General features: G+C 42.2%; 2 protein-coding genes across 3 annotated transcripts; both read right to left on the reverse strand.

Annotated features, from left to right (window-relative positions):
• Positions 1-2877: 2877 nt before the first annotated feature.
• On the reverse strand, positions 2878-55678 carry WDFY1 (WD repeat and FYVE domain containing 1). Of its 2 annotated transcripts, none has more exons than XM_067538976.1 (12): positions 55297-55675; positions 43517-43584; positions 40139-40212; positions 32731-32785; positions 30982-31132; positions 26508-26620; positions 24375-24501; positions 21941-22046; positions 18989-19090; positions 17995-18125; positions 17058-17166; positions 2878-3214 (listed from the first exon to the last, which is right to left on the reverse strand). In XM_067538976.1, the coding sequence occupies exons 1-12, from the start codon at positions 55431-55433 to the stop codon at positions 3155-3157; spliced, it is 1233 nt and encodes a 410-aa protein (XP_067395077.1). In that variant the 5' UTR covers positions 55434-55675; the 3' UTR covers positions 2878-3154. The 2 variants fall into 2 exon arrangements, with proteins under 2 accessions (XP_067395077.1, XP_067395076.1); XM_067538975.1 differs by lacking the exon at positions 2878-3214 and adding an exon at positions 16184-16941 and having other exon boundaries at positions 55297-55678.
• A 12634-nt stretch (positions 55679-68312) lies between these two features.
• Positions 68313-106096, reverse strand: SERPINE2 (serpin family E member 2). Its single transcript, XM_067538982.1, has 9 exons — positions 105991-106096; positions 86144-86419; positions 82805-83032; positions 81713-81910; positions 75860-76058; positions 75620-75720; positions 73111-73197; positions 72271-72354; positions 68313-69027 (listed from the first exon to the last, which is right to left on the reverse strand). The coding sequence occupies exons 2-9, from the start codon at positions 86397-86399 to the stop codon at positions 68990-68992; spliced, it is 1191 nt and encodes a 396-aa protein (XP_067395083.1). The 5' UTR covers positions 86400-86419; positions 105991-106096; the 3' UTR covers positions 68313-68989.
• Positions 106097-144179: the final 38083 nt, after the last annotated feature.

A 144179-nucleotide genomic window follows, 5' to 3' on the forward strand; every position in this document is an offset into this window, starting at 1 on the left:
CCTAAATAACTGCACATCTGAACTTATTGGGATAGTTATTGTATTTTAAATTGCACAAAACAGTATGTTTCTTTAAAAATATTTTTAAAGCAAGCAATATATCCTTCACTGTATTACTTGTTTCTTAAACATCAAGATTTATTTTTATGACCAACTAGTGCTTTGCCAGCCATAATCACCTTGTTATATCTACGTGATGCTATGACTATTAATTTAATACATACTGATTATAGAAATATATATTTGTTAAATTTAAAAGTTATGTATCAGGTTATAGATTATGTAGTTGTAAAACCTTAATGTGAGTGCCAAGGAAGGAGGAATTATTCCCAGGGAAGGGTAATAAATTAAATGCTAACTATGGGAGAGGGGTTAGATAGCCAAATTGGCAATTTGAGCTGCAAGAGAACATCCAAAGAAGTGGATGCTAGCTTTTTGTTTGCTGGAAAGGGATAATCCCAGTAATATAGTCTGATACAGGAGACAAAATGAAATCAAAATCAACTGACATTTAATCATACAATTCATTATCAAATCTACATAGCTTTAATCTCCCAAGGCAGGTGCATAGCTCCTGTTCCATGTTAATAGGAGTTGTGATGCCTTTCCTTCAAATCTCTGAGGCAAATCTCTAACGTACAATGTGGCCCCAAACATTACTTATGTTGAAATGTAATCAAAATTAAATCAATACCTTAAGGATTGTAAATATGTAATCTATCTTGGTTTTGGGAAGTGTAAATAGCCATGGAGAATGTTCTCACAAATGTCTTATTGTTAATCTTTACTATTAAACTAGGTGACTACAACAAGAAGGTTTGAGCCAACATGTGAAAAATCCTTCTTGTTTTCCCTTCCAATGTTTGTATTCATCCCTCCTAAATGTCACTTTCCTCCCTGATGTCTATGAGCTCTTGACCCAACTTCAGCTTCTTTCCGGCACAAATGATATTTCATTTGATAGCGTGAAAATAGAAGTCTTTCCAAAACTAAACATTCCATCATGTAGCAAAGAATGAATCAATATCATTTTTTCAAAATATAAAATATTTAGCACATTCCTTTCAATATAGTTTCAGATCATGGGAAATCAGGCCCCAAAATTTATTTCTCTTCCTAATACAGACTAGCCAAAAGCTCTAAAATTAGCATTTATTCATATTTCAAATTTGAGTGGATAATACAATCAAAAAGTAGTCTGATGCGTTTCTGCAGGAAGCTATGAAAAGCGTGAATAAATCGGAAGTATCAAATTAAAAATATTTCCTTTAGCAAAACATTTCTGGAGAGAGCCCATAAAGTGGATAGCCAGAAAGCCCAGTTCCAAAATATATGAATCAAGAAAATACCAGTGATGGTATTTAGTGGCATGGACTCTACTGTCTTATTGGAGACTTGATTAGCCTTGTTTTTGAAATGCAAACTAAGTAAGATCATGATGCATTGCTATCCTAGGATATCAACAGACACTAGCTATAGCAGGTTATAAATGCAAAAGTTTTGTATCAAAATATAGGACAATGATTTTAATTCAGCAGTGTCAACAGCACCACTTGGTTGTTGCTGCAAGGCTAACACCACAGTTCTAATACTTCATCTCTTTTTCTGCAAGAATGAACATGTCACCTCCAATAGCAGCAGAAAGAGCTGACCTGCACATACTTCTTCCATCACCACATGATATACTATGACACCAGTTTTCATGAAAATCCAATGAACTCCTATCTCTTTTGCAACTTCATGATGCAGTATGATAAAGTTAAATGAATTTCATTTTCAAGCTGTTTAATATGCTCTTGTAAGAGAATAACCTTATGGTGTTACATATATTCTAATATTTATGGAATGTAGGTAATTCATGCACTTGACAGACCAATGCACATAGCAATAAGTTCCCTGTAAATGCCAGCTGGAATTGTGCAATCCATGAAAACTTTGTATCTCCTCACTCAGTTTATAACAGCAAGGACCACTACTGCATACAGTATTTAAGATTAACAGTCGTCATCTGCACTCAGACCAACTATTCCCAAGAAATACTCTGTATCTTCTTAGTTATTGCTTCAGAAGAGAATTTTAGAAATGTTTAATACTAATTTTTTTTTCAAAGCAAAGACAAGGTGGTAATTAAATTAACGCTAATAGTTATATATATAGTTTCTTCATGATAAATGGGGAACTAAGCTTTTCCACATAAAAATTTAGTTCATTCAAATTATGTAGGCAGGAATTTTTTATTTTGGCGATTACAGGTAAGACAGTAGGTTTGATTAGCTGCCCATTTTAACAGCACTGTAAAAATATTGTATTGAGCATATGTGATTTGTGACAAGTCGTGGGCTGCCTTCACTATTGAGAATGTGCAGCTTATCTACTAAACAACAGCTACAAAAGTTTACTAGTTATATGGTAGCCAAGAAGAGGAAATAAATATAGTTTCAACATGTCTAAGAGCCTGGAGATTATTTACAGACACTTGCAAGCTATTTGAACAGAAGAAATTTTTTAAAGTAGTTTTACCAATAACTGAAGTTGCAGCCAACACTCCAAGAAAGCCAATAAATCAGGATCTCTTATGTCAAGCATTTACTCTTACTGCCACTCCAACAGATAGGGAACACCTGCCCCTTTATTCAAACGCTGCTTAAAAAAATAAGTCTTTCCTCCTTCCAAAGTTATAACCAACACTCCTTCTGAAGGCAGCCTAAACAACTGCACACCGGAAAAATAGTTCTATGGGGACTGCTTACTGGAAGGGACAGTAAGTTATTTACTATTTGCACAAATCTGAAAAAACTAAACTCATTTTTACTCTGAAACCGTTTAGCTACTGTACAAGATATTTCAGAAGAAAAAGCACATTGTTAACACTACATGTAAACCAAGTTATGACAGATCCTTTTATCACGGTGTCATGTTGCAGGTTAGCTGTTTTATGTTACATCAACAGGCTAGGAAACTATTTCTGCATCAAGAGGACTCCTGGCGAGCCCTACAGAAGAGCTTTGCTCTACAAAGGTGACTGTCCATCCTGGAAGTGCACAAGAAAAAGGATTCAGCAACCAGTGCTTTTGTGACGATATTCTTAGGAGAGATTTCATTCATTCTGTGCATGTTGCTGTACATAAGGTGCATGAACCTATCAGGTCCTACGTCAAGGTGAGGAGAAGCCGGTTGCAAGGCTGCAACCAACTACTGGCGTCATGTCCCATATCTGCAAGAAAAACAAGATGTGCTGAGTAATTCCCGACATCATATAGTATTAAAATCAAGAGTATGAGACCTATACATGTTATTCTAATATTCCTTTGGCTACAATATGCCTCAAAAACGAGCATTCAATAGGAGACTCAAATAGCACTGTTTATATTCAGCTTGGTCATCTTCTAAAAATTATACTAGACTTGCAAACCAACACAGTCAAACTCTGAAGAAAGGACTCTAGCTTGCACAGCACATTGTTAAAAAACACAGAGCTACGCACATTAATGAAGAGGGTTTCCAAAAAAAGACAGTTACTCACCTTGTAACTGTTGTTCTTCAAAATGTCCATTTCATTCTGTGTGTGTGCACGCCTCCGTGCATGGTTACCAGAATTTTTTTTCCCTTCAGCAGTACCTGTAGGGCCGGTTCAGGCACCCTCTGGAGTCCCACGCACACGTCGCGGTATAACAGGTGCCAGTTCCTTCCTGCCATCAACTCAGAGCAGGGACGGGTCATGGAATGGACATGAGCAACACATCTGGAATGGACAACAGTTACAAGGTGAGTAACCATCTTTTCTTCTTCGAGTGCTTGCTCATGTCGATTCCATTCTAGATGACTCAAAAGCAATACCTTAGAGGTGGCCCCGAGTTACAGATGAGCTTGCCTACAGCACCGCTCTGCCACAGCTGGCATCATCCCGTGGGACGTGAAGGCATAGTGGGATGTGAAGGTGTTCATTGATGACCAGATGGCAGCTCTACAGATGTCCTGCGCCATAAAGGCCACAGAGGAAGCTTGTGCTCTGGTGGAGTGGGCTGTGACAACACCCTTGCATGCTCATAACAAAACTTGATGCAGGAAGTTATCCAGGAGGAAACGTGCTGGGCGGAGACAGATAAGTCCTTCATCCTATCTGCCACTGCAACAAAGAGTTGCATAGTTTTCTGGAATGACTTAGGCGAGCATTAGAATTCTACATTGAACGCACTAACGTCAAACCTGTGCCACCTTTGTTCTTCCTCTGAACCATGCAGCTTGGGAAAAGAACACTGGGAGAAATATCTTGGTTACAAATGAAATTGAGACACTACCTTGGGTAAGAAAGCAGGATGAGGCCACAACTGGACCTTGTCCTTATAGAAGATTGCGTATGGCAGTTCTGAGGTAAATGCCCTAATTCAGACCCTTCTCGCTGAGGTAATCGCTACCAGGAAAGATACCTTTCAGGAGAGCAACAGTAATGGACAGGTAGCCAAAGGCTCAAAGGGGGGGACCCATGAGCTGAGACAGAACTAGGTTTAAATCCCAAGGAGGCACCAAGTCTGGAACATGAGGGTAGAGCCTCTCTATTCCTTTCAGGAACCTACGGGTCATGGAATGGGAAAAAAAAAATCGATTTCCCATCTAGTGGAGGATGAAAGGCTGAGATATCCGCCAGGTGAACCTTCAAGAGGCCATAGCTAGGCCTTGCAGCTTAAGGTGCAGTAAGTACTCCAAAATAGCCTGGCTTGATGACAGCTGAGGCAGAATTCCATGGGACTTTGCCCAGCAGATGAACCGTTTCCACTTGGCCAGGTATGCAGCATGAGTGGAAGGCCTTCTACTACCCAACAGAATTTGCTGAACCTGTGACGAACAGGCCCATTCATCTGGGTTCAGCCATGGAGTCTCCATGCCATCAGATGCAGGGACTCTAGATCTGGGTGCAGCAGCCTTGTTCCTGGGAGAGGAGATCGTGCCACTGAGGCAACTTTAACGGAGAAACATATTCCTATGGCTTCTACCTTTCTTTCATGATTGATTATGAATTTGTAAGTGATGGAGAAGGAAACCTTAGAGAATATATATATATATTAAAAATACACACACACACACACACACACACACACACACACACACACACACGCTGCCCCGATTATCTATCTTCCCGTCTATTGATCTGGAAGATCACAGTGGCCACTCTTGGGTGCAGCAACCAATTGTGGCGGGGTAAAAAGGATCTGCTGAAGTGGTCTGTTGTGTCATTCCTGATGCCCGGAAGCTGAGGGGCTATAAGGTGAAAATCGTAGCTCACTGCCAGGATCCACAGACATACCGCTAAGGGCTGAGGAGCGGGCCTCCTACCCCACCTGTTGATATAGCACATGGTAGCAGTGCTGTCCATCAACACCCTCACTACCTTGCCCGCAATGAAGGGAAGGAACATCCTGCAAGCCAGGCGTATCGCCCTTGGCTCCCTCACGTTTATGTGCATGCCTCGCTCCTCCCACAACCAAACTCCCTGGCATGCTGTGGTTGGAGCTGATATGGGCCTCCCACCCTAGATCCAAGGAATCCAACACCAACAAGACCGAGGGGGCTAGATCCTCAAATGGCATGGCCTGCAGCACTGAGCGAGGGTCCTGCCACCATTCCAGTGAGGACAGGATGGGGGGGGGGGGGGGAGGGAGGCAGGGGAAGTGCCTGCTTGGGATGCACACCAAAGGCCAACCATGACTGGAACAGCCTGAGCCCTAGGCATGTGAGCTTTACTATGTATGTGCAAGCCACCACATGGCCCAGCAGCTGCGGAAAATATCTGGCTGTCGTGATGGGGCATTCGCGCAGGCAAGCAATAATGTCTGACATGGCTTCGAAGCGAGGCTGGGGCAGAAAAGCCCTGGCCTGCATGGAATCCAGAACAGCTCTAATGAATTCTATCCGCTGTACTGGTGTTAATGTTGATTTCTGCTCATTTATTAACAGACCCAGATGGCAGCCGGTGGTACATATGAAGTCCAGACTGTTTCGGACCTGAGACTGAGACCTATCCTTCATCAGCCAATCGTCTAGGTATGGGTAAATCTGCACACCCTGGCATCTTCGATGCGCGGCCACCACTGCTATACATTTTGTAAACACTCTTGGGACAGACGAGAGGTCAAAGGGTAATGCCATAAATTCGTAGTGGAAGCAGGCCACGATGAAGCGGAGAAATCACCTGTGGCTGGGAAAAATCACGATGTGGAAGTATGTGTTCCTAGAATGAGTCTGAGACCTTCTTTTGCCGTGGGAATAAGGAAGTACTGGGAGTAAAATCTTTCCCCTTCATGTCCCGTGGGATGTCCTCTATAGCTCCTAGACTGAGAAAGTTCTCCACCTCTTGTGTGAGAAGATGCTTGTGAGAGGGGTCCCTAAAGAGGATTGGGAAGAAAACTGCAGGTCATATCCCACTGAGATTATGCCAAGGACCCAACAGTCCGATGTAATCCTGGCCCACTTGGACAGGAAAGGAGCAAGTCGGTTGAGGAACGGATGGGAGGGAGGATCCTGTCTGGAGACTAGAATGCCATCCTCGGGCGCACCTTCAAAAGGATTGCCACTGGCCGTTAGAGCGCCTGGCAGGCCCCAGCTGGGGCGGACCCCGCAGTCGCCCGGTGCCTCCTAGATGCCCCCCCCCCACCATCTCTGTCCCTTCGCCTATAGGGGGCGAAACGAGAAGGCTGATATCTCTGCTGCTGAGAGCAGAATGAACGCCTCAAGGACTGGGGTGTATAAAGGCCCAAGGAACGCAGTGTGGCCCTCGAATCCTTCAGACCATGTAGCTTGGTGTCAAGTCTAGTCTGAGAAAAGGGCAGACCCATCAAAGGGGAGGTCCTAAATGGACTGCTGCACCTCCTGCGACAGCCCAGAAGACTGCAGCCATGAGCACCAATGCATGCAAATAGCCGAGGTCATGGCCCTCCCGGCTGAGTCCACCACATCAGAAGCTGCCTGCAGGGCTGCCGTAGCCACCGTTCTACCCTCCTCGAGGATGGTGGCAAAGTCCGATGCCTGCTCCTGGGGCAGGGCCTCCCCAAAACACTTGAGGGAGTCCCAAAAGATTGTAGTTGCACCTGCCCAGGAACACCTGGTGATTAGCAATGCGAAACCGCAGACTTGCTGTTGAATAAAATTTCCTCCCAAAAAGGTCCAGTTTTTTGTTGTCCTTGTTTTTGGAAGTCGAGCTAGGCTGGCCCTGCCTATCACGCTCATTGTTGGCCACCACCACCAGGGAATCCGGGGAGGGAGTGGGTGAACAGATATTCAGATCCCTTAGTGGGAAAAAACAGGGTTACTTACCAGTAACCGTTCTTCTTCAAGATGTGTTGCTCATATCCATTCCAATATAGGTGAGTACACGCCACTGTGCACTGGTTCCCGGAACTTTTTTCCCCTTAGCAGACACCGTAGGGTCAGCTTAGGCGCCCCCTGGAGTGCCAGTGCTCATGCCGCAGTATATGAGGCACCGTCAACCCTCCGGGCCCTCAGTCCCTTCTTTCTGCCAACTCCGACAGCGGGGATGGAGGGTGGGTGTGGAATGGATATGAGCAACACATCTCGAAGATCAACAGTTACTGGTAAGTAACCTTGTTTTCTACTTTGAGTGATTGCTCATATCCATTCCAATATAGGTGATTAAAAAGTCATACCTTGGAGGTTGGTAGGAGTTACTGGTGAGCTGCTCTCATCAGCACGGCTCTGCCGAAACTCGCGTCCTCTCTCGCCTGCTGTACGATGGCGTAGTGGGACATGAAGGTGTGCACCGACGACCAGGTAGTGGCTTTGCAGATGTCCTGCAGGGGCACTCTCTCCAGGAAGGCCGCAGACAAGGCCTGGGCTCTGGTTGAGTGCGCTGAAACAGCCCCTGGAAGCAGTACATGTGCCAGCTTGTAACAGCACTTGATGCAGGCAGTGATCCATGCGGAAATGCGCTGGGTGGAGACAGGTGAGCCCTTCATCCGGTCCACCACTGCCACGAACAGCTGCGTCGACTTCCGGAACGGCCGTGTCCTCTCGATGTAGTAGGCCAGGGCTCGTCTCATGTCCATCGACTGCCATCTCCACCTCCTCCTCCGACCCGTGCGGTTTTGGAAAAAACACGAGGAGGAAGATATCCTGATTAGAGTGAAACTGGGAGACCACCTTAGGCAGGAAGGCTGGATGGGGGTCTCAATCGCACCTTGTCCTTATAAAATGCGGTATAAGGGGGCTCCGAGGTTAAAGCTCTTATCTCGGAAACCCTCCTAGTCGAGGCAATGGCCACCAGGAAGGCTACCTTCCAAGAGAGGACGAGCACCAGGCATGTAGCCATGGGCTCAAAGGGGGGGCCCTGTTAGTCTGGAGAGGACCAGGTCTAGATCCCAGGGAGGCACCAGGCCACAGACCTGCAGGTAAAGTCTCTCCACCCCCTTGAGGAACCTGACTGACATGGGATGGGAAAAGAGATCTCCCCTCTCGCGGCTGGTGGAAGGCTGAGATAGCCACCAGGTGGACTCTCAGGGAGGCCAGCACCAGACCCTGGAGTTTCAGGTGGAGCAGATACTCCAGGATCGGCTGTATAGGTGAGCAGCTTGGCAGGATGCCCCGAGACTCCGCCCAACAGGTAAACCGTCTCCACTTGGCCCGGTACACGACCTGAGTGGAAAGTTTTCTGCTGCCCAGCAGAATTTGTTGGACCTACGCCGAGCAGGCTCTCTCCCCCTCCGTCAGCCACAGAGCCTCCAGGCCGTCAGGTGGAGGGAGTCCAGGTCCGGGTGCAGCAGGCGACCCTGGTCCTGGGAGAGCAGGTCGTAACACCTCGGGAGCTCCATGGGCGGGGCGATCGACAGATCCAGGAGCATACTGAACTAATGCTGTCTCGGCCAGGCTGGGGCAATGAGTATTATGTCTGCACTGTCCCTCTTGATTTTCAAGAGGACCTTGGGCAGGAGCAGAATGGGAGGAAACACGTACATGAGGGTCTATGAAGAACGCATCGGAGATAGAGCCCGGCTCGCAACCCCAGAGCAAGCAGAACCTCGGGCACTTCCTGTTCCAGGATACTTCCTGTCCAGGTCCAGTTGGGAAAAACCCCATTTGCGGAAGATAAAAGTCACCACCTCCGGGTGCAGTGACCAGTCGTGGCGGGGTAGAAACGACCTGCTGAGGCAGTCCACCTTGATATTCCGGACTCCCAGGAGGTGAGGCAGATAAGTGAAAGTCGTGCCTCACCACGAAGTCCACAGTCAAATGGCCTCCTGGCAAAGGGCCGAGAAGCGCGCTCCCCCCTGCCTGTTCATGTAAAACATTGCCGCTGTATTGTACGTCAGGACCTGAACCATCCTGCCCCTCAGGAATCTGAGGAACACCTTGCAGGCCAAGTGTACTGCCCTGTGCTTTCGTACACTGATGTGGAGGCTCTTTTTCTCCTCCGACCACAGCCCCTGGCTGCTCAGGTCGGTACTAATGTGGGGCCCTCATCCCACGTCCGAAGCGTCTGTAATCAGGGTGACCGATGGGGCCAGATGCCGGAAAGGAACCCCTATCAACACCTCCCCGGGTGTCCTCCACCAGTTCAGGGAAGCCAGTAACCTTGGGGGAACCGTGACCACCCTGTTCAAGGCGTGTCTGATCAGTGCATACACTGAGGCTAACCATGCCTGGAGAGGCCTGAGCTTGAGGTGAGCTAGCCTCACCACATACGTGCAGGCCGCCACGTGCCCTAACAGCTGCAGGCAGTGTCTGGCTGTCATTCTGGGGCACCTGTGTAGCTGGGCAATTATCACGGCCATGGCCTCGAACCGAGGCTGCGGGAGGAAGGCTCTGGCCTGGGTTGTGTTCAGGGTAGCACCAATGAACCCTATGCGTTGCACCGGGGTGAGGGTGGACTTCTGCTTGTTTATGAGCAGCCCCAGTCTGCTGCATGTTGCACAAGTGAGGGACAGGCTGTTCTGAACATGGGCCCTGGATCTGCCCTGAATCAACCAGTCATCCAGGTACGGGAAGATCTGCACCCCTCTGCAGCACAAGTGAGCCACCACTACCACCATGCACTTGGTAAATACCCTGGGGGCGGACGAGAGGTCCAAGGGCAGGGCCAAGAATTGGTAATGGCAGCCAGCTACCATAAACCTGAGGAAGCGCCTCTGGTCGGGAAGGATGGAAATGTGAAAGTACACATCCTTCAAATCGAGGGCGGCATACCAATCTCCTGGATCCAGAGCAGGGATAATGGAGGCTAGGGAGACCATGCGAAACCTGAGATGCTTGATAAATTTGTTCAGTCAGTGTAGATCTAATACGGGTCTCAGGCCCCCTTTTGCTTTGGGGATGAGAAAGTATCTGGGGTAAAATCCCCTCCCTATTTCTTGCAGAGGAACTGCTTCCACCGCCCCCAGGAGGAGGAGGGAATTCACCTCCTGCAAAAGGAGTTGCTTGTGAGAGGGGTCCCTGAAGAGGGACGGGGTGGCGGGCGGGGGAAGGCCAGGGGGAAAGCCGTGAACTGAAGGGCATATCCCCTGAGAACTACGCCGAGGACCCAACAATCTGAGGTGATATTTTGCCATCGGCGTAGAAAGGTCTTAGCCTGCCTGCAAACGGGAAGAGTGGATCCGGGAGAGAGGTATTGGTGCCACCCTCGGGCACACCATCAAAATTGTTTTTTTGTTGTTAGCCCCCTTAGAGAGCCCTTGCTGGGAAGCTGTGGACGAGCCAGAGCGGTTGCGTCATCCGAACCCCCTGCTCCTGTCTCGGCCCCTACTGGGCTGAGCGGGTCTAGGCGATGGCCTAGGGGGTGGCTGTGCCTGGCATTGGGGCTGCGGACGAGACTGATGCCTCGAGGCCTGGGGTGTGTAGAGCCCTAAGGAAAGGAGCATAGCTCACAAATCCTTCAGAGCATGCAGTTTCTTGTCCGTTTTCTCTGAGAACAGGCCTGCCCCGTCGAAGGGCAGGTCCCATATAGCTTGCTGCACCACTTGGGACAGCCCAAATGACTGCAACCACGAACACCGCCTCACGGCTATTGCAGAGGCCATGGCTCTGCTAGCGGTGTCCGCAGCATCACTGGCAGTTTGCAACGCCACCCCTGCCACTGAGAGACCTTCTTCCAGGACTGTGGCAAAGTCCGCTGCCTGGTCCTGGGGCAATCCCTCTGCGAAGCGCCGCATGGAATCCCAGAGGTTAAGATTGTACCTCCCTATGAGGGCCTGGTGATTCGCTATCCGGAGCTGCAAAGTCCCAGTGGAATAAACTTTACGGCCAAATAAGTCAAGCTACTTGTTGTCCTTGTTCTTTGGCGTGGTGCCCGGGCCACCTTGCCTGTCCCTCTGGTTGGCCACATCAAACCACCAGAGTTACCGGGGCCAGATGCGTGAACAAAAATTCAAAACCCTCCACCAGAACATAGTATTTTTTCTCAGCGCCCTTGGATGTGGGGGCAACCGAGGCAGGGGTTTGTCATAGGGCCTTGGCCAGTTTAAGGACCCTAACATGCACGGGTAGGACCACCCTTGATGATCCCGCTGACCCAACAACCCCAAAGAGGGGATCCTCCTCCTCTGAGAGCTCTGAGTTCAAGGTTCAAATTAGAGGCCACCCTTTCCAAGAGCTCCTGGTGGGCCCTGAAGTCTGGGGGGGCACCCTGTAGTCTCTAGCAGCTGCCTCATCAGGGAAAGAGGAGGAGGATTGTTGAGGGGGCCCCGCGGAGGGTCCCTCCCCAGGGTCTGATTCCTCCTCCAAGGAATGGCCCTTAGCCTGTTGGCTTGGTGGGGGGAGCCCACCAGCTGCGCCACTGAAGATGGGACTGACACAGTCCCCTGTCCCACCTGTGCCCCCCATGGACCTCAATAAGGCCGCTGCCAGGGTCCTTGTGGCCACCCCGGTGCTGGCATCGGTACCGGCTACGGAGTGTCGTGGCAGGTCATGTGTTTGTGGGACCCGGAGCCGCTGGACCGGCACCGACGATGCCTCCAGCTTTTGCTCCTCTTTGTCGGGGACCTGCCTCTTGATGACCCCGATGAGGTGGACGAGCATCGGTGCCGCCTTGAGTGGTGCCGACGGGAGGATGCGCGTCCCGACGAGCTGGACGACGACATCCTCCGTCTCGGCACTGAGGACATCTGGTGCCACTTGCCCTTCGGGGACTGGGAACGGTGCCGTCCATGGCGTCTCAATGCCGAGCCCGACTCCGAAGACCGCGATCAGCAACAGGTCGAGGCGGTCATGTCCTTTGGTGCCAGGCTCCACGTCGGGCTCAATGCCGGAGATCGGGACCGGTGCCATGGTGGTGAAGGGCTTGGTGCCGGGGTGTGGGAGCAAGAGCTACGTGCACTGCGCAAGGCGGACTTAGAGCAGTGCCACCTCAAGGACAATGCCTCGGGTGCCAGGGACCGACCTCGGTGCCACGGGGAGGAGGAACTCGACAACTGAGTCTGAGCTGCGAGGGGAGCCGCCGCGCTCTACCCTCCCTGGCCGTTGGTGGGAGACTTCGCCCCTGACGGGGGTCTCGACCATCCACCGGAGGCACCCAGCACAGGTTTACCCCGGGACACCGGTCCCCGCACCCTTGGCCGAGGGGGGGGATGGAGGAATGGGCCTGGCCAGCAAGGCCCATGCCACGTTGAAAGCCTCCGGTGTCGACGGTCCTTGCAGGGGCACTCCCCCACCCCCAGGGGTCGGAGGAGACTCCCTGCGTAGAGATGCAGGCGCCAGAGCAGGCTCAATGGGCCGTGGCTGGTGCATCTCTTTGCTTGACCCCGGCCGCGCAGGCGGTGTGGGGGAGCATGGGCACTCTGAGCCCTGGCGCCATTTCTTTTTGAGTCCCGGGGATGGGTGGCGTCGGGTCGACTCCGGTGCCGGTGAAGTGCTCCACACTGAGGAGTCGCTCGGTGCCGAGGTGGAACGCAGCGGTTTGGAGGCCGGTCGGAATGCCGCCTCCATCAAAATAGCCTTCAGCCAAATATCACGCTCTTTCTGAGTCCTCGGCTTGAAGGCTTTACAAATCTTGCACTTATCCCTTCAATGCTGCTCCCCCAAGCACTTGAGGCAGTGATCGTGAGGGTCACTCACGGGAAGAAGCTTGCCGCAAGCGGCGCAAGTCTTGAAGCCAGGTGAGCCAGGCATGGCCCGGCCCTAAGCCCCTAAACGTCTATTCTAATTCTAACTAACTTAACACTACACTTAACACTAAACTATTTAACAACGATTAACAGAGTCAGTAAGGGGAATGCTACTTGCGAAGGCAAGAGGCAAGACGTTCCAGCAACCATCACAGGTGGAAAGAAGGAACTGAGAGCCCATAGGGTCAGTGGTGCCTCATATACCGCGGCATGAGCGCAGTACTCCAGGGGGCACCTAAGCCGAACCTACGGGGTCTGCTAAAGGGAAAAAAGTTCTGGGAACCAGTGAACAGTGGCATGCACTCACCTATATTGGAATGGATATGAGCAATCACTCGAAGTAGAATAGTACTTTTTCTCTGCCATAGGGCTTTCATCACCTTAGTCACTCCTTTTCTGCACAGGCAGGGTGACCTGGGCTGGTGCCGCCACTGCCAGCACATTGAAGAGGCTCTCCGAGGCCTCCTTGAGCTCCTCTGCCTCCAAACCTAAATTCGAGGCCACCCTCTTAAGGAGCTCCTGGTGCGCCTGAAAATCATCCAGGGGCACAGACAGTCCCGACACAACCACCTCGTCCAGGGAAGACGACAAGGACAAACTTGCTGACGGGGAGCTGCTGAAAATGTCCCCTCCTGGGGGTCCAAGTCCTCTGCCAAACCCAACTCATACGCCCTCTCTAGGGCCACTAAGGCTGACTGCACACCAGAGGACCTGTATGAGAGAAGGCCTGGGGCTACTGGGATCCCCCAGGGTCCCCAATGTGGCCACTGCACCGGCCACTGGCCGTGGGGCCAACCAGAAGCTGCAGAGCAGGGAACTTGCTCAGGAGTCCTCGGGGGTGGTGGTGCCCCAATAGGGTAGCAGAGTGCCTGTCCATCCTTCAGGAAATGGACTCGCTGCTGTACGACCACGGTGAGGCAACATCTGGCTCCCTTGCTGTGTGGTGCCATTGGGTTGGAGGAGCGGCACCCCGACCCCTTAGTACCATGGCACTCCGAAGATCACTTCCTCAGTGCTGGGAAGCATGAGGAAGATGAGGTGGTGCTGCTCACCCAACCAACGCCGGGCTGCCAAGGATCCGTGCTCCTAGGATGAGTGGGACCGGTGCTGCGTCAAAGATCGGCGCCTGGGGACTTAAGACTTGTGGAGTCATTTGCATTTAGGTGATGGCTCCTTTTCTGGTGACCAGATTCTGCACCGTGCTGGTATGGGCAAACTCTTCAGTACCGGGGAGCAGGAATGGTGCTGACTCCCCTCCAGAGAACGCCTGCGTGAGGATGAGTGGGATCTGTGCCAGCCTCCAGAGCGTGAGGCCCTCAGTGCCAGAGACCATGACCAGTGATGCAAGGAGGCTGGCGACCGCCTCTGGTGGTGATGTTCCACTGCCAAGGAACACCCGGAGACGGGAATCGGAAGTGTCCTCTGCGGGACTGGCGGCACGACGTCAACTCCCTAAACAGTGACCTGGCCCTTGTGCATGGGTACCTCTGGTCAGGGGAGTGGTGCAGCCATTGCGGGGGACCCATTGAGGGCTTCCCCCTGGAGACCAGAGCCTTCTCCTCTGACAGCACCGGAGGCTGAGGAGAAGGCGGCACAGGCAGGGCCATCAAGTTCCTCATCGCCTGGAATGCCTCTGGCGTCGATGGCACCGTAAGCTGAAGAGGCCCTCTTCTGCTCCCAGGAGTCGGAGTGGCTCTTATCGGGGTTGCATTTCTGGATGGCGATCCCCTCTCGTGCAGACTCACAGCGGGCTGGTCCAGAACAGGTACCACACTCGACCCAGCTTCCCTGGACTTCTTCAGTGTGGGGGAGCAGCCTCTCTCCGCACAATGATTCCTCTGTTTCTTCCTCAATGGGGAAGAGGAAGAGGTCCACTGCTGTGGCGGGGCTGGTGCCAACAGGGCACTTTGCCCCGATGCCATACCAGGCACCAAGGTGGATCGTGCCAGTTCAGAGGCGGGTCTTAGCACTGCCTCCATCAGCAAGGCCTTCAGGCGAATTTCCCTCTCCTTCTGTGTCCACAGCCTGAAAGCCTTACAGATCTTACACTTCTTATGAGCTTCCCCCAGGCACTTTAGACAACTGTTGTGGGGGATCACTAAGAGGGAAGGGCTTACTGTAGGAGACGCAGGGCTTGAAACCCGGAGCATGCCCAACTCCCGGGTGAGGGTCCCAGGAAGGACTATTCCTAACTTATCAACTATTAACAATTTAACTAACAAACAACAACTACTGAAGGTACTGAAGAAGCACTTGTGAAGCAAGCAGAGCAGTTCCAGCAACTGTCACAGGCGGAAAGAAGGAACTGAGGGGACGTAGGGCCGGCAGCGCCTCATATACCGCGGCATGTGCGCAGGACTCCAGGGGGCACCAGAAATGGCCCTATAGGTACTGCTGAAGGGAAAAAAACTGGTAACTGTGCACGGAGGCATGCACATACCTAGAATGGCATTGACGTGAGCGAACACTTGAAGAACCAAACTTGTTTTTCTACAAGACAGGCTTATGAAACAGAGTATAAAAGTTACTGAGCAATTTCATTACTAGCGTCTGTAGGAATTATAACCACAGTATAGCATATTATCAAAAGATTTTATGATTTAAGGAAATTGAGTATCACTATACTACTGCCAGAGACAGGACAGGTTGCCCACAGGTTATATAAGCAGTGCTCTGAATTGCTGCCTGTGGCACTCCACTTGCTTTGCCTAATGTAGGTTACAGGAGTCTCCCATGCTTTCTGACACACCAGGATACACCTGCGGGCACTGGGCAAATGTATTGGCACTGTCAAGATCCTTCTTCATCTGCCCAGCCAGCCACCACTAGTGAGGGGACAAAGCAAAGCAAGACATTAGAATAGGAGGAAACGAAGATAAATATCTGACAGTAGGAAGCTGGGAAGTGTCAGATGGAATACCAAGCTGGCAACACTATATGGCAACTGTACACATAGATTCTTCAGGATGCAGTGCTAACTGATCTGAAATACTCTACTTGAGAAGTTAAAATTTTATCTGATATTTGTAAGCCTGAAGCCACCACTGTTCCACAATTAAATCCAAACAGCTGCATCGAGGCATATCTTATTTCCTATACAGTCATCTCAGTAACCCTCGAGTCACTCCATTTAAGGCAACGCATTTTAAAAGGCAAGTCCCTGGGCATATACTAACAAGCCCCCTTTCCTGAATGTACACTATCAGCATACTTATAAGAGATAGCTGAGCTTAAGTTCCACATTGGGAAGCCTCAACAGACTCTGAATGGGGGTTTATTTCATGTCTGAATCATAGTGTGCATGAGACTGAAAACAGTTTCACTAAGAAACTAGATAATCTCTAGGAAATCACTGTGATTAGGGAGAACTCTGAATCAGACACATCCATCCCTCTTGATGTCTGAAGAGCCCAGTTACTTGTAGAATTCATGACACTTCATTATACTGCTTTGACCAAGTGGGAAAAAAGTGACCTGTCATAATTTAGGGAAAATCCTTTCAACTTCAATGACAAATAGTTCCCGATTGGGCTTCCTTACGTTAGGATTGTTTTGCATCACTAAACCCTTCGATTTCAAACTCCTTGGAAGAAGGGACCAGATCTCCTTAACATAGGGTGCTTCACAGACACAACCAGTTGAAATGTACAGACAGGCTTTTTAATTCATGGGGATTTTCTGCATATTCACCAGATAGGTTGAACAACAGTAGTCGTAGTGGGATCGCTTATTAGAAATTCTTTGTCCTTCACTACAATTGAGTAGTGCTAAGTTTTTGATTCAAGTGTAACTCTTGCTGTCTACAAAGCATGAATTTGCCAGCTTGATTTTTCAACCACTAGGAAAGGCAAAAGAAAGTTTATGCAAGTCAGTCAGTTAAGGTGACACTGTTTAATACGGTAAAATCCAAAATTTTTTTTAAAGTTATGTAACCCATAGAGAAGAGTAATCTACCTTCACAATCCGATCACTCCCACAGGTCACCATTAGTCCCCTAGAAATGTCCATAGACATGTGGGAAATGTTGTGTTTTCCTTCATGAAAGGTTGCCAGGGAAGTACGACTAGCAAAAGAAAAAAAAAACAAAAAACAGATTAAATAAAAGTCATCTATTTAGACATTAAAACCAGATGGAGTCATTGCAGCAACACAAAATAAAGCATTTACAGGGCAATTAAATTTCTGAAAAGCTAATAAATCAAATCTAACGCAACATCACCTACCTAAATGACAACGAAATAATCAGTAAGCTCTGCAAAAGGCACACTAATTACACGTGGTTACTTGGATTCCCACTTGATTTATGGAAGTCTCTCAACACATAACAAAAGAAAATAGGAACATGGTGGTGGAGAATACAGTTCTTTAACAGCTGAAAAGTCTACTATCCAACAAGTTTCTCAACTTTTCATGCAGCTGTATTGATTACTAGAATAAGTGAGTGCCTGCTGCCCCCTCTTCTCCCTATCTTCAAAAATGTGTGCAAAGCAATCCCAAAAGAACCACAGATGTAATGCAAAGTTAGCCTGACTGTGAGGCATCAATGTTCTTCACTTGTGAAAGATAGAGGTTAATAATTTTTCCCCAGCAGGTAACTTATGTATATTCTTTCCTGAGAGAAGGCTACACACTAGAACTTGCAAGGATTGATACAGAAGTGAGATGTGCTTATTTACATATCGATTTATAAATCTGGTATGTAGTTTCTGGCATTTAATAAAAGGCTGATTACAAATTGATGAGCCATAGCTGCCAGAGTTGTAACCAATCATATACAGAAAACAAAGCCATCAGTCAAGTTCCTCCAGAAGTTTCAGCCTTTAGAGTAAAAAAATGAAAATATTTTAGTGGTCAGTGAGGGAACAACATCAGACCTTTTAAGCATACTCACTCTTCATCTTTGATTGATTCAAAGCAAGAATCACAGACACGGACCTGGAACTCAAAGCCCATAATTGGGTAGCTGGATCGCTTAGTGCTGCACTTGCCACACACTGCCTGGCCACATTTCCTGCAGTGATGCTTCATGGGAGAATTAAAATAAGATTGACATTTCAAGACATGAGGTGTTACTTTAAACACTCCTAAAATCAACAGGAGGGATGGCCAAAGAAATTACGTAACTGCCTATGATAGCTACCTTCCAGTACCAACCAGTTGTAACCATGAATCCATGGGTTATATGCTGGCCTCGGGGAAATTTGCCATTTACTTCCAACAGGGCCAGGATTTACCCCTATACTCTACACCCTTTTTCCTCCAACAGATATGAGGGCAAGTGCCTTACAAAATGAAACGTTCATTATATTCTTGCCTTCCCTGTCATCTGGGAGAGGCAGGTAGATTTCTCTTGGAGCATTTAGGGAGTAGAAGTTCCTTTTAGCATTTTGAAGAAATTCACACTCTGGCATAACTGAAGGAGGGCCAGGTCATTAGTGTTTCAATGCACCCATGAGGTGCCCAATTTCAGGCTAACATTTTTATAGTAATTTGCCAGTCTAAGACCTTAGGCCATTTTGTGCATTTTCATAGTGTTCACAAATAATAGCTCTCTCTTACATGCACACTTATGTTCAAACAGTTTTACTTTCTTTTAAACCCATTATTCCCCACACAGGACAACCCAACTAAATGCTTTTTTCAGTGCACTTGGTAACTTCTCAGTACCAAGTTGAGATTTCCTGATTTACAACACTATGCTAGCAATGAAGGCACTAATCACCTCTACAGCTGCAAGGAGGGCTTCTTTACATCAAATCTTTCTACACTTTTGTTCCCCCTTCAAAAAAGGATTGGAAGTAAAGTTTAGACATACAGAAGAATGGGTTGAGTATAAAGATAGAACAACAAACAGCACCATGGGAGATTTAGAACGACATCCTGACCTGTCTCAAGCCTAGCGTCTTTGTGTCCCACATCTGCTTTATGTTCCAGAAGAAAGGCTGTTCACATTTCTGACAAGAATCACTTTCTAACCACTGAGGAGCCTAGTGCAAGAGGGAGAAATAAATCCTTTTAGCACATATTCAAGTCATAAACAAGGTCATGAACAGCTGGGGTTTTTTTTAAATGAAGACGCACAGTGAAATTTAAATAATTTCAGGAAGAGCCCCCTATATCAGCGGTGGACATTAACAACAGTACATAAGACAACGTGAATTGCTTTGCATTCAGTGGGAAAGTTGGCCACACTCAAAAAGCAATCTGAGAATTCAGGGTTGAGCTGTGTGCAGAAGGCAGTCAATTACAGTTGTTTCTAAAAACTTTGTGCTCCTCCCACACAACTTTACCCCATAGCATTTCTTGTAACTGCCCTAATGAGAAAACCTGCTAAGATGCATCTGAATTATTAGATGGCTGCAGGGGGTTGTAGACCCCTGGGTCTTGCTTCCAGGATGATTATGAAGAGCTGCTAAGTAATCTGAGATACAGAAACTCTCTACAGTGAATCAGTTACTCCCTAGAAGCTCTCATTCTCATCATGTTCTTTTCCTGGGGCTGCAGATATCATTTGAAGCAGTTAAGAGAACTTTTATCAGCTACATGTGCCCCCATCCCTTGCCCTCACTCCAAGTAACTACGTGCTTCTGCTTCTTTATCTGGAATTGATGCTTGACTATATTGGGCTCTCTGGATGATGTGAATTATAGACATGTTAAGTAGTACTAAATACTCAGATATTAATATGCTATAGTAGAATATTCAGAGCATAACTCTGAAGTTAACACTTGCACTTTTCAGTAAGGTACATTTGTGGGATGATACATACAGATACAATAGTTCTGGGGCATTACCTCATTTGTTGGGTCAATATTCCGATACATCTGATAAGGACAATATACCCCGGAAACTATTTCAAGGTTAGTTAAACTCACTTGAATTCCACACCACTGCAGTATTGCACTTCTCTATTTTCCTATTCTCTTGGACATATTACTGTCCTGTGGTGAGTCACTTCCCACCTTAAATTTCAAAATAGCCATGACTACCCACACTGACTGCTGAATCACACAGTTCTCACCACATTCCATAATGCTCCATCTCTGCAAGAGACTAAATAAGAGGAGACATGCATTAACACTCCTTTTTCCTTTATATAAGCAGTGGATCTTCCTACAATGGATGCATCAATAAGAGGGGAGTAGCAAGTTCCTGATTCCCCAGGATTGTAGACATACTTTTAATTGATTTGTCAGTTGATCTAGGTAAAATGAAAGACAGTCTCCATTTCAATAATGATGCGAATGTCAGTTGTTAATGCAATAGAATGACAATTTCAGGGGCCACTGTTTTCACCACTTGCTCATTAGGGTTCCCACTATTGGTTCAGTTGCTTCTGTTTTTCATTTCTCAACCTCCATTTAATGGCAAAAAAAATAGATAAGCAGTTACATTATTAAAGCTACTGAAGTTTAGGTTAAATTGCCCAAAACTAGTGGCATAGATTTAAGTGAAATTTCCTTACTATGCTGTCAGCAGGGTCTAGAAAGCTTTAGGTCATAAAGACTTTGTCTAGTCTATACTTTGTTTTTGTCTGCTAAGTTAAAAAACATAAGTTCTATAAAATCATCATCCCACTGCTCTAAAGGAATCTTCAGAAGCAGTGTATTTAGCTCTTTTAACACCATTCCTGAACTGGTTAACAGATTCTGGACGAGGAGGAGGAGGAAAAGGAATCTATGGGCTTGTCCACCCTGTGCATTAATACACACCAGCTGGTGGTGTAGATTCTACTGCGCACCAGTATGTCATGCACTAAGTGACCTGAATGGACCCTAGAAGTTTGCTAGCGCACGCTGATGTAGTCACAACAGGACTACATCAATGCACTACTTCATTGTGTAGGCAAACCCTTTGTTTGGCACTCAGCTGCAGTCACTTATTTGTTCTGTTTTTGTACGGCACCTAGCATCATGGGTTCCTGGTCCAACACTGGGGCTCCTACATGCTTCCACAGTATGTATAATAAAGAGAACAGTGCTGGAGGCTTTGAAGATCCCTTACAAAGAAACCAGGGTGTGCAGAGACAGAATTGAGAAAAAACAGTAAGAGCATTCTATCACCAAGTCACTTTTTGGTTGGCCTAACAGCATTAATGTACTGGTGGCAAAAAAGTACAGCTTCATAGATTTTTGCTATAGCACTCTATTTCACAATACACTAAAGGAACATTTAACACAGAACAGGTCCCAAGTCTTGCAGATAGAATATTTCATTTTCTGTCTTATATGTAGCCAGATTTTAAAGAGCCCTTGATAACGACTCAATGAATGACTTCTATTTTTTTTAGTTTTCTTTTTGAGGAGAGATGGGAAATGCTAAACTACAATACCATTTTACTGAGACAACTAAGAGCAAATATTTTGTGAAGTCTTGAATTCCCTGTAGGGTTATGCATACTATCCACATTAGTGTGTTGCCTCCTGTAGTACCCTACAGGATTCTTTCCAACTGTAATAACTAGAACAGGTATGGAGAGGATGTACATTTAGGTCAAGCATGACAGATTTATTATGTGGTCCATCTTTATCTTTAATATGGTCAGTGGAAACCTGAGGTCTCAACATGCAAAGTTTTACCTTAGTCCACATGGCCAGGTTTGCACTGAACCAAGGTCTAGGGTCTTCGTGGACTTTACCATAAAGATAAGGGCAGTGGCAATGTGATACTTTTCATGGAAGCTGAGGCTCTGAGCTCTGATTCCTGGCCAATTACCAATGCTTGGTTAATTTGGGATGCCCTGATCTAGGACAACACAATAAGCTGGAAAGCACAGCCAATGCAATGTTCATGAAGTGGCAATACAACAGAGCTTTTGACCTAGCACATACACTTACCTCTTCTCTGCTGATATCCATATTCCAAACTGCAATTCCTCCATCAGCTGAACAGGAGACCAGTTGCCTTGTGAGCTGGATGTAACAAATGGCCTGCACCTTGTCACTGTAAACAGAGTGGATGCTATTTACTCTTCCAAACATTTAAGCAAAAGCAACATCCATAACAAGTCTGGGTTTGAATTTGTAACATCCTTCAAGAGCCACCTGGTAAACTGACAAATGTCAGTATCCAGACGCTGTCATCTGTATGACTATTTTAAAGCAAGACCATTGAGAAATAAGCTAAATTGCTTGAAACTGAGAATTAAAGTTTAGAAGCTGGACTGGGTACCCCTCATTGCCAAGTGTTATTTCAGCAATGAAGTAGCCCTGATAGAACAATGTATTAGCATAGGAAGCAGCAGGTTTGAACTGTAAGCTGAAGATACAGCATCATGTCAGTGTTTTGCTAGTGAAGCCTAACAACAAATGGAATGTACCTTAACTGACAGGTGTCTGAGCAGGACTGCAAATACTATATACCCTTCATCCATACTGGGAAGTCAACAGAATACCAAAATATTAGGAGGCAATTGTGAGAAAATAGCCACCAAGAAATTGTGTCCTTAAAGATTCAACTGGAAACTCTTCTGCCGATGTACAAGTTAGGGTTGGCAGAATTCCATTTTTTAAAATGTATTTATTATAATTTTAATGGATAATATTAGATTAAAATATTTAAATTTTTTCAGCTGCAGGAAAATATGGAGGATTCATACCTCTGGACAGTCAGAATAATTATTTAATGAGAGTAGATGTGGATTCAAAAAGTTAAAGCTTTGTAACTTAAAACAAATAGTCATCACCACATGTCAAATATACAAAATAAAGATCTACAAATCAAACTAATAATTTCTTAGGCAAAGTACAAAAATGCTGCTTCTCTGTAAATTTTGATTCTTCAATAGATTTTTTTTCATTGGTTTGTAAGCATATAGTGGAAATTGATGTTTATGGACATTTGCCAATAAAAATCTAATCCTTCTAAGCTAATAATTGTGATTCAATTTCCTCTCTCCCCCAACCCCCAAACTGCCTTCAAGCATGGTGTTCACTCACTATGTAAAATGTCAGTTTTCTTCAAGGAGGAAAACTGACTACAGAAAAACAAGAACCTATTTTTGATATAGCTGTCCAGAAGGGACATCAGTTACGGATTTCTCCTCATTTAGTTACACATTGCGAAACAGTGAAAATTAAGTTTTCAGTTTAGAAAGAAAAAACCACACACTTCTTTTGAAATGGAATGATTTTTCCCCACACCAGATAAAAATTCTTCCACCATCTGTCAAGTGTGAGGTTGAAAAGGAAAAACTAAGCCATTATACACAGTCTTCCCAATAGGATACATGATGCAGGAGTGACAGAAGCAGTAGAAGGTCCTCCAGTCTTGTAGGTTTCAATTACTCTATTGTAGCCAATATGTAAAAACATTAGGTTCTAAGCCATAAATCCTCAAGGGCTGAATGAGTCATTGAATTAGACAAGACTGATGGGATACAAGATGGATAAAGAGGCATCTGCAGAGACAGGAAAGATGAGACAATATGCCATACAAGTGTGTTGCAAAAATATTTAGATTGTGTCTATGATCACCTACATAGTAATTTTCCTTAAAAACAGTTACTTTATTATCTGCATTTCTGACTAGAAAGCAGTCAATGGTGGATTGTATTAAAACTCAAAATGTAAAATGACAGCTGGGAAGTCCATAAACACACAACTTTTCTAGTTAGTATTTATTTTGCTGTAGGCTTAAGTAAGTTTATAGGCCCATCTGTGCAAAAGCAAAGAATACTGAATAGTTGCATATGAATTCACAGAAGAGTGGGAAATCATGAACACTTGCGAGAAGTACAGAAAGTCAGCACAAATACTTTAAAAATACTATGCCAGCTAAAATAATCCTGTGATTTCATGACTAATGTGTCTAAGGTGAAGAGAAAGCATTAGAACAAATCTAATTCTACATATTCATGCTAATATGCAGATACATTTCCACCTCCTTCCTACACCAGCATCCTGATGAAGGGTACACTATAGCAGTAGGACTTGACCTCTATGTGACAAAAAACTCCTAATATTAGATGGAGCACCGTTTCAACAAGACTGCAGACAAGAGTAGTCTTTTCACCAGCTCTTTATTCTGCAAACTATTTTTATCCTCTGATCTCATCACTACCCACAGTTTGGTCATAGCCAAGAGAACAAAAATGCCTATTACAGTAATGCTGCTCTGAAATTTGTTCCTCCAAATCTCCATGTGTTACTCTCTTAACAGAACACTCTGCAATATGCTAATCTTGTCTAGTTATTGCTCACAAGACTTGGGAGCGTACCACATTTAAGTTAAGTATTCAGAAAAATAAAACTGCAAATCACTGCTACATACTGATGGCCCTGAAGCAGCAGTGTTCGGCCTTTCCTTCCACCAATATCCCACATGATAATGCTGTGATCAGATGCTCCTGAGAAGAGTAGCCGTTGAACAGGATCCCACCACAGGGAAGCAACACTTCCTTTAAAAAAAAAAAAAAAAAAAAAAAATGGGTGAGGTAATGTCTTTTATTGGACCAAAAGAGAATTGTTGGCATTTACACAGAGCTCTTCTTCAGTTAGATCAAAGGTGATGTTGCAACTGTAACTCACTGAACTATTGTCAGTTGGACAATCAAATCAAATCTTAAAACCCAAAGGATAGTAAGCAATTGATAATTTGATTTGGTAGGACTAATGCATATTTTTAAAATGCTCTGTTGGTTAAACAGTCACAGGAAAATTCAGGTTTTTGTTTGAAAGAAATGAAAATACTAGTGTTTAATGAAAAACAAGACAAGAAGCTAAGCAATTACTTGGGTTTTCTAATAGTGCCTGATGAGCTATGAATTAGGTTAACAGCTTCCCCAAATATTTGTGTATCAGCATCCTGATGATTGTGTTTAATACCGTTACCTATGGGGCTCTCTGTAAGGTGGAAATAGCCACTGTGACAACTCAATAGATCAGGCAGCAATTTGTTCATAATACTAACAGGTTTACAATACAATTATGCATACAACTGGCAGTTGCATGGAATACAAATTATATTGTCAATCAGTACTGAATATAGTTGCTCTGACAGTTCATTCCAAATATTTTACTGACTGTGAGAAACTATCAGTCACAGGACAAACATACTGCAGGACAAAATGAAGGTGTTCCACTGGTTTTTTCAAAGATATTCTTGTATTTGTTTCAGACTCATTAAAGAGCCTTTGAGTGTAACACACTGACTTTGTAATTATTTAACATAAAATGCATGGTAGTACATTAGGTCACCAATGTCTCATATTTTTGGATGAAAGGAGTAGAATCTTACACTATTTAAATGATTTATTTTAACCCTCACCTCAAACTAGACTTTCTGAAAAACCAATAAGGGCTGCTTTAATGTACCGAGATAATATAAAGCTGACATATCATCAAGTTACTGGATGCAATATTCTATTCCTTTATTTAGGAGTGTGTAGTTTCAAACAGCATCTTTCCACTCTTCAAGTGACATCTTTTCTGCCACTATTTCAATTGATACTCATCTTGTTTTCAGATGAACTACAGCCACAAATCAATCTTCTCCTTTCTGGCTCTTTTAATTAAATCGAGGTAAGATTCGCCATCGGCTGCTGCAGGGCTGCACTTCCCCCCCCCCCCCTCCCCAGTGAGCCTTTTGACCCATTTGGAAACATTTTTCATGGATATTATTAACTACTCATGCACAGACATTCAAGTTGCTTTTTTAGTTATTGTTTAACATTACAAGAAGCTGATGCCAACTGGGTCAGGCAAAGCTGAGCAAAAATCTAACACTGTACATATTGTGCCATATATCAGGTTACAAGGATTAGCTATAACTTGATACACATGGCATAAGTGATGCTACCAACACCCTAATGTATTGGACTTCACTTCATATCTTTACATGAGAATTTATCCCAGAGTTTACAAACTCCTCTAGACACCTTTGCAAAGTTTTCTTACGTTTGATTAAAACATCCAATGCCAGCGCTAGCAATGCTGAACCCTCTACAAACAAGTACAAGACGCACTGCCTTATAGTGGTAACATTCTAGCCACTAAGATGGGCCCCATTCCTTTACATGTTAGTAAATATAGGCTCGTAAGGTGGCCATCTAGTGGCTAAGTATACACAAATGCACCATTTAAGGCAGTTACTTTTGAAACTTATGCTCTATAATTGCTGCCTACGATGATGGCAATGTCATCAATAGCAAGCCACACTCAGCATTTCCTATTAAACAAGCAGAGCTCTTAGTTACTTAAATATTCTACTAATTAAAGATGTATGTGTTTTGTTGGCAACTTCTCTTTACAGAAAAAGAGCTTTGTTCAGCAAGTGAAAACAGGCAATGAACCTGCCAGCTTAACTCAGAATCTGATCATAATTACATTTCCCATCTTTTGCTGATAGAAAGTCATATTATCAGAGACTGAATTAGTCAGGGAAGTGAAGAGGAAGTTAGTTTACCTTCATGCCCTTTAAGCATCGTGATAACCGTGCATGTGTTCTGCTCAAGCTTCAGCAGTGTGATCTGTCCAGAGTAGTCCCCAACAAAGGCATGCTGGGTTTCAAAGTCATATCTGAATACAAGTCAAGGAATACCAACCCACTATTCTCAGTCTCATCTGCTTCCATTCACAAGAAAAATACTCTGCCAGCATGACTAAAAAAAAACCAAACAGATTAAAGCAACCAACAGAAACCAGAGAGGCACTCAGACTGGAAAAATCTTTAGTGCCCCATAAACATAAGTATGTGAGTGCTGATGTAGTACAAACCTGTAAACAAGGAAAGTTTTACAAAGGGTATGTTAAAAATATGTTCTGGCAAAAGTGAAGCTGAAGATAAAAGGGTGCAAGAACAACCACCTTCAATGAACGATACTCCTGAAACTCAAGAGGAGCCAATAGATTATATGGACTGGAGAAATTAACTGGACACAGACCACTAATTTAATCCACTTTTAACTGACCTGAAAGTGCAGGAGAACTCATGGATTAGAGTTTTGCCTACATAAGGTGCCTTATATTCAGAATTAAATGACAAACCGAATCAGAAATTGCTTGTTTACTTCAGTCAAAGAAGTGCGTATGGGGGGAAATAGGAGAGTCTTGTGCCTTGTACTGAGGGAACTGTGTCTGAGGACTAGAGTACCTGGAAATTTTAATTAGTTTTACCTTCCTGAGCAGGCATCTACTGACTTCCTATTTACATTATTTGTATTTCTGTAGTGCTTATATCACCATAATAAGGATTGGAGGCCCATTATGCTGACACTGTACAAAAAATGAGACAGTCCATGCCCCAGAGACCTTACAACACAAAACAGAGTGGGAGAGAAAGGGTGTAATGTAAACCAAATGATCGTAGAATATTAGGGTTGGAAGGGACCTCAGGAGGTAATTTAGTCCAACCTCCTGCTCCCCAAGCCCAACTAAGGGTTATATCCTGATCATATATTAGGGATATATATATGTATATATGGCAAACATACAAGTTCTTTTTCAAAAGTTTGTTTTACTATTCACATAGGAACTTGGAACTTGTGCATGAAGATCAGGTGGTGTTGCTCCATCTAGAACACAGCTGACACCACCTATTCTTGAAATGGAGATTTCCCAGTTCCTGGGATAGGCTTATTGTTTCCTCTCCATTGAGGCCACCACCAAAAGACAAGAGGTAACTAAGAGTGTGTAGAAAGAAATGGAGTATAACTAAAAACTTGTCACCACAATGGTGCTTCCAATGTCTTGATAATGAGCATGGGGGGTTTAAGAATTTGAGGGTCTACAAATAAACAATCCTGCACCTGAGAAGACAGGCTGCCTGTTGCAAGACTCCAGAATTTATCAGCATTATTCCACCCTGAAGTTTATGCTTCCATTATAATATAATTATAATATATTATTTATTCAGAAACTACACTAAAAACATCCATTCTCCAGTATTTTATATTTGTGTAAGCTTCTGTAAAAGCATCATTAAAAGCTTCTATGATGCGTGAGTTAACAATTGTGCTGAATAGTCAAGAGTACACACTGAAAGCTGGTTATTTGCTCCCCACTGTTAACAATTCAAGCACACAATGTGTTGACAGGAAGCAGTTTCCTTTGAACAAAATAAAGGCCATGCCATGGAAAGCTAAATAAAACATTTTAAATTTCTCTCTTTCCTAGGAACAATCTGTTCCAGAGTATTGTATTCACTGAGAATTGGTTAGCAACCAGTTTCCACTGGATGCTTATGGATGGGAACTTAGGATTTGGGGAAGAGAACATTAGATTGTTTTGTAATCAGATCTTGTAATGAATACTTATTACACACAGGTCTCTACTGTTATGTCTACCTACCTCACTTAAGAGAGACTGGTGTTGAACATAGAGCATTGCTAAGAAAAAAACAAATGCAGGAAGACAAAGAAGTGCTTTCATTTTTAGTATTGTGTTTTGCTCTACAGCTACACCACCTTCCATGTGTGACCTTAGAAGCATTTACAAGTTAAGTATGTGCACTGACTTGGCCTACCAGACAGAAGACTTAAAGAACACACGTGCTGCAAAGCATTATTGGCAATTCAGCATGAGGCATTCTTTCCCATTTGGTACAGAAACAATACCTGAGCATATGGTTTGGGGAACGGTATTGCTGGAGTGCTACCACTGTTTAAGAGAAGATATAAATGGCATTCCTTGCTGCTACTGAAAATCCCATACCCTCTGCGTAAGGTCACTACTGTAAGCCCCAGAGCCCTAAACACTTTCCCTCTGTGCAATTCCACTGGATATACCTAAATTCCCTTGCAGTTTCAATTGGATATAATGGCCTACCATTCATGGCCTAAACTGTAAGGGTTGCCCTATTCATGGTGGAAGGTGATTGCAGTGATGACCATACTGTCTGTACATCAGACAAGTTTGCATATTTTGGAAACCAATTAACCTCTCATTTTATATTAAGTGTTTACTATCATAGCACAATACAGAAATACATGGGAAGAAAATTTGTGGCAGGAAAGCAAATTCTAGGCAGCCCATGAATAGATAGGCACAGATAAGTAATGATCTTGAAGAAAAGTCAACAGCACATTAGTGACTTCTGCAGATTTAAAATGGGACAAATTAACATCAGTGAAGGCAGAACAATAAGACAAAGAAATCTTGAAAGATTATAAACAGGCAGAAAGGAATAAATGAGATCCAGCCCGAAAACAGATGTATATTAATACAGCTATAAAAAAATAACTGGAAGCATCTATTCAATAAAAGGAACAAAACCAGGAATGTTAAACTATCCAGCAACAACAAATCCAATACGAGCTTGCAGCATTAAGCAGCAAAAAAGGTACATATCAGTTTTAGGCTGATAATACACAGGCATCACATCAAGAGGTATTAGACCCCTTTTATATACAGCCCTGACTATGTTGCTTGTGAATTATGTTCCCCCCTAAGCATTGCATTACCAGAACCTGGTAACTGACAAAAATGGAATGAGTCTACAAGAGATCAACAAACATGATCAGAAGCTGGAGGAACTGACTGATTTGTAAGGATAAAAAGATATATAGTCTGGCTAAGGAAATCGGTGCACAAGTCTGCAATCATGGAGAGAAGAATCACCAAGTACTGTACAATGGCCTATCATTAAGTGTAATGAAAAGAAATCATAAGTGTAACATTAGGAAAAAGCTTTCTGACACTAAAAACAGGCTTCCAATGAAAGCAGTGAGCCCTGTCACTTTGGAATTTTAAAGCTGCCCTGGACAGAAGACTAGAAAATGCACAGTAAGGAACAATCCTACAGTGGGGTGGGAAGGAGAGAAAGGAAGAAAGAACCATAAGATCAACCAGTTCATTCTTTTCTATCTCTGTTCTAACTCGTTAAATCTGAATTCATTATGGAAAATACGGCACATATTAACATGACATGATATAGCCCTAATGAAAGGAGCTAGTGGGTAGAGGACTAGACCGATACATCTTGCGAGATTTATTCTGGGATATAGATTCTGTCTCAACCAGCAGAGACATAGCAGATGGTTTTAACACCGGGTTTAGGTGCAGATGAATAAAACAAGATTACACTGACAACGTCTGTACTTTGCATAGTAGATGTCTGGATAAAATACTTAAGTTATGTACTGCAAACACACAAAATGCCATGCTAGTTCCATCTTTTTTAATCTAATCTCCTTGCCATACAAGTTACCTGTTACTTTAATCTGATTACTAAAAATTCATTCTAATCCCAATTTTTAAATGTGTATACTAGGCCAACAATCACACGAGCATTTGTAAATTGTCTTTTTAGTTAAAAATTTGTTCTTTGAAGAAAAAATTATCTGGATAAACAGCACAGCAAGTTATTCACATGCTGTGGAAAGAAACTGTAGAACACAAGTTTCAGTATCTTTAAGACGTATTCTTATAATTTTGTAAGTTAGAAGCCATGGCATTTTTAAAGAGTCTGAACAGTAGAACCTCACTAATTCATACTATTAACTCGCAGAGCCATTGTAGATTGAAATTTTAGCGTTCACAAATAAATGAATAAATACACTGAAAAATAAAAAAAAGATATAGCATTACAAGATGCAACTGGATTTTGCCAACTGTGGTTTAGTACAGTATTTCCCAACCGGTGTGCTGCAGCACATTGGTGTGCTGTCAGGTCTGAGCAGGTGTGCCACGGAATTTTTTGAAAACTACTTGAGCTCTGAATTGGCTCATGAATATTCATGAGTTCATTTGGAGACTATATGGCCGAGTGCCTCAAAATAATTAAAGGTATCAAGGTGTGCCATGGCAAAGAAAGGTCTGGGAATCACTGGTTTAGTGTTAGTTATTTGATACTTTCTATACTAAATATACTGCAGTGGATTCTATAATGATAAAATTTTGTCTTCTGGTTTGTTAGTGATGCAATAATTTTTGCTGGATACTGCAAACATGAAGCCCAAGAGGTGAAGTAATGTCTTCCCAGCATATTCCCACTCCTGGTGCACATCCAGCTGACACACTTGTCATGGCCTGTACTGATAACCCACTCTGCTCCCAGGCAAAAAATGATAGCCGACACCCGATTCTGATGAGCTGTGGAAATAAAGCAAAAGATCTGAGCGCTTCAGTGGAAATATTTCAATCAAATCTTCAGTTATACAGTTAGAAACATGGGTTGAAGGTGTTGCCAAGAGAAAAAAGTAATAATTTGAGGAAGAAAGAATTGTACCTTCACTGTCACACTTACTGCAGCCCCAAAGTTTGATAAGGTTAGCAGAGTTCTCAATTTATTTTGCATTTGCAATCTCAGTGATTGGCCTTTAATGAATCGGGCATGTCAGAAAAAAGTCAGCTCATTTGAATCTTTTCATTCAGTAATTTCCCTCACATAGAAATGTGAAGGTCCGTCTCCTTTGAGACCATGTTGACAGCTAAACTCCAGAAAGAGCACTCTGTAGAGTGTTGAGATCATTTAATTAAGAACACGTAGATGAGACAAAAGTGGAAGAATGTAGGGGAAGGATATATTAGAGATACTTCTTTTGAACTGAAATGTAAAGTCATCTGCTTTTAGGATAAAGGGGCTTTTGTAGCATTAAAAACAAACAAGATTTCTCTTTTAAACAAAAACACCCTTTTCCATTAGAGTACGACAGGAAGTCATAAGACAAGCTGTATTTTGTTTTCCTGTATTTTTGCCTTCTATACAAAGTCTTCTGTACATTGCAAGTTATTTAATAACTGCGGAACAGTAGAGACTGATTATGGCTGTACATGCTTTAGAAGGAATTCTAAAATAATGCTTGGAAGGAACTTGTATTTTTCTTCAACATTAGTTTTAATAGAGTAGTCCCCTATGCCACAGATAGCTGATGAATGGGGATCTTGTATGTTCTCATTCTTAGTGCACTACTCTTCTTACTCTTTTAACTAACACCCAAGAGTTCTAATGTTTAGTAGCAGGCATTTTGGCCTAATTACTGCACCTATGTAAGTACTCTCTCCTATTAGGACAATACCACCAAATTGTATTTTAAGAGCAGAATTTCCCCCTTTCCTTATATTAGATACATGTACTGCTTCAGTTTCCCCCTTTGGAAGCCATGCTCACCTGCAGATTAAATCATCCATAAATGTATTATTACAATTCAGTGCTGAACACCAATATAATAGGAGTTAAAGACATTCAGCACATTAGCTTAAATTGTGTGTAGTTTTAATATAGCTTCTACTCTCCAACCTTTGAGGATTGCTAGCGTCCAACTGTGATAACCTTCATGCTGCAAATGTTGCAGCAACCACCTCCCACCCACAAGCTGCTAAAAGACGTGGGTCAGACTACAAGTATCAGAGGATTCCATTTTCTCCAGCTTGGAATGTAAAGCTTTTCAGAAAGGATGTTCTCCATGGCCCCCTATATCACAATGAAGCCAGCAGCTTTGCAGTAAGACTATGGCACAAAATCAGATTTTAAAACATTCTAAAATTCTATACTTGAGCTACAAAAATTGATACTATTTTGAATTAAAGGTAATTACCAGCAATTTACCAATATCTTTTATGCTATTAAAGTTAGAGTCAATGTCCATATTTGGACTAGGCTCAATTATGAAAGTGCATCCCAATGTATTGAATGTTTAAAATCTCATCTGTGAAATAAATGCAGTAGCAAAGACCCCATGCTCTATTACCTGGGTAAGTCTTGACAAAGTTCATCTTATTAAAGTCTTCTGAGATATGAAATTCCTAATACCAAAGAAACACACAGTTACAAGAAGTAAAAGGGCACAGCCTCTCAGGCTGAAATGTTTGAGGAAAATCTTTGGCAGCAAGAACATAGCAATAACCTCATATAACCAACAGACTTAACCTGGCACCCAAAGACAACCTGTCATGTTACAAAAAGACAAGTTTGTTCTCAAGGCTTGTCTACACTTGAAACACTACAGCTGAAGCACTTCAGTGTAGATGCTCACTACAGCGATGAAATGAAAGGGTTTTCCTGTCGCTGCGGTTAATCTACCTCCCCAAGAGGCAGTAGCTATGTCAGTGGAAGAATTCTTTCATCAACCTGGTGCTGTATACACAGGGACTTCAGCTGGCTAAACCATGTGGCTAAGGGATGTGGATTTTTCATACCCCTGAATGACATAGTTGGGTCGATCTAATTTTTTAGTGTAGACCAGCCATTAGAAAAACAGGGTTACTTACCAGAAACTGTTGTTCTTCGAGATGTGTTGCTCATATCCATTCCCATTTAGGTGTGTGCACGCTCCGTGCATAGTTTCCCGGAACTTTTTTGCCCTTAGCAGTCCCGGTAGGGTCGGCTCAGGTGCCCCCTGGAGTCCCGTGCCCATGTCGCAGTACATAGGGCACTGCCGACCCCACCGGCCCCCAATCCCTTCTTTCTGCCGACTCGGACAGTGGGGACGGAGGATGGGTGCGGAATGGATATGAGCAACACATCTCGAAGAACAACAGTTACTGGTAAGTAACCCTGTTTTCTATCTTCGAGTGATTGCTCATATCCATTCCCATTTAGGTGACTAGATAGCCATACCTGGAGGTGGGTAGGAGTTAACGTTGTGCTGCCCTTGCCAGGACGGCTCTGCCAAACCCCACGTCCTCCCTCGCCTGCTGCACAATGGCGTAGTGGGACATAAAAGGTATGCACCGTCGACCAGGTCGCTGCTCTGCAGATGTCCTGCAGGGGCACTCTTCCCAGGAAGGCCGCCGATGAGGCCTGGGCCCTGGTCGAGTGTGCCGTTACAGTCCCTGGAAGCGGTACCTTTGCCTGCTCATAGCAGGTCTTGATGCAGGTGGTGATCCAGGTGGAGATGCACTGGTTGGAGACAGGTGAGCCTTTCATCCGGTCCACCACTGCCACAAATAGCTGCGTCGATTTCTGGAAGGGCTTGGTCCTCTCTAGGTAGAAGGCCAAGGCTCGTCTGACATCCAAAGAGTGCCATCTCCGTTCCTCCTCCGAACCATGTGATTTGGGAAAAAACAGGGAGGAAAATATCCTGATTATAATGAAACTGAGATACCACCTTCGGCAGGAAGGCCGGGTGGGGTCTCAGTCGGACCTTATCTTTGTAAAAAACCGTATAGGGGGGCTCTGAGGTTAAGGCCCTTATCTCAGAGACCCTTCTGGCCGATGTAATGGCCACTAGGAAGGACACCTTCCATGAGAGTACGAGCAACGGGCATGTCGCCAAGGGCTCGAAGGAGGGTCCTGTCAGCATGGCAAGGACCAGGTTCAAATCCCAGGGAGGCACCGGGTCACGGACCTGGGGATATAGCCTCTCCACCCCTTTAAGGAACCTAGATGACATGGGGGTGTGAGAACAGGGATCTGCCCTCCATCGGCTGGTGGAAGGCCGAGATGGCCGCCAGGTGTACCCTGAGAGAGGCCAGGGCTAAGCCCTGCAACTTCAGGTGAAGGAGGTACTCCAAAATCGCCTGGATTGGCGAGGAGCTCGGTAGAATGCCCCGGGACTGAGCCCAACACGTAAACCGCTTCCACTTGGCCCTGTATACCAACTGAGTGGAAGGTTTCCTTCTGTTAAGTAAGACCTGCTGCACTGACATGGAGCAGGCCCTCTCTCCCTCTGTTAGCCACAGAGTCTCCACGCTGTCAGGTGGAGGGAGTCCAGATCCGGGTGGAGCAGGCGACCCTGGTCCTGGGAAAGCAGGTCGTGGCGCCTCGGCAGTGGCAGGGGCGTGGCTATGGACAGGTCCAGCAACCTGCTGAACCAGTGCTGTCTGGGCCAGGCTGGGGCGATCAGTATGATGTCTGCCTTGTCCCTCTTGATTTTCAAGAGGACTCTGGATAGTAAGGGGATGGGGGGGAAATGCATACATGAGGGCCCCCGTCCATTCTATCAGGAACACATCGGAAACAGAGCCCGGTTCGCGCCCTCGGAGTGAGCAGAACCTCGGGCATTTCCTGTTCCAGGCCGATGCGAACAGGTCCAGATGGGGAACCCCGCACCTGTGGAAGACAAAATCCACCACTTCCTGGTGTAAAGACCAATCGTGCCAGGGGAGGAACGATCTGCTGAGGCGGTCTGCCTCATCGTTCCTGACCCCCGGGAGATGAGAGGCAGCTATATGGAAGTCGTGCCTCACCGCCAATTCCCAGAGCAACGTGGCTTCCTGGCATAGGGCCGAGGAGTGTGCTCCCCCTTGCCTGTTCATGTAGAACATGGCTGCCGTGTTGTCCATTAGGACCTGTACCGGAGGAACCGGAGGAAGACCTTGCAAGCAAGGCGGACTGCCCTGAGTTCCCTGACATTGATGTGCAGGGAGATCTCGCTTGGTGACCAGCGCCCTTGGGTACTGAGGTTTCCCGTGATGTGCGCTCCCCACCCCACATCGGAGGCGTCGGTGATCAAGGTTACCGACGGTACAATCTCCCTGAAGGGAACTCCCTTCAACACTCCCTCGGATCCGTCCACCAAAGCAGGGAAGTCAGTACTGAGGGGGGTAAAGTGACTATCCTGTTGAGAGGATGTCTGATTGGGGTGTACACAGAGGCTAGCCACCTCTGAAGGGGCCTGAGTCTGAGGCGAGCTAACCACACCACATACGTGCAGGCTGCCATGTGTCCCAACAGCTGAAGGCATCGCCTGGCTGTCGTCGTGGGGACCTGTGAAGGTCGTCTATCAAGGCAGCCATTGCCTCGAAGCGGGGTCTCGGGAGGAAGGCTCTAGCCTGGGTGGCGTCTAGCGTGGCCCCGATGAACTCTATGCGCTGCCCCGGGGTGAGAATGGATTTCTGCTCGTTGATGAGCAGACCCAGGTCGGTGCAAGCTGCGCACATGAGTTCCAGGCTGTTCCTGACATGGACCAAGGACCTGCCCCGAATTAGCCAATCGTCCAGGTATGGGAATATCTGGACTCCTTTGCGGTGCAGATGTGCTGCCACCACTGCCATACACTTCGTAAAAACCCTGGGGGCAGACGAAAGACCAAAAGGCAGGGCTGTAAATTGGTAGTGGACACCAGCTACCATGAATCTTAGGAACCTTCTGTGTCCTGGGAGGATAGAAATGTGGAAATATGCGTCCTTGAGATCGAGGGCCGCATACCAATCCCCTGGATCCAGGGTAGGAATAATCGAGGCCAGGGAGACCATCCGGAACTTTAGGCGTCTGATAAACCTGTTCAGACGGCGGAGGTCTAGAATGGGCCTCAGGCCCCCCTTGGCCTTGGGGACCAAGAAGTACCGGGAGTAAAACCCTTGTCCCCTTTCTTAGAGGGACTTCCTCCACCGCCCCCAGCTGGAGGAGGGAGCAGACTTCCTGAGTGAGGAGTTGCTCGTGCAATGGGTCCCTGGGGAGGGGCCGGACAGGAGGGGAATCTGGGGGGAAGGCCGTGAGCTGAAGTGCATAGCCTCTGTGGACTATACCAAGGACCCATTGGTCCGAAGTGACACTTTGCCAGTGGGAGTAGTACGGTCGCAACCTGTGGGCAAAGGGTCGGTCGAGAGGCAGGGGGTAAGTAAGAATACCACCCCCTTGCGCAACGTCAAAAGGACTTTTTATTATTCTAGTCCTTATTCGAGCCACAGGTTCCCACCGAAGACCCCGAACGATTACGGTGGTTAAGGCCTCTAAACCTCTCCCAACCCCTCCTGGGTTGAGCAGGTCTGGGGGGCTGCCTCGGTGGTAGTTGAGGCTGCCGCTGGCCCTGAGGGCGAGATTGACGCCTTGCAGCCTGAGAGGTGTAGATCCCCAGGGAGCATAGCGTGGCCCTCAAGTCTTTGAGGGCGTGCAGTTTGTCGTCAGTTCTGTCCGAGAAGAGTCCGGTTCCATCAAAGGGAAGATCCTGGATGGTACGCTGGGCTTCCTGGGACAGACCCGAAGACTGGAGCCACGAGGCCCTCCTCATAGTAATGGCCGATGCTATGGCCCGACTAGCGGCGTCCGCCGCGTCGCTAGAAGAGTTTAGGGCTGCTCTTGCCACTGCAACCCCTTCTTCTATCACCGCCATGAAATCCGCGGTCTTGTCCTAGGGCAGGACCTGCGGCAGGACCTCGGTGAGCCTCTGCAGTGAGGACCATAGGTTGAGGTTATACTTCCCTATGAGCGCCTGATGATTGGCGATCCTCAGCTGCAGAGACGCCGTTGTATAGGCCTTGCAGCCGAAGAGGTCCAGTTTCTTGGCGTCTTTATTCTTTGGGGTGTTGGACTGACCCCCTTGTCTCTCTCTCTGGTTGACTGCATCGACAACCAGAGAGCACGGTGCCGGGTGAATGTACAAGTACTCCACCCCCTCCATAGGGACGGAGTACTTCTTTTCGGCTCCCTTGGCCGTGGGAGGAACCGAGGCTGGAGTCTGCCAAAGGGACTTGGCCACCTTGAGCACCCTCTCGTGGATAGGGAGGGCCACTCTAGATGGGCCTACCATCCCTGAGGCTCCAAATAGGGGGTCCTCCTCCTCAGAGAGCTCCTTCAGGTCTAATCCCAGGTTGCCAGCGACTCTTTTAAGCATGTCCTGGTGAGCTTGAAAGTCTGGCCAAGGGCCCTTACGACCCCGGAAGGTGACATCATCAGGGGATGAGGAGGAGGACTGAGGAAGGGGCCCTGCGGAGGGGCCTTCCTCCGGATCGGATCCCTCGTCCGAGGGATGATCCCTCCCCGTGTGGGACACTGGAGGAAGTGGTGGTGGCGCCGCCAATGACTTGAGCGAAGCCGTCGCCTGTCCCACCTGTGTACCCCAGGGGCCCCAGTAAGGCCACTGCCAAGGTCCCTGAGGCCAAGCCAGAGCCGGCATCGGTGCCGAGTGAGTTGCCCGGTACCGCGATCTGGAGCCGGACCTACTGGAACGGCGTTTGCTCCTGGGCTTGGGGGAATGGCTCCGTGAACTCGACGACGACGAGTGTCGGTGCCATCGTGAGTGGTGCCGGCAGGAAGAGGAGCTGCTCGAGCCCAAGCGTCTCCTCCCTCTTGATGACTTGCGACGGGTTTGCCCCCTTTTGGTGATCGGGAGCGATGCCGTCGGTGCCGGCGAGAGGATCGGGACCGGGATCGGTGCCGACCCGAGGAACGGGACCGAGCGCGGGATGGACTGCGCGTCGGTGCCGGGGGTGTCGGTGCCGAAGACAGCGGTGCCGAGGTCAGCGATGAAGCAGTTGGCAGGGCCGAAGTTGGCGGTGGTGGTGGCGGTGCCGATGATGTTGGCAGTGTCACCGAAGACACCGGGATCCGCGCCGGACTGGGTGCCGGGGATCGAGACCAGTGCCGAAAGCTGCGGCGCCGAGCTGGGCTGTCAACAGAGGACGGAGTCGTTGTCCCCCGTGAGCTCCTCGACCTGCCACGGTGCCGCGACGTCGAGGAGCTCGACTCGGTGCCGGAGCTGGGAGGGGAGCCCGCACTCTCAACCCTCCATGGCCGTCTGGGGGGAGACTTCGACTCCTGTCTCCGCCACCCACCAGGTCCACCCATTGTGGGCTTACCCCGAGACGCAGGTCCCATCCTCGGCTGGGGTGGGACGGAGGCGTGGGCAGGCCCACGAGAGCGCGTGCCACGGAGAACGCCTCCGGCGTCAACGGCCCTTGCAAGGGTTCTGCCCCACTCCGAGGAGTCGGGGAGAGCTCCTTGCGCGGAGATGCCGGTGCCGGAGTACTCTCAACGGCACGTGGCTGGGGCATCTCCGGACTCCCCCGGTGCCGGGGAGCGGTGCGGAGGAGTCCCGGTGCGCTGATTCCTTGCGGCGCTTCGGTGCCAGCCCCTTGGATGACGAAGTCGGTGCCGGCGGAGCGCTCCGCACCGAGGAGACGCTCGGTGCCGCAGATGACCGCGCTGGTACGGGGTCCAGGCATAGAGCGGACTCCATCAAAATCGCCTTCAGCCGCGCCTCTCTCTCCTTCTGGGTCCGCGGCTTGAAGGCCTTACAGATCTTACACTTGTCCCTGTGGTGCTGCTCCCTGAGGCATCGGAGGCAGCGTGAGTGAGGGTCACTCACAGGGACCGGCTTGGCACACTCGGTGCACGGTTTGAATCCGGTTGAGCCAGGCATGACCCAACGCAGAGAGAAAGAACCCTTGAGGGCTTTTCTGAGTATCTACTAACAGTTTTCTCGATTTGAAGAGCAAAGGTAGCTAAGGGTTTGCGACTTGCAAGCAAGAGGCAATGTTCCAGCAACAGTCAACGGGCGGAAAGAAGGGACTGGGGGCCGGTGGGGTCAGCAGTGCCCTATGTACCGCGACATGGGCGCGGGACTCCAGGGGGCGCCTGAGCCGACCCTACCGGGACTGCTAAGGGCAAAAAAGTTCCGGGAAACTGTGTACGGAGCACACACACACCTAAATGGGAATGGATATGAGCAATCACTCGAAGATAGAACCACAGGCTGGCAGATATTACACTCAATACTATGCTGATCACAGATTACGGTGAAGATTTGTTAGTATCAGCTGCATGGAGACTGATCACTCATCTTTTTAGCAGAGGATCTGCAATGCATTTGAAGGGAAAAAATGAGAGATTTCATCAGATATTGACAGTTACCCTATCCTGCATCACCTTGTATTTTTAAGGGTTTCTTATGGAAGTGAAGCTTCAGCAGTAATAAGTTTTCATCCCTTCTCTGAGGTTAGTTGTGTGTTCTCTCCAACCTTTTCTCCCCTTGTTTGTAACAGAGAACTGCTCTCTGCAACATTTTTTGAGGGAGAAAGTACATGTGGCAGCAAAGGTGCAGAAACGAGAGTAAAATATAAGAAAACAGGAGATGTAGCCTCTGCACCAAGAAATGAGGCAAGGGATGCATGATTGGGTGATCGCTCAGAAGGGACAGTGAAAGGGCTGGACACTAATGCAGTAGAGCTAGGTGTGAAAGAACTCAACTACAATCATACACACAATGACATGAAGTCCCAAAGCAAGGAAAGTGAAGTTACTTCACCTGAAACATGCAAACAGTTTTCAGTTATTCTATAATTTGATTCAAGTATAAAATAAAGGGCTGCATACGGGCTGACTATATATACTGCTCATGGACAATTCAGTCAAGTTTGCAATTATCCTCTCACTTACCAAAGCAGCTTCACAATTAACTTGCATTCTTAATAGAAACTGCAGCAGCAACAACTTACCATAATGGCACCATTATCCTGGCCTACAAATATTCTTCTGCTGTCATGATGATAAGCCATAGCTGAACAAGGAGCTGCCAAGAAAACCATCACAAGACAGTTAAAGTACACATCACAATTAACACTGAATTTCTTTGGCTTCAAGGAAGAAAGATGCCTGGTTTTGATAAGTAGTTTGACATTCTGGCTCCAACTGAAGAGACTGTCTTAGGTTTTTATTGTGTCTTTGCTTAGTTTGAAGGATTTAATTCCCTGTTGCTAGGCTACAGAAAGATACAATACTGCTTTAAAGGAAACATATCACATTAAAATTAAGTCCATGGAAGATTAATTACAGCCACTAGCTGGAACAAACAAAGGGAATTTGACCACAGCTGAAAACCTGGCTTGAAGAGTTCATACACAACAGCTCACATCTGAAAGATTGAACTTGAGATAACATAGCAAGCCTAAGTCTTTGAACTGCATGACAGTGCAACCATGCAGGACCATCTATCACCTTTCTTGAGTTGGAATAAGACACCACTGGAAGAGGCAGACTTCTGGGCATGAACATTTGACCACATATTAACCTCATGTCTGACCACACATTTCAAACCTTGCATATCTGTTGTGGTAAACAGTCATTTTGCGATTCTGTTGGTGGCCACACAAAGACTGGGTCTCATCTGATTATATGCAGGCTATTCCAATAGTCCAATACAAAACCAGAAGAAACCTCAAAAAAGGGAAGAATGTCTTTAAACATACTTTGTGAGAATGTGGTGAACAGAGCTACAAGGCCGACAATGAAAGAGGAATTTTAAAAAGTAATACAAAAATAAATAAGGGTGACAAATCTATTTCACCACATGATAATTTCTGCATCATCACAATGATAAATCATTTGCAACACTGGCTGAATTTTTTCGTGGGGGAGAGACTGATTTACTATTTTTCCTCTGATATCTTGGCAGATATTTCTATGTCCATCTAATGCAACTTAATGTTAACATGATTTTTTCCAGTTTCCTTTGATACATAATGCTAGACAGGACCACTCCAATAATCTAATCTGTCCTCCTGCATAACACAGGGAAAAGAGCCTCACCCAGTAATTTCTGTATCAAGCATATAACTTCTGTTTGAGCTATAGTAGGTCTTTTAGAATATCTAGTCTTGATTTCAAGAGATGGGGAATGCACATCATTGCTAGGCAAGCTATTCCAATGGTTAATTACCCTTACTGTGAAATGAGGACCTTATGTCTAGTCTGAATTTGTTTAGCTTCAGCTTCCAACCACTTGATCTCATGTCATTTTCTGCTAGCTATCAAAAATCTCTTCCCGACATAGACACTTGTAGACTGATCACATTGCCTCCTAAGCTTCTCTTGAATAAAATAAATAAATCTAAATATTAAAGAAACTCTGTTTTCCAGACCCTGAATTGTTCTTGTAGTTATTTGCTGAACCTGCCCAATATTTCAACATCTCTTCTGAACTTTGGACACCAGAACTGGACACAGCATTCCAGTAATGGTCTCACTAATGCCACATGCAGAGGTAAACACCACCTCCCTCACATTCACCCTCTTAGCTACACCATCCTACTGGAAGCTCATATTCAACTGGTTGTGTACCATGACCCTTAAGTCTTTTTCAGAGTAACTGCTTTCCAGGATACAGTCCCCCACCTTATAAGTATGACCTACATTCTTTGTTCCTAGATGTATAACCTTGTATTTGACAACATTAAAATGCATGCTCAAATGAGACCACCAAGTGATACAGGTCATATAACTAACCTGTCCTCATCATTTACCATTTCACTAGTCTGTGTCATCTGCAAATTTTACCAGCAATGATTTTATATTTCTTCCAAATCATCGACAAAGGTACTGAATAGCATTGGGCCAAGACCAGAACCCAGACAGACCCCGCTAGAAACACCTCAACTGGACCGCTATTCCTTGTTTACAATTACTTTTTGTGAGCTATCAGTTAATAATCCATTTAACATGGGCTGCATTGATCTTCAAGAGCCTTCCCCCCCACTCCCCTGCTTCCAAACAATGTTATGTGGAACTACCTCAGATGCCTTACAGAAGTCTAAGTTTACTATGGTACCACTTTTATCAAACTCATGATCTCAAAAAATGGTTTGACAAAACCTATTTTTTATAAAACCATCCTAATTAGCTTAACCATGCTACAATTCTGTAATTCTTTCTGTGTCCCATATCAGCCTTTCTGAGGCTGGGATTTTGCCTAGGACTGATATCAGGTTAACTAGCCTACAGTTTCCTGGGTCCCAATTTACAACCTAATTTTGCCTAGCATTAGCTTTTTCCATTCATCTCAACCTTCTCCATGGCCCCAAAATTTGTCTAAAAAAATTAATGGTTCAGAAAACTTGTGCATCAGCATCATTTTCAGTGGCTAGTTCAGCTCTAAGACTATAACATTTAAGGTTTGTTAGTTGGCATACAGCTGTACCAGAGAAAACAGAACAGAACGTTAAGGGCCAAATCCTGCAGTCCTCAGTCAAAACTTGCATTGTCTTCAATGATGGTTTTGATTATACTGCAGGATTTAAACCCCTGTTTGTGTATATCCTACACTGACATGGTTAAAACTATTTATGCACAGCATCTGGGCAACAGCTCTACACTTAAGTATTGATTCTTTAGGCAGAAAGATTAAAGAACAAGAGATTTTAAGGGTGATGCATTCAGGTTCTAAGAAGTGATGCATCGCAGCAAATAGTAAGCATTTCCCCCATGTGATTGACTCCTAAAAATGTAAATACACTAACTAGCAAGGTCATGTGCAATAGCCACTTCTGATTCCAATAATATTACATAAACAAGATGTTGTTCAGATTTTAATGTCTCATTCAGAGTTTTAAGGCTAAACATTCAGAATCGAGAAAACACACTCACACTATATAAAAACTTTAGATCAAATTCAGACCTAAAGAATATGAATGTACCTTTAAGGAGTGTGTGTAAGTGTAATGTTGCCAAACTATGAGACATCATTACTAAAGATGCTCCCCAGTATACAAGTTAGCACAATGTTACTGTGTGGTATGTAATTATACTCTCCTTTAAAACAAAAAAGAGGAGACTACAACACTATTGACATAAAATTAGTACAGTTATGCTGAAAAGTTAAAAAGCTAGCAAATATTTCTGTTCTGAGCTTAGCTACAATTAGTGTTAAATTATTCTAATTCAAAAGGGATTTTGCAATTACTACCACCCTTTTTTTTTTTTTTTTTTTTTTAAACTTTAACAATTTAAACAGATCCACAGAAAGAATTCTATTTGGCTGAACCTAGAAATCAACACTAGTATATATCTTAACATTTACATTCATGTACAGTGTTACTTACATGACATTGTATGGTAGATGCTTGGCCAGTACTGGCCACTGTCCCTTTTCAGCCATATTCGAATTGTTCTGTGGGGCGTAGGAAAAAGGAGGAAGAAAAAGGAAAGTTGTAAGCATGTGCATCAATCGTTACACCTATACCGGTGTGGAGGAAGGGGGATTGTTTTTTATTTTATTTTTAAAAAAACCTCAAGTAACCCCTCTGTTTTTCTATTACCCCATTTTAATGTGGTACAGGATAATGCATTCAGAGAGGACTCTGAACAGCTTCCTCCACAGCAGTTGTAATATTATCTGAGTAGGTATGCAAGCCTTTGCGGAAGACTATTTCCAGACTATAAACCTCCCGATAAAGAGTAGTTCATTATACATTCTATAGTAGTTATTATATATTCTTTGTTGGTCAGAACCAAAGAAGAAATTTAAGCTTGATCCAGGAAGCATCTGGTCATCCTGCTGTCAAACTAGACCATGTTTTATATATAAACATCATTTGTTTATACTACATAATTACATTCAAACTAACAGAGTAGGTCACAAAGATCAGTTGAGTCACCCAATGGGAGTCTCTGCATTTTTCAGGGCTTCACCCATTTTATCTATACTGGTATCCAATAGTAGTAGTGACGGTGGCTCAACCCCTTCCTTCTATAGTCCATTCCACTGCACAAAATGGTCAATTAAAAAAAAAAAAAGTATTATATTTGCTACTGCTACAAGTGATCTATAAAGAGGCAAAGATTGCCAAAAAAATTCCCTATTCTCTCCTTCCTTCCTTCCATGGATAAGCTTAGATTACTTTGTGTATGATCAGTTTCCCTGTTTTGTTGTTAGTTAAATTTTGTCTCATACACTAGCATGAGATCATGTTTTGCTGAGGGGAGCTCCCTTGCACATAAAATGCAAATAAAAAAAAAAAAAGTGTTGATCTGTTTACAGTAGCACCACACCAGAAGGGAAATGGAGAAAACATGCAGGTTTGTGCACGAGGCTTGCTCCCATTGAATCCAATGGTGCAGGATCAAGTCAATAGAGGAAAGCTCTTCCGAAAATTCAGAACCATTGTTCCTGTGCCTCCCCTGAAGGCTTTTTAGGGGCGGGTTGGTGGGAAGAAGAGGAAGAACAACATTTAAAAAAAAAAAAAGACTTCAGCAGAAGATTAAAAAATAAAAATAAAAGATTCAAATAGAGAGCATCACTAAGATATCCCCCCCCAGTCTAATTTTAACTTTTTGAGCTTTTCCCAAGGCTTTTGCTACTGAGTCTCCCCTTTTGCGGCCGAGTACTTTGTGCATCCATTTATACTGTTATATTGAAGGTATTTACAGATTACACCCTAAAGGAATAAGGAAGTCACATTTACAAGAGACTGCCAATGAAATGTGATATTCAAATAAAAAAGATACAAGCACTAGTTTCACAAACGTTGTGGGGTTTGTATGGGGCTGGGTGGGGGTGGGGGGGGGGATGGTAATTTTTTTATTTTTTTAGAAGAGTTAAGTTGTGTCACGTCCAGTCGCAAGTTACAGCAAGCTTACATTTTCTACCTCATCCACACAAGACTGTTCAGTGACTCAATTTTAACTATAATAAACGAAGAAAGGAGGGCAAGTAGATAGGGCATTAGGGCTGGTATATTTTTCAAGGCTGGCCTACAGTGTATTATGTTAGAATTCCAACCAAATATTCTAGGTAAAAAACCTCTTCGGTTTGCAGTTCATACAAGTACAATTGCCAAAGTTTGACATGGCAAAATCAGAGTTGCCAATGCATCCCCTAACTCAGCCTTTTTTGCATATACATTATTAAAAAGTTATGATATGTGACCACATACCCAATTTTCCCCAGTAAGGCCACTATTTCATTCAGGACACAGGCTGGACATCAAGCTACTGTTCATTATTTATATTTGTTCAACATGTCATCCCATGCCCCACACACTGCACTGTACCCAAGCCCGTCAGTTAGATATGTTATCCTTCACAAATGTGTGTTATTTTAAGGAAGTGACATGGCTCCCCTACCACCATCCACAGCCTGCTGCAAGATCCAGAAACTATACTTCACAGCAGCAGAGGTTGTTTTCCCTCATTTAATATATCAGATGTGAACCATTAATAGCTTTGTTCCCAAAAGTCCACATGCTCCTTCCATTTGGGCACCACTATTAAAAGTCAGTTGCCATTAACATGTTATTTTTTTTTCCAAAGCTTTAAAAAAGTTCAGATCACCTGCTGCTTTTTATGCAGCTTCATCACACTCACCAAAACTGAAGAATTTCCAAGTGCAGTTTTCAGATGCACGAATTCAAGTCTTTCACTTTTGACCAAAGCCCTTCCTTCAATTATCTCTGTTCTCAACTGACAGACGAGTGAACCGCAGTAACCATAGCAATTGAGAAAATTCATTACAGATTTTGCAAATATATAGCCTTTGTTTACTCCTAGATCTCTTGTACACTTCACTCATCTTGAATATAGTACTATGAAGGCATAGCATCGCCAGCTTGTTGCTAGTCAGATAATTTCTTGAGAATTTGCAGTGTATATAGTATTGTTACAAAGACACAGTTCCTCTAATGGAAGACCACATAACTGGAGACAAACTGCAAAGCTCAGCCAAACAAATATCTTTGAAAAAGTTTCTTTCCATTTAGATTTAAAAAAAGACAATCCAGATAAGAATTAAACCACCAATGTCTGGTTTGCTTTTTGCAATCATTCAAGACTGATGAAACTATTATTGCTCTACTCCCTCAGTCAGTATCATAAATGTATAATGTTATGAAGCACAGACCAAAAAAAAAAAAAAAAAAAAAAAAAAAAAAAAAGCCCCTTTTCAATAATGACTAATTATGCAGCCAACATTGATTTCCCCACTTCTCTTTTCTCTGCCTCTTAGACATCTGCAGCTGCAATGCTCTTCCTCTTCCTGAACAAGAGAGTGAACTTCTTGGCAGGTGATGCCAGTTCTAATACAAGAAGAGACTAGAATGAAGTGCTCCTGTAACAAATAACCAGCTTTCCACACACTGCTCCTAAGTACAGTATTCATTTCAGGAGTTCCACAACATTAGAGCCAAAATCAAAATCACTTATTAACCCCAAACTCTTATCATTCCATTCTCATCCCCATTTTATTTAACGAATGACACAGTACTTACTACACAGGACTAGGACCCAGGGGAATTTAGTTCTGGTTTATTCTTCCACAGACTTCTGTGACTGCAGATAGCATCACTCAACTTCTCTGTACCTCAGAATCCCTTATGAAAAATTGAGGTAATACACACCTATTTCAGAAGGATGTTGGAAGGCTAATTTTAGAGACCCATTAATGAGGACACTGTAGAAGTGTAAAATATTCAGTTACATTATTTCAAACAATGTAATAAACAATCAAAGGATTTTTTCAGGGAAGTAATACAAAGTGAAAAGTGGCTAAGCTAAAGTATTAATCTCTTCAGGCTTACAAACTGAATTCTAGAGATAACATTACAATTCATAGCTATATCCAAATGTGAATTTCAGTTTATACTCGTGTGATATATGGCATGCATGAAAATACAGTATTTTTCAGAAGCTGTTACAAACCATATTTATTGCGTCCTCAAGATCTGATCAATGGGAATTTCTCACTTGGTATTTCATTGATAGAATATTTTATCACTGCAGATAACCTTCCGAAGACATTTAGAACAAGGAAAAGTTCTGGAGTTCTACAGAAATCCATTAATTCATACAGTTTAGCTAACTCCAACTGACTTTCCTAGACTCTTCTCTGAATAATTAGACCTATAGTTGGGAAAAAGGCAAGGACCAGAAGTCTGAAAAAAATTAACAAAAGTCTGCATTTGTGCCATTAGCAAGTTTGAGTATGCATGCACTGGTACAACCAAACACCATCCCCTCTGCTTAATGACGTTTGCTCCAAATACTAAATAATTCTGAGAGGCTAACAAAGATTTCAAGGCAGGCACAATTTTCTGGCAGACTAAACAACTTAAATCTCTGGCAACCTAGACAGTACACTATCATCAACACATCTCCAGAACAGAGTGTTAAAAAGATCTAATTTAACCAGCGTCCTTGAGCTTGCACAGCAGAGCTTGCAGCCTAAATTTGAAGTGAAAAGTTGCATTAAACTATTTGTCAAGAAATGTTAATTACTGGTCAGCATTAACACTTCTGAACTGAATTAAAGTTCATATCAGATATTAAAATGTGATTTTTATATTTGAGTTTGAGTAGCCCTCAGAAGATCTAATAAATATTGGGCCTTACTCTGCTAACATGAACTGATTGTATTTACATGGTTTCCATTGCTGTGGTATCTGAGCACCTCACAATTTAATGTATATTTATTTATCCACAACACCCCATGAGAGAGAGACTATTATCTCCATTTTACAGATGGGGAACTGAGGCACAGAAAGATTAAGTGACTTGCCCAGGAAGGCTAAGGCAGAGCAGAGAACTGAACTCAGATCTCCCAAGTCCCAGGCTAACAGTCAACAAGTGGCCCAGCCTTTCTTTCTTTGGTACATAGATGTAGTCCCTATTTCAAAATCTTACAATCAATATTGCTTCTTTTAAAGTTAATCCTGGAAGACAGAAGCATTCAGCCACTGTACACTACTTGTCAGAAGTTATGGATACATTACCATATATGTAACCTTAATTTAGAGTTGCATTTATATAAGCTATGGAATAAATATTCCTTCTGCTGTCTAAACTACTGCCTCGGGGCCAAATCCTGGACCCAACCAAGCCATTGGAAAGCGTGCCAATGACTTCCAAAGGTCACGGATTCGGCCCTTTGTATTCACATACGGACTACAAGACTACTTTGAATATTAGTTTAATACAAATGTATTTAGTGTAAATATAAAAGCTGAGACAAATGCCTACGGAAACAAGAACTAGAGACAGCTTCTGAGTCTTCTCCAATTCCTTTGGAAACTTTCATATTACAAATAGCTTTCTTTGCTCAAGATTTATCAGTCTTGTGATAGAAGCCATGGGTGTGTTGCATAAACAGATAAGGTGATCCAACTTCACTGTTCGTTTCAGGGCTGGATTCTGTTCTCATTTGCATTAAACAAGCTCAGAGTTACACTATGAACTACAAGAGTGTCACCAAGAGTAGCATCCAACCCCCTACATCTGCTGGAAAGCAGATTTGAAACTGATAATCACTACAATGAATATCTCCTTATCCCCACAGATACAGAATACTAGGTAACTGTTCTCTTCCTGCACTCAAGTTCCCCCTGCATAGCAGTAACTCAAAGGTTGTACTACAGTGCATAAGGATTGTGATTAACCCACATTAGTGAGATCTGCATTGAGGGTCTTTTGCCTACCTCCACAACTACTTACAACATTGAGAAGTGAAGTCCTGTAAGTTCCCAACCAGAGCTTAAAAAAAAATAAAGGTCACACTGAAAGTTTAATTTTATTTTATTCCCTATTTAGGAAGGGCAAGCTGAACCCATAAGTTTGAGGAACTGGATCTGTGAAGTAAGAAAAGATACACAGTGAGTCAATATGCTGGTGTGTTTGACTCTCATTCTCATCACAGCTGCTACTGAAAAACATGTGGCAGGTTTTCTGAAGAGAATTACCAAATAAATACTGTAGCTGAAACAAAAGTCTAGAACATGATACCATATTTTCAGTGCAAGAGACCATCATTATGGGGAAGTTGCAACTCACATATAAATCAAAGTGTATTTAATAATTTCAGCCATAAGCAAGCAAAAGAGTTTCATCCCAAGCAGCTTTCTTCAGGCTGTTGCATTTAAAGCATTACTTGAAAAGCTAGTTCTGACAAGGCCACTACCTCCATGAAGGCTCTTTATAACACAAGGAGCCTTTGTAACACTGCACAAGATAACAATGAAACATACTATATCCTTACGAATATATAAGCTGTATTAGTTCATGCTCTTTAATAACCTTCAGGATTTAAATACTTCAGCTACTCTAGAGTTAATAAATTACGCCTTTTCTCTGCATTATGAAAGGCTGGAGAGTCACCATGATAAGGGTTCAGGGAATGGGAGAGTGAGGACTCTGAGTTCTAGTCCTGTCATTGACTCACTGTGACTTTGAGCAAGTTCTATAGCAGGTGTGTTTTTGGTTTTGGGGAGGGGTGTTTTCTAGTAGTGGTGCTGTACACCGCAAGTGCCAGTATTGTCATTTGAGGGTTACCTTTCTAGACAAGACAAAAATCTGAGCTATTAGTGAAACCCTGCTAGGAGCAATGATGGAACAGTGATCAAATACTCAGTCTTCTAGGATTCCTACCTTCCTCTTAGCAGAGCATTTTCAATAGCAAGTTTCCACCATCCACACAAGGTCTATTGTTGCATGTTATACAGGAACTAAGACAGGAAAATCAGACACGTTAGTCCAACAAACTTCAAACTTGACTGAAAGCACCGCAGTGCCTTTAAAAATAATCTACAACATTCCTGGAGAGATGTTTGCATGCTAATAAAGGCCTGCCTAATACAGTGATAGTTAAACATGGCTAGCACAGCAGAGAGCTACTAGTTCATAGCCATATTCAGATGTTAATGTTACCTGTATCAAGTTTTACTAACCACTACACCACAATCTACTAAAGAAGCATGCTGCTTGAACTGGGAAGAATGGAGGGATAGAATGCTCCAATTGTTATGTCTATTCTCCACGGCCAGCAGACGTGAGAAGTTAATGTATGGAACAGCCACCTATGCTGTACAACTCCTATGCCCCACTGTTCAAGCACTGTCCTGAAGTAAAAGCAGAAAAGCCAGGAGTTTGCAGTTTGATACCATATTAAACTGTAGCTAAAAGATACAGTACAATCTTATATTCCCCCTACTCTCAAGAGAGCAGACATTCTCTTACAGATAATCCAATGCAACAGATGCTGAAATCTGATGACTCTGGGAACCAAGACAGTGACCCCCTGGCCTAATGAAACAGATGATAGGACTTTTTATAGAGACTCAGTCTTGAGCTATGGTCCCTTACAGCCTTTGGTGTCTCTCTTTTTAAAAGACATTTTGGATTTCAAAAAGGTGGAATGTTTTGGTATGAGTTGGGGATACAGCAACTATCTGGCTTATAGAAGATTTATAGATTCAGCATATTATTTTAGGCAGTGCAAGTAGCAACCCCTATATTTATCCTAACACCACAATAAAAAGTAGTTGCAACCTTTGTGTGTGAAGTCCCATCACCACCATTGTTTACAACAGGTCTTTGACAGCTCTGGGGCTAGAGAGTGTACCATAAAATGCTGTTTGGGTTTGGCAGAGATATCAGTGTTGAAAAAACCTCACTGTTCCCCTTATGTCCTTTGCATGGAAGCATATCAAAATAACTGAACACTAGCATGCTAATTATCACTGAGGGAATTTTGTGCCAAAAAATTAAAAATTCTGCATCAAAAAAATAAAAATTCTGCATACAATATTTTAAAATTCTGCATATTTTATTTGTCAAAGGTGGAGGCTCCAGCATGGCAGTGCGGAACACAGGCCTCGGGCTTCATGGAAATGGGAGAACATCCTGCAGGCTCCTCGCCCCTCCTTCCCCCCAAACGCACACAGGGTCAACAGTGAGGCTGCACTTGATCCTGAAAGAGTGCAAGGGCTGGGCCTGCTCAGAAACACTCTGGGACCCTGCCCCTCCATGCCAGGCATACCAAGATAGCAAGCAAGAGGGACAAAGCCTCACACATACACACACACTCTACAGGGGAGTCCAGGTGAAGGTGCTACGGGCTCAGAGGAAAGGCAGGGTGGGGGGCTAGTTGGGGTGGTGTGGATGCAGGAGAGTGGAGATTCAAGTGGGGGGGTTCAGCAGGGAGTAGTCTGGGATCTGGGGGAGAGGTCTGGATGCAGGGGGGAATTCAGCTGAGGTCTGGCTACATGGGAGAGAGGCGGGCTTGGCAGGGAAGGACTCAGGTGCAGGCAGATTTACCTCTCCGCCAGCTGCTCCGGGCGCTCAAGCTATACACCTATGCTGCTAGGAAGAGGCACATGACTGCTCTGATGGGGAAGCAAAGGGAAGCCAGAAGAAGTCACTTTTCTGCAGAGAAGCAAAGAAATCTGCAGGGGACATAAATTCTGCATGTGCACAGTGGCTCAGAATTCCCCCAGGAGTAGCTAATGCTGGCACCACACTGCCACCAAAGCAGCAGCAGAAGAGACTAGTGCCAGAGCAGCTGTAGTGAGCAGGGGAGGAGGAAATTGATCTGGCCAGGGTCCACCACAGACCCAGCATGTAGCCCCAGCAGCCAATCTTTGCCACACCCCTGGGCATCACATGGGACACAAGATTTCCCCATCTCAATGGAACAGGGGATGGAAAACTGGCCCAGGCTTGCTCTAATCACACCCCCGACCCAGCACACAATGCCAGTGCTTATCCCACATCAAAAAGTAATTTCTTGCTACTAACTAGTAGAGTTAGCCTCATAGATCAAGACATAGCAGTTTGTGATTATATAGATAGGGAGGATTGTAACAGTTCCATGTTTAAAAAAGTTGATTTTTACATTTTAAAAAAGGTGGGAAGTTATATGTAAAAACGAGATTTAAAGAAGTGTTATTTGGGTTGCAGAGTCAAGAACTCATGTTAGAAAATACAAGTTCGCATTCCCCATGCAACGCTATTTGGCTCCTTCTGCATATGCAATATGATAAAGTCTTAAATTACACAATTACATGGTTTTCTTCCACTAGAATCCTGCCTCATTCAGGGCACAGGACAGACATATAAGGGGCAGAATTAATGTTGCACAGGCAGCCATAAATCTAGCATTTTCTAATTTTTCAGTGTTTGAATTTGCAGTCTAAATGAAAAATACTACCTCATCCACCTGCTCTCTAAAATCTAACCGTTTATACAACACCAAGTAGCTTCTTTATATCTGTGTTATATATATGACACCATGTCATATATAACATACGGTTGTGCTCTGTTCCCACTGAAGTTAATTAAAGTTGAGAATGCTCTGCACTTATGAAGTGGTGGGCTCTCAGCATATTGGAGGATCAAGCCTGACAATTTGGATTATGGTACTTGAGTGCTCCACTTCAGGCTATGTACTCCTTTGGTTTTAGGTTTACACTATCTATTTCTTTGAGAGTCCAAGAAAAAGCTCTTGTTTTTAAAAAAGCCAACTATTTCCTTAATGGCACATATGAGATCACTGTGGGCCAATATATAATCTCATCAGCCAAAGATTTCAGAGACAGGAGTCTAACTTCAGGTCCTAAGCCCACATTTAGGTGCCTATTGGTGGTATTTTCAAAAGTATCCAAGTAACTTAGAAGCACAAATTCCATTGATTGGCACCTACATCCAACAATGCCAACTCTAAGTGTTCAAAAATCAGAGTCAAGTCTCCCAACTCATGATGTTTTAAAATAATAGATTTGGGTACTTGGCATTTGCTTTCTGATTTGAGCCTTAAAAGTTCAAAAATGTGAACTTTGCTCCATGAACACTAGGGCTGGGCTAAAGACTAAATGTGCATAAGACTAAAATGTTTCTCTAAATCCTAGATGTTCTAATCTACTTGTCAAATGGAAATGTGTTTCCCACCCACCTCCCAAAGGAAATTCTCTAGTCTTCACATGTTAATCAAAACAGAGACCACTTGTTTATAGGACTCCCTTATGCAGTCTTCAACTTCTTCCTCACAACAAAATACATGTTAGAATCTGCGTTCTTCCCAGATTATAAAGAAGTCTGTTCTTGGAAGATTAAGCAAGGAAAAAAAAAAGTTTATGCTATCCCAACTCTGAACAGAAAGAGTGAATATGGATTAGCATTTTCTGTCGTCTCCCCTGAGGAATGCTGGTCACTCCTTTACTCGCGTTAAGTTACTAAATCAATTCCCAACACTTATTACAATCAAGTTGACACTGATTTCCTAGGTTTTGCTCACTGTCCCTCAGGACAGGTTATGCACACAAGTACTCTTGTAAATATAGATCATGCAGAGTTGTTTGTTGTTTTAAACTGAGTCAATGTTTATAACAAATAATGGTCCTTATCTGCAACCATTTTCTTCCTAGTTGACAGTTGCTGTTTTGGTGGGAGGATATTTTCCAGTCTCAATTACCCTCTTATCCTATTCAGACTACAACTTCTCTCTAGAGCAGAAGAGACACAGATGTTTTGAGCTAGAAGAAAAAGCGGTTTTCATTTCTTCTGCTTCATTCCCACCTGCTGGAAAATTCTCCAAATACCACCACTACAGCATCTTACAGACCTTGATGGCTGTACCTCCCTTCCAGCCCAACAATCCCCAGTGACCCTGTTCTTCTCTTCCTCTGCCTTCTGTTCTGAAGCTTGCATTTTTCAGAACAGGAGGCAACAGAGGACACTGGATTTTTCAGAGTTTTGCTGCTTTCCCTCCCAGTAATTATAGAAGCAATGTGATCTAGTGGTTAAAAGAAGGCCTGATCTAATCCTAGCTCTACCATAGGTTCTGTATTAACTCAGGGAAACCATCTAACCTTTCCATGCTTCTATTTATCCAACTGTAAAAGAGATCATTATATCTGCCCCCCATCTCAGAAGAGAAATGGGAAGCTTAATTCATATACAAAGTGCATCAAGATCCCCAAAAGAGGTCATGTGAAGTATTTGTTCTCTCTACTATTTAAAAGTGCCTCTCATTTGTAACCCACCCCAAATGGCAGCATGCTCCCCAACCCTTGCTCAGTTTCACAATTTACCACTCCCATGTAAGCAAGTGGCTCACTTTCCCTAATCAGTGTTGCAATCCGTTGTTTCTTTATGGCTAGAGGCAAGAGTCACTGCTTTGCGCTTCCTGACAAAATATATGCCTTAAGGAGAGTTCGCCTTTTTAAACATCAGCTATGCCCCTCAATACTGAATCTCTCACATCCAGTTGGACTCACATGCCACTGTTGCCTCTCACCTATCCCAGGACTAAATTTAAAACTGAGAGTGACAAAAAGTCTACTCCTGATCACAGCCATCACTCACAGGGCTGGAGAACTCTGCACCCAGTTACTCTGACTTTACATTAGCGCAGAGGTGAGCAGAACTGGACGCCTTAGGTGGTGTTCAAACAAGGTGCTGACCCATCTCCCTCAGAAGAGCACTGAGACCTTGGCAACCAGGCACGGACTCTCCAGAAAGGAGCTGATCGGGACTGAGGGTCTAAGGGGTTTGTTCCAACAGTCAGCAACTTTCTTCTGACTCAGGAGCCCAGCCTAGGAATTCGAGATGTTCCTGACGAGCGCTGAACCCTTGCTCTGCCCCTCAGCGTGCTTCAGAGGGGCGCGCCCCGCTCCCTAGAGCTCTCACTGACCCGCCGTTTTCTTCTGTTAAAAGAAGCCCGGCCCCAACCCAGCCCTTCACTCCGCTCCTTTGGGGCTGCAGGCCCTCCGGGCTAAACCCGTTTGTCCTGGGCAGGCAGGTGACACCTCAGTCCTGCCACCCCGGAACCGCACACAGGCCGGGCCCACCCCGTCCCCAAGGTGCACAAACAGCCCCGCAGCCCGGCTGCTCCCGGGCCCGGCCAAAGGGCGCGGGCGACGCTCCCGGAGCTGCGGGGGGTTCGGAGCGCGGCTGAGAGGGAGGCACCGCGGCGGCCCAGCCCGTGGGTGACGCCGCAGGGCAGGGCAGGGCAGCGCGGCAGGCGGGCAGCTCGGGGAGGGGGAGTGTCCGGCGGTCGGTCGGTCCGTCCGTTGGGGTCGTGGGGGGGGGGGGAGGGGAGTGTCCGTCGGGCGGCGCCCACCTGTCCTCGCCGGCCGTGATGAGCCCGTCCTCCTTGGGGATGAGGAGGGCGGCGCTCACCGCGTCCTGGTGCCCCTCGACCTTGCTGAGCAGGACGGGCCGGCTGCTCTGCGGCCTGGCGTGGATCTCAGCCGCCATGTTTGTGCGGAGCCTCCCGTCCGTCCCGACTCCCGAGTGAGTCCCTACGCAGGGCGGGGGCGGGGGCAGCCCGGCCTCTCCACCGAGCGACTGACGGGCGGCCACGGCCAGAGGGGAGGGCACTGCTTGGCTGGGGGGAAAATGCCACGGGCGCCCGTAATATCAGGTGTAGCGGCGCCACCAGAAGAACTGGGTACCGAAGGATCCCGTAATATCAGGAGTAGTGACGCCTCCGGAAGAAAGGGAGACGGCCAGAGGGCGCCCCTAATATTAGACTAGCAGCGCAGACCGGAAGGCACCAGTGCCAGGCAGAGGCTCCCGTATACTCTGAAGTAGAGGCGCCTCTGAAAGGTCCTGAAGCCAAGCATGGGATGCATATTCTCCAGAGTAGAAGGGCCTCTAAAAGACCCAGGGCAGCACACAGAATCATAGTAGACACACAGGACAGGGTTAGAAGGGGCCACAAGTCTTATCTAGTCTAACCTCTGCTAAGATGCAGGATTTGTGGTTGATAGAGCTTTTCCTACTAATAGATCTTCACCTTTTCTGGGCAGATCAGGGGGTTGTAGAAAAGTAGGGAATTTACTTTTGGAGGTTATGCATGTGACTTTGTAAGGGTGAAGTCACCTCCTGGGTGATCCCGGGAAGGCTGAGATGCCAGAGGGGCTGGCACAGGACCCTGAACACCAGCTCCCACAGGCCCCCAATGGCAGCAGCCAGCCCAGTGCAACCTTGTGCTTTCCTAGTAGAGGTGGGAGCTTTTCAGGTCTCCCAGCACGGTTTGGTTTGCACAGGGCTGTACCTGTCTGTCCAGGTGAGAGAGTCGCACCTACCCATCATATACTGCCAGAACTGTAAGAGTGGCTGGTGCCCCAGGAGACCATCCATGCATTAGGAACTAGGCCCTTCTCCTTTTGCTCTAAACACAGGCCTCAGTCTCCTAAGATAAAAGAGAGCTCCCTTTGCTGGCAATAGTAGCATGTCCCTTATCCTCTGTGCAAACCTGACATCACTCACATATATGATCTGACACAGACACAAAGCCAATCCCGACCCCCTCAGCCTAACCATTTCATGCTATCTATAAATATTCAATAGCGTGCCAGCTATTTTCTCCTTTCGATGTTTGTCTGTATTTTGCATTATCAGTGCTTTAACATCATGCTGAGTTTGCCTGGACCTGCAGCTCTGAGGCCTTTGCATGTTTCCTCTCCACCCCATCCCCAACCCTCCTTAGGAGTTTCCCAAATAAATCCCGGCATTTGTCAGTTGACCTACACCTTATACCCAACACCCACATTTGTAAGTCTCATAGTGGTAATGTAGTTAATTTATGTCAGCCATGTTGGCTCACTAAACTGATATTAGAAACACCACTGTTTATGCTACAATAATTTATCCTGTGGTATTTAAAGCTTCATATGCTATTCATTTGTTTACATCATTTTGAAACATTGCTCCATGTTGCATCTCTGATATTTTGGCCTTGAGAGGTTGATACAGACTCAGCTTTTGAGACTAGCAGAACCCACAGTGACAGAGCTCCTCTATATCTGTGAAAGTCTCACATTTAACATGGGACTGTGGGGCTTGCTGCTGTTTAAAGCCTAGTCTACACTTAAAAGTATTGCCAGGATAGCTATACCTCTATAACAGCAAACCATAGTGTAGAAATATCCTATAGAAACTAGAAAAAAAAAACTTTTGTTTTTTTTCTGCTTAACGTTATGCTATGTCAGTGAGTGAAGTAAGCTATATCATCCAGTGCACTTTCCCATCAGTATAACTGTATCTATACTAAGGCTTTTGCAGACATAGAAATGTTTTTTTAAAATCACACTGCTAACCAACACTGCTACATCAGCAAAATTTTCTGGTGCAGACCTGGCCTAAGTGCATTGATCACCTAAATGCTAGTCTCATCCACTCTTCGGAACAGTAAAGATAAGGGTGTTCTTCACTGTCTTGCCCTATAAACCTGCTTCCTTCCAAAGATCACAAAAGGAGAGGAAAGGAAGTTTTGAATCCAGCCCAACTTCCCAATTATGTGAGATGAGGGAAAGAAAAATGATCAGTCATTTTCCCTCTCTGACTATTAAGTAGGAGACAGGGTACATCTACACAGGGATAAAAGCCCTGAGGCATGGCTGCAGATGGCCTGGGTCAGCTGACTCCAGCTCGCAGGGCTCAGGCCAAGGGGCTAAAAATCACCGTACAGACCTTCCCTGGAGCCCCAGCTCGGTACCGTTCACCCTCGCAGGGTCCCAGAGCTCAGGCTCCAGCATGAACATCTACACAGTGATTTTTCAGCCCCAGAGCCCAAGCTTTGAGAGCCCAAGTCAGCTAACATGGATCAGCCGTGGGTTTTTTATCTGTGTGTAGACATACCCAAAGAGACCAGCCTAATCTCAGACTTTTGAGGGATTTCACAGGCCCTTGGCACAGCCTGCAGAATGTCAGGAATTCCCACAGCACCAGGGTCACAGCTGCCACAATTTCAAAAGTTACTTTGAACAGAATAGGAAAGAACTGAGATGGGTCCAGTTTAGACAGGCTGCAGGTAAGACAGTCCTTGAATTAGTAAGCCTCATCTGACCATATGTGATTAAAGTAGAAGATCTATTGTAACAATTCCATGTCCTCCGTCTTCTCCTGGGGGCTGCAAAGTTTGGTGCAGAGGGAGTGCAAGATGCAATCCCCTGAACTAGCAGAGTGATTCTAATAGATCTCCAAAAGGTAGTGTAAAAATAGATGACTGCATTTTACAAAGATAAATAAGCATTGTTGATTCCCTTTACTATCAGTGAGGAAACTGAGAGCTGTGGGGCCAGATTTTCAAGTTGTTTTCTGCACCCTTAACTGGAGTCAGAGTTTCAAAAGTGCTCAGCACCCAGCAGCTCCCAATGTGACACTTATGGCCAGCACCCAACACAGGGAGCTAAACCCATGTGAAAATCTAGCCTTAAATGACTGGCCAAAGTCAATGAAGAGTCAGTAGCAGTGTCAGGAGTTGAATGCATATTTCCTGATTCAGTCTTCCTCAGACCTAATACCCCTAACTCTGTCATGGGTTCTTTTATGAGCATATATGGTGAAAATCTCTCACCCTAATGACAGCACTCCCAGCAATTCAGTGTTCCCTGATATGTTAGGGAGCACCTTCATATTGAGATGTTAGCTCAGTCCTCAAAGGGAAATGTTCCACCCACTTAATAGGTCCCCTATGCAAGGACTGCCCAGCCTGACTCTGTTTAGTTTGTGAAATCTGAATGACCACAAATTAAGTTTCCCAGACCTGAAGAACTCTGTAAACTCAAAAGCTTGTCTCTCATCAGTAGAATTGCAGAACTACTAACTGTGATATGTAACATATCACTTACATCAGCATTTGTGCCAGGTGACTGAAGGATAATTAATGTGACACCACTTTTTTTAAAAAGGCTCCAAAAGTGATCCTGGCAATTACAGGCCAGTAAGCCTTTCTTCAATAGCAGGCAGATTGATTGAAACTATAGTAAAGAACAGAATTATCAGACACATAGATGAATACGATCTGTTGGGGAAGAGTCAACATGGCTTTTGTAAAGGGAAATCATGCCTCAACAACCTATTAGAATTCTTTGAGGGGGTCAACAAACATGTGGCCAAGGGTGATCCAGTAGATGTAGTGTATTTGGACTTTCAGAAAGCCTTTGAACACTCACCAAAGGCTCCTTAGTAAAGTAAACAGACATGGGATAAGAGGAAAGGTCCTCTCATAAATTAGTAACTGGTTGAAAGACAAAAAACAAAAGGTAGGAATAAGTGGTCAGTTTTCAGAATGGAGAGAGGTCAATAGTGGTGTTGCCCAGGGATCAGTACTGGGACCAGTGCTATTCAACATATTCATAAATAATCTGGAAAAAGGGGTAAGCAGTCATGTGGCAAAATTTGCAGATAATACAAAACTACTCAAGATAGCTAAGTCCAAAGCAGACCGCAAAGAGTTATAAAGGGATCTCACAAAACTGGGTGACTGGACAACAAAATGGCAGATGACGTGTTAATAAATGCAAAGTAATGCACACTGGAAAACATAATCCCAACTGTACATACAAAATGATAAGATCTAAATTAGCTGTTACCACTCAAGAAAGAGTTCCTAGAGTCATTGTTATCTGAAAACATCCATTCAATGTGCAGCAACAGTCAAAAAAGCTAACAGAATGTTAGGAACCATTAGGAAAGGGAAAGAAAATAAGACAGAAAATATCATGCCACTATATAAATCCATGTTACACCCACACCTTGAATACTGCGTGCAGTTCTGGTCACTCCATCTCAAAAAAAATATATTAGAATTGGAAAAGATACAGAAAAGAGCAACAAAGATGATTAAAACAGGGAGAGTCCAGTGGCACCTTGAAGACTAAGGGCATAAATAGGCTTATTTGGGCATAAGCTTTCATGGGCAGAAACCCACTTCATCGGATGCATGAAGTGGAATCTTCAGTTTGGTAGGTATATATACACACATGCAAAGATGGGTGAGTTACATCATAGTGAGGCAGGTGAGTGTTAAGAAAGTTAATACAATCAGGGTATATGAGGCCGTTCACAACCGTTAATGAGGTATGAATGTCAAAAGAGGGAACATTATTTTTTGTAGTGGGCTAGCCGCTCCCAGTCTCTATTCAGACCTCGTCTGATAGTGTCATGTTTCCATATGGGTTCCAGCTCTGCAGTTTCTAACTGGAGTTTGTTTTTTAGGTGCTTTTTGTAGAAGTATGGCAACTTTCAAGTCTGTTACTGAATGTCCAGGGAGATCGAAGTGCTCTCCTACTGGTTTTTGAATGTTACCATTCCTGATGTCTGATTTGTGTCCATTTATTCTTTTGTGTAGAGACAGTCCAGTTTGGCCAATGTACATGGCAGAAGGGCATTGTTGGCACATGATGGTATATATCACATTAGTAGATGTTCAAGTGAACGAGCTCCTGATGATGCGGCTGATGTGGTCAGGACCTGTGATGATGTCACAACTAGATATGCGGGCAGAGTTGGCAACGTGGTTTGTTGCAAGGATAGGTTCCTGGGTTAGTGTTTCTATTGTATGGTGTGCAGTTGCTGATGAGTATTTGCTTCAGGTTGGAGGGCTGTCTGTAAGCGAGGACTGGCCTGCCTCCCAGGGTTTGTGAGGGTGAGGGATCGTCTTCCAGGATAGGCCAATGCATTAGTGTTATTCTTTGTCTAGAATGTGTCATTATTTTAGTAAAATATCTACAATGGGAGAAAAACTGAAAGAATCCCACAATAACAAACCTGCCTATATACATGTAGTGGTGGAAAAATAATTCAGCCTCAGTAATCGAAACAGAGTCTAATCAGAAAAGACAGGGTATGCTTTAATCTTCCTTTCTCTGTGAGAACCTGGACTTCCTATGCTGTGTTCCAGCTGACTAATAAGCCCTACTAACTGTCCACGCAAATGAAGAGTGTACAGCTCTCTACCAGGAATCTATCTCAGTTTGACTCGTTGAACTGCACTCACCGTGTGAAACAGGAGTGCTGGAGCCCCCAAAGTTCAGTGTAAGCAGGTGGTGAAGCCCACGGCCTACCCCGTGCAGGAAAAGTGGGCCCCCCATGAGGGTCTGGCACCCAGAAGAGGTTCCTCCTAGAGACTATTCCAAATATGGGGGCATAGCATCCTGGGGCTCCATGACAACAATAATAAGAATTCTGGAAGGGATATCACCCTTCAGGGTAAAAGTCTGCTACTAGCTATTGGGGGATTAGAAGGAAACTTTTCCTGGGACAGGTTATCCCGTAACTACCTTCTGCAGAGTTTCTTCCTCTGAGACATCTAGTACTGTCCCCTCTGTCAGAGACAGGATACTAGACTAGCTGCACCACTAGTCTGATCCATTAGAGAAGTTGCAATGCTAACAAAAAAGGGGTTTTGGCAAAAAATAAAACAAATATTTGGAAACTGGTCACCATTGTTTTTGACCTTGTGCTGTCTCATTCATTATGGCATCAGGTACTAATTTCAGAGAAATCTAGAGATCATCGTGGTTGACTTTTCTTAGACCTTTTCCTTTCTGCACTCATTGTTAATGCAGAACAATTTTAATTTGTTGGCTAGGACTCCATAGGATGTAACCGTTTAATGGTAAGTAAAAGCTTTCTTCACAGTAGTTAAATACAATAGCAAGTTCATACTTTGGCCACAAAAGGATGCTATAATCATGCCTTGTTCATTAAAAGTACCAAATCTTATAAAGGGTGTGTCTGAACACATTTTACAGATGGCACATTGTATTTTCTTCTAGAGATGTTGTTAAAAGAACAGGATAATATTAAACATAGAAGTGGATGTTTAAATGCTACCACATATGACAAAGCCATTAAAGGCCAGGAAATTCACCAACATTATTGGCTCATTCAACCTATTTCCTGTAGGACAATTTAAAAGTTCATTTTTAAAAAGAAAAAAAATGAAATGTCACTGAAAACGCAGCAAATTCTTCAACGTCCATAGCTCCTTGTGTACCCGAGACATCACTAGACACTTCGCTATGAAAAATGCTGCTCAGAGAGGGATTCATTCTATAAGGAACCAAGCACTGTGATCCTGATCCAGCAAAGCCCTTAAGCACATGCTTAAAGTTAAGCATATAATTAAGTTCTTCGTTGTAACAGAGCCAGAGTGCTCAGTCCCTAGCAGGGTGAGTCCATCCCATGATGATGGGGGACCAAAAAAATGGCAAAATGTGTATGCTAATAATTGTCAAGACAATAACAAATGAAAAGGCCAAAAACAGACAAGCATACAACAGTTGTGGCTCACAGAGTGAAAGAGCAGCAGGACCTCAGATATATGGGCAAGGTGAAGACCTAGGGCTGGAGCAAGTTCTGTTACTGTAAAGCCTTCTACAAGTGGTTGTCTGACAGGATTTGGATCACGACTAACAGTTAAAGCCAGGTAGGGTCAGAACAAGGACATTGAAACCGAGGCCTGGCCTGACATGAGTAATTAACACATGGAGCAAGGCCTCAGTTTTTGGAAGATAAAATTATGGAAGGAAATAAATTATTAGGTTGAAAACAGAATGTTTGTGTTAAATAAGTAAATAAGTCAGTAAGCTAAGACAGAATGTCTGAGACACCTAGGATAAGAGGGAGAACACCCAAGGACATGTTTACTATGAATTAGATAACAAGGGAAGTTAGGAATGTGAAGAAGTACATGGACAGTGCAAGCTGCACACGGATTGGTTCCTGCAAAGTAATCAAGCCAATCCAAAAATGTGTGGTGCAATATATAAGAAATGCAATGAGATGTACAGTGTATATAAAGGGAGAAGAATTCTGTGTAATTTTAGGACAATGATGTATCCTGCACCCATCCCCTGTCCGAGTCTGATCAATTCAGTAGCACTGCTGTATACCAACTAAAGATAGCTGAATGATGAAGGCTGGAGTTGAACTGAATGCTTAGGAAGCTGAGTGGAAAGAGGTCTCAGAGGGAATCCCAACACACATCTGGAACATATTGCTGACAACTTGGCCATCCTCCTCTCATATACTTTTACATTTCATGGAGCCAGATTCTTTCCTCTCTTTCTGGTGTACTTTGTGTTGCTCAGATGCCACAAATGATCTGGAATCTGATTCTAACTGCCCAGCTAAAAATTCCCCTGGAACAAGGAGAGTTCAGTTGGCATAATGCTAGTACAGATAGCTCCTATGGCAACTGCTCCCCTCACCCGCATTTAGGGGGCATGTCAGGTATAGAGCAGAGCTGCATTTCAGCAATCCTCAACTACCACATGGTACATTAGGGTCCATAGCCAGCTGGCGCAAATTATACCAGGGCTGAAGCAAATGTGGCTTCTGAATCATGCTATCACACCCCCCTCCTTAATGGGCACCTCCTTTCTTTAGAACCAAGGGGATCTTGGCTCAGGAAATAATCTGGTTCATTATTATTTGCTTTTTACGTGCCCCAAAATGCACTAAGTGCTGCATAAAAAAAATCTGATTGTCTCATCTTGGTACATAAAAATCTTTTGGTAGCTAGTACACTTGGATTTGGTAAGCTCTGTGTTTCAGGGTCATTGAGGAATGGGAAGGGAAATTGAAGTTCTGGAGGGGCCTGAAGTCCTGGCAGGTGGAAAACATGTAGGGAGGGATTCCCAGCCACTCTCTCACAGAGGAGCTAAAATGGCCCCAGATAGATTTCCCTAGGGGCACACAGGTTTGGGTTATTACTCTAGAAGCTAAAACCACCTCACTCAGCTCATAAACCCCTATCAACTTAGTGCACAAAGAAGCATAATCAGCAAACATACCAATTGAGGGCTATAGTCCAGAAGTGGTGGTGTCATGCACATGTGGGGTGGGCTGGTCTGATCATCTCCACCATGTCACCAGTGAATGGCACACTGCCCTGGGACTGAGAGCTAGATTCCATTGCCAGTTGTACCTATTGTGTGACCTATTATGTGACCTGGGTGATTTCACCTGTATGTACCTCTTGTATCTACCTATCTCTATCAGTCTGTTTAGACTAAGCTCTTCAGAGCAGAGACTGTCTTGCACTATATGTTTATACAGTGCTGAAGTAAGGGGGTTCTAAACATAGTTGGTACCTCCAGCCACTATGATAATGCAAATAACCAGCACCAGACAAGCTGCAACTACTGCCTTAAACCATAAATTAACCATACTTCAAATTAGAGGCCGAAGCTTGGAACCTGCATTATTAAACATTCCTTGATTGCGAGTTTACAACTAAATTGCTTTCCATTTCTTTAAAGTGTGATAAGATGGGAAAATGGTTATTCTGCACTCATTCTTTAAAAGAAGTTAGAGCTCTGTTCATAGATGTGGATCTGCATTTCTTATTCTTTTTCATCTTTATTAGCCTTGGACTTCTACTATGTTGCCAGGTGACAAACAGAATTTTAAAAGAAGTAACTTTCTGAAATTGGATGGCATTGTTGAACTTTCCAGCCCAGATCCTCAGCTTATATAAAGCAGCATAGTTTCATTAAAATCAATGGAGCCACATCAGATTTACACAGGTTGAGAATTTGGCCATTGCTGGGAAAAAAAGCAGAGACTCAAAAAATTAAAATAGAACTAGGCTGAAGTGGGTCAGGCTTGAGTGAGCATCCAGCATGCAAGACCTGCTCTTCTGTGTAAGATCTCCTGAAAATCGCCACCATTTTCTAGACATAAATGATCAGCTATTTCCTTTAATCCAGCTACGGCAGATAAACAGATATCACTTTTGACGGCCTATTTTAATGATACCCAGTCCTGATTATCTTATACTGGTGCAAATTTAAATCCTGGACAGATTCAGATGCGCTTGTTATGTGGTACTGTCATTTTCTTCTACTATTAAGTTATGTACTAATTCACATAAGTCTTAAATGCTCTTAAGCTTGTAATAAAAATGATGGGCCAGATCCTCCATCACCCTGAATCTTATGTAGACAGTTACACCAATGCAGAATGCATATAGGACTTTACTAAAACAGAATGGAAACGTATCCACACTGAGTCTCTGTTGCCTTGCACCAGTGCAGACCCCAAGTCACAGGGATACATGTGCTCCCAGAGAGGTGAAGTGAGAGGGATTCAAGAATCTGCTCTTTCCATACCTCCAGTCCCACCCCTCCGACTAATTACATAAAAATGTTCTCAAACAAGTAGAGAGGCAACACTCATAGAATCATAGAATATTAGAGTTGGAAGGGACCTCAGGAGGTCATCTAGTCCAACCCCCTGCTCAAAGCAGGACTAACTTCAGCTATATCATCCCAGCCAGGGCTTTGTCAAGCCTCAGCTTAAAAACCTCTAAAGATGGAGATTCCACCACCTCCCTAGGTAACCCATTCCAGTGCTTCACCACCCTCCTAGTGAAAAACTTTTTCCTAATGTCCAACCTAGAACTCCCACACTGCAACTTGAGACCATTGCTCCTTGTTCTGTCATCTGCCACCATTGAGAACACCTTGCTCCATCCTCCCTGGAACCCCCTTTCAGGTAGTTAAAGGCTGCTATCAAATCCCTCCTCATTCTTCTCTTTTGCAGACTAAACAAGCCCAGTTTCCTTAGCCTCTCCTCATAAGTCCTGTGCTCCAGCCCCCTAATCATTTTTGTTGCCCTCCGCTGGACTCTCTCCAACTTCTCCACATCCTTTTTGTAGTGGGGGGCCCAAAACTGGACACAATATTCTAAACGCGGCCTCACCAATGCCGAATAGAGGGGAATAATCACTTCCCGTGACCTGCTGGCAATGCTCCTACTAATGCAGCCCAATATGCTATTAGCCTTCTTGGCAACCAGGGCACACTGCTGACTCATATCCAGCTTCTTATCCACTGTTACCCCCAGGTCCTTTTCTGCAGAACTGTCCCCAGTCTGTAGCTGTGCATGGGATTCTTCCTTCCTAAGTGGAGGACTCTGCATTTGTCCTTGTTGAACCTCATCAGATTTCTTTTGGCCCAATCCTCCAGTTTGTTTAGGTCCTTCTGTATCCTATCCCTACCTTCCAGGGTATCTACCACTCCCCCCAGCTTAGTGTCATCCGCAAACTTGCTGAGGGTGCGATCTACCCCATCCTCCAAATCGTTAATGAAGATGTTGAACAAAACCAGCCCCAGGACCGACGCCTGGGGCACTCTGCTTGTGACCGGCTGACAGCTAGACATGGAGCCATTGATCACTACTCATTGAGCCCTATGTTCTAACCAGTTCTCTATCCATTTTATAGTCCATTCATCCAAGCCATACTTCTTTAACTTGCTGATAAGAATACTGTGAGAGACAGTATCAAAAGCTTTGCTAAAGTCAAGGTATATCACGTCCACCGCTTTCCCCACATCCACAGAGTCAGTCACCTCCTCATAAAAAGCAATCAGGCTGGTGAGGCATGACTTTCCCTTGGTGAATCAGTGTTGACTGTTCCTGATCACCTCCCTCTCTTCCAAACGGATTCCTTGAGGACCTGCTCCATGATTTTTCCAGGGATTGAGGTGAGACTGACCGGTCTGTAGTTCCCTGGATCCTCTTTCCTCCCTTTCTTGAAGATGGGCACATTTGCTTTTTTCCCAGTCATCAGGGACCTCCCCCAATTGCCACGATCTTTCAAAGATAATAGCCAATGGCTCTGAAATCACATCAGCCAACTCCCTCAGCACCCTCGGGTGCATTGCATCTGGCCCCATGGACTTGTGTATGTCCAATCTTTCTAAATAGTCTTAGACCTGTTCCTTCAGCACTGCGGGATGTTCACCTCCTTCCCATTCTGTGCCACCCAGTGCAGTAGTCTGGGAGCTGACCTTGTCTGTGAAGACAGAGGCAAAAAAGGCATTGAGTACCTCAGCTTTCTCCACATCCTCTGTCACTAGGTTGCCTCCCCCATTCTGTAAGGGGCCCACACTTTCCCTAATCTTCCTCTTGTTGGCAACATGCCTGTAGAAACCCTTCTTGTTCCCCTTCACTTCCCTTGCTAGCTGCAACTCCAATTGTGCTTTGGCCTTCCTGATTTCATTCCTGCATGTTCGAGCAGTATTTTTATAATTCTCCCTAGTCATCTGACCAAGCTTCCACTTCTTGTAAGCTCCTTTTTTGTGTTTAAGTTCACCAAAGACTTTTGTTAAGCCAAGCTGGACGCCTACCATATTTGTTATTCTTTCTGCACATCGGGATGGTTTGTTCCTGTGCCCTCAATAAGGTTTCTTTAAAATACAGCCAGCTCTCGGATTCCTTTCCCCCTCATATTAGCTTCCCAGGGGATCCTGCCCATCAGCTCCCTGAGGAAGTCAAAGTCTGCTTTTCTGAAGTCCATTGTCCATATCCTGCTGTTCTCCTTTCTTGCTTTTGTCAGGATCCCGAACTCGACCATCTCATGGTCACTGCTGCTTAGGTTGCCACCCACTTGTACTTCCCCTACCAAATCTTCCCTGTTTGTGAGCAGCAGGTCTAGAGAAGCATGGCCCCTAGTTGGTTGCTCCAGCACTTGCACCAGGAAGTTGTCTGCAACACTCTCCAAAAACTTCCTGGATTGTTTGTGCTCTGCTGTATTGCTCTTCCAGCAGATGTCAGGGTGATTGAAGTCCCCCATGAGAATCAGGTCCTGTGAACTAGAAACTTTCTCTAGTTGACTGAAGAAAGCCTCATCTACCTCATCCTCCTGGTCTGGTGGTCTATAACAGAGACCCACCACAACATCACCCTTATTGTTCTTGCTTCTAAGCTTAACCCAGAGACTCTCAGCTGGCTTATCTCCAGTTTCATACTGGAGCTCAGAGCAATCATAGTGCTCTCTTACATACAGTGCAACTCCTCCACCCTTTCGCCCCTGCCTGTCCTTCCTGAACAGTTTATACCCATCCATGACAATGCTCCAGTCGTGAGAGTTAGTCCACCAAGTCTCAGTTATTCCAATCATGTCATAGTTTCTTGACTGTGCCAGGACTTCCAATTCCTCCTGCTTGTTTCCCAGACTTCTTTCATTTGTGTATAGACACTTGAGATAACTAGCCTATTGTCCTACTTTCTCAGTATGAATCAGGAGGCCTCCCCTGTTGCACCCTCCTCCTTCTGCTTCCTTGTGGTGTCCCACTTCCCCCAGTTATACTTTTGAAAACACCGCCATTAGGTGCAGCTTGAGGCATTGCAGACAAAATATTTGCTCTTCAAACATGTTTTTGAAGCCCTAGGGAGAACTCATCCATAGCAGGACTGATTTAGCAGATTGCAGGGAGGCTTAGCTCCAACAGACCACGGAAACCAAACCAGCCTTTTCAGTTTGCTGGTAGAATTTTAACAAGGGGCTCCCAGGAGTCCTGCTCACAAATAGTTACCAGCACATCCCTGTGATACCTTGGCATCTCAGTTCATAATGCACTTTATTTTTTTCCTTTGTACAAAAACAAATATAAAATTTAAATCCCATACAAAGTGTATACTAGCAATGACAAGTTTACATTACAGTAAAATAGGACGTCAATGCAAATGTGTTATCTAGCAAGACATTAGTTCTTTAAAACTTTAGCTCAGTGGTACATGCATTATATAAAATAAACTGCTAGAGCTTTTCATCTAGTTCTACAAAAGATACCCAGTCAGAGCCATTGAAGGGCAAAAATAGTATTGAAAGGACATCTACAAACCCAAAGACATTTTCCACAGAAAAATCAATGCTAATAGAAATGGTTTGTTTAGTCATGATCTTGTTAAAACCCCCCCACAAAAGCTATGCATAAAATTCTTAGAACAGACAGAAAAAGCTCAATAAGTTTGTTAGCATAGGCAACCAACCATTCAGTAGTTCAAAGAATCTTTTAGACATTTGAAAAGGTATTGTAGTTTTCCATTTGTATTTTCCCCACAAAACCAGAACTACATTGATTCCTTTTTCAAAATCTAGTCACAACTGGCTAAAAACTAGTTCTTACGTGAAGTCAAAGAGTAGTGTACAAAAATATTTAACGGAACTAGCAAGAATGTATCAAATGAGTCTCTACTTCGCTTCTTAAGGAAAATCTTTTCCATACTCAAGGTTTGTTTATTTGTCCCATAAACAAGACTGCACCTGAGGGATGAAATGGAGACCAGTATTACTACATATATCCATTTTGTAAGCATTATAGAGCATTCACTGAAAAACACAACATTTACAAAATGTGGTTAAATAAAATCAAGGTAAGAAGGCTGTTTCACACTCCATGAGCTTGCTTTGTTTTGGTTATGGGAATTTTAGATTAACAAACTATTTGTTTTAAGAGAGTTTGGAGTGCATAAAGATATAGATTCTCCCAAGAACCCTCTCTCTTAGACTTTAAGGTTGGAAGGGACCATCATGATCACCTAGTCTGACCTCCTGCATGTTGCAGGCCACAGAACCTCACTCACCCCCACCTGTAATAGACCCAGAACCTCTGGCTAAGTTACTGAAGTCCTCAAATCATGGTTTAAAGACTTCCAAGTTACAGAGAATCCACCATTTACACTAGTTTAAACCTGAAAGTGACCTGTGCCCCATGCTGCAGAGGAAGGCAAAAAAAACCTCAAGAGTCTCTGCCAATCTGACTCGGTGAAAAATTCCTCCCAACCCCAAATATGGTGATCAGTTAGACCCTCAGCATGTGGGCACAATCCATCAGCTAGACACCTGGGAAAGAATTCTGTGTAGCAACTAAAAGCCCTCCATATCTAGTGTCCCATCACCAGTTATTGGAGATATCTGCTGCTAGCAGTAGCAGATCAGCTACATGCCATGTAGCCAGTCCCATCATACCATCCTTCCCCTAAACTTACCAATCTCAGTCTTGAAGCCGATTAGGTTTTTTGCCCCCACTCCTCCCCTGGGAAGGCTGTTCTAGAATTTCACTCCTCTGATGGTAAGAAACATTTGTCTAATTTCAAGCCTAAACTTGTTGATGGCCAGTTTATATCCATTTATTCTTGTGTCCACATTGGCACTTAAATAACTCCTCCCCCTCCCTTTATTTATCCCTCTGATGTATTTATAGAGAGCAATCATATTTCTCCTCAGCCTTCTTTTGGTTAGGCTGAACAAGCCAAGCTCTTAGAGTCTCTTCTCATAAGGTAATTTTTTCCATTCCTCGGATCACCCTAGTAGCCCTTCGCTGCACCTGTGCCAGTTTGAATTCATTTTTATTAAACATGGGAAACCAGAATTGCACACAGAATTCCAGATGAGGTCTCATCAGTGCCTTGTATAATGGTACTAACACTTCCCTGCCTCTACTGGAAATACCTCGCCTGACGCATCCTAGGACTGCATTAGCCTTTTCCACAGCCTCATCACACTGGTAGCTCATAGTCTTCCTGTGATCAACCAATACACCCAGATCTTTCTCCTTCTCTATCGCTTCCAACGGATACTTCCCCAGTTTATAGCAAAAACTCTTATTGTTAGTCCCTAAATGCATGACCTTGCACTTTGCACTATTATATTTCATCCCATTTCTATTATTCCAGATTACAAGGTCATCTAAATAATTTTGTATGATATTCTGGTCCTCCTCTCAATTGGCCGTACCTCCCAACTTTGTGTCATCTGCAAAGAGAGGCGAAGAGAGGGAGGGAGGGAGGGAGAGAGACGGCTGCCACGCTCTGGCCAGGGCATCACTGTGCCCACGTGGCAGGGCTGGGAGGGGGAGCGCTGCAGCTGCCGCGCTCCAGCCAGGGTGTCCCGCCACTGGGCCCACGTTGTGGGAGAGGGGTGGGGCCAGGAGGGGAGAGCAGTTGCTGCGCTCCGGCCAAGGCACCCTGCCGCTGAGCCCACATTGTCTGGCTCCTTAATTTTTGGGCTGGCTCCTAGCTCCAAAATAAATTTGTCATGCCCTGCCTTAACTACTTTCTCTTTTAAAATTTGTTCCAAGATCTTGCATACAATTGAGGTCAAACTAACGGACCTGTAGTTTCCTGGATCATTTTTTCCCTCCTTTCTTTAAAAATAGGAACTATATTAGCAATTCTTCAGTCATAGGCTGACTCCTAAGTTTACAGATTCATTAAAAATCCTTGCTATTTGGCTTGCAATTTCATGTGCCAGTTCCTTTAAAATTCTTAGATGGAGATTATCTGGGCCCTCTGATTTAGTCTTATTAAGCTGTTTGAGTTTGACTTCCACCTCTCTAATCATCCCAATTATAAACCCATCTATTGAGGCCCTGCATCTAAACTTTCATCCACTCAAGATACTAGCTGGAACTCCCTTTACACTGTGCATCTACACTTAGTCATTTAGGCCTGGTCCAAATTAGTTTTCCTAAATCTGTTAACACTGGTGGCACTGAACTGGTGTTTACCAATGGTAGACGTTTTTTAAGAGTGTCCATAGTGCAAAGAAAGCTCCAGAATCACTACAGAGCAGTGCAATGTGCTCCCAATGTCTCAGATGTTGTACTAAGAACTGCACTGGTTTCTACAATACTACCAGGCAAACAGCAAGATAAGCATCAGTCAAACCATAGTCTAGGGCTGCAGATAAGAGCAGATAAGGTCGACTGCACAATCCTTGGCTAGTGTACTAGTTACATAAGAGCCTTCACTACCACATCTGAATCTGAAAGTCCTACCCGCAGAACGATGGTCCAGTGGTTTGGGCACGAGCCTGTGACTCTGGAGACCCAGATTTAATTCACTGCTCTGCCACACACTTTTGTGAAACTGTGGGGAAGCTACTCAGTCTCCTTCAAGGTATGTCTACACTGCCAAAAAGCATGTATTTAACTCGGGCTAAAATAGCAGTGAAGACAGCAACCCTGTTTTTAACTTGGTTAGCAGCTTGAGTTAAAGCCTGGGGTGAACTTGAGCTGCGAACCCATAGAGTTGCCATGTCTTCACTGCTATTTTAACTTGAGTTACTTAATCCAAGCAATAAGCACACTTTTTTTGATGTGTGTAGTGAAGACATACCTGAAGTCTCAATGGAGATAACAGCATTTCCTTACCTCACAGGGGTGTTGTGAATGTGAATACTCTAAAGCCTGTGAGGCACTCAAGATACATATATAGACTCCACTACCATAGTATAATACTTCAGGGTTACAGACACTCATTTTAATTTTGTGTATATGGATTCAGACCATCTCAAGTTGGTAGCTGATATTGTGCAGTAGGTTTTCCCGTTCTTCTGGTTTATTTTAAAAGGAGTTAAGAGCATAATGCAAAAGCATATTTTGTATTTGTTTCAGCAACACCTAATGAACAGCTTCAAGCTTTCCCACCTAGAAATTACAGTTTGCACCTAACCATTATACTGTACGCACTCAACTTGCATGCAAAATAATACAACATTGCTTACCTGTAGGATTATGCCGGATGAAAAATACAAATGGTCTGTCTACTATAAACCAAGGAGGGGATGACCTGGCTATTAAAATCGCAGCTTTCAAAGAAAGTGAAAGAAGAGAAAATTGGATGGCAAATTAAACAGTCAAACACCATCACACTATAAATGGTTGAAAAATGAGGCATCAAACAGGTTTATGACTTGCATTAGATATTTGCTTGTATCTTTAAGCATTCCACTTCACTATCATGTGTCAGCTTATCAACTGTTTTATATCACCAATGGCAGCATGGGTCAGCCTCATGTGGCCATTTTATCCAATACTATTTATTGCAAATGAGCCTTATGTTGCTTACCAGAAGCACACACTCCTTTAAATAACTGAAGGAGCTAATAATTAACATTAAAATTGAAGATTGTTCCCCTACAGGAAAACTCAGCTGCCTTCTTACAGGAGTGTTGCATCTTCTGTGCCTATGGAACAGCACAAAAAGGCATATTAGGAGCCAAAGGTCTGGCCACTAGATTTTAAACTTGATGCTGTTCTATAGCTAGCCAGTGGAGTAAAGAGACATGTTTACAATTTGTGGAAGGATATATTTTACTAATTGTGTATTGGCCCCAAATTTGCTTTATTTTTAAATACAACTCCACAAATACAAGTGCTACAAAACCAATTGTAAAATTCACTTGATTTTGTATTGTCCTTTCTGAGTAAGTATTTCTGCTGAAGTGATCATAATTCAATTGTTCACAAAAGGTTTCTTACTTCAAATGAAATCTAATTAATTTGTTTTACTGTAGTTGCTCTTAATTAAGGATTAAATTAAACCCACAGAGAGAACTTCTTACTTGTTGCTGCAGAAGCTTTGGTTCCATCTTCACTAACTTCAACTTTTGCTTTTTGCAAAATATGAGATACATGAAGGCTTTCTGTTCCTGTGTGACCAAAACAAAAACAGCACTAGTGTTAATATGCAGTTACATATTTGTTATACTGTATGTAAAGTTTGCTAGAGTAGTAAGTTTCTTGTAGCTGGCAGACCAACTGTATAGCAGAGCATGAGAAGGCTGCTATAATTCTTGCAAAGACTGAAATCATGCTGGAGGCAAAAAGACATTGTTCTATTGTTCTTAAGATGCAGTCAATGGATCCGACCATTACAGAAACAGCGACTGGACACTATTTTTTCCACCCAGCATCAGAGTGAATCTGATACGCTAGATTATGACACCAAGCAGAGAAAAACAAACAATATGCTATATGTAAAGGAATGGATTAGTGGGACAAGTTTGCGGACGACACTAAGCTGGGGGGAGTGGTAGATACCCTGCAAGGTAGGGATAGGATACAGAGTGACCTAAACAAACTGGAGGATTGGGCCAAAAGAAATCTAATGAGGTTCAACAAAGATAAGTGCAGAGTCCTCCACTTAGGAAGGAAGAATCCCATGCACAGCTATAGACTGGGGACCGACGAACTGGGCAGCAGCTCTGCAGAAAGGGACCTGGGGGTAACGGTGGATAAAAAGCTGGATATGAGTCAGCAGTGTGCCCTGGTTGTCAAGAAGGCCAATGGCATATTGGGCTGCATTAGGAGGGGCATTGCTAGCAGGTCACGGGAAGTGATTATTCCCCTCTATTCGGCATTGGTGAGGCCGCATTTAGAATAGTGTGTCCAGTTTTGGGCCCCCCAATACAAAAAGGATGTGGACAAGTTGGAGAGAGTCCAGCGGAGGGCAACCAAAATGATTAGGGGGCTGGAGCACAGGACTTATGAGGAGAGGCTGAGGGAACTGGGCTTGTTTAGTCTGCAAAAGAGAAGAGTGAGGGGGGATTTGATAGCGGCCTTTAACTACCTGAAAGGGGGTTCCAGGGAGGATGGGGCTAGGCTGTTCTCGGTGGTGGCAGATGACAGAACAAGGAGCAACGGTCTCAAGTTGCAGGGAGGGAGGTCTAGGTTGGACATTAGGAAAAAGTTTTTTACTAGGAGGGTGGTGAAGCACTGGAATGGGTTACCTAGGGAGGTGGTGGAATCTCCATCCTTAGAGGTTTTTAAGCTGCGGCTTGACAAAGCCCTGGTTGGGATGATATAGCAGAGGTTAGTCCTGCTTTGAGCAGGGGGTTGGACTAGATGACCTCCTGAGGTCCCTTCCAACTCTAATATTCTATGATTCTATGATTCTATGACTTCTGCATTACTGTTTCTTATATAATTGTTAGCATATCAGTTGTCAAAGTGAGAAGTATTAACACAGGCACAATGTTGCTATTTGTTATCACATACATTGGCCAAAGCACAGAAAGGGCGTGAATATGAAATTTAACACACTAAACAAGTCTATGGCGTTTGCCTATACATGCCATTGCAATGTTTGCACATGCATGTGTATATATTAAAACAAACACATGGTGATGGACAATGTCCAAAATTAGAATCTATGACTTTGGCCTTATTTAGTGATGCTGAAATCAGTAGCATAATTCATTCCCATCATTAAAAAAATTACTGATGCTACTTTAGATTCTATGCTTATTGGTGATTTAATAGTAAAACTGAAAATCTGTAATCTGAGAGAGTAATATTTTTCTTAAATACAGGAATTAAAGCAACAGGTAACCAGGAATACAATTTAAATTCATCCTGAATATCTTAAAAAACTGTTAAAGTAGAACACCTTGCTTCCAATAAAATAAAGGAACTTAATTTCTTATTTCAAGTGGAGAAGTGTATATGAAATATAAATGAGTTGTGCTAGCAAGCAAGGTCTTTTTGTTTTGGGGTTTTTTTTTGTTTTTTTGTTTTTTTAAAGTAGTAACGAATCAGAAGTCTCATGGCGACATAAAATTCACAGACACCTAATTTCATATGTTTTCTTTTAGAACTCAGTGCTCCATTGTCAGAAAGAGGAAAAAGTTTATGGATCAGTTATGCAGTTCAATTACTGTTCCATTTTTACTCAACATTACTATCAATTTGGTATACATCCTTCCTGCATCTCAAATCCATTTATGCTAAGTTTCAAAAACACACATTTTAAAAGAAAAAGTGCCTCAATCACACCTTCCATTATGGTCTCATCCAACATGATTTGTTTTTGTAAGCCAAAAGGAAAAAATACTTAAGTGTATGTATGACTGTTACTGTGAAAATTCCTCATGAGATTTTATTTGCTTCTCACAAGTCACAACACATGGTTAACTTTTTGTAATTAATTTAGAAGTTTGCATTTTGGTGAAAAAGTTTTATGGTGAGAAAAGTTTCAAAGCAGCAAGTTGTTTTAATAATTGCAATTGTAAAACAGTAGTTCTAGAAAACATGAACAAAAACCAGAACAAGGATTTAAACAAGAGAACCTACTTGTTATTTTTGCAAAGTTTGCTTTTGCCTGCTCAAACATATCTGTAATGCCAAGCACTTTCAGAGGCTCCTTTAAATCTGTTTCTGCTGCTGCTGTGAACCTGATTGAAGCATAAAAAATAGAAACGATATCAGAATTATGACTAAAAGTTGCTTTAAGTGATGAGAAGGGCTATAGAAAAATTCCTTATTTTCAGGCAGGGGGAAGAAGAGAAGAGACTAGAAGATATTAGTACTCACTTGGGTAAAATAACTTGTACTCTCTTTTGTATCATGGTTGTCATCCAGCTCTGTATTGTTTTTGTGCTGATGTGAGGAATGATCGCAGAGAGAGGGGTAGTGCTTTCTGTAGGCAGAGCAATCAACATACTGATACTTTCACCATGGTAAGGCAATTCAATTATGTTATACCACAAGTCATTTGGGGTACTTGTTGTGCCTAAGGAAAGAAAGAAAGATAAGCCATAAATATTATATTTTGACAAGCATTGCAGAAAGAACAAAAAAACCTACTCTGTAGAATCTCAGATTAGTTTCTACAAGTTACATGAATATAACTTTGTGGGTTGTTGGAGCTCCTTTGCTTCGGAGTCTTGTTAGCATCTAATGAAACAATAAAGGATTAGACACATCATGGAAGTAACAAGAAAAACTTCCAAAATAGAGCAAGAGATTCTTTTTGAAAAACAGATTCTCTTTTCCTCTAACAGCCATGGTAATCAGCTTACACTGGGGCTCAGAAATGGGTCTTTAACAGTCTCTGCCAATTGCCACACCATCTGCCTTTAAACCCCATTGAATCTTGGGCAGTTCTAAACAGTGAGTAAAAGAGCCTACTGCTACAGTTTACCTAGGAGACTCCCCTGGAAACAACAAGGGTAGGCAAGTAAAGGGGACAGGCAACTATAAGAACAGAAGGCAGCAGTAGAGAAGAGCTTAGGAACCTAGATCTTGTCCTGGAAAGGACTTCCAAAAGTTTGTAAGCACAACAGATTGTTGCAGCCATTGGCTATCTGTAATGTGCAGGACTTTACTGAGTGGGCAAAGAAACATGGGTCTCATCCAAAGGCCACTATGGTCAATAGGGATCTTTCCATTGACTTCAGTGGGTTTTGGATGAGACCCAGAAGATGTACTGGGTGCATCTTAACTCTTCATATATAATGTGACTGGTGACTGACTAAAGGGAAAGGGGGTAGGTAGATGGTATCTATGTGTTTCCTGAGTTATGAGGACTGGCTCATCTCTCCACAGCTCCCCTTCAGGGTAGAGGAGCAGTATGGACCTTGTCTGGACATATGTCATACTTTCATTTGCAGCCCATGGATGGGATAAAGGAAGGTTCTCTGAAGTAGACTTAGAGGTCCATATCAGCAGAGAGAACAGTGTTAATTCAAAACCCTAGTGTGTACCTGTATAGGAAGAAAAATTAATTAAAGTAGTGTTTCTAGATAACAGTAACATGATGGCATGATAGTATGGTAGAGTGCAGGCGGAACTGAACTACATAGACGTTGTGAAGACCCCTGCTCCAATCTATTAACATCATTTAAATTAAATCAAAATATTCAAGCAACACGTTTGCTGCCAAAGTTTTAAAAAAGTCAAACCACTGAACTAGTCAAAGTCACCAGCTAAGCATCTGGAACCAGAATCTGACGACATACTAAACCAGCTTTAGCAAGCAGTAGCCTCTTCTGCAGGTACAGAGAATATTTTATTCATTTCAGTTTATGCTATTAGTTCAGTTCATTGTCTAATTCATTCAAAGCTAAGAAAGCAACTGGATGTTGAAAAAACAGGAAAATCTATTTTCCTCTTCCAATCTATATATAAAACCTAGTTGTGTGAGGGCGAGGTCTACTAGTTCTAAAATCTTGAAGGCCATGGTGACCAAAACTAATCAGTTTAATTCACTAACTACATATAATACTTCCTTTGTTTAATAAATCAGTTTTAAGTACAAAACATATTTTTATACTTATTTTTCATGTGTATCCAGCACATTCAAGAGGTAGTTTTATTTATCTAAAACCAGTTTTCAAAAGCTGTTTAATTTAATTCCTATTTCTATCCAAATGCAGCTTGACATAAATCACAAGTAAAAAATTAATCTAGTAAACAGGAAATGTCATTCGCCACTTTCAAACACAAAAGTGTAAAAAATTAAGACTCTGAATAAGTTATGTTAAGCTATGATTGCTTAAATAAATATGTATGGATATATCCTAGTTAACAAGTAGTATTAACAAATTTAGAATCAAGGATATATTTAATCACAAACCAACATGTTTTAATAGTTACCAACCAATGATAGATAAGTAGCCTCTCTTTAAATCGTGACTAAAGTCAGTGATTTAAATCATATTTAAATTGACCCCTGCTGGAGAGAGGGTAAGTTTATGGTCAAGACAAGTGTTTCTCTGGTCAGTAAGCAGATCACAAGTAGGGATTGTAACCTAAAGCCCAGAGTGGAAATGGAGAGAATATAAACCCTATGGTATTTCAAGAGACTCTCTAGCCTATGGAGGTTGAGCAGGGTTTCAGGATTAAGCTTTGCACTGGAACCTTAAGAGTGAATTCCCTCCACCCCCAAATTTCCAGCATTCATTTTTGTTATTTTTAAAAGAAGAAAAATCGTATTAGTGTTTTAAAAGGCAGTTTTCAGTTTGGGAACATCCTAAAGAATTACTGGATTTTTTTTGTCCCATGATGCTACGTTAGCAGCAGTTTATTTTGGCTAGAAAAAAATCCAGTGGTGCAAACTACTGCTGCCAGTGATTGTGGTGCATGCTATAAAATAGATTTCAGTCAATGTCTTGAATAAAACTTTCCAGCATAAACACCACCTCCAAATTACGCTAGTATTCAAACTTCTGGTGGGAATCAACCAGAGACCATAATTACCATAACATGATCTAGTTAAAGATCCTAATTACATCAGCAGCAAACTGTTGGGAGAGGTTTCATACCACTTGGAAACAAAAACAAAACCAGCCTATCTTTTTGCTTGTTCTACTGTGGGATAGGAGGACATGAAACGAAGTACTATAAAAAGACTAACAGGGCTAATGAAAAGCACAACAGGCTTTTTTACCAGTTTGAAAAGAAAGTAGAGAGAGAAAAAAAATCTAGCTACTTCATGTATAAACTTTGCTGATTAAGATCCATTGGAGACAGAGTTAAGAGAAAATATATGGTCAAAAAGGCTAAGGCAGCTCCTTTCAAGCTAAGGGAGCTGAAAGCAGTTGTATATGTTCCAGTATACAATTTCTCTGGGAAATGGACTAACATCCTTATTTTTATTGTGAAAGGAGGATGTTAAATTAAGTTCATCACAAGCTTATTGGATAACAACATCTCTTCTCACAAAAGTAAGTAAGTAATAAAAAAGCACCCTGAAATGTATTCAAGAGTGAAGAGATTTGCACAAGTAGCTTCTATTGCTGGTTAAAGCATTACAGACAGAATGTGCCTCCAGCCAGCTCAGCTCAGACTAAAGTTCTCAAAAGACCCCTTTAACTATCAGTACACTAACTGGTGCTCTAAAAACATCATAGCTGTTAAGAGTTATGGATGGGATCATGGAGGATTTCAGCTAGCAGTCTATCTACAAATGTTCTGTGTCAGAGGACTGCATTGTGACCTGAAGATCCATTAGCAATCAGAGTCTTTCCTATCTCTAATTACTTGCATTTTATTTTGAAAGCTAAATATTTTCTTTACTTTTTCTGGAGACACACTGAAGGATGATAGACACTAATAAATAAGTTTGTTTCCTAATCAAAGATTCTTTTTTGAGACAGGGAATCCCTTATCTACTAAAATTCTTACTTTCATCAGCTGGGTGGGCAGCATGCTGCCTACATATCTAGCTGAAAAGCACTTATTTGTAAGACTATGAAGGAAACACTTCTGTGGTGTTATACTCTAGGCATTTTGATTCTGTTGAAACATTGTCTTGAATGGATAGTCCCTGTGAGTCCCTTTTTTCAGTGTTTTTAAGACAAGTGCCAAAAGCACAAGTTTCATTACAGCAGACTTAAGGAGTCCCTCAGATGAGAAAAGCTTGTCTAACTGTATAGACCACAACATGCTAGAGATTGATATTTGGGAAACAGCAGCAACATCTCACTATACTTCCCAATCTGCATGAAAATCCACATCTGCCAACCCAAATTAATAAGGGATTTCTGTACCAGAAAATTAACCTTGTTAGCAGAGCCCAGAAGCTTTAAGATTGCTTGCTTGAAATCAGCTCATTATAGAGACGGTGGAAGGGAGATAGCTTCTCTCTTTTTCCACCTGAACATTTCCACTTCTACATGAGAAATATGCTGTACTAAATAAAAACATTTTCTGTCTCATTATCTCATTTACATTAGACTTGCTGTTCTCAAACTAGAGGCCCGCAGACAGCCTGCTGATTTCATGTTGCCAACTTCCCCCATTTACAATGGCTAAATTACATTTAAAAACAGCAACATGGGTTATTTTCTCAATACTATGTTTCCATGCACACAGTTGCTGTAGTTGCCATAGGATGCTGTGATCTTCACAACTGCAAATGGATTGAAGATGTCTACAATATGTTTTTGCTCCTAAAATGCTATTCACACTACTAAAAAAAAAAAAAAAATCTGATAAACTCTACGTTCAACTACACTAAGATACCTAACCTGTTTCAGTTCTGCAATAAGATTCTTAACACTTTCCATCTAAAGATCTTGAAAATAATGGCCTTGATTCTAATCACAGTTATGACAGTGTAATAAAAGAGTAACTCCCTATTTACACCAGCATCAGCAAGATCAGAACCAGGCCTTATGAATTTTAGGGTAATTTAATAATTATAAGACAGACCTGACCATAGCGTGTGGTGGTCCTTTGGTGAAGTATAGATCCTAAATAGTTCAGTACAGGATTTTCATTCACACAGCTTAAGTTTTATCTATCTAAAATATTAATTATGTTTGCTTTAAGGTTTAAAGAATTTCAGGACAAATGGCCAAGATACAAAATAGTTTAATATTTTTAAACCAGAGAGTGACCTATTTATAAACTCCCATGTTGACTAAACTATCACATTTTTAACACGGATCATTTACGACAGAAAAAATGCAGGCAATAAATGTATGTTTGCCCTCTTGGCTAGACGGTGGTACATTCCTTTACCAGTAACTATTTTTTCAGATATATTTCTAAATGTATTCCTTTTAAAGCAAGTTACAAGTAGCACTTGTCCAATCTTAGAACACAGGCAGAAAACATGCAAGCTTTCTCATAAAAATTCTATCAATGCGTCGTGAGCCTGACCAGCTAAACCTGTTTCAGTACTGGAACTCTTGAGTAGAGGTTGCCAATCATGTGGGATTCTGTGTTGGTTTTGTGACAGGCACAAATAGAAATTAGGCTGAACCCAGTGAACTCCTTTTCACTTTCAATCTGATTTAGAATTTAAATGCAGTTCTCCAGAGGTAAACAACTAGTATACTAACCCTGTGCTACCCAGCCCCTTTCTTCAATGGTTATTGTCTGCAAACCAGTGTCCAGCTGTCTACTACTTTAGAATCTAAAGTGAATTTAAGCATGCTTTGTGTTGACTTATTATTGTCCGCCATTAAAGAACGAACTTGGTATTTTAATTTGTATTTGCTGATTTTCAAAACACATTCCTTGTCACAAATATATGGATAAAATGCAGTATAAAAACAAAGTAATTCTAAGTTTTTCTACTTAAATACGTTTTTGATTAAAGATAGAACGTGTCCTATTTTTTCTTAACTTTTTGGCCAAAGTTTTTTAATAGGAGCATCTGGAACGATGCACCTAAATAAAAGTCACCTGATTTTCAAAGGTGCTGACTCATTCGCAGTTCCCAATGCTTCATTCACATTGGGCAACAGTTTGAAAAGTCTGCCAACTTAAACAGTAGCTTCCAGCACCAATATCTATTCAAATGGGAATGCCATATCCCGTTCCCTCCCTCTCCTCAAATAATTTACCTTCTCTACCTATGTTTTGAAGGCAGTGCAGTGCAAAAAAAGTTTTGTGTTTTCATTTACAAGTTAAGAAACTAGCTCCTGAGCTTACCGCAGCGGAACAGAGACAACTGGGCCAGCATAGGTACTTGGTAAGTCTTCCCATCAAGTCCATTAAATGTGCGTTTCTTTGTATTTTCAGGTTGAAAACGTGATTTCCATAAACCTTTGAAATACACAGCATTTACCAGCACCAATCTGGTCAAAGCACCATCAAGAACGTCTGGAGATAAGAGATTATCAATCATACCTGAAAATAAAATAAAAAAGGAAGGAGGAAAATTTGAGCATTTTCTGTCACAATGTAAGTCAGCCGGTCATGAGGGAACAGAAGAGCAAATGTACTTTGTAATTCACTAGGTAGCATTCATTGTGAATTGGAGCAAAGATGGTTGCTAACTCCAGCCTGAAGAATTATAGCTGTGCTCATTTCAGGGCCTGCTGACATCTGGGGGGAGTTATTCTACTGAGTACAGTGGCAGCCGTATTAGGCACTTAGTCTACTCTGGCAACGGAATACCTATCACCCCTCTGAAAGTTGTGCTTACGCAGGCCCTTATTTAGCAACACTTGTGAAATGTTTAGTTTAGTAAACAAGTAAGGCTGAATCAGCCACAGCCCATTGACATACAACCTTAAAAGTATGGAAATGAAAAGTTAAGGGGAAAATTCTCTAGCACTTGTTGCCACCCATGCATTGCCTTCACCACAATCAATGACACATTTCAAGCATCCACAGGATGTCACTTTCATCTCCAGCAGATACTAAGATGCAATACAAATCCAAAACTCTTAAATTGTGCTGTAATGCAAAATCTGAACTCCGGTCTCAGCAATCTGTGGATAATTTTGAATAGTGGGAGTGTTGCCTAAGGTCAGAGTTAGCATTAGGTTTTGCACATTCTCTTTGTTTATGAAAATAACACCATTGCAATTAGCTTTATGGCAGTGACTCTTTAAGAACAATAGATAACATGCATCTCCAAGTAGTTAGATAACAAGATGCACCCAAGTTAATTTAGCCCTTGTATCTTTTTAGATGAGATGCAGTATCTTCCCATTACTTTTTAATTACTTTTCAACTTTAGTGTGTCTATAAAATAAGTGTTTAACATAGTTACACAAAAAATTCAACTTTACCTACCCCTTGTTTCGTTTTTCACCCACTGGTTAATGGAATCGCATGCTGCATTTTGGTCCTCAAAATCCACACTCTTGACATTGCATTGAAACACCTCTTTGTTTCTCGTAACAAAAGGCACTTCCATTTTAAAGCCACTCTTTGCAAACACTGCATTAGCAACTGTCACAATGTCTTTATTCTTCTTTGAGACTATGGCCTTGTTTATCTTCTTTAATACTTTACCAACTCCTAGTTAGAAATAACAGCAAGTTTAATTTAGAAAAGGAAAATCAAAAATATGTTTTAAAAGAGTTAACTTGTATCAGTAATTACTGACAACACACACACACACACACACACACACACACACACACACACACACACTAAAGTGATGGGGGGTAAAGAAAGAATGCCAATGCCATTGACAAAACATTCTTGAACACCCATCTGGGCAACAGGATCTCTCACTCATCAGAAGGACACTACTTGACAGTGAAGAATATGGTCCTTTGTCTAATCCTTGTACTGTACATCCAAATCCTAGTGTGGTATACTAATCAATAACTTTCTGGCATGGAAAATACAGTTAAAATATTTATGCTACAAACAATCTAAATAAATTGTCATCAATTACACTAGAGAGCAACAACAAAAGTTAGGCTGCAACTGACCCTATGTTGACATGTTTACAGTATTGCAACTTAACAATGATACTACAATGTTATAACACAATTATTCTGTGGGTATGAGTCCTCATCTTCCCAGCAGTCACAAGTGAATAAGGATGTTCATTCTGGCCACTCGGAGTAGTAGGAACATAGGCAAAGGAATGAAGGAAGTTTCCAAGAGGCAAAAGTCATGGAGGACGGAGGGACTAAGACTATAAACTGCAAAACTAAGGTTGTCATTTTTGATCCTTCCATTCCATTCAGTAAGGAATAGGGTGGAATATAAAAGAGTTTCCTGGAAACTGTGTGCTTATCAACAGAGACACCTTTGAAAAGTTTCTGGAACAACTTAAAATTAAATCTGAAGACTAGGTTATACTAGTTAAGGAAATTCAATATTAAACTCCAGAACCTCATTGGAAGTAGAGTATTTAACCAAAGATATAAAACATTAATAGATTGCAATACCCTCCATAAAAGTATCTTGTATATGACAGTGTGGTCTTCCAAGGAAAGTGTTATGACCATTAATGGGCTGTTTAGTTGCACACTAAACCACACTTAGAGCAGCACAGGAGAACCTCAGTTCTCTCAGTCATTAATGCTTTGTAAACAAGACACAAAAAAGGAACTGAGAAGGGAAAAAAGGAAACCAGATTCAAAATTGACCATTTTGGCTTCATACAGGATGGCCCTGCTGGTTATAATACTGTGAATCCTTTAATAGTGTAGATCACATGAAGTCAGTGTGTTTACTGTCTTCCACATACGGGCATATTCTTTTGGTGAGCATACCATAACAGAGGTTCTCAAACTGTATGTAGCCTGTGGACCACAGGTCGTCCACTGAGCATTTCCTGGTGATCTAGGAAAAGCTGGTACTGGCTCTCCCTCCTTACTTCAAGCTGCTAAACCGCATTAAAAGATAGCTAAAATGCTTTAAACACTTTCCTAGAATTACCTTTCCAAATAAGCTACTCTTGTAGCTGTCACAGGGTTATTAGGCAATCATGAACAAGAGAAGAGGTGGTCCATGAAAACATAAAAAAGACGGTGTTCCGTGCGAATCTTTATATTAAGGTGTGGGTCACACTACAGAAAAATTTGAGAACCTGTCTCATATGTCTAGGATTGTTAGACTAATTAGCAAATTCAGTTAGTTTCAATGCTTCAAAATTCTTGCAGATAGATATGTTTAGAAAACTCAAATGCGTTTAAATTGAAGTTTACCCAATAAAACAATTTAAATCTTCAAAGTTTGGGTATTTACTAAGTAACAATAAATCATTTAGCAGAAAACTGCATAGGATGGGACAGTGTGTTACAGGAAACAAACATCACTCATTCTTTATAGTTCTGAAAATGTACTCACCTTTTGGAAGGTTTCACATTTCATAAACACAGCTTCTTTAAGATTTTTTTTTAAGTGCCAGTGTTCTTTTTTATTGTTAAGCCTCACTAGCATGCTAAGTAAAGCAACAAGTACCCTCACTCTACCTTCTAGAGAAAAGGCACTGGCAGAGGAATAAAAGGGATTCATGCCAATGTCAGGAACAAAGACTGAAAGAAAGGGGTACTTGAATAGAAAGAAGGCCGTGGCAAGGCTAGAGAGTCTGGGATCTTGATAGAAGAAACAGAAGCAGAGCCAAAAAAGCATCAAAAGATCCAAAAGAGCACCCTCCAACTAAACGGACTCAAAGGTTTTTAAGAAAGTAAATATAAAAATATTTTATTGCTTAGTAAGTTCTGAAATCTTGAATTAAAGGCTGTAGTAGTACATCAGGGATAGAGGCGCTGCAATCTATCCATACTACGTTGGCACTGGACCTTAACTATGTGCTGCAGAGACTATAATCTCATTCATTTCTTGACCCCTCTGCTGAAACCACCAACAAAGATTGTATCCTGTGACAGTCCCAAAATACATGAGCCAGTGTGGCCCTAGGAGACCCAAATCTCCAGCAGCAATATGTTTTGGCACGGTCATGTGCTGTAACCTACACAGGGACCAGTGTGAACATAAAATAATTTTTCTGCTGCATCAGCCTTAATTGTAGATCAATAGCAGAGTTTTTAAATAGTTTGTAAGTCACTTCCTCATTAACTAGAGGCCAAGGACACACACCAATCTTCCTTCTAGTCACAGTACAAGCAAACTAAAGTAGGCAGGATCTCTTTGGAAATTCTGGAGTTTCTGGTGCTCCAAAGCATATCAGGACCAAATGTGTCCTTCAAGAGATGCTTAAGATGCAGGTAATGCCATGCAGCTGGACCAGGTAAACTGTATTGTTGTTGGGAGTGCTTGGAATGGGTGAAACTGATATGAGATCAATTGAGAGACCCAGATTATCCCCGTATCCATCCATTCTCTCTACATTAATAGTTTCTTGTCTATTTTCAAAAATAGGTCACCCCAAATAGCACCAAGTATAGTGTGAGAAGGGATGGAATTTGCATTTTCTACTAAACTGGCCCATAGTTATCTGGTAGCCTATATTGAAAGGATATTTTAAAAGCATATTTTACGATGTGCGGCCTTCTCTTAGTGATGACCCTTTCTTGCATCACAAGCCAGTTTTAGTAAATAATGTAGCACAATTTGAAAAAACCTCCCATTAAAATATATTTCCCTTCTAGCCTTAAAAGTTTATTACTTTCTAAAAAACCTGCATAACAACAGATAAGCACTGACCATTTACATTGTATCTCATGACAGTTGTCAGCTGCTTTTTTGTCTTGCCATCAGCACCCAGCTGAAGTATTCCCAGTACTGATGCAATCCCATGTGGAGAAAGCACAATATTCTCTTGAGGTCTAGCTTTGACTATCTGATTGAAGACTTGTATTCCAATGTCAGAGCCAAGTTCCTCAAGAGATAAAGGATTGAACTGGGACCACACAGTTGTTAAAGTCACAGTGGTGAAAAGGAGATGGAAGTGCCAGTTCATGATTTCTAAACAGAAATAACCTAAAGGAGACAAAAAAAGAATAATGTTAAAGACCAGCTTTCATGAGCATAAGAATTCTCTGCTACATTTAATGTTACATGTTAACATTAGCTAAATGCAGTGTAGTTATCCTGGGACTGACCCGTTACATTAGAGAGACAAGGTGGGGCATGTGATATCTTTTATTAGACCAACCTTATTAGACACAAGCTTTCTAGCTACACCTAGCTCTTCTTCAGGTCTCTTAAAAGTCACTAGTTACCTGGTTTACAGAAGACAAATTGCAAAAATCATTACATACAGTCAATTAAAACTTAGATAGAGCTTGTGCATGTAGTATACAAACTAAGAGTGGCTTCCCTCCTTCTCCCTTTTAAGATCCTTGCATTTGTTGTTTTCCCTGAGAGCACTCATTGTACAACTCATTCAAATATACATTGATTTTCAGTGCAATTCTGACACTGTCCCAAATCAGCATTGTCCTGAAATGTACATTAGGGCAAAGGGATTACAAAGTGGGTGTAAAACTCTACAAGGACAAAATGGTAACAGTTTGCACCCATCTTGCATGACTGTAAATGATTGGACAAGGTGCAAAGCAACAATGAACAATGATTTAGTAGTGTACTTGAACTCTGCTAAAAGCTTGGAAATGGCAGAACTGGAAATGTTGTATTTGTCTTGGCAACAGCATGGCTCAGGGGACAATAATTCAATCATGTTTTGCTCCTGTAGTGTGGAGTGAACTAAGGCACAATTTAAATGCACCCAAGAATAGCCACGATCCAACCTCGTTCTCCAGCATAATTGCATTTGTAGTGTAGCTGTATCCAGAGAGAACTTCATGGGTCTTGGTTTATGAAGTTATCTAGAAAAGGAATTCAGATTCGGTATATAATGCATGCATGCCTGTTGCAGCCCTTAGTTTGGAGAAGAGTTAACTTTTTCCTTTTAGGATTTGGAGAACTGTTAACCTATGTTCATTTTAACCTTCTTACCGATCAACCCAAAGTGGTGGCTCTTTACACATTGCATTTAATTTTTTTCTAAAAAAATTTTTTATAGCCATTCTTAAGAAGGATTGATGTATAAGCTACTGTTAGTTTGCAAAAAGGTGATCTGGAGCTCTCTGAGCATACTTCAGACTACACTGGATTTGAACAGTAGCAGCTGATCACAGTTTTTAAGGGGTACTACAGAGGTAACTGAGATCCTATCTATCTATATCACAATACAATCATGTTACTTACAACACAGTTGATAGCAAGATTTTAGTAGTTTCCTTGACCAGTACAGGTAAGATTTTTTTCTCCTTGTCCTCCCTCCCTTGAGAACTATGATATAGGCTAGAGCTGGACCAACTATGGGAAAAATTATTCAAACAATCAGTTGAACTAGAAGCTGAATTTCAATCCATCATGTTGACTATTAGTTTTGTTTTTGAAAATTATTTTTAGTAGAGATTATTTGTACTAATATATTTGTAAACAAACTTCAGTTTCAAATTTTGTTTCTATCTTCGAGTGATTGCTCACATCCATTCCAATATAGGTGTGCACGCCCACAGTGAACGGTTCCCGGAACTTTTTTCCCCTTAGCAGACCACGTAGGGCCGGCTCTGGTGCCCCCTGGAGTGCCGCGCCCATGCCGCAGCACATGAGGCACTACTGGCCCTACGTCCCCTCCGTCTAAGTGCCATTCCCCTTCTTTGATCTCTTTGTTAATCAAAGTTCCTAGTTAGTTTAAGTAGTTAAGTGTTGTAGCTTAGGAAGAAGTCCCTGATGGACTTAAGGTGTCCAAGCAGGCGGCAAAAGTGCTAGTAGGGGGTACAGTCCGTGCCTTGGCACAGTCTGAGGCCCATGAACACCACTCCTCGGTTGAGGAGTTGGACCCCGTGGAGACACCCTCTTACGAGTGCACCCCTTCGGCAAGGGGAGCACCCGCAAGACTTGCCTCAGTAATCCTATTACCCCTTCCCGGACGAGGCAGTCTCCGGGGGGCCACATGGCATCCCTGAAAGATTTCAGGAGTTGCCCAATAGCAGAGCCCCTACTTTGAGGTGGGCTTCCGCCATCCTGCATGGAGGAATCACGCTGGCTAAGGCAGCGCTCCAAACGTCAAACGACGCTGCTGCCACAGCGGGTAGGGCCATAGCCCCTACAAGTTCCATGAGGAAGTGCTCATGGCTGCTCCATCAGGCCCATCCAGGAGGTGCAGCAATCTATCCAGAATGCCTGGATCCAGGAGACTAGTATGCCGCCCTCACCCTACAAGGACGCATACTTTCATGGGTCCATCCTCCGGAGCCAACAGGGGCTGGCTCTTACTACCAATTTACAGCCTGCCCCTTGGCCTATCTTCGGCTCCAAGGGTGTTCACAACTTGCATGGTGGTAATGGCGGCCCACCTCAGGCGAAAGGGTGTGCAAATCTTTCCCTTCCTGGTTGATTGGTTGATGGGGGTAGGTCCAGGTTCCCAGTGCAGGTCAGCGCAACTTACACTGCTCCACGTGCAGCAGGCTGGGTCTGCTCATAAACGAACAGATGTCCACTGATCCCAGTGAAACGCATAGCGTTCCTTGGGGCAACCCTGGACGCTCCCCAGGCCAGAACCTTCCTGCGTCAGCCATGTTTTTAGGTGCTGGTCTCTATCATCTCCCAGCTGCACCGATATTCCACGACAACAGCCAGGCACTGCCTACTGCTGTTAGGCCACATGCCAGCCTGCACATACATAGTGAGGCTAGCTCACCTGAGGCACAGGCCGCTTCAGGCATGGTTGGCCTCGGTATATGTGCCAAGCAAACACCCACTGAACTGGGTGGTCCAGTTCCCCACCTGCCCTAGCCTCCCTGGACTAGTGGAGATTCCCCAGGGCAGTAGGGAAGGGCATTCCCTTCACAGAACTGATCCCGTCGGTCACTTTAAGTTCCAACGGCTTGTATGTGGGATGGGAGCCCACATGGGTACCAACCTGAGCACTCAGGGGCTCTGGTCGGTGGAGGAAAAGTGCTTGCAGGTCTCCATGGAGGAGCTGAGAGCCATTTGCCTAGCATGCAGGCTGTTCCTCCGATCCCTGACAGGCAGAATGGTGCAGGCACTGCCGGACAACACTGCAGCCATTTCACATGAAGAGGCAGGGAGGGGTGCCCTCCCAGCCTCTCTGCGAGGAAACTACCTGTCTGTGGGGCTTTGTCATGAGGCACGACTCTGCTGGGGTGCATCTCACCTCCTGGGGGTGAAGAGCAACGAGGCGGATCGCCTCAACAGGTTGTTTCTACCCCACCACGACTGGTCGCTGCACTCAGGGATAGTGACTGCAATCCTCCAGAAGTGGGCTGTCCCCCAACCGGATCTGTTCGTGTCGGTTGGGAATGTGCAGTGCCAAGGCTCGGCTTGCGCCGGGGTCTTGAGACTGGGTTGCTTTCAGATACGTTCCTCAGTAATGGGACAGGGACCCTCAGGTATGCGTTCCCGCCCACTCCACTCCTGCCAAAGGTCTTACTGAACATAAACAGGGGCAGGGCGGATGTCATATTCACTGTTCAGGCCTGACCGAGCCAGTGCTAGCTCAGCATGCTGCTGGACCTTTCGTTCGCCCCACCCATGGGGCTCCCGAGGCAGCATGACCATCTCTCCCAGGACCACAGTGGCCTGTTGCACCCAGTCCTGGATTCCCTGCAGCTCACGACCTGGAGTTTCTGTGGCTCACGGAGGTAGGGGAGCCTGCTCGGTGCAGGTCCCACCACTCCTGCTGGGCAGCAGGGACCCTTCTACACAGGTCATGTATCAAGCTAAGTGGACATGGTTTACCTCTTGGGCAGAGTCCCGGGGCATTCCGCCAGCCTCTTGCCTCTGCAGGCGACCCTGGAGTGCTCTGGGGTCTGGTGCGGGCCTCGTTGACGGTCCACTTAGCAGCTATTTTGGCCTTCCATTACCCGCTAGCGGGGAGATCCCTGTTCTCCTATGCCACGTTGGTCAGGTTACTCAAGGGGGTGGAGAGGCGGTACCCGCAGGTCCGCAACCCGGTACTTCCCGGGGACATCAGCCTGGTCCTCTCGAGACTCATAGGGGCCTCCCCTTTGGAACCCATGGCTTCACGCCCTCTGCCGCGCTTCATGGACGGTAGCCTTCCGGGCGGCCATTACCTCAGCTTGGGGGGGTCTCCAAACTTAAGTCTTTGACCTCAGAGGCCCCTCATACACTATTCTATACGGATAAACTGCAGTGGAGGCCATGCCCGGCCTCCTAGCCTGGGTTGGTTTCCGAACCTCATTGTAACCACGACTGATCTCTCCCTGTGTTTCCCAAACCGCTCGGTCCGGGTTTGGAGATGACATTCACTAGACGCGAGACGAGTCCTGGCCTGTTACATCGAAGACACGTCCGTTCCAGAAATTGGCGCAGCTCCTCGCCGCGGGTGGGGGACTGGATGAAAGGATCACATTTCCACGTGGATCACATCCTGCATCAAGTGCTGCTAGGAGCAGGTGAATGTGCCACTGCCAGGTGTCATCACAGCACATTCACCTAGAGCTAAGGCCTCATCTGTGGCTTTTCTGGAGAGAGTGCCCCTGCAGGACATCTGCAAAGCAGCAGCCTGGTTGTCGGTCCACACCTTCACGTCCCACTACGCCATCGTTCAGTAGGCGAGAGAGGACGTAGGATTCGGCAGATCCATGCTGAGGGCAGCTCACCGGTAACTCCTACTCACCTCTGAGGTATGGCTATTTAATCACCTATATTGGAATGGATATGAGCAATCACTCGAAGATAGAAAACAGGGTTACTTACCAGTAACTGTTGTTCTTCGAGATGTGTTGCTCATATCCATTCCACACCCACCCCCTGTCCCCACTGTTGAAGTTGGTAGAAAGAAGGGACTGAGGGGGCATAGGGCCGGCAGTGCCTCATGTGCTGCGGCATGGGCGCGGCACTCCAGGGGGCACCAGAGCCAGCCCTACGGGGTCTGCTAAGGGGAAAAAAGTTCCGTGAACCGTGCACTGTGGGCGTGCATACACCTATATTGGAATGGATATGAGCAACACATCTCGAAGAACAACAGTTACTGGTAAGTAACCCTGTTTTTTGGCAGATGAGGAAGTAATAGATTTCCTCCTTTTCAAAGTTTGTCCACAGCAAGAGGGAGGAAGAGGAATGGTGAAGGTGGAGTTTCTTTGAGGTAAGTCACTATGTCCTGCCATCTGTAGGCAAGCCAAGTTATGACAATGAAACTATGCTGGTAATGCCTGTGTTAAAAGCTGCCTCCTGGCTTAGGTGTGTCTTTTTGACTGCGCTGAATAGCCATGTGACAAAACAGGAACCCAGTAAATGCAGTCAGTAGATAGATGAAATGGTGCTGTAAATGGAACAAGACTAAGTGTCTGAACAACAATGAACAGTACTGCCAAAACCCTGAACAAAACCCTTTGCATATCACATTTAAACAATATTAACAGGATATTGAATTATACCCTTTGCAGGACTAGGTGAATACTCCAATCAGAGGCAATTAAATAAACAAGATATGGATATTACTGCAATTTGCATAGCTTGGGACCATCTATGTACATACCATATGAAATTACTCTTAAGTCAGATCCTAGAACTAACTATATAATAAGTATTTTTTTTAAAAAAGACAACTGTGTGTCAGGCAAGGCCTGACTCTTCGGCCCTGCTAAAGAAAGAATTAAAAATATTCTAGAAATTCCCCAACCCTGTCAGCCTAGCTCCTCCCAGCTCCAAAAACTGCTCCAATCCTATGAGAGAAGTAAGAGATTAGGGTGGGTATAGTGAAATCCCTGTTTTCTGTACTCATCCAGTCAGGGAACAGAGACAATACCATGTGACTAAAATGACCAGTCTCGGTAGATATGACATAAGAACAGTTCAAAATCAGTCCATATGCTGAAATACATTCATATAGTCTAGACAAAGCATATTGATTTACTTAATTAGTCTATACAAATTCAAAGTACCATTCAAATTTAATCTAGTTGGAAGTTAAGGTACTGTACATTTAAAGATTAACTGTAAGAACAGCTATGTGGTATGTATGCCAAGCCTTTCTATGATTTTTTTTTTTAGCAGTAAACCATCCCCACAGCAGCAAGGAACAAGTCTGGCAGCCAAGTATCTTCAGACGAGGTAGACAGCAGTAATGAACAAGCAAATTAGGGCTCCCTTCTTTCTTCCTTTTTATTAGTCAAGGCCTTTATTGCAGCTACAGGCCATCTGGACATATATAAACAGTGGATGGCAAACATAATAAATCAGTTGTGTTGAAAAGAAATAAACCCAGTTAAAATTTCCATCCTCACTGCCATTTAACGCTAAATATATCCTTCCGAAAAGAACTGTGAAGGGCAACTATTAAAGGAGTCAGATAATTGGAGAATGACTTTTCTAGCCTATTGTATATTTGCCATGATGTAGTAATTTATAACACAAGGGGAAAAAAAATCCCACTCTCCATTTAAATCCACATGAACTACTGACAGGAGGATTGGGCCCTTCAAAGATGAGCTACGGAGTTAAGGCTATGAGAGTTTTGTTTGAATAAGGACTACACATCAGGCCCAAAAGGAATTCCTGAGGGAGCCTGAAGCTGCTTATTTCTTATCAAAGCGCCATCTATTCTGCTACCTTACAATTTAAATTCTTATGTCAGTTGTACTACAAACTTTTGCCAACATATCAGATATTTTATTTCCAGTCAATATTTTTACAAAGCTTGAATGCCTGAAGCTAAAGACAGAAGTTTTACTTTTGCTGCTAATCCTCTATCCAGTCCTGCAGAAAAAATGCTCAACAAAAACTTGTAAATATTGATTGAGAGTTTGGCTGTGCTGCACAGAACAACTGTTCCTCCAAAGCAGTAAGACCAGAATCTAGCAGCATGGTGAAGCCAGGCAGAGCAGGATGAATTCATTTCACAGGATGAATTAATCAGGAATATGCTGCGAAAGTTGCTAGTAACAGTTATTGTCACGCTGGCTGGATTGGAGGGGGGAAGCATTTATGATATTGTTTGACATCAGTGTGTCAAAATCATAATAATTCATGTGAGATGTGCCATGTCACGTACTGTTAGAAAGGCTATAATGTGCTAAGTCAGATGAGGATGTTTATGTTCATGTGTTATATGTGTAATGGAAGTTATGGATATGTTTGGTATACCAGTATTTCAAATTGTGCTGTCTGAGTGGCATCTCAGACAGGATGGCTACAGAACAATAGCCTGCTCAATGGCCCATTAAGACATTCCCAGTTGCAAGGGGCCCAGGGGAAGAAGCCAGCCCTGATGAGTCACCAGGACTTGCTCATGTGACTCTGGACTCCATTTTGGTTCCTGTGAAATTCCACAAGCAGCATGGCAAGGGCCAGAGGATATATAAGGCAGAAGCTTTGTAGTCCATTTTGTCTTCAGTCAAGTAACAACAGATGGATAGAGATAGATGGGGCAGCATGAGGATAACATTTACCTACTTCATGGGGGAATTGTGAGGATAAATGTATTAAAAGATTATGAGGCTCCCATTACTATGGTAATAGCAGCCACATAAGTACCTCAAAGAGATAAAATGGTGTATTTATAAAAAACATTAAAAATAAAGTGGAAAAAATCTTTTGAGAAGAGGATTTAGCCAGTTTGGATTATATCACAGTCTTGAGTCATAAAACTCAGTTACATGCGAAAGGAAGAGGGTTCAATTTCAATACTGAAAGGGAGTTTAGTGAATACATCCCTCTTCCTCCTCCCCACCTCTGTCCTCCAAAAGCAAGAAGCTACTTAAAACACTCAGTGGGGGGCTGGAAAATTAGGTCAGCTGGAAAAAACATTTCATTGAACATCAAATAGGATGGAAATTAAGGAAATTTGCAGTAGATCCTCAGCTGGTACAAGTTGTCATAACTCAGTTAATTTCACCGGAGTGACGAAAATTTATGTAAACAGAGGATCTGCCCATCATATACTGGGAAACATGTAACTGTTCAATCTTTGACCCAACAGATTTAGAAATTTAAGTTAAATATACAGAGAAATTAAATCGCGTGTTTCTTAATGAACCACACCCATACCAAGCACACTAGGTGTTTATTTCCATAATTCTACACCTTAGGGTTCAGAGATATCTTCTGTTCTTGTGGTTACAGAAACCTGGATTCTAGTTTCATCTCTGTCACTTAAGCTCTATGCCAATTTCCTAATTTATAAAATGGGAGTGACTTCCCTACCCCCAAGAAGCCGTAATGCTAAATTAATTGTACAGTGGACTGAGATCCTCAGCTGGAGGATTCTACAAATGCAAATACTATTGCCGTGAAAGAAGCCCAAACTCGGTACCACGCCAGGGTTTGACTGATACAAAGGAGGGTCCTGCAAGAGACGGAGATCATTTTTCTGGCTGAAGGTGGTGCAAGTTAAACAACATTTAGTACGATCTGCTGACTTGATTGCTAGTTCTTTTAAAATATTTGAGACTGTTTGAAAGAGTGCTATCTTAGCATAGTTGTGTAAAGGTATTACTTCTGTTGCGTTTTCTTTTGCATATTTTAGAGTAACCTTGCAAGTTGTATTCCATCCTAAACTTCTAAGACAACAGTGATTTGGCACACCTCTTGCATATTCTATACGTGATAAGCAAAAGAATGTTGGTTAGTCAGGATCTACTGCACAAGCAGTTCTGATAGTAGCTTTGTACAACCTCATCTATCTGAGACCTGTGATAAGCAGGACAAATGATTTGCAGCTACAGTACTGACATGCCCTTTCAAGTCTTGACCAAGAGAAGCCAGTGTACATACAGGTATTCTAAGAAAGGTGCTATCAACATTTTCTTTCAGTTTCACTTGTTAGAGCAGATCTGCCAACATAAAAGGTGACTTTTTATACACTTTATGACCATACCACTCAACATGGAAAGCTTCTAATCATTGGTGGATTTTTAGAGCCATTATCTAAGGGCTGAGAGCATAATTTATCTTTGTTTGGGATGTAACCCAGGAGTCAAATATTTTATCTCCAGAGATAAAAGGCTAACAGATTAGTGTTCTGTGAAACTTTCTGTAATACTGAATTGACAGACAATTTAAGTGTCAAATTCTGTGCCCAATAACACCAGAGTAAATGCAGACTAACTTCAGTGATAGCAGAACGTTTATACTCAGAGAAGCCTCAAACATCAGGCTGCAGTGGGAGGATGGCTGCTACTGAACTATATTGCCAATTTCACTAAAGTAATCAACTGTACCAGCACCATCCCATAGGACTTACAACTGTCACAAACACTGCTGGCATGATGTACATAAGGATTAACTAATTAGCTTCTAGACAGCTCAGTGTTTTAAGATGACCTGCCAATGTAAACAATAAAACAAAGAGCACAAGCACAATTTTTTTATGTACAAAAGACAGCCTGAAATATTCCCTCAAACCTCCGTTAAAAACAAATGAAGGACCAGGAAATCAAATATGGTCCTTCCTGGTTTTGCTGACTGAGATGTGTAATGTTGCTTATTAGCCCTTGAATAAATAACATATATATGTTAAAAAATTTTAAAAGCACCACATAAAGCAATTGTAAACAGTCTCCTTTTAATTAATCTGGTTATCTTGTATGTCATAACTGATGACTTAATCCTACCAGTTTTCCATAGCCTCCAGGAAAGGCAAGACCTGAATTTCTAGTGTAAACAAAAGTCCACACACCTTGCAAGACTTCATGCATCATAAAAAAAACCAGAAGCACAAACCTCCTCTCATATCTCCTCAGATCCTCTTTAATTAGACCCAAAAAAGGTATTACTTGGTTCAAAACCCATCCTTAAATTAATCCTCCCATTTCAACACTCTGCATCACTTAATGAAAACTGAAAGTAAATTGGTATGTCAGATTAACCAACCCCAGAAGTGACCACATGAATGCTCACCAGGAAATAGTTGTGATTTGATGAAAAATTGTTCATTTTAAATCTAACTATATCTTGACTTTTACGTAAGCTCATGGTAGAGACCAAGCACAGGTCAAGAACCAAAAAGTCTGGCAACCACACCGTTTCCTTGAGTCAACAGAGCCCAACCATATACGTGACAGAACAAGCTACTGAAGCACCATAACGTCATTCAGGCAGGAAGTCTGACACAGTGGTCAGAAAAATCATAGCTTTTATTTTCCATCTTTTCCCCTTAATCTCTAGGACATTTTGGGGGGATCACACAGAGTTCATGTAAATGCCACAGCCATGTGAGGGAGGTAAGAAAGAGAGCTTTTTTCCTTCCTCCTTCATGCAGAGTGATAAAGATTTGTGTGATAATCTCATCTAACCTCTCTGTCACACACCACACCCACACTGAGGTGGGTAAAGGGAAAGTATGTCACTGAAGAAGAAATTCACAACTATCCAGTCTTGTTGCCTCTGATGCAATTCCAAAGAGAAGATGTTGATGCTGAGAGCAACTGGGGCCAGGTTGGGGTTTCAGTCTTGATGATAATTATGCTGTATTAAAACAAAACCAAAAAAAACCAAATCCAGAAGTGAGGATTCATCTAGTCACTTGTCCCACCAGTAGGGGAATGAATAGGGTGAAAATATGCTGGCTGCTAGGTGTAAGAACTAAGTAGAAGTACAGGTATCTATCTTTCCTAAGACTGCTGGTTGACTTATCAATATTTTGGAGACCCTTGCACTTAAAGGCTAGAATTTTTTTTATTTTATTTATTTAAAATAAAATGCTTAGCATAAATGGCTTATAGTAACTAAATACTGTTGCATACCAACATGTTAAATCATCCTATGCACTAGTTTTTAGAGAATGTGTATTTAGAAACAAGTGTTCTTGTATATTGTTGGTCCCAGGATATTAGAAAGATAAGATGCACGAGATAATATCTTTTATTGAACCATCTTGTGTCTCTCATCAATAGAAGTTGGTCCAATCAAAGATATTACTTCACCCACCTTGTCTTATGTAGAAACAAGTTATTTCTAAGCTGAATTATGAATAGCCAAAAAAAAAAAAGCACAATTTTAAAAAAGCAGAACAAACTCTGGTCATCTTTTCTGGTTACATGTAAATTTTCCTCAATAAGGCCCCCTCTGGACACAGACTACACACAGTGATCTTCACACAGAAAAGGTTTGAGGGTATTTTTTTTTAAACACAGAATATTCAATAGATGATCAGGTTTATAAATGAAAATGGTCTTACAAATCTAACTATGGAATAATGATTTGTTTATATTGACTTCATCCCCATCATCCTTTGGAGAGTTTACTTTCCACTCCATTGTATCACAGTGTTCAGTCCTGACAAATTTGCTTTTTAAGTGATAAAAAATAAGACATCCAATAGTTGGGATTCACCAACCCTGTTACTGAAATTCTACCGTCATGCAAAAATCAGCATAAAAATGTATTAACCCAAGTATAATATACACTCACCCAGTATACAAAATAGTTTTGTCCAATGACAAAAACTGAGTGGTACCTAACTTGCTCATGAAAATAAAGTAAAATTACTTGCCCCAAGCAAGTTGACTTTTGCAAAATTAATTTAATTGACTTGCAACTCTAGTTTGCAATGTGAATTAAAAAACCCTCTTAACCTTAGTAAAGAATTCAAGGTACAATTTTCCCTTCCCTTTCAAATTAAGTAGTGTTGGCTCTTCTTGAAGATTTTTTGAAATGCACAGTCATAATTTTCACCTGGTTGAGTTAAGGCAACTCCTCTAATTGGTTTTATGGCACTTCTAGAATTCAAAACTCAGCCATTTGGTATCTTGCTTTTCACATTCTAGAGTTGTCAGTCTCTGGCTCTCTTTAACCTGGTTTTGGTGGTTAGCTTTATTATTGTGAGCAAGAAGAATACTCTTGGGAAACCACTACTATAAATTCACCTGGTGAAAATGTAATTGACAATTTTAATTGAGCAAAATTCTCTATTGTTTGCAAAGGCAAAATAAATTATATCGGATCTCTATCCTAGCCAGAGAGTACGTATTATGTAACTGGACACTAACAGGAACGATTCTTATTCAGACATTTCTAATGCACCCACAATCATAGCATCTAGGTACAAGACACAAAGATTAGAGGGGCACTGCATTTTTTATTAAGATCCTTACTCTTCACAATTCCTCAATTCAGGTGCTTCTGGAGATTCCTCCTCGCCTATCCCTGAGGAATTATAGCAGGCCATTCTTTAGCCCTCATTACAGGGATGTAAAGGGTTTTGCAAAAAGATCGGCTTTGCATCATGCTCCTGGTCAGGCTTGCAACCATTACAATGGAATTCTTAAGGGAAGTACCCTCTGATATGAATGCCCTGCCCTCTCTTCCCCATCAGATGGATGTATTTAAATCAAGGGAGTCAAGTATATCCACAATAAAATAGAGAACCCTCAGAATGGGCACAGAATTCATGTGATGAACTCTCAAGGGGTGGGGGGGCAGAAAGTGTTTGCCATTATTCTAGCTGAAATTTCAATATTTTTTTTTCATCCTCGGATAGATTAAAATGCAGTAATCTAATGTGGAGGTAATAAAGAGAATGATCATAGTGGCTAGGTCCTCTTCTGACAGGAATAAAGACAGTTTCCTAGTTAAATCTCTCATTGTGCGTATACAGGAAAAGCAACAAGACCAATCTGACCCCCCAAACTGTATACTTCCTTGATGCTGAGAGGCCGAGGACAAGGCTGATGTTCCTTCTAGTTCCTCAAAGCAGGAGTTAAAGGCAGCTATTTTTCTCTGGTTTTAAATCCTTTGAAACATATGAACTGAACTGGTTACAGACAGGCCAATGGTTTTCATCCCCGTTTCTTTCCCACTGACGTATACATCTAAGCCACGGCCCTGATTGTGACTGCTAAAAAGAAAAGGCAAGCTATTTGTAATAGGTAGGGTCCAATGGCTGCTACAAAGACAAGTCAAGCTATTTATTCTGTGTAGTGGATCCAATAATTATTGTATAAAGGGCACATAAATATTGTTTACCCAGTTGTGCCAAGGACTGCACACATACTCAGGAACACAGGGTGTCTGAAAAGCTAGGTTCCTCCAATATATTGGTGGCACTGGAATACATGATGCAGTCTAAGAAGTCAAACATTAATGAGAGCAGGAGATGGGCATAAGTCTTGTGGGACTTCACTCCAAGTCTTTTGACAAGGAACTACTCATCACAACTCTGTAAACTGTCTATAAGAAATAATTAAAACCAAGTTTGAGCTGCAGTTGTGAGAGAAGCACTGTTGTACATGCGATCAACAGCACCTTATGGCCATCTGCATCAAAGGCTTCTGAAAAGTCCTGAAGTACAAGCATGGAAGTTTGTCTTGTTCATACCCCTAAGAAGGTCCTAAGTCCATAACAGATGCACCTATGCTGTGTCCTAGATCTTCGGCTGTAAGTATTTACCAGTCTAACGAAAACAACAAGATTTTTATTTAGGAGTGTTTTCTACATACGCTAAGAGACCTCAGTAGCTTGTTATACACTTTAGTAAAAATCTGCTTTGCTAGTATGTACAAATGTCAGTCTGAAACATCCATAACTGAAGAACAGGGCAGGAGAGACATGCATTGATAGAGAAAGCTAGCACCTGTTTATATTATGACATTAATGCTTTGGTTACAAAACTACTAACTTCATTCACAATGAAAAGAACATTTCTCTCTTTATACCACACTGCAACTCATGTAGAATAAATTCATTCTTTCAAGAAGGATTACAGACAGGACTGGTAGTATCGCCTATGATTTAGGTTGCCCAATATTTCCCTTTGTAAGACCCTGTTTTCAGTTGCCTAATACTTTTTATAGGGACAGTCGCGATATTTGGGGCTTTGTCTTATACAGGTGCCTATTACCCGCCAAGCCTCGTCCCGATTTTTCATATTTGCTATCTGGTCATGCTACTTATAAATATCACCAAATTTTAATAGTTGGGGCTGAAATTTTCCATGCCAAAGTCTGTCTGAGACTGATTATTACTTTAATTTCAGCCAATTCCAAAAATGAGGCTCTGCAAAAATATAGGTTTTGCTCATGTTATTTATTAAAAAAATCATGAGACCTTTTCTTTGAAATACTCTAGTGCCTTATGCTTTGTAGCAAGGGGCTCTCCTTCCTTCCCCTACTCTCCCAGAGCCAAAACTTTCAAGTTCCTGCTCACCCTGTGGAAAAAATAATGTGATCATATAATTAAAAATTATATCATGATGCATATGAATGCAGGAGCATATGCATGGGCAATCTTGGTTCTGGCATTTCCTAATTTTGGAGTGCTTGATTTTTAAATTATGTTGTTCTGTTAACATAATTTTTGTGTGTGTGTAATATGTAATAAGTGGGATAAACGTATATAATTTGCACAGAAACTGAAGAAATCAGAATATATAAATTAAGTTTAGAAGACTTCCCATATTTGTCCAGCAAGATATTTTCAACGTAGCTAAAGAATATACTGTATAGTATTTATTACATATGTAGCATTTTAGTACTATGGATCACTATTCAGTACACTAATTAATTACACTAAGTACATTAAGTACACTAATTAATTAATTACACTAATTAATCTCATGTGTATGTATGTGGTGGCGCATATATATAAATAAATAAATAAAAAATATATAGGCAAATTTTGCACAACCTCAAATTAAAAACGTTGTGCAACAATGGATTAGTGTAATCCATTGTTGCACAACGTTTTTAATTTGAGGTTGTGCAAAATTTGCCTATATATTTTTTATTTATTTATTTATATATATGCGCCACCACATACATACACATGAGATTAATTCATGGGGCAAACATATTTTATATTGAATCAACATATGGATATAGTTTAAAGCTCCAATCCTGCAAATATTTGTGTATCTTAATTTACAGAATTCAGTAGACTCCTCACATATGTGTTTTCAGGTTTGAGACCTAAGAGACAAATCTTGGCAATAATTTTAGTGTCTAAGTTTTGAGTCTACATACATTGTGCTCAAGAACCCAGGTGATTTACATCCACCTTTCCAACCCTGCAAAGTCACATTTCAGTTAGCCTTCCAACACATCTCAGTGTGTAATCAACTATGTAGTAGTAGATTTTTAAAATTTTTGCAACAGTTTCAACCAGTAGAGGGTGTATTTGAACATGCAAGGGAACTTGAATATATTCAGCTACATTTCACATATTGAAAACATTCAGACTTATCTTATGGAAATATCAAAAGTTATTTCTGTAATCAGATTCTCTCCTCATCTTGTAATATTAAATCTTTCAATAAAAACTAATACATAAAAAGGGTTGACTCTTCCATGATACATTTTTCTTTTGGTTTTGAGGGGGAATGTATTATACATTTTGCTCTTAATAGCTGTTTCAACTTGTTAGTTCAAAATTGGTTTATAGTCAACACAGGCTGTCTAATTACATGTCATTTTAAAGTAGGAATCCTGACAATGTCTGCTGTGAAGTTATTTCAGATTAAAGTTGTATGACTGTTTGGGGAGATGTCTAAATCAATGCAAAAAACAACCACCATTTAAAGACTACTTACAGAGATGATTAATCTGTTTTATCCTCTTCTTTCCCTGGATATATGATCTTTGATATTGAATTCTACTATTAGTAACTCCGTTTAGTAAACCAAGTTAACAGAAAATTCTTTGATGGTTGCCTTTGGTTTTCCTCCAATGCATACTAAAAGGACCTATGTTACGCATGTTTGCAATTAAGCAATCAAAACTGTCTAGACAACACTAAATGAGACTCCCAAGAAGAAAAAGCCTCCACTGGGACTCTCTTTTTATCCAATTGCTTTATACTATTTTATCAGTGTTAGAAAGACTGATGACTCAGAACTGTTAACATGATAATGAGAGCCTTTCACTTCTAGTTCAACAAGTTCAAATCCAGGCCAGCCACCATCCACAGGCTTCTGAAATGAATGTATATGTTGTAACCAAGTTGGTCCCAGGATATCAGCGATACAAGATGGATGAAGTAATACCTTTTACTGGACTGTTCAGAAGTTCGTCCAATAAAAGATATTACCTCACACACCTTGTCTCTTACTAGACAAGACATCTAAGGCACCAAAAAACAACTGAATCTGGTTCATATTTCTAAATTGGCCAAGGATAAAGTAGATTTATCAAATAAATTATTTTTCCACATTCTAGTTTGTGTCTGCATTATGTTTGACTGTACGTTCTACATGCCCCCCTCTCCTTTCCACAAATACACATACTAGTTGCAAAGCATACTATACCTGGGGCTGGTTCATACTGACCACACGATTCAGCGGCAGTCAACAGGAGTTACTCAAACTATGCAGAGTAGTTTGCGTAACTGACGTCGACTGCTCAGCTTCCCTTCTGCGTGCTGTTCACACTGCGCTGGGGAACCTGTCGACTCAGCGCTACGCTACTTGAGGGGTGGACTTACTCAGTCGACTTCCTGAAAGATCGATCTGGTGGCGGCGATTTTGCCGTCGTCATTGTAAACGTAGCCCTGTTTTACAGCAGCCGTTCAACTGCTAACCATGACCAAACCTCATGACTTTAGACCTATGATAAAATCTTTGTAGATTATTGGGACATTATCTAGTTTACCTGTTATCATTTATAAACAGTAGGAAAAGCAATATTTCTGCATATACCCTTAAATGAGATTGACTATTATTCTGAAGCCTTATGTAATTCTCTTTTGCTGTGCTAACATGAATTTAACTCATCACCAAGTTGAGGTATATGGTGTAACATGTAAATAGCTATATTGATTACGATAATCTCCATCAGTCTGAGTGAGAACGGTCACATTTTTATAGCAATTTGGATACCTTGGTAATGGATGCAACAGAAAAATCCAAAACAGATTTGAGTGGTGGCAGCTTCTGTAAAATCTTAAAAGAAAATAGTCTAGGCTGGCTGGCTAAAGTTTTGACCTGTCATTTGTGCAGATCTCAACTGTTCTCATTATGAGAAGATGCTCATTTTACACTCAAGTTTATTTATGTACCAAACACCTACTTTCCCTATTTCTCACTGCCTTACCACCAGAAATGCTAAATCTTGGAACTTGCAAAATTTGTACACCTGAGAATTCATTATTTAATCATCTTGTTCTGACTGTTCCTCATTTGTGTGTCTTCAAAGTGCATTTGGTAGTTTACCAGTATATGCACCAGATTCTTCCATTCCCCAAACCACATCAGAGATGCATCATGCTCATTAATGTATTGAGTTATGTAGAAGAGATCCTACTGCATATGCACACTGGCTACTCAAGGCATTACTGACAACTGTGAGCAAAAGCCAAAGGGCCTGATCCTGAAAGATACTGAGCATTGACAACTCCCAACAAAATGAGTGTTGAGGATAATCCATATCTATCAAGATAAGATGTGAAACAAAGCTACTAGCTAACTACAGTTTGCTATTCTGATATACACTCAGGGTCTTTCTTTTGTTCTTCATTTAAAATATATATCATTTACCCAACTCCAACCAAGATAAATCCTTGTCTTCTTCCTCACTGTATTTCTCTACCACTAGCTCATCACTTGCTTAAGTTAACTTATTACACAAATATATTTGGGCAAATGTGAAGCTTATTTATGTTACTATTTATGTTACTGTTTATATAATGATTTATGTAGGTGGCATTATATGCACTGGAAAAGACTTTAGAGATTAGGATAAACTATTCAATTGAACTATATAATATTTAGAACTTGCAGAGTGCTTTATATTTTCAAAGTGCAGGTCAAACTTCAATCTTCTGTTATAAACCCATTTGTTAATACTTGTTCCTATATAGTTTAGTCAGTCAGTTGGTATGGTCAACAATATTTATATTTGTCAATAAACACTCCATATAGAATACTTTCCACCTATTCCCCAAAACATTCACTGAAAAAAATTTCTCTGGAGAATTTGAACAGCTATGCATAGGAGAGGTGACCATCAATCTCTTAAATGAAAAAACAAAAAACAAAAAAACCCCAAACAAACCCCCACACATCAAAGGTCCTGTCTGTTGGATGGATAAAGATCACATGGCATCTTTCATACGATTTAGTATTTGTCCTTGTGTTATTGACCCCAGATTTCCCCCATGCACCAGTTGGTTACTGCCCTCCATCAGAGGTGGCTGCCCAGCACTTCAGCTGTATACATCCAATTTGTAAATTCTTTTCAGAGAAAAAGGCTTTTTAATTATTATTTAAGATGCAGATAAATATTTCAGACAAAATTTTTTAAAAGCGTAGCAAAGAATAATCACACATTTGCAAATATTCAGTTTTTATCCACTCTATCATTTTTTGTTTGATATATACAGTATTCCCATAGGTTACCTAAAACTTCATTTTATTAGGGTGTTATCCCGATAGATTAGAACAGCTTCCTAGATAGCTCCAGCTGAGAGTCTCATCTATTTCCAAATATAATCAGAAAAAATATGTTTCTACCCTGCTTGTTTGTACTTCAGAGTTCCCCTCTGCTCTCAATTTTCTATTTTAACTTTCTAACTCCTCTTTAATGGCAATGATGTTTTGAAGACAAAATACAAGCTACAATATAAAGCTGCATTGTAAGATTTGTACCAAGTGTTTATCCAATAGCTCCCTCTCTTGCTCATAAAGGAGTCCTGTTCTCCTCTCACTTATATCTGTTTAAGACCTGTGATGGGCCCGCTGACTTAGTGGAGTTACACTGGGAGTCGGAGAGAGTAGAATCAAGCCCATATTCTTTTCTGGGTCTTCTTGTTGTCAGTGTTCCCTTATTAACACTGACACAGATGTTCAGCAGTCTCTGTCCTAGGCTCTTCACCAGAAATTTCCCACCGTTTTCAACACTGACAATAGCTACAATGGGTGTAGGGTGGACAAAGCTCCCATGCAGCTGCTAGGCTTTAATCCCTAACGTCACTGCCACAGCAGTGACAAAAGCACTGGCAGCTGTACTCACCTTGTCCACACTAGGGCTCCCACTGGCACTACCCTTAGTGGGGCTGCCCCAGCCTTTAGCACGAGTAGGGAAGAGCGGAGTGTAGACGAGGCCTCGTGCCGGGCTGCCCCAGGAAAGTCCCTGGACGGGAAGGGGCAAGGTACCGGTGGAGGCAGGAAGCAGACTTAACCCTCTACCTAGCTGTGGCCGCTCTCTCTGGCGCCAGACGCCTTTCCCCAGCAGGGGGCGCTAATAGGCGGGGGGGGGAGGGCGCGCGTGGGCGGCGCGGGGCAGATCGGCTCCCTCTCTAGAGCACGGAGCGGGAGCCAGCCCCACGCTGCGGGGACCATGGGGCTCCGCAGGGGGAACAGGAGCGCGCATCAGGGCGGGGGGCTCAGGGGACGCGAGGGCGCCGGCTGCGAGGAGGCAGATAACGATCCCGACCCCACAGTAAGCTCAGCCCAGCCCCAGGGCACCGAGAAAGCCGCCTCTGCCGGCAGGGCAGGGCAGGGCAGGGCAGGACCGCCGCCGCCCCGCGGCTTGCAGCGGGCACCACCTCAGCCCCCCCACTCACACAGGGGGCCGGGGCCCGGCTGTCCCAGGGCCGCGACGGGGCTCCCCCAGCGGGGCGCTCACCTGCTCTCCCTGCTGCGAGTGCCCGATGCGGCGTAGCCCAGCCTGCGGCGCGGCAGCTCCGATCTCTTTAAATCCTCTCAGCAACTGAGCAGCGCGGCGCCCGCCGAGCTCAGGATTTATCCCCTCCCCGCCCGGTCGCCGGGCGGTGCGAACAGAGCCCCACCCCTCTCCTAAATTCCGCCCCATCCGCAGAGACCCGCCCCAATCCCGCCCTGCTGGACAAACCGCGCCTTGCCCCAACCCAAACGCTTCTGCCTACCTCAACCCCGCCCCTCCGAGGGAAACCGCGCCCCCACCTTCCACTAGATCTCCACACTGCTGGCCCTCATGCCTCTCTGAGGGAGGTTCTGCCTGTCCAAAACAAATCCTGATTCCTGTTGCCCCCCCAAGTCCCTAATTTGAGACACCCCCCCCCAACCTTTCCCATAAAAATATCCCACTCACTAGGCCACCCTCCACTGCCATCCAGAAACAGCCTGACCCCTTGTGCCTTGCTTCAAGTGCCACCCTCTCTCTCTCAGGGCCAAATTAAGATAATCCACCCCTTCACACACACCCCACCAACTTCAACCCTTGTTTGAGGTAGCTGCAGCAGAGACCACAACTAATGGTCAGGGGAGGCTGGGATCTCACCCTTCACATGACCACTCCTGTGCTGCAATCTGTCCTGAAGGAAGGATTCGGTATCCATAGCTCCAGGTGAAGGTTCTTGCTCACATCACCCAAATAGAAACATTATGTGGAGTCAGCAGCCAACCTCTCCCACACCCAAGAGCATCAGGTTTCAGAATATAAAACCCTAGTTCCTTGCCCACCCCTTCTCCAAACTCCACCCCTTCCCCTGTGCAGCTCTACAATAGAGCAAGAAAGAGCAGAGGAATTGAGGCACATGAGCAATAGGGAGGTTTGCAATCTAAATCCACAAAAATCCCTTACAGTTTCTAGGAAAAAATTGAAAATAGCCTCTAATAAAATGAAGACACTTTAGGAGGTAAAATCTTCATTAGTAACCTACACTGTTCTCCTTCTCCACCCGGGACATGGCTATACTATACCCCACCCTTATCATATAGAGAAAGCACTCACCCCACCTTTTCCACACTCCTCTCCCTTCCTAAGAATTCTGCCTGACATTTCTTCACCTTCTTGCCTGTGTGAGAGGTCACTCACCTTTATCTTAGACTCATCCCTCCACCCATGTGAGAGAACCCCAATCCCAAAATACTCCCCCCTTTTGCCTGGGAGAGAAATCAATCTCTCACACTCCTTCTCCTCATGTCTGTGTGTGCAATCCCTCCACTCCTGTCCTAAACTCCCCCATCTCCAGCCTCAGAGACTCCTCCTCTTTCCTGGCTTGTCCCCAACTGTTCCCCTCTTGCCTTATTAACTCCCTTTATTTGCAGGTGAGATTATCATTTCCTCTCCCAAACCCTTTAGTCCAGCAGTGAATAATGAAGCGCACACTCATACACTTTGTATGCAATGTTGCTGTAGTCGTGTCAGTCCCAGGTTATTAGGAAGATAAAGTGGGTGAGGTAATATTTTTTATTGGACCAGCTTTGGTTGGTGAGAAAGACACGCTTGTGAGTTTACATAGAGTTTGAAAATAGACTTGAAGAAGAACTCTGTGTAAGCTGGAAAGCGTGTCTCTCTCACCAACCAAAGGTGGTCCAATAAAAGATATTACCTTACCCACCTTGTCTCACACATATACCTTGTCAGGCTAAGACACTCACCCTGGGTGTGGGTATTCAATCTCATGAGTTCACAGTCACAGGTGCCACTGTCACTTCCTGGAGCTGGCTAATTTCCTGGTTTGAGGGGGCTTTGGCCCTTCCCTTACAGTGTGATGACATCTATGTCACTGTGACAAGGAGGAAAATGCACATTAATCTTAACATTGGCGAACAGCCCTGGGGATCCTGACGCCCTGTTAATACCACTTGGGTCTTTGGCAAGCCAAACAAACAGGCAACTTACGAGACTGGTAAAGTGTAGCAGTCATGGTTACACATTAGAGCTGTGTGAAAGTTACAAGTTTTTCATGCAGGCACAGCAAAGGAGATGCAGCCCAGTGGTAGAGGGACAAAGGTGCTATAATCCATCCTTATGCCCTGGGGTTTCTGTATTGCTCTGGGAGCCAATACACGCCCCAGCATAAACTAGAACAGCCAGAGGATGCTCTAATTTATGGCAGCTTTTACACGGCTTCCTGTGGGCTGTTCCAAAATTTGGAGCAGTTCAGAATCCCTGTAGCAGTATGCACTGTGGAGATTCTCCCCTCCAAACTCTGAAATGCCTCCAGTTCCAGAACAACTGAGGGGAAGCATTAGGGACTGGGATTTGGGGACAGAAAATGTTCCCTAATGTTTTGCTTAATGAGCAGTATCAACCAAAATAGCTACTTTTGTACATTTTCAATACAAATGCCACCATGGCTCAAAAAATGGCCCATTTTCACTCAGAAATGCCCTTTCCCCCTCAAAAAAGTACACACTTTAGTGACATTTTTGAGTTTAGAGCAAAATGCAAAAACCCTTGAATTTCAAGTAGTTTGACATTTGTCACACACAGGTATTCTCAAACTCTTTCTTCATGTGGACCAAATGTTAATATAGAGTTTGTCTCATGGATGAGTTCTCTCCTTCCATGGGCGATCATGATCTTCCATTCATGACTGCATAACATCTCTGTAAAAACTATATGGAAATCGAATATTAAGAATGTATTTTTAGCAGCCTTTTAATGTGATTTAGCTTCTGGGAATAAGGAGAAGGAGCCAGAACCAAGTGATGGGCCAACTGTGTGGACCACTAGCAAGTACACCCTACTCTCTGAAGACTTAAACCAAAGACTTAAAATCAGCTTTAAATATTCTCAAACTTTAGCAAAGTTGGGTTCTGGATCCAATTTTTTCACTCGAGGTCTGTTTCTAGTTTAAACACAGATATTGACAAGACCAAGAGTGTTTTAATCAAATTAACCTGAAATGATTTTCAGTTGTATTTAAAACTCAGTTTGGGTAGCACAATTCCCCGCTCACTGTAAGCAAAGCCTTGGAATTATGCTGCCTTCTTCCTTCTATTTTCTGGTTGCCATGGTACACTATCAGTATAAGATCACATAGCAGAGGGCAAAAACAATGAGGGTCCTGTAGCACCTTAAAGACTAACAATTCCTGAGGGCATAAGCTTTCGTGGGCTACAACCCAGATGCATGAAATGGTAATCACAGATATGAGGTATATATATACATCCAAGGGTAAGAAACAACAATGGGGAGGGCAAGTGCTAACAAAGTCAATTCAGTTAGAGTAGATGAGGCCTATTCACAACTGTTGATTAGAAGGTGAGAATGTATGAACAGTGACAATTACTTCTTGTAATGAGATAACCATTCCAAGTCCCTGTTCAGACCCAGTCTGATTGTGTCAAGTTTGCATATGAGTTCCAGCTCTGCAGTTTCTAACTGAAGTCTGTTTTTGAAGTTTTTTTGTAGAAGTATGGCAATTTTCAAGTCAGCTACAGAGTGTCCTGGGAGATTGAAGTGCTCTCCTACTCGTTTATGGATGTTACCATTTTTTATGTCTGATTTGTGTCCATTTATTCTTTTGCGTAGTGACAGTCTGGTTTGGCCAATGTACATGGCAGAGGGGCATTGCTGGCACACGATGGCATAATGATGATGATGGCACTTGATGGCACATGGCTGGCACATGATGGCATAGCAGAGGGCAGCCACCTCTAGCCCAGGTAAGTAATCACTATTTTTCTAATAAATGAATGGTCTTACATAATTTTATTTGTATCTATTATAAAGTAAATTATTAACACTTGTGCAGGTATGTTAAGAAAACATCATGCATCACTCCTGTTAATTATTTTGTATTAGTTCTGGTTGATTTTATATGCAAGTTAAAATTAATGAGCCTATTCCTTACTTATACAAAAACTCTAGTGCCTTCAACAGAAGTTTGCCTTAGGAAGCATGACAGGATTTGGCCCTGAATTGGCACATAGGTCTGAACTGAATATATGTCTTGTTACTGTTTGAATTAATTTGTATGCAAGGGACTTACGTGCACCAGAATTTAATATAAAAATATTTATATAAAAGAAAACTTCATACTCAAATCTCATGTGTTCTAAGTATAGTCTTGTAAAGAAATGGCTTTCTCAGATGGGACCCAGTCATTCTGATGGGACAAGGTTAAAGTCACACACAGCCACTAATAAGGATACAGATGATGTCATTTGCCAAGGATTTGCCATTTGCCAAGGATTTGTCATTTGCCAAGGATACAGATAATGTCATTTGCCATGTCATTGTCATTTGCCGTGATGGGAAATTTTGATATGTTTTCTTGTTGGTTAAGCCTAAAGAAGAAATTCAAAACTGAAAAAGTCAAAGTAATATGGGAAAACTGATTCAAATACAAGTGAAACTAAAACTGAAAAGGTAGGGTGTAGTTTTAACAGACAGTGTCTATCCATTATCTAATTTTGGAGGATGCCTACTTTTTGGTACCTGTGAATGCTGCCATCTGCTGAGGTTAAAAGATTTAGATCAGTGTTGCTGAACCTTTTTAGGTTGATGATCACTTATTCAAAGTAAAAAATGTTTCAACCCCCTTACATTTACTATAAAAAGAAAAGTAAGAGTAAAAAAGTATCAGTGATTATAATGGTAAGCCTATAGAAATTATTTATGTATTTTGAGACATTGACAGAGAATACTTCAATTTGAAGTGGTGTGCGTGTGTGTGTGTGTGTGCGTGTGCGCAGGAAGTGGGGGAGTGAGATTTTCTTTCCTTTAGACTGTAATAAAATTTTCAATACCACGATTGCATTTCATGATCCCCCTGGAGACATGAACCACTGGTTGAGAAAGAACTTATACTGACAAAAATATTATATATATATACACACAAACATACATACACACATCTAGCAGCTATTTACTAAATATGAATAAAAACCTAACAAGAAGTAATCAGATCTGAGGCCAAATCCATCACTCACAGGATACGTTAACTTCAATGGAGTTTCTCTGATTTATACTGGTATACATGAGACCAAGATCTGACCCCAAATCCATTTGGCTGAGCTTTGGATAAGATTAAAAAGTTTTCCACTCTCTGTCCCTTAATCTGTAAACACAGTGGATTGTTAGCGGCTGTGCTTTTACTCGGTGACAGGAATCAGATAACATCACTTATCAGCTAAATTCTTATTTATTTATTGGCCTTTGATGTATTTATCTGAAGCAATCTAACTAGAAAGTATTAGTGACATGGGTTATATCAGGCCTGTAAATGAAAACATCAGTGCGGGACATCTGAACACAGCAATAAGAATGATGTTAACAGATGTAAGAATCTTTCCTTTTTTGGGGTTCATACTCAATACAAAGCTGGAGTGAACAATATCCTCTAGGTGTTTTGAAGGCCAATTGGCTCATCTGTGCTTGGCATAGCCAACGATCTGTGAATAATAGGAGATCTGTTGCTGAACACTGGTTTCCTGAAATATGCTGATATCTATTAATGGATTGTTAGCAGAGTGTGTCTATAACTGAGGTGGGAGGTACATTTAAAAGCAGATTAGTCCCTTTTCAGAGGATTTTTATGGCTCAGTCAGATATAGGTGTTGCTTCAAACCTAAAACTGATAGAGTCCCTCTTATGTTATTTAATGTTCTAATAGACTATCTGAGGACAAAGCTGATTGAGGCTAAAGTAGGAGGTGTGAAATTTAAAGATTCATCTTTAGAGGATCCTGAGTATGCAGATGATATAGCCTTACTGACCAACTACAGCTAATACTGGAAGAGCTGCAAAAAACTACAGAATCTATGGGACTTAAGCTCAGCAATGATAAAACCAAAGCTATTTATTTCCTATAAAATGGAAATGAATGACCTACCAATGCTGCATGTAGATGGCAATGACATTGAATGGGTGAATAGTTTTATTTATCTGGGTAGTCATTTGAAAGCAGGAGGTTCTATAACTGAAGAAGTCATATGTTGGATTGGTCTTGCATCAGTGGCATTTCAGCATCTTCAAATGTATCATGTCCAACATGCAGAAGAAGGTACCCTTTTACAGAAGGTTTACAGAGCTGAGCATGAAGAAAATAGAGCAGGAAGCCAACCACGAATGAGGTTGACAGATGCAATTCTGAGGGATTTAAGAGACCTAAATACTCCCATAATGACTCTTGCTAAAGGAAAAAGACTTATAAGGGACCATTCAGGAAGGAAGTCCATTCTATGCACCACCAAGGCTACATCATAGCCATGTGAATTTACTGCTGCTGCTATTCAGCATTGCATGGCCCAAGTGACTTAGATGGCTAAATTCCTTTTTCCAAAAGTAACTTAGGCACTAAGGCCCAGATCCTCCAAAGGTATTAAGATGTCTATCTGTGAGAGTTGGTTGCCTAAAGACCTTTGATGATCTGGACTGTCTGAGTCTAAATTCCATTTACAATGAGATTTAGGCTCCTAAATGCCTAAATTACTTCTGAAAATGGGATTTAGTTATCTAAACCACTTAGGCCAGATCCTTAAAAGTATTTAGGTGCCTGATACTCATAAAATCAGTTATGTAGCTAAATACTTTTGAGGATCTGGGCCCTAGGCCTTGCCATGCTGGTTGGAGCATGGTTTTAAAAAGCTAGACCTGAGTCTGTAGAGCAAAAAGGTCCTGCCCTTGGCTCACTTCAGACAGACCACATGATGGAGATCAAGGGAACCTGGCCAATATCAGCTGCATTTACAGGCATGGGGAAGAGACAGAGTGATCTAGTAGATTGAGCACAGAACTGGGACCAAGAGTTCCTGAATTATACTCCCAGCTCTGCCACAGAATTCCTGGATGACTATAAACAAGCCACCTAGTCTCTCTATGTTTCAGTTTCCCCATGTGTACAATGGAGATAATTTTTACTTACTGTATCACAGGAGTATTACAAAAAATAATTAGTATCGCTTAGAACATTTCACTGTCAAAGCACCAAATTAAGTGTCATCCTATGGTGAGAAATATTCATTACAGTTCTTTAGGCCTAGATTTTATTAAGGGCTATACATACATTGGTAAGTTCTTGAATTGAATCCTTTGCCTTGCTGGCAGCCAGTAGAGGCCAGAAAGTGAGAATTTATGATCTCCTCACCTCCATGCTAAGGTGCAAATAACTCCATGCTGTAACTGTTCCCCCTTTTATGATCATTTACAAGGAAATCCAATTAGGAGTGAATTGCAATAGTTTAGCCTAGAGGTGACAAAAGGATAAATAAAGCTGAAGAGAAAGGGACAGACTTTCTGGTGAACCTGGAGATGGCAATATCCATCATGGAGCTGTGCCTTACCAGGCATGAACTTCAATGCTGAGAGAGCAATTCTGAGCAGTCCAGAGTGTGAAATGAAGAAAAGCTGTCCGAGCTAGGTAACCTAGTGGCAACACATTTCACTGTGATTTAAGGGATGAAAATTCAGGTGCTGAGATGCCTGAACAGCATGAAGAAGTGACCTGAAGAAGAGCTCTGGATAGCTCAAAAGCTTGTTTCTTTCACCAACAGAAATTGGTCCAAAAAAGATACTACCTCACCCACCTTGCCTCTCTAATATCTTAGGACCAACATGGCTCCAACTACACTGCATGGAACAGCACAAAGACAGCATGCTCAAGTAAGCACCTTGCATCGCTCTTAAGGATTACACTTGCAATGAATTACACTTATAGGGTGAAATCTGAAAAAATGCAATGTAAGGTATTTGACATGAATACCAATAGGTCTTAACAGAAAGTATCTCTAAGTATTTATATGACCCCCATCACCTTAGTAGTTGAGTGCCTCACAAACCTCAATGGATATATCTTTACAACATCTTTATGAGGTAGGGCTGCATTATTTCCATTTTACAATGAGGAACTGAGATAGAGAGAGGTTAAGTGACTTGCCCAAGTTTGCACAGGAACTCTGTAGCTGAGCTGGAAAGAGACTTCAGTTCTTCTGAGTCCCAGACTGATGCCTTAACTGCAAGACCATCTTTCAGGCCAAAACAAAGGCACAAAAGTAGCAAATAAAGGAAAAGAACCAAAGCAAGTAAAAGAAAAAAGCTGATGATGAGAAACAGAACAAAATGGTTTAACAAAGCTTTTTTTACATGTGATTTAAATTAGGGCAGCCATCCAGTTTAAGCCATTTGTGCTTTAATTCTTTTCTGTGATATTTTCAAATTTGGGAAAGTATTTTTTTGGGAGTTAAAATAAATAAATCTAGTGCTGTGCCACCACTAAAATGACTCACTGCCCTAAAGATATACAAGACATCTGCACTAAAGGAAAAATGTTACTAACTATTAAATCTGAGCTCCACAAATGAAAACAATACTATTCTGGGAAATCATCTTCCTGAACATTACGGTGCTCTAACACATAAAATGTGAAACACTGTGGAAAAAATCTATTTAACTCAGTGAGATTTTTGTCTGAGTAAGGAATGAGTAAAAAGTGAGTAAGGACTCTGGATGTGGACCAGATAGTGTAGAGAAATAAAATGCCAATGAATCATTTGGGATCTGATCACACTGAAATCAAAGGGAGTCTTTCAAAGGACATTGGATTAGGTCCTTAAAGAGGAAAGTGCACAACATATAAACTAGTTTATTCAAGGTAAGCTATTGATAAAAATTCCAAACTCTTTTTGCCACTGATTATTGTTCTCTTACTTACTTAACACATCCTTTGAGAAACTCAGACTTGATTCATTGTTCTGTCTCAGCTGCGCTATGTTTATTTAGTTAGTTCGTTGGTTTCGTTATAGACAAATGGAAAAAGGGGCAGGGAAAATCTGAAAATGTTCTCTTTCAAAATCTGATTTTTTTAGTTAATTTTTTGCAAAACATAATTTTTGACTAGCTGTAGTTACTTCATTCTTATTAGCCATCCTTCCAAGTTCACCTGTATGTGTGCATATGACCAAAATTTAACACATTGCACCCCATTGTCGTTTCACATGGTAAATTAGCTTACAGTCTGAATTAGCTTTACATAAAGGCATCTTAAATTTGGATGGACAGCGTTTTACTGTATTTTGTACTCATCTCTCTAATGCTTGTGATATGATTGGTTTATCTCTCTGGCTTACCTTACCTTAGGCCTTAGCTCCTCCTATGCCACTGACATTGGGCAGTCCAGTTTCTCCATGGAGTACCGTCACTTGCGAGTTGTGGTATTTCTTCCCAGGTAATGCCAGTGCATTCAATATCCTCTGTCATTGTCTTCTGTCAGTTTCTCCTTGACTTTCCTCGTTTTCTGTTTCCTCCCTCTGATACCCAATTCAATGCTTGCTTAGCATGTCTCCCAACTTTTATACTGTGTACATGTCCCAACCACCTGTTTTGTTTAGAGTTAACTAAAAAGCATCACATAGGCCTGTCTCATGATGAATATTGGGAAGTTGTAGAGGTGGGGCAGTTTAGTGTATTTTCTGCATTTTTCTAGTAAGAAAAAATCAAAAGCTAATATTCCCCTCAGAGATTTGGGCTGCTCTGCCTCTAGATATTTATTGCCATGAGAAGTGTTTTATTTGTGCTTGAGTGACCTTTAAAGCTGTCAGAAATTATGTACCCTCTAATGATAAGATCTGAAGACACAATAATATTCAGTCCAAGAAAGTTAAATCCATTAAAATAAATATGCCCTTTCAGAGGCATGCAGAGAGTACCCAAATGTTTTCTGATATCAACCCATTTATGTTGCTAAAACAGCTTCCTCTTTGGTCAAATAGGCTGTTAATGTTTTCCCAAGTAGCACAGGCTATCCAGCCAGTATCAAATATCCTTGAGGTACAAATTTACTAGTACCAATATCATGATAAATGCTATGGCCTTGATGCTCCACTAGGTCCAAGCTGATGTCTGATGTAGTGGACAGTGAGGGCCACAGGAAGCCAGCTTTTGTCCTCTGAATCCCTGCTTTAACTTTTGCTACTGGTGTTATGCCATTGGGGGATCAGGTATAATGGAGTTCTGCTCCACCACGCTCCCTTTTGCCCTTACACACCCCTCGTCTGTCTCCCACACCCACCCATACATACTTCTCATTATGCCAGGAGAAGAGTGGTGGCTGGCACTGAAGGTGGCTATTTCAGCTTTACTCTGACAGTTGTTACTCCTGCATAGGTTAGCTAAACCTGACCTAGCCTTGACTACTTTTTCTAGATAAGACTTTAATTGATCAGTTAACGCAATGCTAGACTAGCATTGCTACCTACAGTCTGTTTCTATTGGTGCTTCATTTTCTCTATGACAGTTATAAATCCATTTGGTTCATTACTTTGCCACAATGACTCAGATAATGATAGCAGATCACATTCTCTTCAGTCCTCTCTAGTGTTCATACGAAGCAATTCCTCCCTGCCAACTAATTAGCTAACTTTAATTCTTATGTTAAAATTCCTATTATTCCTTCTCCTGTTTTTATTGTTTGCTGTTTCTTCAAAGGCCTTTTGTTATATTTTCTGTCAATGACATTTTCTTTACTTAAAAAAAAAACCCTTTCATTGCAGGACTAAATGCCAAGCTATATTCTTCTGCATCCACATTTTTAGTCATGTTCTATGTGACTTCTTTAGGAGAATTTGTTTTCTTTTTCTATTGCTCTGATATATTTTTCCTTCTACCATCTCCACATGATGTGATCTGAGTGCTTTATGAAGCTATAATACCATTACAGGTTTCCATTCTCTCCTGCATTATTACTCCGCTTCCTTCAGGCATTGGATATGCTTTTCTTTTGTTTCATAAAAAGATTTTAGTTTGATCTCTCTTGCCTCTAGTTAATCTTGACATGTCCTTGCACAACAGCTAAAATGATGTGAACAATTTGGTTCTGAGTGCTCGGCCCTTCGAGGGTTAAGCAAGTGATTAGGTATATTGCTGTAGTGTAAAAGACCACATAAGGGTCTTTCTTATCATGGATGGAACCTGGACTGCTTTTGAATCAATTGGATTGAGTGAAAAATAGACTAAATGGTTTATGATCTAAATCCCACTGTTGAAGAAAGTTATTTAATTATGTCAAACTAAATTGTGGTTTATTGTCCTTATTTTCTGAGGTACAACAGTATCTTACCTTGTGAAGATTGATTTGCCATCAGTGGTAACAGCTAAGGAGGGGACAACTCCACTATTTTTTAGATTCAGTAGCTCCCATACACGAGGCCTAAAATTTCAAATACCAATTAGGAACCCAAATGAGATACGTCACTCATATTGTTGAAAATAAAGGTTTTGTTTTTTAAAAGATGTCCTTTAAAAGCATCTGGCATCTCTCTCCTTCCAGACTGGGGTTTAGACTTGCAGTCCCTTTGCCGGTCTGACTTGAGTACAGCACATGCAATTAACCTTTCTCTAGGGACTACAACTGTGCATACCAGTTACCAGCCAGCCTTCACAAAACCGAATATTTATTCTTAGCATTACAGAGAAAAAATATATATAAAAACCAATAAAAGTTTCTGTGTGCATGCTAAAAGCTTATCAGAGGGCACACATCAATCCTAGGGGGTCCTAGTAGGCCAAATTCTTTCCAACTCTTCCACAAAGGTTGGGGGTCCCCCGGTATGTTTGCTGAATCAGAAGAAGGCCCTGTGTCAGTTTAAACCCAGCCTTTTTATACCAAAAGCTCTTTCTTTGAATCTCTGGAAAACCTAGTATACCCAAACCTCTCCAGAGGGTGGTACCTCTCTAGAGTCATTCACTCTCAGTGACTTGCCTTACTCCCCCCTCCTATCCCTGTTTTTAGATCTTGGAGTTGTGATAATCCTCCCCCATGGAGTAGAACACAGATGTAAACCATTCACAAATGTAATACAGTGACTCCCAAAGATACTGCATACGGTTGCAAACCCTCTCATTGCTTTGTGGGGCAGGGATCATCTGTGTTACATATTTGTACAATGGCTAGCTCACTGGGGCTGGATGGTCTACACACGATCACAACATGATATTGGTCTGTTACAGGGTGGAAAGGTGCTCCACTAACCCCAGTGCATGAGGGATAAGCCCAGGCCCCTGTCTTTCATATGACTCATTGGGGCGAGGACACAAAGCTAGTGGGAAGCTGTTGCAGCAGCTACCAAAGGGGAAGAATGTATTTTTTTTCTCCTCCCAACTGGCTAAGAAGCTGGAAAGATCTTTCTTGACTGGGACCTGCTGTTCTGAGTGGCTTTTTGTTTGGAATCCTGTGTTTATAAATCAATAAAAGAAAGCTCTGAGGGAGGGATTTTCTGCCATTGGTGCATGTGTTATTCACTCTCCCTGACTGGTGGTTCTGCCCACCAGCTTGCAGAGTCCAGTGGTGCTCCAAGTTACTAGCACATAAAAATACAAATGCCTGGATTAATGGGACTGGCATGTTTAAAGGTCAGAGACCTTTCTGAAACAACATTTAACATCTAACAAGAAGTATCACCAAATCACACATCAAACACACTTCACTGGCTGGGAGTGCTCTGCAGCCATATTCTGTTTCCACCAGTTTGCAATGGTCATCATGTGGTGCATGGTGGTCACTGACAAATGCAGACAGCTCTTTTCCCACTTTGTTTTCATCTACTAGACTCATGGGGCCTGAAACTTCTGCCGGTTTCCCTAGTGTAAATTCCTGGAGTAAGTCCACTGATTTATACTGGTGTACCTGAGAGCAGAATCTGGCTCTTAGGGCTCAATTATAGCACTAAGCCAGAATGTATACTAGAAGGCAAAACAGAGGTACGTTACCCCAGCAGAAGCTGCAGAAAGCATTGTGCCTGATAGGAATATGGCTACTGTACCACCTATAAAGAGGTCAATATGTTTACCCCTTTTTCATGGGGTCAACTTTACATGGTGCTGAAAGGGAGGGGGCATGGCTCTACCTAATTCCCATCTCTCTAAGGAGTCTACTGTCTGTAGTTGTGTAGACTCAAATAATCCTTGTGGTCAGGGAAGCTCAAGAATTATTGGCTTTGGCCCACAAGCTGGGGTACAAGTTAGCATGGAGAGAAGACTCCTTGCATACTCCTTTCTCCTTTTTGGGTTTGACCATAATCTGCTCACAGCAGCTACATACATGTGTACTAGACACATAGGATTCCTCTTTTAAATTGATGGCTGGATAACATTTTCCTTCTTTTCAGCTTTTATTTTGCTCTCTCCCCATTTTTTGGCTTTCTTATGCCTGTTTCCTTCTGCCAGTTTCTGGGTGGCAGTTTTCTTAGCAGTGTGGGTTGGATTAGAACTAAATGAATAAACCTTAAAGCTGGAATCCAGCACATTGGTAACAGTATATCCCTGCTCAGACTTGATGTGGCTGAACAGGTCTGAAATCACTTCTGAAGTGTTTGCTCTCATGGCTCCAAGGCCTTCCTTTATAACAACAATGTTAAGGAAAACTGCCAGTGTTCAAGCAGTGAAGGTCATCACAGAAATGCTCACTTGTTTTAAGCTTATCTTGTGGGTTAGCTCCTCAGCCATCATGAATTCTTGGATTTCAGTCTCCATGAAACTCCACTGAAATGGAGACAGCAAGCTTACATTAAGATTTTTTTTTTAACAAAAGACATTGAGAGCCCACCTTTCTCCAATAGAAGTTCCATCAAATCATCACATCTTGAATCAGCCAGGTGCAATTGTGTGTGCTGGGCATGTCAGAAACCTCAGAAGAATGTTTAAAACACTTAACCAGCTACAAATGACTGCAATTAAGTTTCCCCACTGAGGATTGTTCTAATTATGCATCACTGAGGGTGAGCTGCAGTGTAGGTGTGAAGCAGCACAACATGTACACATTAGAATAATTATTAATTTACTTCTATTGTCCTGGAGCACTATGAGGATGCTATTTTTGGCAACTTACCAGTTATTAAGCAGGTCCGGAAATGCCTCCCAAACGGTAGTCAGAGCTGCACAATGCAGCCCACTGTTCCTCTTTTGACGTCCTAGGTTGAGCCAGAAGCCTAGGTTGAGTTATATTGCTCAATGTCTGCCTGTCTACAGCATAATTATCATTTGTTTAAAAAGAATTATCATTGACTGTTGAATATTCATGTATATCAGCTACAATATAGTTCTAAAAGACTTGCAGAAGGAGAGCTGGTAACTGGGCTCAAATAGTTTTGAGAGCATCTGGTTATCAACATGCATCAACTCACTCAGAGAGCATTTTAAATTCCCTCTTGCTCTAGGGAATCCATTTTTCAAAGTCTTTTCTGCCAGAAAGACAAGGTGGGTGATATAATATCTTTTATAAGACCAACTTCTGTTGGTAAAAGAAACAAGCTTACGAGCTATGCAGAGCTCTTCTTCAGGTCTGGGAAAGGTGCTTAAGGTGTCACATCTATTTAAAAGGTAGGACAGATTGTTTAGCATAAGCACATTCTTCAGCAGTTCTCTGTGCTATCCTTATTTGAGATTAGTTATCTGTTGTAAAAAGAGTCTTCTCTGGTAGTTCTTTCCAACTTATCTTGGTAAACCTCCAGGTATCCAATTTCCACATGCTTCCTCATCACAGACATTGAGTAGCCAATATTGCACAATTTGTAATAAATTTTTGCTGCATTAAAATCAAACAGAGTAAGAACTTCCATACTATATACTACTTTTTTTTTGCAAAATATGTCCTAAAAACAGGTTCAAAATGCAGGCCTTAGCATCAAAATCTGCCTGATTTGGCTAAATTTGCATACCAGAGCTCTGATTTCTCTACTATCTTGTAACTTATATCATTTGTGCCTGTGCAAAGTTAGTGTAAAGTGGATGTAAAACAATATGGCTCTAATTCTCTTTTTTTTATAGCCCATTTGTATTGCCTGAGTGATGCAAAAGGGCCTTTGTGTAAATGACAACTGCAACCTTCAGTTCTGATTTGGTAGCATTTTTATACTCACTTTGCACAGTGTATATAGCTACACAAGATGCAAGAAAGTGGAGGATGAGAGCTGGGCATCCATTCACAATGATGTATATGACATGTCATGATAAGATTCTTGCATAATTGTACTTATCTTTCACTATCATAATGATAGCTTTTCAGAATACCTAATTCAAACAGACATTGCAAATTCAAGGTTATTAACATCTCCAGTTATAAGTGCTATACTTTCAGGATCAGATTTTCAAAGGTGTCTTTGTGCATGTATACCTGCCCCAGTTGTGGCTGCTAAATCTGTTTGCACAAATTCAATAATTGTGTTGATAAAAGTGGTATCTGTGCGTGTATGTGGTCATTGAGGCATCAAACTATCTGCTGACTGTATACACAAATGCCCAATTTTCACACATAAGTTAGGTGCCCACTCAAATGTCTATGGAAATCTGGCTCCTATTTTCAATAAGCAATATTCAAAACAGTGAAATCAGTTCAGCAGAACCATAAATTCATTCCATATAACTCAAACAAAACCTTGTGTCAGGGCTCATTTAGAACCACATGCAGCAATATGGGTTCTTTTGGGTGCTCGCTCCCATATCCGTTAAATACATTACATATTATTTGGTAATTCACATCTGGTCAGTATACAATATTTTGAACTCTCCTTTTTCACAACTCTCTTCCCAAGTGACTCTATGCATTACTGCCAACGTCTCTTCTCAGAAGCTTTTTGGAACTAGTAGCTTATTCCTTTGAAAGACTAGCCAGTTCCAGTTGCTGTCTGAAGTCTGGGGTGTTGAAGTGGGGAAAACAAATGGTGAGATACTCTACTGTCAGTTCTTGCTCACCACACCCACAATTATATAGGGTAATATGACACTCAACCCTCCCCAATTCACTGTCTCTATCCTCTGGTTTCTTGAGATGGAGTGGGATGGGCTTGCCCTGGAGCACTGGTTCATAGTACTCACACCATGTAGTTGAGGATGGTGCTACAGTCTGTTGTTTGAATGGAGGACTGGTGCTATAGTCCATATAGTTCCAGATCACACACGCACAGCTCATCTAGTGGCAAATGGCAGAATGCTATTTTCCTCTTGCAATTTCCTCATAGCAACTCCGTTAGAGTCCTGCTGAAACCTCAACATTTTATGTTATCAGATACTACACATTTTTCATCTCACCTCCATTTACTATGATCTGCCTCAGTACAATTATTGTATTTGTGCAAATGGATTTAGCACCCACAACTCAGCGGGCAATGCTTGCAATATGGCAGCGTTTGCTGTGTCTAATTGAAACCTTTAAGCATCTGTTCTGTTATTGGCAAGTATGGCATCGTGAGATATACCAGGACAACAACATCTCTAATCACACCTTCTCCAAATGCAAATATGCTTTTGATAAGGCATCTGCTTTACTTTCAACTCCTTTTCGGGCTTTGGCATTCAATCTTTCCCTTGGTATGTCTGGAGTGTTAACAGCTACCTCCCTATTCTTTGTCAAGTACTTAGCTGATGTTCTCTGAAAACAATCTCACACACTTAGCAATCTGTTTCGATGTATCAGTGACAACCCTTATTAGTGGTACTATTGCACTTCCCCTAACAACATTGAGGCCCCACTTTGCTAAGTGGTGCATGAACACAGTAAGAAACAATCCCTGCCCTGAGGAGCTTACATTTTAGAGACAATGCAGACGAGGGGTAGGAGGAGAGGATACAACATAAAAACAGATGATTGGGAACTGAAGCACAGTTCGTTTTTGATTGAAGAAATAACTAATTTAGACAAATTGCCACATAAGTAGGTATTGTTATCTTACAATCCTTAAAGATGCTAAAAGGGCAAGTTAACTAATCCTTCAGACTATTAAAATTGCCAACTTTTCCTTTAAAATGCACAAGAGAAAGATGGTCCAGTAGTTAAAGTGCTAGCCTAGGACTCAGAGATGCAGGTTCATTTCCTGGTGTGCCACAGGCTTCCAGTATGATCTCGGGCAAGTCACTTTGTCTTTAGCTCCCCATATGTAAAATGAGGAAAATTGCACTTCCCTACATCAGGGGGTGTTGTGAGGAGAAATACATTAAAGAGTGTGAGGTGCTCAGATACTGTACTAATGACAGCCATACCAGTACCTTAGATATTTGAGAATTTGCTGCGTATCCGTTGATACCTTTGATACATATGTAAGAGGAGACCCATTTTGAAGCAACTCTACCTGTGGCATTTGTAGCCACCAGCAAGTTTATTTTTTTTTTCCCCATAGCATATTTAAGTATTTAAGAAATGAAACTTGTGTGATTAGCTCTCAGTATTTTATGTCTTTTCTGTGCACTGGCATCATGGTAACCAGTTCTCCCAGCTTCAGCAGCTGTCTCAGTAGTGCAGTTGGAGCCAGTAGATTCCATGTAGATCTTCCTCAATATTTTACCATTTCTTGAAACCTCTGCCAATCTGCTTTGCTCTTCAGTTGGTCATGGCTGTCATATAAGTATAATCTGGCATCAAGCCTTCCTCTTGCAAATCTGTGAGCTAGGTCTTTGTATGACTAAACTTTATTTCTATTTAATCTCAGGTTTCTGTCCCAACCACTCTTTATTATTCTCCTGAACCTAGCATCACATACTTGTTTGTTAGCTCCCCACACAAAAAATATCATACATGTAGTATTGTATATTACACTTTTGAAGCTTTCAACATATTAGTGTAGTTTTGCTTTGATTTTCTCAACCTGAGGCAGTCAGGCAAACCCAGAAGGATTGAAAGTATAAATTTAAAATATTTGAGCTTTCTTTTCTTCTGCATCCTGCACTGCAAATGCAGTGGACCAAATTAATCTTTAGTGAAACTCTGTTGAACTCACAGTTGAAGTTGGACCGTAGTTCTACCACTGCAAACTTGCCAGTAGATAAATGAACATACTAATTCCTTATTGCTTTGCTTTGTCTGAAGTCCAGATAAAGTCTTGACTCATCTCTTCCAGGCTGATCAAGAACTTTCCCATTTTGTAGGTTTTTTGCCCTTTCATTATCACTAGCAATTTTTCCATTTCAGCTCTTTTTCCATTTAGTCTTGAAATGCCACTAGAGCCTGAGTAGGTGTATGATATTATATTTAACATCATTATAATGGTGGACTTTCCTGTCTGACCCCAGTCCTCTGGCGGATGTAATGACATGACTGTAATGACATCTAAGTGTATTGTCAGTGTTCGCTTCTTTTTGATACACAATGCTGATTCTCTGCACTAAGTGTAGGTTTTGTTACTCTTGGCAAACCCAGGTAGACTCATGGGTGACTCAGACACTACAACTTGAAAGTCTAAATGTTCTCTTATCTCTAAACATAATTAAAGTTGCATTTGCCACCCACTTGCACTTACTCTCTTGAATAAATTATTAGCTCTAATGTCAGAGCATGTACGGAATTCTGCTTTCAAGTCTTTATACAATTAGGAATTATGACAATTGCCTGTATTGATTTCAACAGTAAATTCACTGAATCACTGTCACTTATATGTAGATCAACATTCTTTGAAGTGTCAAAGCTTAGCCACTCTGAGTCCCTGTAGTTTTTTTATTTCCAAAGACAACCTTTTTAGACTCCTTTTCTTGGAGCCACTGCACATTTTAGTGAAACAATATCTTCCACAAGTCCAAATTGTTGTCCAAAAGTGGAACACTCTTATGGAATGATTTTGTCCATATGTGGAACAGTTTTTGACTATCCATTTTTCCATTTATCTGGCTGGGTCTGCTGGCTTGTACGTCCCTCCTGTTTCTTTGGATAACTTGTCCCTCTTGCGTAGTCATCGCATGTGACCTGGGTGCTAGTGCACCCCTCACGACTCCTTTAGTCCACTCCTTCTGGTGTCTCTCTAATGGCTGGATCCTCACAGGCTGGATCCTTTCCAGGGCCAACAGGTCTTTGGCTTACCTGTCATACTCTACTGCCTGCTTTCTCTGATTGTTGGCCATTGCCTCTCAGCAGTGTCCCTGTCCTTCTGGCTGTAACAGGTCTTCCCTCCTTTGTCTCACCAGTTCCTGTGCTGCACTATTTTGGCACCCCTATGATGGGATATTTCTGTGCGCCAAAACTGCTAACAGTGGGTCTGAATCAGAAGAAACAGTTTTGTGTAAAAATCTCTTAGCTGTTTTCACAGCTGATTCCACCTTACCATTACTCTGTGGGTATGCTGGACAGAAGGTGTGGTGGTCTAACTCCTATTTGTTTGCAAATTCCTCAAATTCTTCTTAAGCAAATTAGGGTGCATTATTCATGAATACTCTGGAACGCCATATCATGCAAAGTGGGACCTCGGTTTGCCACAGACTTGCTTCTTGTATCAAACACAGCAGCAACCACTAAAAGATTTGCATAGCAGTCCACTGTAATCAAGTACTGCTTTTCCTTGAGGGTAGATAAGTCCACTCCCACCTTTTCTCAGGGTTGGGTGGGCAGCTCATGTGGTAACAGAGTCTCTTTCTGCTGATGGTTATCACACAATCTGCAAGTGTTACAGCCTTCTATCAAGGAGTAGAATTGTGTATTTATTCCTGGCCAATAAACAGACACTCATGCCTATCTAACATAGCTGTCAATGCCCAGTTCTGACACTTGTATTTTTGTCTGACAACAGTTCTCTCCTTGAAATATGATTCCATCCTGCACATTTACCTCATCATTAATTTGAAAATATGGTTCTGCTTCTACTGGTAGTTGGCTTTTGTCTTCTAACCACACTGCTAGTATCGCTGTCTTGACTGCCAGTGGTTGAATATCCTTTTCCAGAGCCTCTTGGATTTCCATCAGCTTCACTGTTGAAACTGAATCCATTAACATGCTGCACTATGTTCTGATCTCCTTCCCCTAACTTGCTTGTGTCAGCTATATATGCCCTGCTGCAGGTGTCAACTGACACCAGTAATCATCCTGGACAATGTCTGATCTTCACCTGCTAGCGCTGGAGGTGCATCAACATGCACTGCAATCAGTTTTGGAGCACTAAGATATATTTTGATCCAGGTTATCCTTTGTTGTTACCTAAAATGCATTGTTCTCCACCAAATAGTAGTCTGCAGGCCATCACATGATTTAGGCCTGGTCTACACTAGAAAACAAAGTCAGCTTAACTACATCACTCAGGGGTGTGAGTAGACTGCACTAGGTCAACAGAAGAATTCTTCCACTGACTTAGCTACCATCTCTCCGGGGATGTGAGTTATTTATGCCAATGGGAGAACCTCTCCCATCAGGAAGTATCTACACTGAAGCTGTGCCACTGTACCATTTCAAGTGTAGACAAGCCCTAAGTCCTGAGTCTAGAACAAAATTTAGGGAGAACTGGTGTGATGCCATCAGCCATTTCCAAAAGTCTTCTAACAGTATCTAAGACAGCTGGAATAGTTGAATGGTAAAGACTAATTTTGTCCTTGGTGTTTAAAACACGTTATGTTTTAAAAAGAAAAAACTACTAAGCTACAAGCTGGTGTGTTAATGATAAGAAATGACACTGGTTATTCCTCAAAGCTCATAGATTTAGCAACATCATCCAAGCTCTGTTTTAAGGCCATGATGAGTCAATTTTGACGAAATACTGAAAACTGTGAATATATTGGCCAGTGCTTAGGGCCTGCACTAACTTTCCTCTTCAACAGCCTAGTTCAAGTCTAATTTATGTCTGGAATTGGACCAACAAAAATACCAGTTAGTACCCATAGATTCTCTATAAATATTCACAAGCACGTTGGATAATAATTTAGTAGTCCCAAAAGCTTTGTCACAAGAATTGAAAATGTGTCTACAGGGTACAACATTTACACATAATCCTGCAGTAAAAGGTAGATTTGTTGTGAACAACAGAATTGCAGAATGGTGGAATACATGGTGCCTTTCATATAAAATTCTCATAACAAAAGTTAATTTAGAAATAGTTACAGTTGTGAGTACACAGTAGTTACTGTAAAAACAATGTTGCTGCAATACTGCAGTTATTTTTGAAAATGAAGTGTTTAAAAGCCAGGAAATTCAGAGTTAAGTTCTACAAACCATTTTATCTCTCTCTCTTCACGCCCTTTTACTTGTATATCATAAGCACTGCATAAATAAGATATTAACTTTAGATGTTTTCGCATCACAGGCTACACTGACTGTCAAAGAAAAGGTAACACTTTCTGTACACAAGCCTCAACACATTCTTCAGTCAATTTGTTTTGTGTGGATAGAATAAAGGTGCCTAAGGTGCCTGTTTCTGAAGGATGAGGTGCTGGAGCCAATATAGGGTGGATGAAGGAGGATCAAATACCCCAAACCCCAGTACAGGTTTAGACTGGCAGCAGCAGCGGAAGCCATTTGTGAGCTCACAAAGTGGGACTGGTTAGGTCCCCAACAGCGAGCATTTAACATGCTGAAACAAATGATAATGGATGCCCCTGTCCTATAGTACTTCCAGCCAGGATAGACAGAACTTGAACAGAAAATGTATCTTGCTTATCAAGTGCTGTACACCTTTCACATACACTGGAGCTGGTATATCTCTGACTGCCTTGATCTAGTTGGGATCTGCTTTCAGTCCTTCTGCTGTGAGCAGATGTCCAATGTATGTCACCTCACGATGAGTCACATTTTTGTATGGGTTGAGTTTTATGTTCTTGTCTCTTCATCACTGTAGAAAAGCTTGTTGTTTTCTGTTATTGTCTAATTTAGCTTCTGTATCATTGCTTCCTTCACCTCACTTCAATGAGGATATTATCTGCAATAATTTTTGACCACAGGCAGTCCATCCAGCACTTCTCATGCTGAGCTTATGCCTATTGGCATGTGTTGCAAACACGATCAGCATACTAGACCCTTTATCCAGGCTTATGTACCAAAAGCCATTCCACACATCACAGACCATAAAGATTTTGGCTTTGGTAGGTTCTGGCAAGAGGTCATCAGTTATGGGCAGTGGATAATGGCATCTTTTCAATGCCCCATTCGGTTAGTTTGGGTTTAGGCAGATGTGTAATTTGCCGGATGGCTTCTATACCACCACCATGTTGCTTACCCAGGTAGTACTGGTCTTACAGGTGCTCTGATTTTCCTGCTCTGTAGACTTTCAAGCTCCTTGTGTACAGGATTACATAATGCTTCTGGAATTTGCCTTTGTGGTAAGCACAGTTTCCACAGTGAGGTCTACTTCCAATTGCAGCTTTCCCTTGAGGCACCCGTCGTCTTTGAAAACACTTTAAAAATTGTCTCCATTGTCCATGGGGCTTTCCCTTTTGCTTCTTGCACTGCAGTGATAAAATTCTGACTCTGCATCCTGATCAGATCAATGGCTTGTATGGTGGTATTCCTCAAGAGGAGTTTGCAGTGCTTACCATCCACCACTACAAACTTCATCTGGTATTGTGTTATTTTGGGGGGTTAATACAATGAGGTCAAGTTATCCTACAGGCTATATTATGCTCTTATAAATACTACATTATTACATTGCTCTTTGTAATGGTTCAATTCAATTCAAGTCCAATTCATCCCAACGAATCAAATTGCAGGATGCCCTGCCATTCAGCTGAAATCTCACAGGACATTTCTCTATTGACATTGTTGCATGCCTGGAGGTTGGTATTGTCCCTTGTTCAGGCTTTCCTGTCCTGAAAGCGTGAACCAGATCAGATATGCTGTGGCATTCAAGGAGAGAGTCATAATGTCATTACTACTGTCTGATATGCCATCCCCCTCTTATAGAAGTCTGACTGAGTCTTTCTGAGACCTTCTTCTGCTTTTGCACACATTGCTAAAATGGCTCAACTTGCCACATTCCTCGCAATGCTGTCCTAGTGTGAGACACTTCTCCTTTATTTGCTCACACCATCTCTCACAGTAAATGCAACTCCTTATGGGTATGGAACCCTGACCACATGCTCTTTTTTGTTCTCAGCTGCATGTATTTCAGGGGTTGTGGTGCCTCCTAGGACTTTCATCCTTTTTCTGGATGTTTCAGCTGCATGCCCCATATCTATGCATCTTCTTCAATGTGAGATTGCCTTCCCAGAGCAGCGCTCCTGCAAGTGGTGATCCCAGGTGCCGCAGACTATCCTGGAACCCATACCTCATTTGTGTACCTCTTCCTCCTCCACAGCACAGTCAGTCTGAAGTGTTCAGAATGCATGCAGCCTCTTGAGTTCTACTATGAGACTAATGCTGCAGTCTTTACTCATGCAAAATTCACAAGGATCCATCCCCGTAGACTCTATGTAATGATAGTAAGAACTGAAGTTTACTAAAAGATTGGATAGGAGGAGCAATGCGACATGAACATTTTTGTCAATAGGAATTTTGCGTGAGTGAGAGCAGCAGGAAAGGATGCTAGTGGTCATTCATGTCTTTTTAATTACATTTATATAAAATGTTGATTACTCTTACTCAGTTACACATTAGCTAGGCTTTCACTTGAGCAGTGTTCTTGTATGCAGTGGCTACTGTGAAAATGTTAGTCTTTGCCAACAGTTATCAGGGCAAAACTCAGATTCTACCTTTTTTCCTATTCTAAGAATAGTGATATCTGTTTTAAATGTTATGTTATCATTATATTCTACTAGCATGTTCATAGTATTCTTGCAGGGGGAAAACTATAGTAACTATTGGCAAAATGTTGGCATTTTAATAGCCACACAATTGCAACTGCAATACAGGAACAACTGTGCATTTCAGTGGCATGAATGTGGAATCATGGAATAACACCACAATGATAGCAGTTGTATTATAATGAGATTATAATAATTCTAACAAAACACACAGTCAGTGGCAAAAACCCAACTCTTCCCAATCACTTAGCAAAGCAAAAGCAAAGCAATGGGTTAAAAGCATGAAGGATTTTGCAGCAAAACACGGAAAGGACTAAGAAAACGGAAACTAGCTTGAATTTAAACTGAAGTGCTCCATTCTACTGCCAACCTCGTCCAATTCCTTAATCAACTGGGGCCTTGTTTCACAGTCAATCATCAGAGACTTTAGAAAGGAGTTCAAACAAATCTGTAATGGGAGAGTCACAAAGGATGTCTTTGCTGTGGCTGCCTCTACCCAGAATATGTGATTTTATGGGACAGGGGTTACTCTCAGTGGTGTTTCTATAGCACTGGAGTACAATACACAATAGTGCTATAGGATACTTTCATTAGTGAGTTCCTAGTAATTTAAATGCATATTTAATTAAGGCAAGTACTGTAGGAGACTCAGCAGTAAGCTTTCACAACAGCACTTGACTCCCCTTCTCATCTTTGTTGAGGTCAGGAATTAGTTTAAAGAAGAAGAGTATCTAAGCTTCTCAGTCTGTTAGAAGTCAAACTTCTACCCCTCCCCCCTTCCCCCCCTTGATTTTCCACAGCAGCCTTGATGTTTGGTTAGGTTTTTAGCCTCTAAAAAATTCTTTATTCCAGTTTTAGTTTAACAGGGCTTTTGACTGTTCCTGCTAGCTATGCTTTTATTAGTAACTATAATTGCGGGCAGCAAAATTCATGTACCAGAAATCTGATTATTCTGAAAAACTTTGAAGTTCCCTCTCTAATGTCATTCTTTGATGTTGCTATTTAAATAAAGGCTTGCTTTAAACATCTTCTTCCTTTCAAGGTTTATCTTTCAGTGCTTGATACACAATTATCATTAATGTAAAAGAACTTTTCATTGTTAGCTACCATAAACACCATCAGCAACTGTGACTTAGGGGCACTTGATGGTGATCTGTACTGGCTGTGGGGCAGTCTCGTTTTTCAACCTTCAGTGCTTGTGAAGTAGGATACAGCCCTGTGGGCAGTGATGTACTACAATGGAAACGGAACAAAAAAGGAAAAAAAGAGGTCAAATCAAAACCAAGAAAGGATATGCAAGCAAGAATCTGCTAACAGCAACTCTAAAAAGAGGAGCAGAAAAATTAGAAAGAGAATATGTGGCTGTTATGTGATCTTTGGTCACAGCCTCAGGTAATTTCCATGACAGTCGAAAATAAAGCTGTATTTCTAGAACTGTGCTGCATTTGAAAGAAATAGATATCAGTGTTTATAGCAGAAGGAGCAGTACTATATGCTGCAGTGAGAGTAAATCCATGAGTTTTATCCCATGCAGCAATCAACCTAGGATGACCATATGGAATTCTATGTATACTGTATGTAAATATGGAATTAGATTGTAAACTCCTCAGGGCCTAGATTTCTGTTTGGAGCAGCTCAACTATTGTTCAGCACTCTGTACACTTACTGTGCTATATAAAAAATGAAGAATGGCAAGATTCTGACCTATCCTGAACAGCCTTCCTGTGTCACCATCCTGTGCATAAAGGAGAGAAGAGCAAGTTGAGATGTGTGGGTGGAGAATAGGAAGTAAGCTCAGGGAACAAGCAGAGCCTTAGCACTAGCCAGCACTTCTGAGCCAGTGTGGAAGGGAAAGTAATCTACCGATGATATGGACCAGTATCAGATCAGTGTCTCACAGAAACAAGGGATAGCCAGGAAAGGAATTGTGATTCTTCTGGGGTGGAGGAGTTACATGCTGCCCCTTACTCAGGGCCCAGGTAAAGCTACAACCTAGCCAGAAGCGAGCACCGGGCAGGAGCAGTCTGGAAAAGCCTCATTTCACAGAAAAGTAAGTCTTCACTCTGTAACCCCCATCAAATAAAATATGTCTGAATATAAAAACAACACCTCTCTTTTGGAATGCAGAACATATGAGCAGTATAGAGAAGTGGAAGCTGGAAGAAGACCCCTAGCCTTTACCCTAATACTTGCTCCAGCTGCTTTTATCTGCCCTGATCTCTTTTTCAGTACTAAACATTTTATTGAAGACGATGTTTAAAGAAATGATCAGGTACAGAGTTTAAAGAAGAGTTTCTGGACATCTGGGCATAATGTACAGATTATCAGCGGGTACAGAGTTTGGTTGGAATTTGGAGTACAAGGAAAGCATAATCTGTGGTATCCCAGATGGAGGGTGATAGGTTTGACAGGTTGAAATATAAGCAGTTGGATAAGAGGGTATGTTGTTCATACAAAAGTTATGTTTAAGCGTGGTTTGTAGGATGTAGTTACAGTAATAAAAGCGGGTTGACCCTCATTGAGTGATTCTACACCAGCAATAGAACCTAAAGGACTCAATCCCTTCTTCCTGCTACTGCTAACTATCAAATATTCTCAGCCCTATAAAAACAGCACTTTATCCCACTGTATTCCCCCCACCCAGCTTATGCTATCCACCCTGGCACCCCCAGAACTTCATTTTACCACAACCTCCCAGCCCCCCTTCATTCCCTCCATACGCAAAATATATACCTTTACAACAGCATATAACAAAACTATAACTGGATTCAAAAAAGAATTAGATAAGTTCATGGGTAGGTCCCTCAATGGCTGTTAACCAAGATGGTCCCCTAGGGATTCAACCCTATGCTCTGGGTGTTCCTAAGCCTCTGTTTGCCAGATATTGGAACTGTAGATGGGGGATGGATCACTTGATGATTATCCTGTTCTGCTAATTCCCTCTGAAGCACCTGGCATTGGCCACTGTCAGAAGACAGGATATTGGGCTAGACGGACCATTGATCTGACCCAGTATGGCCGTTCTTATGGATGGGTGGGTGCTTCATAGAGCCAGCTACTCCGGGTTCATGCCAGCTGGGGATTTTGGAATTTACACATACAACAGTAGAGAAGAGAGACCTGTCTCACACTGCATTTATGAATATGGTATAGGTACACAAAGGATTATCTATGGGTTTATCCAGATTAAAGAATTCTAATTATGTTTCAACATAGCTATGAACAATCAAATTCGGTGACATGATGCTGACTGTGACATAATGGTCAGCCTATTCCAGGGCAATTTGTATTTAGCATCTCATCAGCTAAAAGTGATTAATCCCTGGATGGCCAGTTTAATCGCAACTAACTGCTGTAATGCTGAGCAAGATTTGCTCTGCTCCACATTGACTGGTAAATTGTGGTCAATATCATGTCATCAAACTCAACTGTGTTCAAACATGATACTACTTTGTAAAATGACACAAGCCCTTTGATTAAATAAAGTAAAAGTACCACAGGATTGTGAAAAGAAATTGGCTGGTTAAGCAGTTGCCTATATCCACTGCTTAATAAGATCACATGATCAAACGAAGCAGAATAGAGTAGACTAAAACTAATGGACAGAAGCTTAATAATTTTTTTAAAATACTTATTCTATATTACCATCTGTTAATTTCTGAAAGAGGCACACTGTCCCAAGCTGTGTACTGTGATACTGATTCAGGAAAACATGAAAGCATGTACTTTATTTTAAGCAGATGCTGAAGACCATCCCTAATTATCAAAGTGCTTTGCTGAATAAGGGCTTATATGAGAGTTTTTGAAAAGTAGCCATAGAATTAGCCTCTCTTTGCATTTATATGATGAGAGGGTTTTTTTCAGAACAGACTCAACTGAGAAATAAAACTTGAATAACTGAAGACATTTTTGTACAGAAAACATTCCTATTGTAATTTCTTCCCTAATTCTTGGTTGAAAAATGCAACTCTTAAGTTTTAGTTTTTATTGTTTCATTTTAAAAAAGCATTTCCAAAAAATAAAAGGCTTGCAAGTTAATACTAGCTAAAGGAAGCAGAAGATTTTGTATAAAGAAGCAGAAAGCTTGTAAGATTTCTTGAAGTCTCAAAAAATAAGTTAGTGAAATCCAATAAATACAAAACTATATTGTGTTGTATATTTTTCTAGGGTAAGATAGGCTTGTGGTGTATTAATGCCACAGCATGAAAGGAAATAATAAAATATTTTATATTGCTTCCATTTATGTAAGTTAGTAGAGTTATAAAATACATAACTTAATAAACTACAGTTGAAACAAACTGACAAAGTGACAAAGTTTCCATGTAACATTGTCTTTTCTTGGCTTACTGACCATTTTGGGGGGGTTTTTTTAGGGTGACTTCTATTTTTATAAGATCAGTAGTCAATACTAAATTATCAGCATCACCACTTTTGTTTAATTTATGAACTGTAGACTTTGAACAAGTTTCATAATTCAGTTTTATGCATGTTGTTATAGGACAGTTTAATTTTTTTCCACTTCATGGGACTGCTTAATGGAAACAAATGCATTAAAGCACAAAAGTGGATAAAACTGGCATAGTTTTAGAATCAGCATGGATATATAGAGAATGTTATAAAGAAATAATTAAGAACGGGACATATGAATGCTGGATAGTTCTCCAGCAACTAGAATAATCACCTTACATTTTGGAGGTAATACTACATAATGAACGTAGACAAAATTCATCCCATACAGAAGATGAGCAAAAGATCTCTACACTTTTCTCGCCATCTGGATTCAACAAGCTTGTGCTAATCAAGTTTGTAGGTTTTACCTGTTGTCGCTATTTACATAATCGTTCTCACGCTTGCAGGCATATGGTGTCTTAATGAGTAACCGGCCACCAAACATACACTCATAAAGTACAAAGTGCAGCACTAATGTGCACCTGTATTCTGGCTGTGAGCAGCTTCTTACCCAATTTCCATCTCAGACTTCCATTGAAAAGGCCCAGATGTTTCAGTTATGTTCTTATATACAGCACCAACCTGGGTTATACCAAAGATTTGATCATCTGCATTGTGTAGGTCAACGATTTCACAAAATAACAAAGTGCACGAGGCTGAAGAAGAATTTGCTTCTTTAGCACACTCACTTTAAAATTTCTCTTGAAAGCATTTGCCAAGAGTCTGTGTCTACAACCTACTCATTTATTGTGTGAGGAGACCTACTGACTTCCCTGGGACTAATTGCAGAATAAAAGTAATATTCAGTATGAATAAAGGTGACAGAATTGAGCCCTGAATGATCCAGCATTGCACATTATTCACAGCTGAAGTCTAATATGACCTAACTCTAGACTTAGGACAGGACCAGGTATTTTCATTGCATATCCACATTCAGATCCAATAAGAACATTTAGCATAACATTTATAACATAGGAAGCAGTCTCTTCTCACTTTGTAATAATGATAATACAGTAGTAGCAGATGGACTGATGCATGCCAGGTGGATGATAATATTCTAGGAAGCTTCAGTTAATGCTAAATAGAAAGTAGCTTGAACTGTGTGTTTTCCTACATGAGAACATACTTGAGAGTCAATATTGATAGTACTCAAAGAGAAGTAAAAATCAAATAGGTATATAAGGAAAAGCAACATTTTATATGCTAAGTTTTATAGCCTTAAAATGCTTACTAGGCAGGCAAATTTAGGAAAAGAGAAAAGCAGGTAATTCAAAAGAAAGCAGAAAATATCCACTATCAATTTAATTCTGTCACAAATAATAATAGAGCCAAGTCTTCATGATAGGTTGCTAATTAACGTAATAAATTAATTAGCAAGTTGTGAAATATGTATACACAGACCAAACTTTTACTTGCTGAAACATGGTCACAGATTCTAGCCAAAAGCACAAGTGGCCTCCAAACAGGTGCCCGCACCCACTGCTAAATTAGTAGCAATATGGGCCTGGATCCTGGGCAGCTAAAACCCTGTGCACAGATTATTGCAAACAGGAACTTTAGTAATCTGCATAATGGTGTAGGCCTGGGTGCCATTACTGTTTTAAAAGGTGCACACACAAAGAAAGGCACACCAAATGCCTCCTGATCCCCTAGGCAGTGCCCTTGGATCCTGCCATCAAGGGCCTGTGGAGAGGACTCACACTGGGCTATGGCAAGAGAAAACAGGGTTGGGGCAGACCCACAGATTCTTTGTTAGGTGCCTCTATATCCTGCCAGAATTTGGCCCATAAAAATGAAAGGAAACATACAGCAGGCAGAGAGTTTAATTCTATACTTCAGGCTCTCAACTAACAGTGCACACTAAAAAGAGAAGCTAAATTCACTAATTCATTGCTTCAAACCAGGATGAGTTGCCAGTGATTACATGGGGGGGCAGGGCGGGTCAGGCTTCTCACATGATTGCCACATTCCCAAAAGAAGTTTAAGTTTTCACCCTGATTATGCCGTCAGTAATTAACATAGAGCCATATGCAATGAAAAACTATTTCCACAGTAGTCAGAAGATCTCCCTGGTAGCCTGGTTTGATTTTTGTCCGTTTTAGTTATTTCAGAAAGATAGGGAGAAGAATGGATGTTTCTGTAATCAGTACAATTATTATTAATTATTCCTAACCAATTCAATATCAGCCACATTAATTTTACTAGGCATTAGCACTGCCCAGTTAGCAGTTTAAAGCAAGGCACCTATCAGAGGTACAGCAGTGATGAACCTACTTGGGTGGCGTCCGACACAATAGGCTTATGCTATTCTCATTCCACATGCAGATTTTTTATTTACTTATTTAAATATATCTATTGAGCATACTTGAACTCTAAGAGAATAAACAAAAAAACAAAAATCAGTACATCTACCTATGGAACTTAGTCAAGGCCACAACCACAGAATTTAAACTGAAAGAAGAAAAAACCCTCTCCTTACTTCTTTCCAACACAAACTATGTTATCCAAACCCAGTCACCCCAGCCTTTAATCTGTCAATCATCCCATCCAACACCCATCTGGATGGGTCTTCCAGCATACACTGAAGATTGTCACTGAAGGACAGCATTGAGAGCTTGGACATAGGTCAAGGGTAGAACATGTCACAAAATAATTGAAGGTACGGGGCCAGATTCAGATTCAGCAATTGCAGTGTAAAACCTGAGTAACTTCTTTGTCCTCAATGGAGTTATTCCGGTGTAACTAAGATCAGAATCTGGCCATCTTTCTTATTTCCAAAAGTCCAGGGGTGCATTTTCAGTATGCACATATAAACAGAACATGGAATTGTTTCTTACAAGCAGTTTTGTAGATAATTTAGTAGGGTGAAATACTTCTTTGTATGCCATAATAAACTGAACTGTGTACAGTCCTCAAAGGAGGAAAGCAAATTGTTAGACACTGGGCAAAGTTTAAAGTGTTGTATACTGAAAAGATCGTTTTCTTACTTCTGTGATCTTGAGCCAGTCCAAAGAAATTCACTTACCTTTCGTGGTTTGCCTTGTTACTTCAGCTAATTACAAAGTATATGTAAGCAAGGGATTCTTCCTTCACAGCCTAGCTTCTTCTAATTAATCCTGCAGTGAAGTCAATATGAATTTGAAATATCACATCATTTCCATTTCCATAAAAGTAGACTGCTCTATCATAAACCCAAATCTATGAGAAAGCCTGGCTAGCTCCAGGAAATGGGAATGGGACATGGAGTCACAACATCTAAGTAATCAGTTTTCAGTAGCAAATAATGAGCCAATACTTTGAATCTCATTAGTTAGGGTCCTTATTTCAAGAGCACTTTCAAAGGAATGATTGGCCCTGTTGGCTGGATTATGTTTTTCTGATAAGCCTTTCAGAGACTTTCAAGGATGCCTGGATATCATAGGAGCTCAGACTGCCTTCTTTCAAATCCACAACTGCATCTGTAACTGGCCAGTGTGCCACTCCACAAGGGGCAGTTGAAATTTCTTAACTGAGCACCCAATAATCTAGGGTGTTTCTCTTTTAAAGATAGCTGCGTTTGGTAGAACAGAATGGGATGTCTCTACTACTGAGTCACGTGCAGGGGCCTTTTCCCATTCATTCCTCACAGTGCTCAAAAGACCATATCCCACATGATCCCTCCTTCATCTGAGAGAGCACAGGGACGAAAAGGAAACTGCCATCTGATGATAATCTTCCCTTTCCCTAAGGTAATTCCAGCAGCCAGGGATTGCCAGGGCATACAATAGGGATGACTCAGCCATACCACTTCCCCCACAGCCACAACACCTAACCAGTTGGCAAGCATGGAGGGAGTGGGTCTAGGAATCCCTAAAGTAGCCCAATGCTACCAGAGGATTCCCTTAATCAGCAGGAATCTTCTACTGGCCACAGCTATTGGATTTATGTGGCCATTTGCCATTGAAAGTGTGGCATAAAGGTTCCACAGTATAGCTGAGATTATGGACCATAGTCTTCATAACACCCTGTGATGTAAATACCCATTTTACAGATGAGGAAACTGGAAAATAAATTAGAATAGCTTCATGATTCTCTCACTGTCAAAATGAAAGCCTTGGCAGTGCTAGGACTAAAACCTAGGTGTTCGTATTCCAGTCTTCTGCTCTAACAACTAGGGTGGAGGGGGATGTGAGGGAGGCTAAAAAGAGGCATCGGAGAGAAGAAAATCAGAGAAAAGTAACACTCAATGGAGGAGAGAGAAAAAATTAACAGTGAAAAAAACCATAAAGAGTGGGTGGAGGAGCGACATTCTCCATTTGGAAGAGAAAACAATGTCTTTTAGGAAAAGAAAAGGTATCAGAAAAAGTTAGCACAGATTTTTAAAAGTTTCTCTTCCTCTCTCCAGCTCCCTTCTTCTCCTCACTCAGTGGATCAGATTAATCCCTGGTGTAACTCCACAGAAGTCGGTTTGGCTCATCACATTCTCTAGTCTCAAACGTGTGTTACAGTTACCTCAGAGCATGGGTATTGACCAGTGTAAGATATATCATCAGTTACATTGCTACAACCTGCACAGATCGAGCACTGATAGATAAGTGCATCAGCCATTTCTGTTTAATCTTCCATTTAGTCTTTGCAGTGTTGTTCATTCGTTATTTATTTTGAAAGTTTTGATAAGATTTTAGTTTTAAAATAGTATTGTGCTCTGCATTTTCTGGGTGTCTGATTTAAGACCACGGGGTCTGATTTACAGAGGTTCTGAGCATTCACAGTTGCAACTGAAGTGAAGGGAGTTGTGCTTTGAATGTGTAAAGTGCTGTATAATGCTAAATTCTTTGAAAAATCAGAACCTAGGTGTCTCAAATTGGGCACTCAGAATGAGTGTATACTTTTAACCTTAATCTCTCTGTGTCTAAGCTCCCATCTGCAAAATGGGGATAATAATATCACCGAGAACCTGGTTCTTCAATGCCTTACATAGTGTGTATTCTTTGACTCTTGTGAAAAGTGGATGTAAAACACTATTAAATCAGAATTCTCCTCTCTCTGTATGATGTGAATACACAAAGGTTTGATTTTATGTAACAGAGATGACCTTATGGATCGGAGAGAACACCATAGCCCCGTGTTTCTATGCAAATGGAGCTGACCCTTTAATAGACGGAAAGAGGTAGGTGGCATAGTAATACAATTTTTCTATATATTTTTGGTGCTGGAGAATTTTTTATTCTGGTTTTGCACACCCCTGATGGGAATTGTATGATCAGGCTTGGGACTTCATACTTTTGTACATCCATGCCCCATTTACTCTTAGTCTGCTCCTGCCAATTTGTAATGACTGCAAGTAATTACCATCTGACAGCTGTTCAGTGGCCTATGTGAATGAGCTTTTGATTTTACTCCAATTCACAGCAGACCAACCTCTATGTCTCAAAAATGCCACTATAACTGGCATGCTTACTGGCAGCCCTAGAGGATAGATCAAGTATTCAATAAGCATGAAGGCTGAACTAAACTCATCCTTGGAGGTGGCTACTCCACATTAGAGGAGACACATTTGCAGGGCAGTGGGAAAACTTGCATTACTACAGCCTATGCTGTATCTAATCTGTGGATACATGGAAGACCAGTTTCTTGGGCTCTCAATCTGGCACATTTCACAAACACTCAGTCAACTTTTAAAAGTCAAATGAACAAACAGGACAAGAGATGATGATTTATTAACTGATGGATAGGCAACACAAGAAGCTGGTTTGCTGGCAATAAAGCTCTTACACGGAAATCTTGAGTAATTAGCAACAAGACCTACAGAAATTTACAAGGAAAATTAACTTTTTTCTTTAAAAGTTCCCTTTTCACATGTTTGCTCTAACTTGCAAGGGTAGCCTTAAAATGGGGACTCATATATAGAATGGATTCACACCCTTTAAAATACATATTGTATGATTCCAATTCAAATTACCATGCATCTGCCAGTCCTTTTTTAACCTGTAACTATGCTAATGGCTAATCTGATGCTGATATCAATCTGTTGTTTCAAATACTTTAGCATGAATACAGAAGGGCAATTTAGCAACTGATGTCAAATGTTGAGAAGCCCCATTTGGAAGAAAAACGTAGAATTAAACTGTTGAAAAACTAAGACTGATCTTTCTATCTCAATTACTAAGAGATATCTTATCATTCTGCAATTAATTAGCAATGGATAATTTTTTTTAAACTCTCAGGGCAAAAATGGATTCTATATGCAAATTAATTAAAACTGTAAGTTGGCCCATAGATGTGCAATATCATTGATTTTGTATATTCCTATTTTATTGCATTATACAAGCCCTGAGACATTTTTCACCTGTTGCTGAAATTGATAAACATTCTCCCTGATTTATGTAATGAGGTCCTTTGACAGAAGTGAAACTCTGACCTAGATTTCAGTAGTTGACAAGGCTGTGTTTATGCATCTTCAATTTAGAAGAGTAAATAGAGCTGTTCTGAAGATAAACTACAAAGAAAATCCTGAGCCCTTCCAGTCTAAATGAATCCATCCCTGCATTGCTGTCTTTGTTTGCCTTTGTTATATATTTCAGCATGAATAACTTGATAAAATTAAATTTTGCAGAAATTGATAGTAGACTTTATAAGGGACCACAGTGGGTCTGCTCCTGAGAAGTGCAGAGCATCTGCAACACCAACTGGGTCAGTTTATTATTATATTGTCTAGAGGCCCAAACTAAAAATTAGGGCGTCACTGTGCTGGTAACTCTATACTCACATAGTAAAAGATAATACCTGCCCCAAAGAGGTTACCGTCTGCAAAGGCTGAGAGAAAGGAATATTATCCCCATTTTTCAAATGGGAAAAGAGGCATGCAGCTGTTTAGGGTGGGATTTTCAAAAGTGCTCAGCATTGCCCAACCTTGCACCCATTGAAGCCCTGGGAGCAGAGTTAGGCCAATGCTGAACATTTCTGGAATGGCGTAGAGTAGTAGGAGTTTGATCATCTTCCACTTAAAGCACATGAACAGGTGCTTGACCACCTTCCACTTAAAGCACATGCTTGCCACAGATGCTGTGAGCTATTCATTTTGCTACCCAAAATGGTACCTACGGTACATAAGTTCTGAGCTTACACACTGAGGCATCTTACCATTGTGAATCATCTCTTCCAACATCGTCTTAATTATTTTTAACAGTGCTGCTGTATTTCATTTAGCCCCTTTCTAAAAGAAAGACAAGAACTTACACAACCTATCCACTGATCATTGTTGTTCTGCCCAGAAGCTCCAACCAGGAATTTCTAGGTGCATGCTATGATAAAAAATAAATTTTCAAATCTATATTTAGAAATACCTGTCACTCTTGATATCTGCATAGCTCTGAATGTGTTGCTGTTCCATCAAGAGCTTGTGCGTTACTGATTCTTCCCAGTAGGAGGACCTACCGGATTACTGAAATTAAAGACAAGCCCCATTTCAGCCTGGTGTTTAAGCACATGCCTAAATTTAAGCATAGGAAGTCAGTTATCTCATTCAGAGATTAGACCTATTGAATGAATGGGACTGCTTGCAATATAAGGAAGAGTGACAGACTCAGGACTATTTAGAATTAGAATTCCCCTGGTCTGGGAAGTGAATGCAGTTCCCTTTGAATGCATGAAAAGCATGAGTTGAAACCTTCATTTAAAAAACAAAAACAAAAAAAACCCAGAGAACTTTACAACTTTGACATACGTCTGCTTTCCAGTGTATTCCAGTTGGAATTGCTTCACTTTGCCAAGTACCAAGATGGCAGTTGCCTTTTTGATTATTAGTTCTTCAGCAAAAAACAAAAATGTTTATCTTAAATTTAGCAACATACTCTTCTTTCTAATCAATTATTAGACTATTGTGTAAAACAATGGAGATTTTCTTTAGGGTCTGATTCTATCAGCTTTTGTTACCCTTACTCATTCCACTGGGACAAATCTCTGAATAAATCATTACACTACATGGCTGAAAGTGGAGGAATCTGAGTTAAGTGTAATTAATATTTTAACAGACTAAATGTTCAATGCTGTAACAAAATGGGTTTGGAGTCCAGCTGTCAGAGACTGCCACTGCCTGCATGATGCCTATACATCTGAGACAGCCTATGTCACTCAAGTTAACAGCCCTTGTTTATAGAGGGGAGAGGGTTGGCAGCAAACAATTCTCAGGGAAGGGATTTTAGCTTTGGAATTTGCTTCTTCCTGTAACTAGCCATGCAGGAGAATGTGAACATTAGCCCCTGTTATCTAATGGATATTAAACTTTTGTCATTTCATGATCATTTTCTGAAGCTAGGTAGTGTTTGGTCCAGTGGTGTCTGTAATATTCGTACCAGCAGTTTGGGGCAAATTGCTAAAGAGGAGTACAAAAGAATAACACAAGCAAATAGGGAACAAATTCAGAACTACTAAGGCACAAAATGCATTATACTTAGAAAGGACAAGAAAGGCGGCAAGAACAGGTTTTTTAAATATATTAGGAGCAAGAGAAAGAAGAAGGAAAGTGTGGGTCCACTCCTTAGCGGGCAAGGAGAGCTAATATATATTACATCATGAAGGCAGAGGTTTTTTACGTCTATTTTGCTTCAGCCATCATTAAAAAGGTTAATCGTGATTAAGTACTCAATACAATTAACATTAACAAGAAGGGAGAAAGAACACTATTAATTGTGTTGAGTATCTGGTCACCATTAATCTAATCTTGATTTTTGTAAGGCTTTTGATACAGTCCAACATGCCATTCTCATAAGCAAACTAGAGAAATATTGTCTAGATGAAATTACTATAAGGTGGGTGCACAACTGGAAGAAAAACCATCCCCAAAGAGTAGTTATCAATGGTTCTCTTTCAAACTGAGAGGATGTATCCTAGAAGGGCCCCTCAGGGTCAGTCCTGGGTCCAGTACTATTCAATATTTTCATTAACGACTTGGATAATGGAGTGGAGAATGTGCTTATAAAATTTGCAGATGACACCAAGCTGGGAGGGGTTGTAAGCATTTTGGAGGCCAGGGTTAAAATTCAAAATGTCCTTGACAAATTGGAGAATAGGTCTGAAATCAAGATGAAATTCAAAATAGATAAGTGCAAAGTATTACTCTTAGGAAATAAAAATCAAATGCACAAACTACAAAATGGAGAATAACTGGCTAAGTAATAATACTGCTGAAAAGGATCTGGGGGGCATAGTGGTTCACAAATTGAATATGTGTCAACAATGTGATGTAGTTGCAAAAATGAAATCTGCAGCAAGGAAGTTTGGGGATAGATTCTACCAGCTTTTCTTACCCTTACTCATGCCATTGGGACAAATCTCTGAATAAATCATACACTAAATGGCTGAATGTACAAATGGAAATGGATTTGGAGTCCAGCTCTCTGAGAGACTGCCTCTTAGGAAAAACTTTCTAACTATAAGAGTACGTAAACTCCAGACTAGGCATGCAAGGGAGATTGTGGAATCCCCATCATTGGAGATGTTGTAAAACAAGTTAGACAAACACCCGACCGGGATGGTATAAGTTTACGTGGTGCTGCCTCACCACAGGGAGCTAGATTTCTTTATCTCTTGAGGTCCCTTCCAGCCCTACATTTCTATGATTCTGTGAACACCAGTAGATATTTTAGCCCTTGAATTATGTAGCATACCAGATAAGTAATAAGAACAAAAAACAAACTATCAACTGGCAGCATTTACAGATGCTCTACAGCTGATACTGGATCTTTTATGTTCCTCTAAACTAGATTCACAGACATTCAGTCAGTGATGCCAATAATGCAGGCCTACTAGTACTAAATCTTTTTGTCTGGGCACTTGTCACTTTTAGTACGGGTAATGATTTCACATATACACATACATCAACAACCTCTTTAATCACTGTCTGCCACTTTTTTCTATCCATTCAAATTTATGAAACATTGATAGTTTGAAAATAATGATGTTTACTGAGCTGTAGATTCCCGTAAATTAGGCGTAAACAACAATCTCTAACAATGACTACAGAAACCAAGCAGAGCTTGAATGAATGTAATCTTTCTTGCCCTGATTAACACATCTTTGTCTATTGGGAGCAAGTGTTTCCATTACAGCTGTGAGAAAATAATTTTGTTGATTATTTGACACAGCTTTAAACTAAAATCCAAAGCCAACAAAAAGTCAAAAATAAACTATGTTTTTTCCAAGTGTATCTTGGTTTCATTCAGTTCTCTTTACAGATGCTTGGAGCAAATACATTTCTCCAGGTT

The sequence above is a fragment of the Emydura macquarii genome, unplaced genomic scaffold (assembly GCF_026122565.2).
Source record: "Emydura macquarii macquarii isolate MOO-44397 ecotype Brisbane River unplaced genomic scaffold, CSIRO-AGI_Emac_v2 contig_499, whole genome shotgun sequence".
In the NCBI taxonomy this organism is placed as follows: domain Eukaryota; kingdom Metazoa; phylum Chordata; order Testudines; family Chelidae; genus Emydura; species Emydura macquarii.

Bases quoted from the DNA above. Each gene is read 5' to 3' on its own strand.
- SERPINE2 (XM_067538982.1), bottom strand. From the start codon at position 86,399: ATGAACTGGCACTTCCATCTCCTTTTCACCACTGTGACTTTAACAACT. The intron at 73,198-75,619 runs GTAGGTTCTCTT...TTGGTCACACAG, and splicing joins AAACTTTGCAAAAATAACAA to GAACAGAAAGCCTTCATGTA. The intron at 72,355-73,110 runs GTAAGAAGTTCT...TTTCTTTGAAAG, and splicing joins CAAAGCTTCTGCAGCAACAA to CTGCGATTTTAATAGCCAGG.
- WDFY1 (XM_067538975.1), bottom strand. From the start codon at position 55,433: ATGGCGGCTGAGATCCACGCCAGGCCGCAGAGCAGCCGGCCCGTCCTG. The intron at 31,133-32,730 runs GTAATAGAGCAT...TTATTTCCACAG, and splicing joins CTTTGTCAAGACTTACCCAG to CTCATCAGAATCGGGTGTCG. The intron at 17,167-17,994 runs GTGAGTATGCTT...TTCTTTTGCTAG, and splicing joins GAATCAATCAAAGATGAAGA to TCGTACTTCCCTGGCAACCT.